The sequence below is a fragment of the Microcebus murinus genome, chromosome X (assembly GCF_040939455.1).
Source record: "Microcebus murinus isolate Inina chromosome X, M.murinus_Inina_mat1.0, whole genome shotgun sequence".
NCBI lineage: Eukaryota > Metazoa > Chordata > Mammalia > Primates > Cheirogaleidae > Microcebus > Microcebus murinus.
Window position 1 is genome coordinate 47,493,376 of NC_134136.1, and position 144,179 is coordinate 47,637,554.

At 39.5% G+C, this 144,179-nt stretch overlaps 3 protein-coding genes across 4 annotated transcripts; 1 reads left to right on the top strand and 2 right to left on the bottom strand.

Annotated features, from left to right (window-relative positions):
- Positions 1-26,156: 26,156 nt before the first annotated feature.
- Positions 26,157-39,119, top strand: MCTS1 (MCTS1 re-initiation and release factor). Of its 2 annotated transcripts, none has more exons than XM_020284907.2 (6): positions 26,157-26,522; positions 27,690-27,842; positions 28,379-28,476; positions 34,963-35,096; positions 38,082-38,149; positions 38,910-39,119. In XM_020284907.2, exons 1-6 carry the CDS (start codon positions 26,512-26,514, stop codon positions 38,989-38,991), a joined length of 546 nt encoding a protein of 181 aa, XP_020140496.1. In that variant the 5' UTR covers positions 26,157-26,511; the 3' UTR covers positions 38,992-39,119. The 2 variants fall into 2 exon arrangements, with proteins under 2 accessions (XP_020140496.1, XP_020140495.1); XM_020284906.2 differs by lacking the exon at positions 26,157-26,522 and adding an exon at positions 26,632-27,149.
- Positions 39,120-51,226: 12,107 nt separating this feature from the next.
- Positions 51,227-55,552, bottom strand: C1GALT1C1 (C1GALT1 specific chaperone 1). Its single transcript, XM_012738928.3, has 2 exons — positions 55,160-55,552; positions 51,227-52,214 (listed from the first exon to the last, which is right to left on the bottom strand). The coding sequence occupies exon 2, from the start codon at positions 52,207-52,209 to the stop codon at positions 51,253-51,255; it is 957 nt and encodes a 318-aa protein (XP_012594382.1). The 5' UTR covers positions 52,210-52,214; positions 55,160-55,552; the 3' UTR covers positions 51,227-51,252.
- Positions 55,553-58,061: 2,509 nt separating this feature from the next.
- LOC105856926 (small ribosomal subunit protein eS4, X isoform-like) lies at positions 58,062-58,926 on the bottom strand. Its single transcript, XM_012738913.3, has one exon. The coding sequence runs from the start codon at positions 58,924-58,926 to the stop codon at positions 58,135-58,137; it is 792 nt and encodes a 263-aa protein (XP_012594367.1). The 3' UTR covers positions 58,062-58,134.
- Between the last annotated feature and the right edge of the window lie 85,253 nt (positions 58,927-144,179).

Below are 144,179 nucleotides of genomic sequence, written 5' to 3' on the forward strand. Positions count from 1 at the left end.
AATTCAGGGAAGCCATGATCAGCAGAGAAAAGACAAGCATTTTTTGTAATTGGCCTATCTAAAGGGGTGCCTCTGCTATGAGGGTCATGCTTTTTTTTATTTGCCCTAAGGCATTGGTCCCTAGCCTTTTCGGCACCAGGGACCATTTTCGTGAAAGACAATTTTTCTACAGACGGCACGGTGGGGATGGTTTCGGGATGATTTGCGCACATTACATTTATTGTGTACTTTACTTCTATTATTATTGCATTCTTGTAATGAAATAATTATACAATTCACCATAGGTTGGGGACCCCTGCCCTAAAGGGCCTCATATACTAGCTGCAGCCTTGGCTCTCTCGGAAGCACTGATATGCAGATACTAGATCTCTAAGTTTTAATGAGCCTTTATCAGAAGTCCTGAGTAATCAGAAGCCTACCCTGGAAGAGGCCCTTTCCTCTTGCTTCTCTGAGTGAGCCCTGGCCAGTCTCCTTGCCCCAAGTAAATTGACAAAAGAAAATGACTTTGGTCAGATTAGATTGAGATGTCAGCCTAAACACTTGTAATGTCCCCATCCTCCTCTCTCCAAATCCCTTAAAACATCACAGTAGCAAAAGGAACAAGAGTGGTATAATTGAAAGAAAGCTTACCATCAGCAGTCCAGAAATTGTGAAGAATCCCTTGAGGATAGAAATCAGTTGGAATCATATTGATAAGAGAGGAAGAGGAGCTCTGTCCAAAACCTGCAAGAGAAAATTACTAGAGCAAATTCAGATAAAATCAAATGTCAGAATGAATAAATGCAGAAAGTGGGGAAGGGGCCCCTCTGGTTAATTAAAGAATTGCATTCAGAAAAGAAGGGCCAGTTGCTGCACCTCTGTTATCAGTCCTGCCCCTCCTTTCCCCAACTTATTCTAAGGCTAAAACCTAGAATTCCATGCTAAAGAAAGTGAACTGTTTACTTCTCAAAGTTTGCTAGTGTGAATGTGGGATCCTAGGGGAAAAAAACAAAAACAAAAACAGAACAGACTTTGCTGTGATGTGAGCTTCCAGAAAATATAGTGAAAGGCAAAAAAAGAAAAGCAGCTTTGGCCAGGAAAGAAACACACTAAAGACCTCCACTGCCAGAGTAAAGTTATTTTTTATTTTGACAGTTTGCAGGGAGGGACTGGCCTTTCGGTCTGCTCTGTACCCACCTTAAACTGAAGCCTGACAGGTCAAGACACTCAATCCACTCACATGAAGCCCTTCCCTTCAGGAGACGGGCTGCTTGTGAAACACAGGCCAATATAACTGCGGAGCAAACTCAGGCAAGGTTATTTTTGTTAACTGATTTGTCCCTTATTCACTAATATGTACAAATACCAAAGGATTACATTTGGAGAAAATCTACAGCATAAAAGAAAGAACCAAAATGATTAACTGGAGCAATTGACCCTGCATAGAGAAAGGGGCAGGGTGTATGTGTGTGAAATAATACAAGGAACAAAACTTCAGTTTTGGCCGGGTGCGGTGGCTCACACCTGTAATCCTAGCACTCTGGGAGGTCAGGAGTTTGAAACCAGCCTGAGCAAGAGCAAGACCCGTCTCTACTATAAATAGAAAGAAATTAATTGGCCAACTAATATATATAGTAAAAATTAGCCGGGCATGGGGGCGCATGCCTATAGTCCCAGCTACTTGGGAGGCTGAGGCAGAAGAATTGATTGAGCCCAGGAGATTGAGGTTGCTGTGAGCTAGGCTGACGCCATGGCACTCACTCTAGCCTGGGCAACAAAGTGAGACTCTGTCTCAAAAAAAAACAACAAAAAACCCCCACAAAAATAACCTTCAATTTTTAGATTCTAATTTTCAGACATAGTCAGAACATATTCACAACATGTTTCACATATATTCAGAACCGCTATTAATTACTTAAGTATGTATTATAGAAAAATGAAAAATGGATCTAAAAAGAGGAACATGTAGAATACAAGAAATATTAGTAGTAGTGGGTAAAGAAATGGTAAAACTTTGAGTTGTCCAAATGCTAACAAAAAGGAGCAATATTTGTACCAGACAAAAATAGAATTCAGAGCCAACAGTATTAAAAGAGACACAGGGATATTTAATACTGATAAAAGGTACACTGCACCAAGAGCATGTGACAGTCATGGAACTTTAAGTATATAACGATGTACATTATAGATATATAAAGCAGAGTCTACTAGAACTACAAGGAGAATAAAAATATACAAATAACCAATCACAGGAGGAGATTCCCCTCTCTTGCTCTTGTTTCCCTCCTTCTCCAATTCTCTTATCTATTTCCTCCTGCCTTCTCCTTTTCCTTCCTCCAACAAATATTAATATATATTTAGCACCTAGTATGTACCAGGTATTATGTTAGGTACTATGGGCACAGTAACAAGCAAAACGTTGGTGCCTGCCACATGAAGCTTACAGTCTAGTCAGGAAGACAGACATTATTCAAATATTCATTCAGATACGTGTAAAATTACAACTGTGATGAGTGCTCTGCAGGAGAGATACACAGAGATACGAGATCAGGAAAGTTTCCCTAAGCAAGCAAAATTTCCTCAGAGATCTGAAGAGTTCATTGGAGTTAACCAGGTGAAGAGGAAGAAAAAGCATTGTAAGCAAAGGAGGGAAAGCATGTGCAAACACCCTCTGTCAGGAGGAAGCACAGTGCATATGAAGGATGAAAGAAAGCTAGTGCAGCTGGAGCTCAGACAACAAGTGGAGAATTTTATGAGGCTGAAGAGGTAGATATTGGCCAGGCTATGCAAGGCTTCAGAGGCTATATTAATGACCTTAAGAGCAATAGCAATCACTGAAAAGTTTAAAAGTGAAAAAGACCACACTGTAAAATGTATTGGATAAAGGACAAAAGTCAAAGCAAGGAGATCAGTTAGCAGGCTATCACTGTACTACTGATGAGAAAAGAAGATATTTTAGAGATGGTGGGAGTGGTAGACAACAAGAAAGAACACACATGTTTTAAGTGATATTTAGTGGGTAAAATTGATAGGACTTCAGGATGGGTTGCGCATGATGATGAGAGAGAGGACATAACAAAGATGACTCCCTAGTTTCTGGCTTGTGCGAATGGATGGATGATGGTACCAGTTACTAAGTTAAGGAACACTGAAAGAGGACCAGGTTATTTTGGTTTTGGTTTTGGGGAGAGGAAGAAGAGGTACTAGAATAGTTGGGGACAGGTTGGGCATATTTCTCTCCAGACAGCGTCTTCATGTGGCTAACTGGAGTCTCCTTACAGAATGACAGATTCAGGGTAGACAGACTTGTTACGTGGTGTCTAAGGGTCCAAGGGTGAGTGTTCTAAGAGGCCCAGGTAGGAGCTGCAAGGCTTCCTATGACTTAGCCTTATAAATCCCAGAATGTCACTTCTGTATTCTTTATGTTAAGCGTATCCCTAAGACCAGCCCAGATTCAAGGAGAGAGGGGAATTAGACTCCAGAAAGAGAGAGAGAGCAGATAATTGATCAGGTAAGGTTCCTGAGAAAGTGGAAAGGTCATTTGTTTCAACTAATGAAGCAATATTGATTTTTTTTTTTTTTGAGACAGAGTCTCACTTTGTTGCCCAGTCTAGAGTGAGTGCCATGGCATCAGCCTAGCTCACAGCAACCTCAAACTCCTGGGCTCAAGTGATCCTCCTGCCTCAGCCTCCCAAGTAGCTGGGACTACAGGCATGCACCACCATGCCCGGCTAATTTTTTGTATATATATTTTTAGCTGGTCAATTAATTTCTTTCTATTTTTAGTAGAGATGGGGTCTCACTCAGGCTGGTTTTCGAACTCCCAACCTCGAGCAATCCGCCCACCTCAGCCTCCCAGAGTGCTAGGATTACAGGCGTGAGCCACCACACCCGGCCGCAATATTGATTATTATTAACCAAAGTCTATATTTTATTCAGATTTCTTTAGGTTGTTGTTGTTGTTGTTGTTTTTAACCTAATTTTCTTTTTTCTGTTCCAGAATTTCATCCAGGATACCACATTATATTTAGTCATCATGTCTCCTTAGGTTCTCTTGGCTGTGATAATTTCTCAGACCTTCCTTGTATTTGATTACTTTCACAGTTTTAAGAAGTCTTTTGAGATATTTTGTAGAATTTTGGTTTGTCTGATGCTTTTTTCATAGTTAAACAGGGGCTAGAGATTTCTGGAATGGAGGTCAAAAAGGTAAAGTGCCATTATTATCACATGATATCAAGGGTACATGCTATCAACATGACCTATCATTGACATTAACCTTGATTGTGAGTATAGGAACCTATTTCCAGGATTGTTGCTATAATGGGGAACTTTAATAGTAGCTAAAGTGGTATTCCATTTATTCATTCAACAAATATTTATTTATTTATTTATATTTATTTTTGAGACAGAGTCTCACTTTGTTGCCCAGGCTAGAGTCAGTGCCATGGCATCAGCCTAGCTCACAGAACCCTCAAACTCCTGGCCTCAAGCAATCCTTCTGCCTCAGCCTCCCGAGTAGCTGGGACTACAGGCATGCGCCACCGGCTAATTTTTTCTATATATATTAGCCACCGGCTAATTTTTTCTAAATATATTAGTTGGTCAATTAATTTCTTTCTATTTATAGTAGAGACAGGGTCTCACTCTTGCTCAGGCTGGTTTCGAACTCCTGACCTCGAGCAATCCGCCCGCCTCGGCCTCCTAGGATTACAGGCGTGAGCCACCGCACCCAGCCAACAAATATTTATTGAATGTGTACCATGTGCCATGAACTTGGATACAGCAGTGAACAAAAACAGGCAAATCCCTGACTTCATGGAGCTTACAATCTAGTTGAAAAGAGACACAATAAATAATAATAACATAGTAAACAAATAAATGTTATAGTATGTGAGAAGGTAATGCATGCTATGGAAAAATTGAACTGAATAAAAGGGATGGAAAGGCAAATGACATTTTTAAATGGGGTGGATAGGGCGGTGCCTCATTGAGAAGGTAAGTAACATTTGAGCAAAGACTTGAAGCAGGTGAGGGAAGTAGTCATTTGGAGATCTGGGGTAGAGCTTTCCTGGCAGAAGGAACAGCCAGTACAAAGACCCTAATGCATGAACATGCCTAATGTGTTGGAAAAATAGAAAGGAGGTCAGTGTGACTGGAGAAGAGTCAGAAAAGACAGGGGAGAGTAGCAAGAAATGAAGTCAAATAGGTAATAGAATCCAGACAATTAAAGACCTTGTAAGCTATTATACAGATATTGGTTTTACTCTAAATCACATGGGATGCCATTGAAAGAGGTTTGAGAAGAGACTTTAATTTGAATTTCATTTTTATTTTTTATCTAATTTTATTTTTTGAAGAGACGTGGTTTCACAGTGTTGCCCAGGCTGGAGTGCAGTGGCTATTCACAGGGTGATCATAGCACACTACAGCCTCAAACTCCTGGGCTCAAACAATCCTCCCACCTCAGCCTTCAGAGTAGCTGAGATTATAGGTGCATGCCACCGGCCTGGCTATTAACTTTCATTTTTAACGCATTGACTGCCATGTGAGTTGTATTTAACTCACGCTAGTTTTGAGCCTGGGGCCTCATGAAGCATATGTAACTCACACATCTCTTCACCTTGGGAGCCATAAGAACTATTTTTCAAGTTGCATGAAACTCATGCACAGAAAAAAATAAAAAATTTTTCATTAAATTAGAAAGGATCATTTTGTTTTCAAGGTTTTTATTCTATTTTCATAATAAAACACCTTGGCCCCAAGATAAAAGATTTTTTTTCTAGTGTGGCAGTCAGTGTGTTAATAGGAAAATCTAACTTGTCTTGAGAGTAAATTATGGTAGGAGGCAGAGGTAGAACACCTGTTAGGAGGCTATCGAAACAATCCAGGCAAGAGATAATGATGGCTTGAACCAGGATGGTAGCTATGAGGGTTGTGAGAAGTCATTGAATTTTTTATATATTTTGAAGAGTAAATAGGATTTGCTGATGTCTTGAAGATGGAGCATGAGAGAAAGAGACGAATCAAAAAAATCCCCAAGGTTTGGGGTTTGAGCACATGAAAGGATAGTGTTTTCATCAACTAAAGACTGTAATATAAGTTTTGGGGTAGGCGACAGAAAGGGGAGAGACTAAAAGTATAGTTTTGGACATGTACTTTGAGATGTTTTTTAGTTACCCAAGCAAAGAAGTCAAGTAGACAATTGGATATACAAGTCTAGAGTTTAAGAGAGAGGTCTAGGTTGGAGATATAAATAGTATTCAAAACTGAGACTAGAAGAGATCATAAAGAGAGAGAGTATAGACAAAGAAGAAAACCCTAGGATAGGGTTCTGGGAGAGAAGAAGAAATCAGTGAAATAGTCTGAGAAGAAGCAACCAGTGAAGTAGGAGGAAAACCAAAAGAAGACCATGGAAAAGAGTGTTTCCAGGAAGAAGTGATCAACTGTGTCAAGTGTTGCAGATAGGTGAAGTACGATTAGGGCTAATAATTGACCATTGGATTTAGCAATGTGGAACTCATTGATGACTTTGACAAGGGCAGTTTTAGTGGAGTGGTTGGGGTGAAAGCTTAACTGAAGTGGGTTCAAGAGAGAATAGGAGGCGAGAAATTGGGAACAGTGAGATATACAAGTTTTTATAGGTGTTTTGCTATAATGGGAGTACATAAATGGAGCAGGAGGGAAAAAGTGGATCAAGGGAGTTTTATTGTTTGTTTTGGTTTTTAATATGGAGAAGCAACAGCATTTTTGTATGCTAATGGGAGCAATCCAGTAAAGAGAGAAAAAATGATGATGCCAGAGATACAAGGCATAAGTGGTGAAGCCATGATCTAAAGTGGCTGAGAGTGGAGGGGATCCAGTCCATAAGTTGAAGGACTACCTTTAACTAGAAGCTCGGATGAGTTATCTGTAGCAACAGTTCTCACACTTTTTGGTTTTGGCATCATTTGCACCTTTAAAAATTATTGAGGTATCAAGCAGAGTGCTATGGATGAAAAAAAATTATTGAGGACCTCAAAGAGCTTTTGTTTATGTCAGTTATTTCTAGTAACATTTGCTATATTCTAAATTAAAACTTATAAACTTAAAAATATTTATTCATTACAAAATAGCAATAATAAAACTATTACATGCTAAAATAAACAACACATTTTTATGAAAAATAACATTTTCCAAAACAAAAGATCTTAGTGAGTAGAGTAGCATTGTTTCATATTTTTGGAGATCTTTTACATATACTATGGTTTGAATGTTTTTTTTTTTTTATTTCAGGACATTATGGGGGTACAAACATTTTGGTTACATGTTATGACTTTACCACACTCATACCATGATTTGAGGCGTGCCCTTCCCCCCCCTTACAATGCTGACTGCATCCATTAGTTGTGAGTTTACCCACTCCCAACCCCCCAACCCCCAAAGAATATTACTACTGTGTGAGCACCTTAGTGTTGATCAGTTAGTGCCAATTTGATGGTGAGTACATGTGGTGCCTATTCTTTCATTCCTGTGATACCTCACTTCGGAGGATGGGCTCAAGCGCTATCCAGGAAAATATAAGAGGTTCTAGATCACTGTCTTTTTTTATAATTGAGTAGTATTCCATTGTATACATATACCATATTTTATTTTAATCCACTCATGGATTGATGCACTAGAACTCAAAAAAATCAAGAAAAAATCAACCCCATCAATAAATGGGCAAAGGACATGAACAGAAACTTTTCAAAAGAAAACAGAATAATGGCCAGCAAACATATAAAAATTGCTCAACGGCCAGGCATGGTGGCTCACGCCTGTAATCCTAGCACTCCGGGAGGCCGAGATGGGCGGATCGCTTGAGGTCAGGAGTTCAAAACCAGCCTGAGCAAGAGTGAGACCCCGTCTCTACTATAAATAGAAATAAATTAATTGGCCAACTAATATATATAGAAAAAATTAGCCGGGCATGGTGGTGCATGCCTGTAGTCCCAGCTACTCGGGAGGCTGAGGCAGCAGGATTGCTTGAGCCCAAGAGTTTGAGGTTGCTGTGAGCTAGGCTGACACCACGGCACTCACTCTAGCCTGGGCAACAAAGTGAGACTCTGTCTCAAAACAACAAAAAAAAATGTTCAACATCTCTAATTATTAGGGAAATGCAAATCAAAACGACAATGAGATATCAATCATAACCCAGTGAGATTGGTTTGAATGTTTTTGTTTCCTCCAAAATTCATGTTGAAACTTAATCCCCAATACAATAGCATTCAGAGGTGTGGTCTTTAGGAGATAACTGAGTCATTAGGGCTTAGAAAAGGGCTTAATGGAGGAAGTTCTCCCCTTTTCACTCCTTCATCTCTTTTACCACATGAGGACACCTACACAGTGCTATCTATGAGGAATGAGCCCTCACCAGACACTGAACCTACCAGTGTCTTTTTTTTCCAGACAGAGTATCACTCTATTGCCCTGGGTAGAGTGCAGTGGCATCATCATAGCTCACTGCATCCTCTTTCCTCAGCCTCCTGAGTAGCTGGGACTACAGGCACACACCACAATGCCTGGCTAATTTTTCTATTTTTTGTAGAGATGAGGTCTTGCTCTTGCTCAGGCTGGTCTTCAACTCCTGGCCTCAAGCATCTTCCTGCTGTGGCCTCCCCCAGAGTGCTAGGATTACAGGTGTGAACCACCACACCTGGCCACCTGCCAGTGTCTTGATCTTGGACTGCCTGGCCTCCAGAACTGTGAGAAATAAACTATTATTATTTATAAACTACCCAATCTCAGGCATTTTGTTATAGTATCACAAATGGACCAAGACATATGGAAAAAACCCAACCTTATAGAGGTATGTAGTTGGAAACTGGAGGACCTCATAGACTCCCAGAAGTCCTCAGATCACACTTTGAGAACCACTGATCTATAGCAACAGGTGAGAAGACAGGGTACAGATACTGGTAGAAGTGGAGAGATAGAGGGTGGGAGTCTGTGGAAGGTTTTGGGGGTTGGAAGAGAGAAACAGTCATCAAGGGAAGTGGGAAAATGAATGGCCTATGCTGCACTATCCAATACTCATTCACTAGCCACATGTGACTATTGAGCACTTGAAATGTGGCTAATATGACTAAGAAACTGATTTTAAAGTTCCACTTAACTATTTAAATATAAATATAAGTAGCCGTATGTGCTAGTGGTTATCATTTTGTTCAGCACAGATGATAGAATATTTCCATCATAGCAGAAAGTTGTATGGGACAGCACTAATCTGGGAATATGAAATATGATTTCCAGGAAGTATTAAGGACTCACTTAAGGGTGTGATCCTGAATTTAAATGAAGCCAGCCAGCATGGTTGTGTGTTTTTCTCCAGCTACATTCAGCTGTCAGGATCTGTGCACAGAGTGAGCGGGATTGGATTTAACCGTGGTCAGGGTTTTGACAAGTGAGTATATAAAAGTGAGAAGAGGAAAGAGACTTAAGGATATATGGAAAGGAGCATTTATAATGATTGGCCGGGGAATGCAAGCTAGGTAAGTAGGAAACTCAGAGGGAGAAAAGGTGGAGGATAAGGAGAAGTTGGTAGGATCAATGGATTAGAGGTTTAAGTGGGGGGTCAAATGATTGTTGAAATTAGAGTACTAGAGGGAATGAACTGTAAAGAGGAGGAGGTGGTCAAAATGGAATTTATGAAGATGAGATTATGATGGTGTCTTAGTCTGTTTTCTATTGCTTGTAATAGAATATCTGAAACTGAGTAATTTATAAAGAAAAGGAATGCATTTTTACATTTATGGAGGCTGAGAAGTCCAAAGTCAAGGGGTCACATCTGATGGAGTCCTTCTTGCTGGTGGGGATCTTCTGCAGAGTCCTAAGGTGGTGTGGGGCATCACATCATGAGGGGGCTAAGCATGCTAGCTCAAGTCTCTCTTTCTCCTCTTAAAAAGCCACTAATGCCACTCCTGTGATAAACCATTAACCAATAATCCATGAATGGATTAATTCATTCATGAGGGTAGAGTGCTCATGACCCAATCACCTCTTAAAGGCCCCACCTCTCAATACTGCCATATTGGGGATTAAGTTTCACATGAGTTTTAGAGGGAACAAACATTCAAACCATGTTGATGGAGTGAGTTTTCAATTGCTGCTAAAGGCAATGTCTAGGGTATGACTATGGAAGAGAGTGACTGAGATGAGGCAGAGGGCAAGCAAGATCATTGGAAGAATGGAGTTCAAAGAACTAAGAGGAAAGGATGTTAGAAGGATCAATTAAATGCATATTGAAAGACTGAGCATAGTATTAGTGTTGTGGTGACAGTATCCAAGGAGTTAAAATTGAGAAATGAAGGGGAGTAATCCAGAGATCAGCAGATGACAATAAGAATGAGTGGGCAATGGATGGATAATCTGCTGACATGAAATTTAAAGCAGGAAAGTTTGAGGCAGGGAAATGGTCTGGAAGTGTCAGTAGGAACAAGTAGGACTTTCTTGTGGGAGAATAAACAGCCACGATTTGAGGGCTGCAGGGGAAGCAATGCAGGGAAGACCCAGGTTTCCTTTAGAATAAGAAGATAAAAAGTGAGGCATGATGGTGCACGCCTGTAGTCCCAGCTACTTGGGAGGCTGAGGTGGCAGGATGGCTTGAGCCTAGGAGTTTGAGTCTGTAGTGAGCTATGATCACACTACTGCACTCCAGCCTGGACTACAGAGTGAGACTCTGTCTCTGAAAAACAAACAAGCAAAACAGATGAAAGGAACACATAAAAAGGAGGTTGGGAATATATTAGGTTGGTGCAAAAGTAATTGCGGTTTCAGACCATAAATTTTAAACCATTATAACTAGTCTCAAAGACATCTTTATTAATCAGAATAGGAACCATTACAAGCAAAACATTTTTGCTAACGAGAAGTAAGTTTGTTTATTCCTGTAGTGTAAAAATCCATGCTTTGAGATTCAGCGAACTCTTAGAAAGCATCTTCTGCATCCTGCTGGTTGTGGAAGTATTTTCCCTGCAAAAAGTTGTTGAGATACTTGAAGAAGTGGTAGTCGGTTGGCTAGAGGTCAGGTGAATATGGCGCATGAGGCAAAACTTCATAGCCCAATTCGTTCAACTTTTGAAGCGTTGATTGTTTGACTTATGGTTGGGCATTGTCATGGAGAAGAATGGGCCCTTTCTGTTGACTAATGCCAGCTGGAGGCATTGCATTTTTTGGTGCATCTCATCGATTTGCTGAGCATACTTCTCAGATGTATTGGTTTTGCTGGGATTCAGAAAGCTGTAGTGGATGGACTGGCAACAGACCACCAAACAGTGACCATGACCTTTTTTTGGTGCAAGTTTGGCTTTGGGAAGTGCTTTGGAGCCTCTCCTCAGTCCAACCACTGAGCTAATCATCACTGGTTGTGTAAAATCCACTTTTTGTCATGTGTCACAATCCAATCAAGAAATAGTTCATTGTTGTTGTGTACAATAAGAGAAGACACTTCAAAATGGCAATTATTTTTTTTTTTTTAATTTTCGGTCAGCTCATGAGGCACCCACCCACTTATTGAGCTTTTTCACCTTTTCAATTTGCTTCAAATGCTGAATTGACTGTAGAATGGTCTACATTGAGTTCTTTGGTGTCTTCTTCAGCATCTTCTCATGTAGTTGTAAGAGGATCAGCTTCGATGATTGCTCTCAATTAGTCATTGTCAATTTCCAATGGCTGGCCATTGTGCCCCTCAACTTCAAGGTTCTCATCTCCTTCGCAAAACTTCTTGAACCACCACCGCACTGTATGTTCATTAGCAGTTCCTGGGCCAAATGCATTGTTGGTATTGTAAGTTGTCTCTGCTGCTTTATGACCCATTTTTAACTTGGATAAGAAAATCACTCAAATTTGCTTTTTGTATAACATCATTTCCATAGTCTAAAATAAATATAAAATTAATAGCAAGCAATAAGTCATTAGCAAAATAATATAAAGTGAGAAATGCATATTAAAATGATATATATAACAACACACCTTGGTGAAAGAACAAAATTAAACAAAATAAAATAAATAAAAATAAGAAAAGAAAAACAAGAAAATAAAAAAAACAAACAAAAAAAATAAAATGATGTATAACATAACCACATTTAAGAATGTATTCTGATATCAAGCAGGCTAAAACCGCAATTACTTTTGCACCAACCTAATACAAAGTTTTGCTGATGATAGATATGTGTGCCAGAAGGTAGAATGGAAATATTTCAGTAGTTGGGGAAACATGGGAGATAGAGACAGAATGGGGGATGTACAGAGCCAAATGGATATGATAATGGGCTAGATGAGGGACAACTTGGGAGTCTGGTGCTTCTTATGGTGACTAACATAAAGGGACCCAAATGTTATAATGATAACAGTCCCTGGTAAATTCATGGGGTAGATAGCAATGGTGAGATTATAGGGAGGAGTGGGTGTCTGGGGCTCTCCCTTGACTCTTGTTGATACAAGCAAGGAAGTTTTGGGAAGCTTGACATTTGTCCTACTTGGAGCACTTGCTTGGCAGGCATGAGCCCTCTCTTGACCACTGATGATGGGTGAAACCTCAAGGAGATGTGGTTTTAGTATCAGTGTATGAGTTTGTTCTTGACTTCTCTCAGGGGAAGGACTGTATATGGGGTCCCCACTCACCCCCTGTTAATGCAGTTGAGGACTTCTAAAGTAAGATAGGTATTAGAGCACAGGGTACTGACCCCTGATAATGAGAGGTCAGTAGAAAGTATGAAAACCACTGGAGTTCTGGGCACCATCCCACCCTTCAGTCATCTTATAAGTGCTTAAATGACTATCGGAAGTGGATTGGTTAAATAAATTATGGTACATAAATTCTATGGATGCCCAGTAGCCATCAAAAGCAATGAAACAGGCTGGGCGCGGTGGCTCATGCCTGTAATCCTAACACTGTGGAAGGCCGAGGCGGGCCGATCGCTCAAAGTCAGGAGTTCAAAAAGCAATGAAACCCTCATATATATATATATATATATATATATATATATATATATATATACACATACATATATATGTGTGTGTGTGTATATATACATATATATGTGTATATATACACACATATACACATACATGTTTATTTATTTATATTTAGACACACACACACATATATATATATCAATCTATCATCTGACATAGAAAACTCTCTAAGAAGAATTTCACCCATGAAATAAAAAAAGTAAAAACAAAATAGCATGCATAGTATCATCTCATTTATGTTTTTTAAAAGCATGTATGGGAGGGGCTTCAAGATGCCTAACTAAAGGCATCTGGTACCCACCTCTTCCACAAAGAACCAAAATAGTGCATAGATAATAGCAGTTTGAATAGATCACTTAAGGGAGAACACCTATAGGAAACACCTAAGGCAAGGAAGAAGAGGGAAGTGAGGGAGCATGCTCAGCTGGGATCTGCTGAGAGCCAGGAAAAGCTCTCCAGTGGGGGGAAAGGGTCAGTGAGTGACCCCCTAAGCAGTCCACATTCCCACTGCAACTTCTTCAGTCCTAGCCACCAGGAGAACCCTTTAACCCTTGAAAGCCCTGAGACTAACATAGAGAACTGCTTGAAGAACATGTGATGACATTGCTCTAGAGAGAGAGCTCATCCTGTGTCTCAGACACCCCCTGAGTCCTAAACAGCTACAGCAAGGTGCCATTTTGAGAGCCCAGTCCCAATAAGACTGCATCTTGCCCTGAGGCCTCAAATCCCCTGCATCTCCATATCCCTGGAACTCTACTGACATCCCTATGCATGCAGTCAGACACCTCTGATGGCTATTGCCACCAGGGCTGAAACAAGCCATAGGCAGTGACCCCACTACCCCCAGTAGCAGGGCCACAGTGCATTTAAAAGCACCCTGAGAATTGCTTGAGGCCAGAAGTTTGGGACCAGCCTGGGAAAATACAGTGAGACCATGTCTCTACAAAAATAATTTTTGTAAATTAGCCAGGTATGATGGCATGTGCCTATAGTCCCAGCTACTTGGGAGGCTGAAGCAGGGGGATTGCTTAAGCCCACAAGTTTGAGGATACAGCGAGCTATGATCATGCACTTTAACCTAGGCAACAGAGCAAGACCCTATCTCTGAAAAATAGAATAAAAATTTAAAAAATATGTAAAAGTGCCCTTAGGAAAGACTACCCTGCTTGTAGGCACCACCTGGGGCTGAAGCAAGAGTTCCCCAGCCATGTGCCTATAGTTGCTCCCAGTGAAAGCAATCTCATTTTCCCTAGAAGCAGGGCTGCAGTTCAACTGCTGCTACCCCCACCTAAGGATTTCCCTGGGGGTCTGGGGATCACTCTGCTCCTGTTGGTGACAACCAGCACCCTCACACACTACTGGAAGACCTGAGGACAGGCACGCCTGGCCCAGCTCCAGCCCCCTCATTGCCTGAGTACATCATCTGGGAACCTGGGGATCATCCACCACCATTGGCACCTAGCATAACTCCTATGGGCCTGAAGATGGGCCCACCTGACCTGCCTCTACCACCACAGATAGCACCTACCCTACCTGCAGACCTGGGGACTGACCCACTCTGCCCATTGTAGCTACCACCAACACCAGTGTGGACCTCTTGGGGACCAGAGGATTGCCACTGCTGCTGCCATTGCCCATGCCATGCCTGCTGCCCAGGGGTCTGAGAACCCCCACACAAACCTACCTGGCTCACTGCTGTCATAGCTGGCACCCAAGCAAGATGCCTGGAGGCCCAAGAATGGGTCTGCCTGGACCTGCTGACACCAATGCCAGCTTATGTTGCCCTGGATCCCAAGGAGATGTACATTTGGTCCATCACTGCCACCACGGGCAGTGATATTGTTTCATAAGCAACTATATAAACAATGAAACTAGCCACTAGCATAAAGATGCTGTGCCAATGAACCGCTTATGCCATGCAAGTTTGTTTACATGCATGGAAGAAAATAGTTCTAAAATTATTAATTTATAAATTATCCTTATGGGGAGCACATTCCTAAGTACAGAATGCTGAAACTTGGGTTGTCCATATCCTGGCAACTGCCTGTATATGCTACCTACAAGAAACTCATCTCACCTATAAAGATGCATATAGAATGAAAGTAATGGGATGGAAAAAGATATTCCATTCAGAAAGAAACCAAAAGCAAGCATGAATAGATACATTTATATCAGATAAAACAGACTTTAAGTCAAACACAGTGGAAAGAGACAAGATTATTATATAATGATAGAGGGGTCAATTCAGTAAGAGGACACAGCAACCCAACACTGAAGCACCCAGATATATAAAGAAAATATAATTAGATCTAAAGGGAGAGATAGACTCCAATGTCATAATGGTGACTTCAACACCCTGTCTCCACATTAGACAGATCATCTAGACATAAAGTTAACAAGGAAATATTGGATTTAACAATTAACTTCCATGTGAGTTGTATTTAACTTACACTATTTTTGAGCCCTGGGCCTCGTGAAACATATGTAACTCACACATCTCCACCTTGGGAGCTGTGTGAACTATTTTTCAAGTTGCATGTAACTCACACAAAGAAAACAGTAAAAAGTAACAATTTTTTATTAGAAAGGATTGTTTTGTTATTGAAGTTTTTATTCTATTTTTGTAATAAAACACTATTGCCCCAAGGAAAAAAAAAATTTTTTCTAGTGTGGAAGTCAATGCATTAAACTATACTTTAGGCTAAATGGACCTAACAGACATTTACAGAACATTTCATCTAACAGCTACAGAATACACATTCTTCTCATCAGTACATGCAACATTGTCTTGGACAGACCATATGCGGGAACACAAAACAAGTCTCAACAAATTTTTAAAAATCAAAATCATATCAAGTATCTTCTCAGACCACAATGTAATAAAAGTAAAAATCAATAATAAGAAGAACTTTGTAAACTGTACAAATACATGGGAATTAAACAACCTACTCCTTAGTGATCATTGGGGTCAATGAAGAAATTAAGGAGAAAGTAAAAAAAATTCTTGAAACAAAAATTGAAACACAATATACCAAAACCTATGGGATAGAGCAAAAGTAGTGTTAAGGGGAAATTATAGCAACAAATGCCTACATCAAAAAAGGAAAAATATTTCAAATGAACAACCTAATGATGCACCTCACAGAACTAGAAAAGCAAGACCAAACATCCAATGTTAGTAGAAGAAATGAAATAATAAAGATCAGAGCAGAACTAAATAAAATAGAGACTTAAAAAAATAGAAAGGATCAACAAAATTAAAAGTTGGCTGTTGCAAAAGATAAAGAAAGTTGATAAACTGCTGGCTAGACTAGCCTAGAAAAAAAGGAGAGAAGACCCAAATAAATAAAATCAAATAGAAAAAAGGAGACATAACAACTGATATCATAGAAACACAAGAGATCAACAGAGACTATTATGAACAACTAAACTGGAAAACCTAGAGGAAATGGATAAATTCCTGGTTACATACAACCTACCAAGATTGAATTGGAAGAAATAGAAAGCTGGAACGGACCAATAATGAGTAATGACATTGAATCAGTAATAAAATGTCTCCCAAAAAAGAAAAGTCCAGGACCAGATGGCTTCACTGCCAAATTCTACCAAACACACAGAAGAACTAACAGCAATTCGCAAACTATTCCAATAAATTAAAGAGGAGAGGATTTCCACTAACTCATTCTACAAGGCCAGTATTACCCTGATACCAAAACCAAACAAGAATGCATCAAATAAAAAGAAAACCACAAGCTAAAATCCCTGATGAACATAGATCCAAAAATACTCAACAAAATACTAGCAAACCAAATCCAACAGCACATCAAAAAGATAATATCTCATAATCAAATGGGATTTATCCCAGGAATGCAAGGATAATTGAACATAAACAAATCAATAAATGTGATATATCACATCAATACAATGAAGGATATAAACCATATTATGATCATCTCAACAGATGCAGAAAATGCAATTGATGAAATTCAACATCCCTACATGATAAAAACTCTCAACAAAATATGCATAGAGGGAACATACCTCAACATAGTAAAGTCCATATATGACAAACCCACAGCTAACATCATACTGAGTGGGGAAAAGCTGAAAGCCTTTCCACTAAGAACTGGAACAAGGCAAGGATGCCCACTTTCACCAGTCAGCATAGTACTGAAAGTCCTAGCTAGAGAAATCAGGCAAGATAAAGAAATAAAAGGCATCTAAATAGGAAAAGAGGAAGTCAAATTATCCTTCTTTGCAGATGATATGATCTTATATCTAGAAAAACCTGAAGCTTCCACCAAAAAACTCTTAGATCTGATAAATTCAGTAAAGTTGCAGGATACAAAATCAACATACAAAAATCAGTAGCATTTCTGTACTGCAATAATGAACTAGCTGAGAGAGAATTAAGAAGACAACCCCATTTACAATAACTACAAAAAAATAAAATATCCTAGGAATAAATTTATGCAAGGAGGTGAAAGACCTCTATAAGGAGAACTATAAAACTTTGATGAAAGAAATTGAAGAGGACACAAGCAAATGGAAAGACATCCCATGCTCATGGAGCAAAAGAATTAACATCATTAAAATGACCATACTACTCAAAGCAATCTACAGATTTCAGTGTAACCCCTATCAAAATATCAATATTATTTTTCAAAGAAATAGAAAAACAATCCTAAAATTGGTATAGAATCAAAAAAGAGCCCAGATAGCTAAAGCAATCCTGAGGAAAAACAACAAAGTGGAAGCACTACACTACCTGACTTCAAAATATATTCTGAGGCTATAGTAACCAAAACACTGTGGTATTGGTATAAAAACAGACGTATAGACTAATGGAACAGAACAGAGAACTCAGAAACGAATCCACATATTTACAGCCAACTGATTGTCAACAAAGGCACCAAGAACATACATTAGAGAAATGACACCCTCTTCAATTAATGGTGCTGGGAAAACTGGATATTCACATACAGAAGAATGAACCTGGACCCTTTTCCATCACCATATGCAAAAATCTACTCAAGATGCATTAAAAACTTAAATGTAGGCCGGGCGCTGTGGCTCACGCCTGTAATCCTAGCTCTTGGGAGGCCGAGGCGGGCGGATTGCTCAAGGTCAGGAGTTCAAAACCAGCCTGAGCGAGACCCCGTCTCTACTATAAATAGAAAGAAATTAATTGGCCAACTGATATATATATAAAAAAAATTAGCCGGGCATGGTGGTGCATGCCTGTAGTCCCAGCTACCCGGGAGGCTGAGGCAGAAGGATTGCTTGAGCCCAGGAGTTTGAGGTTGCTGTGAGCTAGGCTGATGCCACGGCACTCACTCTAGCCTGGGCAACAAAGCGAGACTCTGTCTCAAAAAAAAAACAACAAAAAAAAAACTTAAATGTAAGCACAAACTACAAATCTAGAATAAAACATAGGGGAAATGCTTCAGTATATTGGTCTAGGCAAAGATTTTATGTTTAAGACCTTAAAAGTCCAGGCAGCAAAACAAAATAGATAAATGGGGCTATATTAAACTAAAAAGCTTCTGCACAGCAAAGGAGACAGTCAGCAGAGTGAAGAGTCAACATTTTGAATGGAAGAAAATATTTGAAAACTATTCATCTGACAAAGGACTAATATCCAGAATCTATAAGAAACCCAAACAACAACAACAACAAAAGAGACCAAATAGTTCCATTAAAACATAGGCAAAGGACAAAAACAGACATTTCTGTAAGTAAGACATATAAATGGCTAACAAGTATGTGAAAAAATGCTCAACATCCCTAATCATTGAAGACATACACATCAAAACCACAATGAGATATCATCTTACCCCAGTTATAATGGTTATTATCAAGATGAGAAAAAATAACAGATGCTTGTGAGGATGTGGAAAATGGGAACCCTTATACACTATTGGTGGGAATGTAAATTAGTACAGCCATTTTGGAAAACAGTATGGAGATTTCTCAAAAAACTAAAAGTGGAGTTACCATATTATCCAGCAACTCTACTGCTGGATATTTATCCAAAGGAAAATAAATCAGCATATCAAAAAGATACCTGTATCCCCATGTTTATTGCAGCACTATTCATAATAGCAAAAATATGGAATCAACCTAAGTGTCCACCAACAGACAAATGGAAAAAAATTGCATATATACACAATTTAATACTGTTTGGCCATAAAAATGAATGAAATTATGTCATTTGCAGCTACATGGATAGAACTGGAGGTCATTATGTTAAGTGAAATAAACCAGGTCTATAAAGACACATATCACATGTTCTCATATGTGGGAGCTAAAAAGTTGATCTCATGGAGATAGAGAGTAAAATGATAGATACAAGAGGCTGGGAAGGATGTGTGGGTGGGAATGAAGAGAGTTTGGTTAATAGGTACAAGCATACAGTTAGATAAAAGGAAAAAGTCCTAATGTTCGATAGCAGAATAGAGTGACTATAATTAACAATAATATATTGTGTATTTCAAGAAGGCTAGAAGAGAGGACTTGAAATGCTCTCAACACATAGAAATGATAAATACTTGCTGTGATGGGTAACCAAAATACCCGACTTTATTATTACATATTCTATGTATGTAACATATCACATGTACTCCATAAATATGTACAAATATATCATAAAAAGCATGTATATACAATATTTGTGTAAATGCACAAAAAAACTTCTGGAAGGATACATACGCAAAACCATCGTCAGTTTTTATGTATGAGGAGAGAAGAAAAGAGCTGAGGAGGGGAGGGAGGGCATGGTTGGGTAGGGCAGGACAGGATAGGGGCAGGGGTACTTTAAGTGTTGTGATTTATAGAGCACAATGTTGTAACTACTTGGGTTCAAATCCAGATTCTGGTATGAATATTTGGGTAATCTTGAGCAAGTTACTTATCCTTCTTTTTCCTCACTTTCTTAATCCTTAAAATGGAAATAATAATAGTATCTACTTCATAAGTCACTCTGAAAATTAAATTAGTTAATACCTGAAGCTTTTTCAAAGGAGATGCGTGAATATTCCTATTGCAGCAGTGCTTGGCACAGGTAAATATAAATGCTAGCTATTGTTACTGTTGTTATACTTCTGTGTTGTTTGAATGTTATATAATGTGAGAATTTTCATGTATTTCCTTTGGAAAAGCTCAGAGGAAGGAGCCAGTAGAGAGGGAGAAGTTGGAAATATAGGAGAGAGGTAATAATAGGTTGAATGAGGTTATTGAGGAGACCCATACATGAATGGGATCTGAAACACACATGGAGGAATTAGACCTAGATTGGAAGAGGGATATCTTTTAACAGTAGGAAAGTGTGGCTGTGAATATATTTGTAGTTTGGTAACAGGAGGTTGGTTTCTCATCTGAAGACTTCCATCTTATCTTTAGGAGGTGAGTTATTTGGGGCTGCTGAGGAGTTGAAATTTTGGGGAGAATGGAGAATCTTGGGAAGTATCATTGGGGAGAGTGAGAGAGTGAGCTGAAAACATGACAGGAATCTCCCAAAATACTGAAGGTCCACTTGAGGTCAGTGACCACAAATTCATAGTGGTATTAATCTGTTCATATGTGTGATTTTCTCTTACAGAGCTTAACAGCTCTGGCAGGGGAGAGGAGAGGAAAGGCTGTGAACCAAATGCCAGGATCTTTAATGACTGAGTAGAGGACAACAAGGAGGTGGAGTCAAGGTGTAACCAATGTCATGAAACTCAGAAGAAGAAACTCAGAGGATCAAGGGTTTTTACCTGAGGGTAAAGGAGGAATGGTCGAGGCCAGGCACCTGTAATCCTAGCACTATGGGAAGCTGAGGTGAGAGGATTGCTCAAGGTCAGGAGTTTGAAACGAGCAAGAGCAAGACCCCGTCTCTACTAAAAATAGAAATAAATTAATTGGCCAACTAAAAATATAGAGAAAAAAATTAGCTGGGCATAGTGGCGCATGCCTGTAGTCCCAGCTACTCGGGAGGCTGAGGCAGGAGGATTGCTTGAGCCCAGGAATTTGAGGTTGCTGGGAGCTAGGCTGATGCCACGGCACTCTAGCCCTGGCAACAGACTCTGTCTCAAAAAAAAAGGAATGGTCTGTAAGTTACAGTGTAGCTGGAAGAGGATACACACCTCACCTCCTCTGCAGTATATGCTGTGTGTTGATATAAATCACTTTCACTGGAAAGGGGTATAAGGGAAAGCTAGGAATGTCAGTGAATATTCAGGGAGATGAGTTTGGGGATGGTAAAAGAGTTTGTTAGTCATTGGAATGGTGTTCCAGGAGGCACAGCAGAAGCACCTTGGAGTGAAAATAAAAGTGGAGGTCAAGGCCAGGCGTGGTAGCTCATGCCTGTAATTCTAGCACTCTGGGAGGCTAAGGCGGTAGGATCGCTTGAGGTCAGGAGTTCGAAGCCAGCCTGAGCAAGAGCGAGACCCCATCTCTACTAAAAAATAGAAAGAAATTAGTCGAACAACTAAAAATATATAGAAAAAATTAGCTGGACGTGGTGGCGCATGCCTGTAGTCCCAGCTACTCGGGAGGCTAATGCAGAAGGATTGCTTGAGCCCAGGAGTTTGAGGTTGCTCTGAGCTAGGCTGATGCCATGGCACTCTATCCAGGGCAACAGAGTGAGACTGTCTCAAAAAAAAAAAAAAATTGGGGGTCAAGTTCAGGGAGAAGAAGCACAGAGCAATATGGGAATATAGTTATAGGAGATGAACAATAATAACAATAGTAATAATTTAACAGTGCTTTGCATGGATTATATCATTTAATCGTCATAACAACTTGATGAAGTAGTGCCTTCATTTTACAAATGAGAAGACAGGCAAAGAGTTTAAGTGACTTGCCCACAGTCACATAATAGCAAATAAGTTGAACTGGGTGCTTACATATTGGCCAATGACAGAGGTAAACAGGATGTGAGTGAGTGAGGCATGGTAGGTTTGGCTCATCACAAGTTTGGCTAGATGGTTAGTCTTGATAGTCTTCTGATAAATAGGGGGATCTCGGGTCTCTCCAAATTTAGCTGTATTTGAGACTGGAGGCAGGAGCTGCTGTTTTGTTGGCGTTCCTTATCTTGCTTGGTGTGGAAGGATCCAACAATAGCAAGACCAATGCATTTTCTCACCTGTGCTCTGCATAATGATTAGTGGTGGAGTAGTAGTGTGATTCTTAGGTGTGTCTTGCTCTAGTGGGTTACATAAAGCCAGACTGCAGCTGCCTCTAAGGTGTAAGGCTGAGAGGCAGTTTGTGAGAAATATGACCCTACTGAAAGACTTCACAGGCTGTAGATTCTGAGAGATGTGAGGCCCAGCAGGGGTCTGGCAGTGACCCAATTCTTTCTTTCAGTGAAAGCAGCTCCTCCAGTGTTCAAAGCTGTGTGGCTTAGCTCCTAAAGAAACCTTTCTTTACCAGGCATGCTGGAGAGTTTGGGTGCCATGCTTGGTGTTCAAGGAAGTTCATGAAAAAGAAAAGGAGGCCTTACTACAAACTTCCTTGGGCAGCGTTTTAGAGCCTCATGTCAATAAGACCCTATAAGATCCTTTCAAAATTCTAAGAAGGCAAACACAATTGGTAAACGTTTAATGCTTATTAGACCTAGGTTACTTATTTTAGTAAAATGTATGATAGATTTGGGTTTTCTGTGTCTTGTGATACATGTACATTGAAGACCCTTATAAAATAAATTGCACAGAACATTTATGCACAAATTATAGGACAGAGAGCATAAATGTCTAAAACATGGTCTTTTTTTTTTTTTTAATGAGACAGAGTCTCACTTTGTCACCTGGGCTAGAGTGTAGTGGTGTCACCATAGCTCACTGCAACTTCAAACTCTGGTCTTAAGCAGTTCTCCTGCCTCAGCCTCCTGAGTAGCTGGAATGACAGGTATACACCACCATGCCCAGTTAATTTTTCTATTTTTTTTTTTTTTGTAAAGACAGGGTCTTGCTCTTACTCAGGCTAGAATTAAACTCCTGGCCTCAATTAATCCTCTTGCCTTGGCCTCCCAGAGTGCTAAGATTATAGGCGTGAGCCATTGTACACCTAGCTTAAAAGTTTTTATAACTATTTATTACATGAATAAATGAAGTTCATTGTTTTAATTTTTGAAGAGGTTTATTTTGAGGTGTTTCTTCTTTTATGACATATGGTTGGTTGTAACAATGATTATTTGAAAGTGAGTCCTTTGTCAGAAGCAAACCCCCAATTATAAACTTGGAAAGACAGAATCCATTTTATGATGATACAATTTATAACACATTATCCAGAAATTCATTACAGTGAAAAGTGGGCCCTACTTACATATCTGTGTGGGTGGGTTATAATGAAAGTACTTATGTACACATACAGGTAAATCTGAATAGCTCATTAATACTAATACCGAACTTGGTCATAATTCAGTTTCAGTTTCTGTGATTATCAGAGTATATGAAACTAGATTAAAACATACATGTTCATGTAGCTATATATCAATTCCTATGAATGTTGGATTTGTTGTAATTTAGATAGGATATGTATCATTTTTATAGAATTAGAAGTAGCTATTCCTAGGACTATAAATTTTCAAGATAATACTTTTGAATAAGTCTAAAATTAGTAGGTTTTTTAAACAAAAAGTTCAAGAAATTAGGAAGTCTATCTAGGTGTTAATTTCTGGGTCCGTCAAGTTATTACATATGATATATAATATCTCATGTATCCTAGCACTCTGGGAGGCTGAGATGGGCGGATCGCTCGAGGTCAGGAGTTCGAGATCAGCCTGCGCAAGAGCAAGATCCCGTCTCTACTATAAATAGAAAGAAATTGGCTAGACAACTAAAAATATGTAGAAAAATTTATCTGGGCATGGTGGCGCATGCCTGTAGTCCCAGCTACTCGGGAGGCTGAGGCAGCAGGATTGCTTGAGCCCAGGAGTTTGAGGTTGCTGTGAGCTAGGCTGACGCCATGGCACTCTAGCCAGGGCAACAAAGCAGAACTCTGTCTCAAAAAAGAAACAAAAAACCCCACAAATATCTCATGTAAATTATCTACTTTCACTTAGTTTGATTAATAATAGCGGATTTTAATGTATTTGTTGTTAAATGGCAGGCTTCCAGGGTGATGTGAGAGTTGCCAGGAGAGGAAGGATCTTTGGCAACAATCCTGACAGTGTAGCACTAACCACAGCTTGGGATCTGGTCTTTAGTTTTGCATGTTCATAAACTCAGTGTTCTAAATGTTGCAGAGTTGATTAATGCTGGGAATGTGGATGGATTCAAGCTAACGACATTGACAAGAGACTGATGTATAAACCAGAATGCTAATTTATTAATTTACAAAGACAAACATAATTGCTCATGCAGATTTGATTTAAAAATAGCAAATTATTTCCTATGGGCAGATCTTCACAGGAAGCCAAATTATAATCAGAGAATCGTTTGTACCATAGAATCAAGACAAGTTGAGTGGGTTAGACAATTCAAATGCATAGTACCGTTTGTTGTGATTGCTTTAATGGTCCATCTCCTCAATATGGACTAGAGTATTTGCTCCCTGGAGAGATTGGTGTATTTATTTTAGAGGTCAGTGCATACCTACCCCACTTCCTGAGTAGTGCCTGTTCAGGTTTTCTCATTTTTCTATGCTTTCTTTGCTGATCAAAACCTTTGACTGGCATACATTTTTCTATCAGCTCTCTTTTTAAAAATTACATAAGTAAAACATGTATCTCTAGCCATTATCTTTTCTTTTTATTATTTCAGCATATTATGGGGGTACAAATGTTAAGGTTACATACATTGCCCAAGGCCCCTCTCCCTCCTTGAGTCAGAGCTTCAAGCATGACCGTCCCCCAAACATTGCACATCTAACTCATTGTGTTTGTATATACCCATCCCCTCCTCCCCCCCCCCACCTGCCCGACACCCAATAAATGTTATTCCTATATGTGCACTTAGGTGTTGATCCATTAATACCAATTTGCTGGTGAGTACATGTGGTGCTTGTTTTTCCATTCTTGAGATACTTCACTTAGTAGAATGGGTTCCAGCTCTATCCAGGAAAATACAAGAGGTGCTATATCACCATTGTTTCTTTTCTTTTTCTTTTTTTTTTTTTTGAGACAGAGTCTCGCTTTGTTCCCCAGGCTAGAGTGAGTGCCTTGGCGTCAGCCTAGCTCACAGCAACCTCAAACTACTGGGCTCAAGCAATACTTCTGCCTCAGCCTCCGGAGTAGCTGGGACTACAGGCATGCGCCACCATGCCTGGCTAATTTTTTCTATATATATATATTAGTTGGCCAATTAATTTCTTTCTATTTGTAGTAGAGACAGGGGTCTCACTCTTGCTCAGGCTGGTTTCGAACTCCTGACCTCGAGCAATCCGCCCGCCTCGGCCTCCCAGAGTGCTAGGATTACAGGCGTGAGCCACCACGCCGGCCATCACCATTGTTTCTTAAAGCTGAATAGTACTCCATGGTGTACATATACCACATTTTATTAATCCACTCATGAATTGATGGGCACTTGGGTTGTTTCCACAGCTTTGCAATTGTGAATTGTGCTGCTATAAACATTCGAGTGTAGGTGTCTTTTTCATAGAGTGACTTTTGATTTTTTGAGTAGATGCCTAGTAGTGAAATTGCTGTAGACATTATCTTTTCAATCAGATTACAGTCTACTATTGCTCACCTAGAGACCATTCTAACCTCCAAGGAAATTACCCCTCGATTTATGGTTCAACTTGTAGGTATGGGGGTGAAGGCGGAGGCTACAATCTAGTGAGTTTTATTTAATAATTCTATGGGGGGACCTGCCAGTGAATAAGATTAACAGATAAAATAACAGGATGCTCAAATAACTTCAGATAAACAAAGACTATATATATTTTAGTGTAAGTATGTCCAAAATATTGACGAGGTGTACTTACATTAAAAATAGTATTCATTGTTAATCTGAAATTCAAATTTAGATATCCTGTATTTTTATTTGCTAAACCTGGCAATCCTACTGGCACATTAACATGAAGCTATGAGGCTTGCCTGGGTTCAAGCTGGCCGGGAAACACCAGTCCATTCGGTTGCCTCATACCGGGAACAAAAACCATTCCCACTAAAAAATTGTTTAGGTTGACAGTAGGTGGCAATGAAGCGCGGAACAATCTTGACCCTTTGAGGAATCCGTAACTGACGCAACTGCCATAAGTGCTGCTTTGATTGATTCCCCGCCCACCCCATTCTTCTCTTCCTGCAACTAGAAAGAATTGCTCTATCACTTCTTCCTTCTAAAGTCCCGCCCTTTCAGCTACCTCCAACGGGAGAGGAATCGGTTGCCCAAAAGGAGTTGGCAAAAGCGGCGACGTGGAGTTCAGAGGAGCGGAAGTAGTTACTTTTCACTGAGAGCCGTAAAGCGGCTGGCTTTCTCGCCTTCCGGATAACGACAACAGCTCCGACTGTCAGTGCCGGCCTTCCTCGTGTAAGGGGATCTGCCGGACCCTTACTAATTCAATTTCTTTCCCATTCCGGGCCCTTCCCTATCGTCGCCCCCTTCACCTTGGATCATGTTCAAGAAGTAAGGACATGCTGTGGCCTCTATCGGCTGCTCACAAAGGCGGTGAGGGTGGGGGTGGGGAAGAGGGCGAGAGCAAAGATCCTCTTTCTCTCTTCCCCGCCCCTGCCATCCTGACTCCTTAAGGTTTTCTGTAGTATTATGCTGTCACTCGCAACTTGTAACACTTCTTTAAGCTTTCCATCCCTAATTCTCAATCGGGTCTCTGTACCTCCACTCCCGTTTTTTTTTTCCCTCCTTATCCTTCTTTCTCTTTTGCACCCTCCCCCAATTCTTCTCCATTCCTAGGACTCTACCAATCACATCGGTGCACTGTGATTTAGGGGCATATCCTCTTCAGCCGAGAGGGGAACCCTGCACTCACTGCCATATGTTTATTAGTTATGAACTGAATAAAGGAAGGCTTGACTTCCTGGGTCATGAGAGTGAAGGAGTCTGGGTGACAGGAAGCAAGCGGCCTGTCATGCCTATTGCCTAGCTGCCAGATTAACCTTTCCTTGAAAATAACGTGATTGCCCCACAGGCTTTTCAGTGTAAGGAAGACAAAAATTCCTTGGGAACCTACCTAGTGGGTTTGCTTTCCAGATCTGGTAGACGCAAAAAGCAAAAAGGGGACATGGGCAAAGGAAGGTGGGTTTTGTGCATGAAATTTTGAGCAAAAATAAATAGGGATCTTAGAAATCATCATCATCATCATCATCTTTAAAAAATCTCAGATTGTATAGCCTAGCAGGGGCCCATTTTCTGTGTTATGCCTGGGTTGGTCTTTTGTATCTCAATGCTTGAGGGTTTTTTTTTTTTTTTAACACAGGTTTTATTATTGGTAGGAGTCTGTGTTTCCGTCTGGGTAGAAATGAGTAAGATTTTCCAGGAAAAGCGTTTGTGTGGCTCATTACAGATTTCAGTGCAAAATATGTTTCATATTCCTCCCCCCCCCAGCTAATTGCTATATACATGACAGTTTATTTTAATATTGCATTAAGATGTTGATTTTGTGCTGGACAGAATAAAAGGGAAATGGTGTTTTTTAAAAAAACTTATTGCACAATTATTTTAAGCATCTGAATACTTGCTTGGGAATAGATGACTAATTAGAACAATACCTTTAGGTATTCTGATACTTCTGCTTAGAAATGCCTTTTTTTTTTTCTTGCAAAAACTACTTGGCAGATTTGATGAAAAAGAAAATGTGTCCAATTGCATCCAGTTGAAAACTTCAGTTATTAAGGGTATTAAGAACCAATTAATAGAGCAATTTCCAGGTATTGAACCATGGCTTAATCAAATCATGCCTAAGAAAGATCCTGTCAAAATAGTCCGATGGTAAGTCTTTGTTTTTCTCTATGTAAAGCTCACAGTAGCTGAATATTTAATGATTATATTTCACTCATACTAAGTGGAATTATTTTCAAATTATTGATAGATTAATGATGGGAGTAGACACAAAATAACTCTAAAATGATCAATATTTGTATTTTCAAATATTTTCTATGTGCATGAAAAATGTAGCTTTGTATATTGATTGTTTTATTAGAGTTAAATTTTTCATTCACAGTTGGGTTTAGCTTATTTCAGTTCTTTAGAGATTTGTTTTATTGAATTATCTAACAATGGAATTGAAATAATACAATGTGAAATAAAATTGGTTGTAGCAAGTTGTATTTTTATTTTTTTCCTACTAGACTTGTATGATAGGAAAAACAATGTAAATAATGTTTTTTGGCTGTTATCTTTACTGAAATTTTTAAAAGTTTATCTCTGTATGCATATTTCACTTGTGATTTTTAAAGGATGTTTGACTTATATTCATTTTTGAAAGAAAATTTCTAACTTGGTACTTTGTGACATTTGTCTTACAGCCATGAACATATAGAAATCCTTACAGTAAATGGAGAATTACTATTTTTTAGACAAAGAGAGGGGCCTTTTTACCCAACCCTAAGGTTACTTCACAAATGTAAGTCTTGGGAGGGGGGGAAATGGGCATTTATTGAAACCTTAAAATCTGTACCCCCATAATATGCCAAAATAAAAAAAAATAATTAAAAAAAAATGTAAGTCTTGTTAGAAATATACATTTGGGGATCTGGAAAAACACAAATGGAGTTGAAGTGACTTTTAGTAGTTAATGTGTTATTTATTAGTACTAGGTAATAAGGAATGTAAGACTAAAATGAATGCCCATTTGAAAAATACAAATTCTCTCATTATGCATTCTAGAAAGCCCAAGAAAGAGCATTCCTTCCTTAATTTAACAAATATTTATTGAACTTACTATGTGCCAGGCACTGAGCAAGGTATTGAAAATACTATAAGAAGCAAAGACAGACATGGTCCCTGTCCTTATGAAGCTAATAGTCTAGTTGGCAGAATAGACAACAATTAGATAATTACATAAATATATATTTACAAACTGTGATAAGCACTGTGAGCATTTTCATCTTTTAAATTTATTTCTGGAATTGCCTAATAGAGAAAACTCCATATATGGGAAAATGTTGGCTAAATGTGGGGAGTCCCAGTTATTGTTAGTTGAGTGCCATCATCAGATGTTATGAAAACAAATGTTTATTTCATACCCACATTTGCATGTTAGATCGAGTATATTACAAAAGAAAATCCAAAGTAAGATATAATCTAAGGGCACAAAAAGTTTTCAAATGGGAAGTAAAATTTCTGCTTTTCTGTTCTGGCATTCTAGCCAAGAGGCAGAAGAGAAGGGAGCGACTGGCAGGTTTTGTGGTTGGTGATAATGACTTATTGAGTTTGGCTTTTTGGTAAGAGGAGATCAATTTGGAATTACTTGGTAGTGCAGAGGTCAGGAGCAGTAAACCTGTTAGGCAAGTCTTAAAAGAGGTGAAGCATTTAAATATTTACAAGGGAATAATTATAATTATTTGATTAACTATTTCATCAGGTTAAAAAACACTTTAATGAAAGAAATTGAATCCTGAAGCAATGGGGAAAATTATAAATGAAAATATTTTGGTGACATTGAGACATTTTGATGACATTAATTACTATTCAACAAAGAGAAAACAGAGACAAAACAATCATATGTATTGTGTAAACCTAGATTTGTTCCTGGTTTGAAAAAGAAACAAAAATTAAAGCGTTCCTTTCATTCCTGCCACCCCCCACAGAAAAAAGATATAATAGGCTTTCTTAGGACTATTGGGAGAAATTTGAATATGGTTTGGCTATAAAATGATACCTGTAGACTTCTTAAATTTTTAGGTGTGATAATAGTATTATGCTTATGTAGGAGAATGACTGTTTTTAGATGTTTGCTTATTTATGGTGAAACTTATATCTGGACTTAATTTTTTTTTTTTTGAGACAGAGTCTCGCTTTGTTGCCTAGGCTAGAGTGAGTGCCATGGTGTCAGCCTAGCTCACAGCAACCTCAAACTCCTGGGCTCAAGCGATCCTTCTGTCTCAGCCTCCCAAGTAGCTGGGACTACAGGCATGAGCCACCATGCCCGTCTAATTTTTTCTATATATATTAGTTGGTCAATTAGTTTCTTTCTATTTATAGTAGAGACGGGGTCTCGCTCTTGCTCAGGCTGGTTTCGAACTCCCGACCTCGAGCAATCCACCCTCCTCGGCCTCCCAGAGAGCTAGGATTACAGGCGTGAGCCACCGCGCCTGGCCTGGACTTAATTTTAAATGATAGAGGAAAACTGTATACATATAAATAGAGGTAAAGTAAATATAGGAAGCTATTAATGAACAATTGTTGAATCTAAGTGGATAGTGTCAAGGTCTTCATTGAACTGTTATAGTTTTTCTGTACATTGAACATTTTCATAATCAGGAAAAGGATGTTCCTGTTTAATTTTTTGCTGGGGAATCAATCTTTTAGAATATCTTCAAGTTATTCTTGTGTAAGAAGCAGGATAAGGCTGGACGTGGTGGTTCACGCCTGTAATCCTAGCACTCTGAGAGGACACAGTGGGTGGGCGGAGATCGTTGGAGCTCAGGAGTTCTAGACCAGCCTGAGCAGGAGCGAGACCCTGTCTCTATTATAAATAGAAAAAAATTAGCTGGACAACTAAAAATATATATAGAAAAAATTAGCTAGGCGTGGTGGCACATGCCTGTAGTCCCAGCTACTCGGGAGGCTGAGGCAGGAGGATTGCTTGAGCCCAGGAATCTGAGGTTGCTGTGAGCTAGGCTGATGCCAAGGCACTCTAGCCCAGGCAACAGAGTGAGACTTTGTCTCAAAAAAAAAAAAAAAAAAAAAAAAAGGAGGATAATATGGTGGTTTAAAATGTAAATTTGGAGTTAGGCAGGCCAGGGTTCATTTCCCAGTACATGCTACTTTTGGCAAGTCACTTAACCTTTTTAAGCTTTGTTTCCTTATCTTTAAAAATGGACATGATAATTTTATGTATCTCCAGAGGTTGTGAGGATTAAATGAGATAGTGCATTTTATGTACCTAATATAATGCCAAGAACACAGTAAGTGCTCAATATACAGTAGACATTATAATGATGGAGTAATTGTTCAATAAATGTGTATTACTACTGCTTATCATTAATTATCATGATTATGATTATTTTCTTTTTTTGTTTTGAGACAGAGTCTCGCTTTGTTGCCCAGGCTAGAGTGAGTGCCATGGCGTCAGCCTAGCTCATAGCAACCTCAGACTTCTGAGCTCAAGCAATCCTCCTGCCTCAGCCTCCGGAGGGAGTAGCTGGGACTACTGGCGTGCGCCACCATGCTCGGCTAATTTTTTTCTATATATATTAGTTGGCCAATTAATTTCTTTCTATTTATAGTGGAGATGGGGGTCTTGCTCTTGCTTAGGCTGGTTTCGAACTCCTGACCTCAAGCAATCCACCCGCCTTGGCCTCCCAGAGTGCTAGGATTACAGGCGTGAGCCACCGCGCCCGGCCCCAAAATCCTTTTTTTTTTTTTTTTTTTTTTTTGAGACAGAGTCTCACTTTGTTGCCCAGGCTAGAGTGAGTGCCGTGGCGTCAGCCTGGCTCACAGCAACCTCAATCTCCTGGGCTCAGCGATCCTACTGCCTCAGCCTCCCGAGTAGCTGGGACTACAGGCATGCGCCACCATGCCCGGCTAATTTTTTGTATATATATTTTTCGTTGGTCAATTAATTTCTTTCTATTTTTGGTAGAGACGGGGTCTCGCTCAGGCTGGTTTCGAACTCCTGACCTTGAGCGATCCGCCCGCCTCGGCCTCCCAAAGTGCTAGGATTACAGGCGTGAGCCACCGCGCCCGGCCCCCAAAATCCTTTTTTTATCAGTAAGATGTTTAAGTTAATTTGTGGTCTTGGTAAGAAAAAAAACTTACCTGTTCTTTGACTAGTGGGAGGACTAGTGGTAAGGCATTAAAGTGAATACATTTTACCTGTTATTGTCATTATTATTCCTAGAGAGCTCTGAGAGGCTTAAAAAGTTTTTCTCTCAGTATTTGTTTGAAGTCCTCTCAGGATCCTTTAATTATTAGGCTATGGATTATTAGTAGATACACATACACACACATAAATTTTTTTACAAAAGGAATACATGTACATTATATAAATTTGGAAAATATAGACATATATAACTAATTAATAAACACCTGTATTCCCAGAACCTAGAGTTAACCATTGTTAGTATACTGGTAAACTTCCATCCAGTTATTTTCTGTGATATATACCAATGCATATATTTTTTTCCTTTTTAAATTAATTCTTTGTTACATAGTTTTTTGATTGATATATAACAGTACATATTTTGGGGGTACACATGTATTTTCATATCTGTATACAGTGTATAATGATCATCAGATCAGGGTAACTGGGGATATTCATCACCTCAAACATTTATCTTTATCTTGGAGAGACTACAATTCTTCTTTTCTAGTTATTTTGAAATGTACAATAACTCATTGTTAGCTATAATTTCCCTACTGTACTCTTGAATACTAGAACTTACTCCTTCTATCTAGCTATAATTTTGTAACTCTTAGCCAACTTCTCTTCATCCCACTGTAGTTTTTTGAAACTAACAGATTTTACTTTTAAGAACAGTATTAGGTTTATAGAAAAAGTGAGCAGATAGAATAGTTTCCATTTATGTATTCGCTCTCCCCCACTCAGTTTCCCTTATATCTTTCATTGGTATGATACATTTGTTACAATTGATGAACGAACGCTGATACATTATTATTAATGAAAGCCCATAGTTTACATTAGGGTTCACTCTTTGTATTGTATAGTTCTATGGGTTTTGCCAAGTGCATAATACCAAGTATCTACTGTTACAGTATCATACAGAATAGTTTTACTGCCCTAAGCATATATTATATTCCACTTATTCACCCTTGCTCCTTCCTCCTCAACCCCTAGTAACCACTGTTCTTTGTGATAGTTTTTTTTTTTTTTTTTTTTTTTTTTTGTCACTCTGTTGCCCTGGCGTCAGCCTAGCTCACAGCAACCTCAAACTCCTGGGCTCCAGCAATCCTACCTCAGCCTCCCAAGTAGCTGGGATTACAGGCATGCGCCACCATGCCTGGCTAATTTTTTCTATATATTTTTAGTTGGCCAATTAATTTCGTTCTATTTTTAGTAGAGATGGGGTCTTGCTCTTGCTCAGGCTGGTTTCGAACTCCTGATCTTGAGCGATCCACCCGCCTCAGCTTCCCAGAGTGCTAGGATTTGTGATAGTTTTTTTTTTTTTTTTTTTTTTTTTTGAGACAGAGTCTCACTCTTGTTGCCCTGGCTATAGAGTGAGTGCTGTGGCGTCAGCCTAGCTCACAGCAACCTCAAACTCCTGGGCTCAAGCAATCCTGCTGCCTCAGCCTCCCAAGTAGCTGGGACTACAGGCATGCACCACTATGCCCGGCTAATTTTTTGTATATATATTTTTAGTTGGTCAATTAATTTCTTTCTATTTTTAGTAGAGACGGGGTCTCGCTCAGGATGGTTTCGAACTCCCAACCTCGAGCAATCCGCCCGCCTCGGCCTCCCAGAGTGCTAGGATTACAGGCGTGAGCCACCGCGCCCGGCCTGTGATAGTTTTTTATTCTGCTTTTTTCACTTAACATAATATTGTGAACATCTCCCAGAGCATTAAGTATTCTCCCCAAAACATGGTTTTATTATACAGATATGACAGACGTATTATCTTAAGCCTTTATCTCTTACCTTATTGTTGAACATTTAGGTTGATTCCAGTTTATTTCTATTATAAGTATTAGTACCACAATGAATAACTTTCAACCCAGATACATTGTACATCCCTCTTTTTTTTTTAGAATAAAATCCTAGAAGTAGGATTACTGAGTCGGTTTGAACATTTTCAAGGCTGTTGATGCATGTTGCCAAGTAGTCATAAAGACTATTAGTAGTAGAAGCCTTCTAGTTTTTAGTAGTATATAGGAATACCAGTGTTCCTACACTCTTTTTTTTTTTATTTTTTTGAGACAGAGTCTCACTCTGTTGCCTGGGCTAGAGTGCCATGGCATCAGCCTAGCTCATAGAAACTTCAGACTCCTGGGCTCAAGCGATCCTCCTGCCTCAGCCTCCCGAGTAGCTGGGACTACAGGCATGTGCCACCATGCCCGGCTTAATTTTATATATATATATTTTAGTTGGCCAATTAATTTCTTTTAGTACAGATGGGGTCTTGCTCTTGCTCAGGCTGGTTTTGAACTCCTGACCTTGAGCGATCCTCCCGCCTCAGCCTCCCAGAGTGCTAGGATTGCAGGCGTGAGCCACTGAGCCTGGCCTGTTTGTACACTCTTTTTTTTTTCTTGAGACAGAGTCTCTTTGTTGCCCCGGCTAGAGTGAGTGCCCTGGCATCAGCCTAGCTCACAGCAACCTCAAACTCCAGGGCTCAAGTGATCCTTCTGCCTCAGCTTCCTGAGTTGCTGGGACTATAGGCATGCGCCACCATGTCTGGCTAATTTTTTCTATATATATTAGTTGGCCAATTAATTTATTTCTATTTATAGTAGAGACTTGGTCTCACTCTTGCTCAGGCTGGTTTCGAACTCCTGACCTCGAGTGATCCGCCCGCCTCGGCCTCCCAGAGTGCTAGGATTACCTCACCTGGCCCCTACACTCTTGCTAGTACTGTGAATTATTTTCCTTAAAAATATTTACCTTCAGATCTCACAAACTTAAGTATAACTGATAAAAGAAAGAAAAAAGTAAAAATAAAAATGTTGGCCAGGCACGGTGGCTCATGCTAGGTTGACACCACAGCACTCTAGCCGGGGCAACAGAGTGAGACTCTGTCTCAAAAAAAAAAAAAAAATATATATATATATATATATATATATATATTTATTTACCAATGTGATAAGTGAAGGATAGTGTTAGTTTGCATCTGTCAGCATACTGTAATTTTAGAAATATTTGTTCGTGTCCTTTGCCTTTTTTTGTTGAGTCATTAGTCTTATTAATATATATAATGTGTTTCTTTTCTTCTAGATCCTTTTATCCTGCCACACCAGCAGGTTGATAAAGGAGCCATCAAATTTGTACTCAGTGGAGCAAATATCATGTGTCCAGGCTTAACTTCTCCTGGAGCTAAGCTTTACCCTGCTGCAGTAGATACCATTGTTGTATCCTTCCCAGGCTATAACTGCTGAAAAAAATGTGTTCATTGTGTTTTTATTACTGAAAAATCTATCCAAGGGAACTTTAGATGTACTTTTTTGGAGGTTACTGCTACTGTTGTCTCATGGCTTTCTGGTTACATTTGAAGTTGTGGGAAGTAACTGTTTTTATTTCTTGATACTAAATTATGTCCCATCTTAGGTAGTTTTTGTTTTGTTTTTGAGACAGGGTTTCACTCTGTCACCTAGGCTAGAGTGCAATGGCATCATCATAGCTCACTGTAACTTCAAACTCTAGGGCTTGAGCAATCTTCCTGTCTTAGCCTCCTCAGTAGCTAGGACTACAGGCATGCACCCAGCTAATTTTTCTATTTTTTTGTAGAGATGGAGTCTGGCTATGTTGCTCAGGGTGTTCTTGGACTCCTGGCCTCAAGCAGTCCTCCTGCCTTGGCCTCCCAAAGTGTTAGCCATACCTGGTCTAGGTAGTTTTATAACTGAAGTTATAAAAAAGTCCCAGCTGCATTTTGGCCCAGTTAGGGTCTATTGTTGTCAGACTCAGAACATAATATCAAACTCTTGATTACTATTGGAAAGGATATACCGTGTTTCCCCAAAAATAAGACAGGGTCTTATATTTATTTTTCCTCAAGAAGACACCCTAGGACTTATTTTCAGAGGATGTGATAATTTTTTTAAGTACGGTACAACAATCTACATTTATTCAAATATAGTTAAGTCATCTTCTTCTGGAACATCATCATAACTCTCCAAACCCTGAATTCCATCCTGAATTTCTTGCGACTCTTATTTCCTTTAGAACCATTGGCCCCAATCTCTCATGTTGAGCAATAGAGATCTCATGGGGCAGATGAGAAGGGCTGCTGGTTTTCTTTACAGCTCTGCGACGAAATGCATGGGTTGTGCAGATACGTTGCAGAGCCATGCCCATCACTAGGTCTTATTTTCAGGGTAAGGCTTATATTGTACAGATGCTTAGAAATCCTGCTAGGGCTTATTTTATGAGTAGGTCTTATTTTCGGGGAAACACGGTAGGTGATATGATTGGATCAGCCTTTTGGACATCAACCTGCTGCTTTAATGTTCACTTTGACTTACCTAGATAATACTGGAGTAAAAGCTCTCAAAAAGAAAAAGAATTTAGGCACTGGGTATAGTATCTCTTTTCCCAAGAAACAATTTTGTTTTAGGAATTGGTAGTGGGAAATATTGGCAGTCCCCAACTTTTATTTTAAAACTTCGTTTTTAAGTTGGTTAGTTGGGCCTCAGAGCATGTTTATTCAAAGAGAAATGTTAAAGTCCCAGATAGTCCTTAAAGATCTATACTTTATTTTTAAATTTTTTTAAAAAATGCTATAAGTATGTGCCATTGCACCCAGCTGATTTTTAAAATTTTTTGTAAAGATGGGATCTGGATATATTGCCTAGGCTGCTTAAACTCTTAGCCTCAGATGATCTTCCCCCCTTGGCCTCACAAACACCTGTGATTACAGGTGTGGGCCACCACACCTGGCCTTAAAGATCTATTCAACTCATGACTTAGCTGATCTATTCAAGACATTAATTTGGGGGAGGGGAAATTTAAGATTATTTCTATTTCTACAAAGCCATTTCAGAGATATCCTAGATTAAATAGGTTTTTGTGGCTATTCTAGACAGGAGGCCATCTTTTCCTTTGTCATGGCCAAAGTGGCCATTTGCCTCAGGTTGAGAAAAGGAATGGTGAAATAGGGAAATCACTTTGGGAGTGGGTTTGAGAGTATGTCCTGTGCTCAAAAGGATGATATCCTCTGTTGTGGCAGTTATAGCTAAGTTGTATCTTTATATTTTAGGAAAAGCTTGTATTGACATAGATAGATACTGTTCACATAATAGGTGGTCAAATATTTGGAACATTGAATGAATGAATTTAAAACCAATGGAGAAAAATATTCTGTCAGGACAGGTTATGATTTTTATGTTTATGATTTCTCTAAGTGTTGGTAAGTTTATAGTTCTGGAGTTTCCCTTAAATGGAAAATTTTCTTAGTACCCCTAGCCTTTACTTTTAAAAATAATTTTTATTTTGAAATAGGCCGGGTGCGGTGGCTCACACCTGTAATCCTAGCACTCTGGGAGGCCAAGGCGGGTGGATTGCTCGAGGTCAGGAGTTCGAAACCAGCCTAAGCAAGAGCGAGACCCTGTCTCTACTATAAATAGAAAGAAATTAATTGGCCAACTAATATATATAGAAAAAATTAGCCGGGCATGGTGGCGCATGCCTGTAATCCCAGCTACTTGGGAGGCTGAGGCAGGAGGATTGCTTGAGCCCGGGAGTTTGAGGTTTTGTGAGCTAGGCTGATGCCATGGCACTCACTCTAGCCTGGGCAACAAAGTGAGACTCTGTCTCACCAAAAAAAAATAATAATAATTTTTATTTTGAAAGAATTATAGGTTTATAGAAAGTTTCAAATAAAAAATACTACAGAGAGGACCTGTGTAACCTGAACCTTAGTGTTTACCAATCCAGAAGCTTCAAATGATAACCAAGACCATGCTGGTTCTTCTAGAAAGGTTGAAACTGTCGTATTGTGCTCTTAAAAATAGAATGGACATACAATTATTATTTTCATATATTCTTTACATAAAACCACCATTCTGATTAAAACAGAAGAACAATTGATATTTATTTCATGGTTTTTAGTATTTATGTGCAAGAAATTTTATCTCCTTTTTTGTATGACTCATTCTTGTTTTGTTGGCATGAAGTTACAGTATTAACATTTGACTTTAAACAAACATGATTATAAGATTTATTCATTTAGCATTTATTGAATATTTAGAATGTGCCCACAGACACTGTTAGGTCCCTGCTCTCAAGGAGTTAATGGTCTACGAAAGGACATAAGATGGGTTCAAAGTGGCTTAACTGGTAACATGGTCATTGTTTGACACCCTTCCCTATAAATAGTTTTCTTAGCTGTGTGTTTTCAGGCTATCATGGCAGAAGGAAAACAGCATGCTCTATGTGTTGGAGTCATGAAGATGTCTGCAGAAGATATGTAAGTCTCACTTTAGGCCTCCTTAGCTTTTGGGGTATGGGTAAGCAACCCAGGAAGTATCAGAATTAAAGGTGAAATTTGCTCTCATTCATACCACATCTTACAAATATCTAAGCACAGAAGCCTCATTTCTGATTTTTTCTAACACTTAGGAAACCATTGAAATCTATATTGTCTTCGGGATTGCATTCTTTCTTAAGCATTCTGAAAAGAACCTGTGTGCCAACACAGCTGTTTTATATGTATGTATGTGGTACTTTAGGAATTTTTTATTTAGTACAATTTAAATTGGAGGGAGGGGAAAGATGTTTGGGCTAGTTTTTTAAACAGTGACACAATTCACTACCACACAGTATTCATCTTATATTCTGACCTGGTGGTATAAGCAATAGTTAGGGAACTATTAAAGATATATTACCAAAATATAGGCAGTAATTTAAAAAACTTTGGAACCTATTTGATGAGCAAATTAGTTCTATTGATTTTGTTTCAGGGTTAATGTAACACTTTGATACTCTAGTCTGGTGACATTATTACTCTGCTTCTATAGACCCATTAGTTAGGTTGCTAAAATCACTTTAGGATATGAACTGTCACAGAGTGATGGAATTTAATATAGATAACAATGTAAGTGTAATAGCAATAAATTACCTACATGTGGCTCAATAATTACAAAATAGCAATGTATTTTGAATTATATTTATCATGAATAAGCCTATAAATATGCATAAAATATGTTTATGTTTTTTCCCTTCTACAGTGAGAAAATCAACAAAGGAATTGGCATTGAAAATATCCATTATTTAAATGATGGGCTGTGGCATATGAAGACATATAAATGAGCCTCAGAAGGAATGCACTTGGGCTAAATATGGATATTGTGTTGTATCTGTGTTTGTGTCTGTGTGTGACAGCATGAAGACAATGCCTCTGTGGTTATGCTGAATAAATTCAACAAATGCTAAAATTCTGTTAGCTTCAGAAATTATTTTAATATTTCTTAAACTCAAGTTAAAATTGGGTAGCAAACTTGGACATTAAAAGGTATCTGGTAAGTAACCAAACAGACAATTAATGTCCTTTCTTAGGCTAGTGATAAAAGATGAAGGGCAGGATTTGGTAAATGGACTTGTCAGTTTACGATGAACCCACAGAGAATCTGTCTAGTTAATGCGGCTGGAAGATAGAGTGGGAATTTTATCTCATTACCCCAGGGCACCCGGCAGTGCTCCTTCTCTTTTGTGTGTGTGTTATTTATTTTTTAACTTTTAATTATGGAAAATTCCAAACATATTCAAATATATGGGGAATCCTGTAATGGACCTTTCTATGCACTTGGGCTAAAGTGCATAGAAAACCCATCTTCCGTTTATGGTCAATCTTAGTTCACTTATACCTCACTTATTTCTCCCCACCCCCTAATTATTTTGAAGCAAATCCCAGACATCCCATCATTTCATCTATAACTACTTCAGTATGTATCTTTAATAGATAAGTGGTCTTTTTTTTTAAGAAAAAACACACAACCACAATACCATTATCACACCAAAGTTGTTTCTTAATATGATAAACTATCTAACTGTTCAGATTCCCTTGATTGTTTTTTTTTATTTTTTTTAACTGTTGGTTTGCTTTAATTAGGCACTGGATAAGATTCATACGTTGCATTTGGTTGTTGTTTATTTAAGTCTCTTTTTAAAGTGTTCCCCTTCTTCCCCTTTAATTATTTAAGAAATCTAGTTGTTTTGTAAAGTTTCCACACATTCTGGATTTTGTTGATTGTATCACTGTGAAGTCATTTAGCTTGTTTTTATGCCTCCTGCATATCCTATAAACAAATAGGCTTGATCAGATTTGGGTTAAATGTTTTTAGTGCCCTGTCTTGAGGAAAATCATACCCAAAATATGCCCAGAACTTCCAGATTTGGGTCCCATTGCATTCTTCAAAGAATATATATCTCCTATCATAAATGGAGTATGGGGGCCATGCATCTACTTTAGTAAGAACAGTAATCTGCTTTGGAAGTTAAAAGAACAGTTATGAATTTATTTGGTGATAAAGGCCTTTCTTCTTAATAACCTTGCTGTTATTCTAGTGTCTCAGCCATCTTCATTTGGTTGTTTACCAATATATGACATACGTGATTTTATTTTTCAGATGGATACAGACATTTACAAGATTGTGGTGACCTGTGTTACAGTTAGAAGTTGGTGAGAAAGGTGAGGGTGGATAGTAAAAAGAGAGAGATCATTCCGCTGGCTGTTCCAGCTGGACCTCCCAGGATATAACATAGGTGAACTTAGATCCAGGGTCTGACCCTTAGGCTGTTTCCCACTGACAAAACTTATAAGACTTGGAGATTTCCCAGTTAGAATATAAATATATTAATTTATAGTAGTAAGTCTATCTAGGGTAAACAGGAAGTTTCTTGGTGAACATGGGTAAGAGCAAAGGAAGGTTGGTCACTTGGGGTAATATATCATTTGGGCTGGGGTAATAAGGCTTGGAGAATTTTTCCTGCTTCATCATTATTTGGAATGCTTATCTCTGCCAAAATCTTGTCTCTTTCCTAGCCTGTCTAGGTGCTCTGATAGTTTACTTCCTATATCCTTTTCAAGTTCCATGTAATTTTCCTTTTGTTGTGCCAGTTTTATTCTACTACTTGCCATATTATAAAATTATTTGATCCTGGTATAAAAGTATAGTATTTGATCCTGGTAAAAGTATAGTCTCATCGGAACATACTTATAAATCATCTCCCAATGGAGGCTTCTTATTTCTCAGATAGTCTCATTTTATACTGGCTTCATATTCAGATGTCTTTCCATTTAGGGGAGGAGGCACCCTATTTGAGGGCTGTAACTCCTTATATCCTTTAAAAAAGAATATAGAAATCATTTGTGTGAAAACCAAACTTTGAACCTTTATTTTTGATACTAAAGTAATGTTAATTGACCAAGATTGCCTATGGAATGTTAGCAACAATGATAAACAAAGCACACACAAACACACATTAGAGAAAAAGCTTTTAATTGAGGCTGGTTGCCTTGGCTCACACCTGTAATCCTAGCACTCTGGGAGGCCGAGGTGGGTGGATCCTTTGAGCTCAGGAGTTCTAGACAGCCTGAGCAAGAGCGAGACCCTGTCTCTACTAAAAATAGAAAGAAATTAGCTGGACAACTAAGAATATATAGAAAAAATTAGCTGGGCATGGTGGTGCATGCCTGTAGTCCCAGCTACTCGGGAGGTTGAAACAGAAGGATTGCTTGAGCCCAGGAGTTTGAATTTGCTGTAAGCTAAGGCTGATGCCATGACACTCTAGCCTGGGCCACAGAGTGAGACTCTGTCTCAAAAAAACAAAACAAAACAAAACCTTTTAATTGCCTGGTTTCTGAAATAATATATCCTTGTATCTAACCACTGTTACAGTTAGTGTAGGGAACACTTTTTAAATATTCAACTTCAACATCTGTTTTTTACTATGCTAAGGTACACTGACTGTGTTGCCTTGGTGATGTGGACTAAATAGGTATGTTCCCTGCCTCCCCTGGGTCTGAGGCCTCAGCTCATCAATGTTAATCAGAGAAGTCACTCTATGTGTGCAAGCATTGTGATTTTCTAAACATTAGGTCATGTGTGGAAGCCAATTCAAAGAGGTTAAACTAACAGATACATCAGCCTGTTTAGGCATTATGCTTAAAGGGAACTTTTATTTTACCTATATTCCTGAGAGTATAATACAGGGAGAGCCTGTTTTCTCTTAGGCAATGTGTCTCTCGTTCACTCAAAATTAATTTTGTGTCAAACCAATTTAAAATCTAGCCATTTCTGTGTTTCTGACTCACTTTTACTTAGCCAAGGTCAGTTTGGCTCAGTAGGTATTTATTGAGTATGTACTAGGTGATGTGGCACAAAGATGATCAATACACAAGTAGTCGTTGCCCTCAAGGAGGAGTTTCCAACCTAGTGAGTAAAAAAAATTTACATTAAAAAAAAATCTGGGTAATGGTAACAGCCCAATATTAATTTATAAAGCCAGTAGGAATTTATTATACTAATACTTTTCCAATTTTGGCCATCAAAATTTGTAAATTACATATGAAACAAATAAAAATAATATTCCTTAGATTGTATCCAATGTGCGGTTAAAAGAAAATCCAAGTGTCTTGGAGTTGCAACAATTCTGTGTTCCAACTCAAATTGTCCGGTTGTCCAGTAGCATAAAGTCCTGATCAATCCTTCTAGCAGACTGTCTGTTATAGTGGTTTGGTGTTCTGTTGGCAGCTGCATTTTTTATTTTTATTTTCTTTTTTGTGTGTGTGTGTGTGTCCTGGACCCCAAACAAAAGCAGCTAGGTTTTATCCCATGGGTAGTCATGAATATTTCCAATTTCAGGGATTTGATATTCCCCAAACAGAAGGTCATAGGGCATTTGTTAAATAATGATTATATCCAGCCAAATTCCTCCTCTATACAAATCAGCAATTGAGGATACAGTATTTCTTAGTACTTCAGAAGAAAATAAAAGAATGGCAATTCATTAAATTTGTAGAGGTATTTTCATTATAATAAATATTTTACTTTTTTTGTTTATGAGAATAATGTAGCAATTATATATTAATGGAATATGAAATGAATGTATGCCCAAACAAAATGTGGTAAATATTTTAACTTTGTTTATCTAGGTTCTTTAATTTTGAGAATATCTCTTTCAAGGCTCTTCGAGAAACTCAAAATGGTTCCAATTTTTAAAGGAGTATCCACTAAAACTGATTTATAATGAAAGAAATACAATGAAAATGTATGCATCCTATGTCATTATAACCATCATTTCTGAGGTCTCAAGCAATCAGAATAACTCAAGTTATTCAGTAACCTATAAGAATCAGGTCATTAAAATATATTTTGGAAGCTCTGCAGAACACTTATGTTTAGTATGTCATTAATCATATTAAAGCAGTAAAATTTAGATGAAATATAATTGTACTCTTAATATCACAGTCTTTCAGGAGCAGTTTCTGTAGAAATACCTGTCAACATCAAGACTCAAGCATGTAAATGTATTATACTTTTTTATACTCTGTATGTATTTTATACTTTGTATGTATACTTTTATTATACTTTCTTATGGCAGGTAAAAGAATGAGTAGATATTACCAACTATAATATCAATGTGTTGAATATTGTATTAAAACCAGTTAAGTACTAGTAAAGGACCACAACTCCATCAACTCAGGAATGAATGAACAAATTTTTTTTTTTTTTTATTTTGAGACAGAGTCTCGCTTTGATGCCCAGGCTAGAGTGACTGCTGTGGCGTCAGCCTAGCTCACAGCAACCTCAAACTCCTGGGCTCAAGTGATCCTGCTGCCTCAGCCTCCCGAGTAGCTGGGACTACAGGCATGTGCCATGATGGCCGGCTAATTTTTTCTATATATATGTTAGTTGGCCAATTAATTTCTTTCTATTTATAGTAGAGACGGGGTCTCGCTCTTGCTCAGGCTGGTTTCGAACTGCAGACCTTGAGCAATCCGCCCTCCTTGGCCTCCCAAAGTGCTAGGATTACAGGCGTGAGCCACCGCACTCGGCCAAATGAACAAAATTGAGAGCCAGTTTTTAAATTAATGTTGAGACTATTAGGCAGCTTTGCCTGTCTCTAAAAGGCTGGCCTTTTAGAGAATATAATGTATGTATGTAAAGAGATATAGGAGATGATTCACTGGAATTTCTCCCAATAATACTGTGTTCATTAAGGTCATAGGGAGAAAAAGTAAATAAAAACATCCAAACTCATTAGACTCATTAGTATAATTAATATTTGCCTCTTAGAGTGAAAATTAAAGAACTCCAAATTTTATCCTTAAACACTTTGAGAAATAAAAGATGAATTAGTGAAATAATTTCCACTTAAAATCTTAGTTGTTACAGAGAATTACAGGTCTCACTATTAATGTCTAATTCTAATTAAATGGATTGTTTTGGAAATGTGTTTGTGAAATACAGCAAATATAGTAATACTAACAAGTGCAAACTGATGTTTCAAATGACTAAAAAAACTTGGATTTGAGGGAGGCAGGAAAGGTGTGTAACTCTCCGAAGTAGTTAACCAAAAATTGAGGTATAGGCATCAGTCTTATAAGGAATATTGTAAAACAACAGGCTATGATGTCCAAAATATAGCAGATATCTTAATATCAACATACACTAAATTGGTTTATCTTTCAGGCAAAAATAGCGAAAAATCAAATTTATCAAACCACTCATACGTTTTTAAAAAATCCCTTTTTAAAAGTAAAACAAACCAGATTTATATATCATAAATGTTATTCTTGTTTCATTCCCAATTTTAAAATACTTTAACTTCAACCAATATGTGACTATAGAGAACTTGCAGGGCATAATCAATTGCTTTACTCCCTTCAAGTTCATTGTAAGTGTTCACAGAACTCTACCATCTAGATTTGAAAGATAAAAAGATTTACTTTTTCTAATTTTAATTTTTACCACAGACTTGATTGTCAATGATAACTGTTATCGTTAATCTGTGGTGAAATAAGTAGTTCCTTCTGACTTTCACAAGCATATGAGCAGAAGACTGGGTTTTAAGGAATAAATCATTGGTCCTAACTAATAAGCACTTGCTTGGAGAAAGTGCCTTTTCTCTAAACATGCCTTGAAAACAAATCAAGTTCAGTTCCCTTTTTGCCTTACGGGAATCAATATTGGGGAGACTGCCAAGATTGGGTGACTCATTATCATTCTCACTAACTTCTATTTCAAAAGGGGATGCTTTTTGTCTTTATCCCTGAATTCTGGATTGTCCATCTATGCTGATGCATAATGAAGCCCTGAGGCTTGAAACTTGCAAACCAGTAAGATGATTTCATGATGAAACTGCATGTTAGTTTGACACTGTCTATTAATAGTCCTTAAGTAAGCTTAAAGTTGAGACAGCTTTTACAAAGCAGTATGTACTTCTAGTTTTGCTTCCTTATCAGTGGAGCTTGAAATGTCTATTTCTGCATACTTTTTAAAACATTTGTAGTTTTCAGTGATCTGAAAGGTTTTGTGTATATCTCTTAGTCTGGATACTTTTTAAATCAGTTCTAATGTGGCTGCATTCAAGATTCATTTTTTGAAGCCAAAATTCACTCTTCACATCTGGACTAGATTGGACAGAGTGAGGAGGCCGGGCAGAGAGTCCTTTTTGCCCTGTGGACAGCTCTGGACAGCTTTCTTAGAGAGTTGACTTGTCCAGGATTAGGAAAAGTATGCTTTTGCATGACTAAGTTCTTTCTAAAGTTTTCTTGTGTAAGCATTTTATGTTTTTTTTTTTTTTTTTGAGACAGAGTCTCGCTTTGTTGCCCAGGCTAGAGTGAGTGCCGTGGCGTCAGCCTAGCTCACAGCAACCTCAAACTCCTGGCTCAAGCAATCCTCCTGCCTCAGCCTCCCAAGTAGCTGGGACTACAGGCATTCGCCACCATGCCCGGCTAATTTTTTGTATATATTAGTTGGCCAATTAATTTCTTTCTATTTATAGTAGAGACGGGGTCTCGCTCTTGCTCAGGCTGGTTTCGAACTCCTGACCTTGAGCAATCCGCCCGCCTCGGCCTCCCAGAGAGCTAGGATTACAGGCGTGAGCCACCGCGCCCGGCCTTGTGTAAGCATTTTAGATTTAAGAAAGTTCAGCTTGAATTACATTTGAATATAGAGTAAAACAACTTCATTTAGTTGGATAATAGCATTCTGTAACACACCAATTATTTATCTCCTAAATAGCTTTCAGAAAGCCCTTGACTGGAAAATATTTTTCACTGGTATGGCTTTATTCTGTTCTAAAAATACTAGGGGCTAAAATGTTATTAAAAACTTGGATGCTTGTACTTATTTTATGTTGTTTCACAAGGTGAAAATGTTTTATTTTGTAAAATGTCTGGAATCCATGAAGTAATTCTGCTTTTTGCTTCCTAACACAAAGGTCTGAGAGAAGGCATGTGGCCTCATTGGCGTCTGGGTATTAAACTCAATTCTCTCTCAAGTACCGAATGCCCAGCTACATTTACAGGGATGCAGGAGTCTCACTTAAATGTTGATTTTTACTAATATAAAGAGAAACCTCTTGATTAAAGTGTGGGGAGGTGTAAGTCATACTAATTTGGTCAGTTTTAGCCCTAATAATGGCTGATTTGCTGTGAAAGGGGAGCATGTTCTAAGCTAATGTTCTTAAAAGCAAGTTATGAATTTCTCCTTAAAAAATATTTATAAAAAAGCTGTTTCAGGAAAAGCTGTTTTATTGCATGGCTCAGATTAAATGTACAGGTGTTATCTTAAAACTATTAAGGAATTCCCTTGCAAATTTGAATATTCAATACTAGCTGTTATTCACATCAATATTTTAATATTTTACTATCAATAGATATAATACAAAGGATTAATACATATTTAACTGTTTAGAGTGCTAGTTAAACTTGTTCAAATGAGTAAGAGGAAAAGGGAAACAACATTCCCTGAGTGCCTACTACGTGCACAAACTCTACGTATCTTGCCTAATCCTTACAATGATGTCTTGAGGTAGATTTTAATTCTCATTTTACAAATGAAACTAAGGCTCAGAGACATTATATAACTTCCTTGAAGATACATAGCTAATAAGTGGCAGAATTGGAATTTGAATCTAGGTTTGCCTTACTACAATGCCTATGTTTTGCAGAAAACTCTCCTCTTGTATTTCGTAAATTGTTAATCTCAGCCCACATTTGAATTATCATTTTTATGGGTTATTGGGGAGACATATAAGTTGGCAAGCCTCTGTTCCACAGTGGGAAAATATGAGTAGGTTTTGAATGAGATAAGAGTGTCTTAGCTTTCAGTGTCTTATTTGTGCTGCTGAGGGAATGTTTTTCTGTTTCCCTCTTCAACAGCAGAGTATAGTGGGAGAATATTTTGAAATTGAACTCAGTCGTGAGGTTTGAACTTTTCCTATTATCAGTTACCTTCAAGCCAGGTGATTTGTGACCATTTAAAGGTTATGTTATTTAAAAGCCTTTGCTGGATCTTTAGAAAAGGACAAAGGGAGGGTTATTTAAGGAGTACCACAATGAGAATGTAGAGTGTAATGTGCTAAGGCGGGACTAGCAGTTGCTTTGAGATAGTTGGGGAAAATGATTAGTGAATATTAAAATCAGTGACAGGAGCAGTTTTGGTTCAGTTATAATTTAAGAGTAAAAGTTCAGGGGCCTTATGTGGATTTGTATCCAGATCCAATGATTTAATCTTGAGAAGGACGATCCAGTGATTGAACTCATGCCAGGAGATGGCCTGCAGCCTGCTAAATGTCAGGTTGCAGTTTCCATTGTATTCAAGAAAATTAGAAAGATAAATACAACTTTTTGAAGAAACTTTAAGCTTTCTCCCATTGACATTTAACCTTGGGGATCTCATACTTCTAGAATTACTTAGACCTGTGCTGTCAAATATGGTAGCCACTAGCCATCCATATGTGGCTACTGAGCACTTGAAATGTGACTAGTCTGAATTGAGATGTGCTGTAACTATAAAATACACCCTGGATTTCAGTCTTAATAAATAATGTAAATAATTTTTTTCTGTTGATTACATGTTGATATGACAATATTTTGGATATATTTGGGTTAAATAAAATGTATTACTAAAAGTAATTTCACCTGTCTTTAACATGGCTACTGGAAATTTTATTTATTTATTTATTCTTTCATCTGTCTAGGTATCTATGACTTTCTGATGGAAATTTTTTAATTATACATGTGGCTCAGATTATATTTCTGTTGGATGGCGCTGGGTTGGAGAATAGGCAATATTCACTGAAGTTTTCTTCTAGAGGCAGTGCTTTAGAGTGGCAAATATGGAAAAGATTCTCAGTGCCAGCATTCAGTAGTCCATCAAGTCAGGTATAGTTTTTCCCTCTTCCCCTCAGATGGTTCTAGGGTGGTATTTTGACTATTAGAACATTCCCATTTATTCAACACTTTGGGTACATATGTGGATGTCTTTTATGTCAATCACTTGATCAAAGCATGTTTTCCCTAATGCAAGTCTGTAAACAGTACAGTGAGGGCACTTATTCTTCTTATCTCTGTAAAATCTGAGTCGTTTTTAAGTCCCACTCTTTATGCCAGGGCTTTTGCCAAATTGCCAAATAATGGCATAGCCAATGTGGCTATTCTTGCTTGGAATCAGTGAAAACTACCCCAGAAATAGGAATTATGTGGTTAAAAGGAAGCATTTATCAAATCCAGGAGTTTTAAGACAAAAGGCCATTATATTCTAATAATAAATTATGGTTCATCTTATTGCTTATGTAAACCTTATGTGAAATGATTACTTGACTCCCTGTAATGAAGGAGTTTGGGGTCCTTTTGCTTTGCACAAAGCACCATGCCTAGTGTTAACCTCATAGATACCCCATATATACAAGGAAAATTATATAGATTCCACACTAAGTGGATTTTTTTTTATTATGGTAGAAACCCTAGCTACACTGACATTTCATCATTTCATACTTTTCAAACAATTCATTTTCCTCATTATCCTTTAAGTGCTCTGTAGTATTTTATCTTTGATATTAAAGTTGAGTATGATTAAATTTGGGGGGAATATTTTTTGAGGGGAGGAGTTGGTAACATTTCTGAATTTCTGTGAATGCCAAAAGAAAGCTAAACTTACATAAACATGCTGTTCACATAACTATACAAGCATGCACTGGATGCATTTGAGTCAGCCTGTATCAAAAGGAACACAATGTTCTTAACAAATGAAGGGGAAACTGGTCATACATCACTAGACTCTGCTTTCCACAACTTTTCTAATATAGGTGTGCCCTGCTTTAAGGAAACCCAATAGATGGGTTTGTTTAAATGCATCATAGAAAAATCTGGGTATTGTAAATCACATTTGATACACAAGCTTTTAGCTACACCCAAAATGCCAGGGTCTAAATCTATTATTACATATTTTGCTCAAGGTTCAATGTTTTACAGAAGGAAGATCCAGTGAACTATTCATGCAAGGAGATGGCCTGGGGCCTGCTAGAAGTCTGTTTGCAGTTTCCACTGCATTTGAGATAACCAGAAAAATAAATACAACTTTTAGAAGAAACTTCTTTTCTCTCATTCACATCTGTCATGAGTGGGGTCTTATACTTCTGGAATTGCTTAGACTTGTGCTATCCAATATAGTAGCCACTAGCCATATGTAAAGTATATTCGCAATCATGATCAATTTCCATTAGACCTACCTTCATTCTTTCTAACTCTCCCCAGTAACAGTGAGGTTAGGGTTATAGTTTTTGTTACTTTTCTATGTAAAGCGAATTGACATATATAGTGATCAAATCTATAACTATTGCTTCTGTAGTATTATTTTCCCTGTTACCAATTCAGATTTTATCTATAAGACTGAGTATAAATGAGTTCCAAAAGACAGCTTATTTAAGACAACTAGCATTTTATATAAAAAAAATCGCATGAATAAAAATATGATCAAGAGCATCAGTTTGGTTTTAAAAAAGCAATGTTAACACCCATTAACAAAACAAACAATGGAATGCATTCTCCAACATTTATCGTGATACTTTGACACACTAATGTAACTGAAGATAAATGCAATAGGAAATTTTTATATTGGTGTAGGGGGCAAAGTGGCATGTTACAAACTGTGTTATACTGAGAGACTGTTTATCACTGTACTAACACTGAACACTATCTGTAGTAATTGCATCTGAAACCACATATTAGGGTGCTTGATAAAGGGGTTTTATTATTCTTCAAAATTAATAGCCCATCTTAACCAAAAGCCCCAAAATCAGAGAAATTAAAACAAAGGGTTTTTACACACTAATCTGAGGATCAATAATTTCAAGCCCAAGACCTCTTGAGGGAATTCTCTTTTGGGTTTGCTAAAGCTGTAGGAGACCATTACCATTAGGCCAGTTACAGGAAATATTGATTTCTAAAATGTCACAGTCTCACACTATGGTGGCTTATAGATCTGATAATACAGCATGTGCTGGCCAGATTATATGACAAGTCAGCTCCAAGTATCTCACACATTTATAGCACAGGCGTCTTGCATCCACCACTGGGTTAAGTTTCTGAGTAGTCACTAACATTAGGCAAATGAATGGTAATCCAAGGTAGATAGTGAGCTTAGGGCCTGTGCACAAAAAACAGATATGGTACAACCATGAACATGGGGAAAAAAAAATCTCTGAATTTGACCAAGGAAACATAAACCAGGACAGACTCAACTCTAGCAAGTGAAACCATCAGATGGCCCAAACAAGTTCTTCAAAGGAGATTTATATAGAATTAATTTGCTGAACAGGAATACATAAATATCAATTGATACATTTTTATCCAAGTTGCAGCTGGGAGCTCGATTAACTGGGAAACAACACAGTTAAATGATATTACATTGTTCATAGTCACCACTCCAATTTCATTATCTGCACACTGAGGTAGAGAGTTACACTGAAAATTGTATGCTAAGAAATGCCACCAAATTAGCTCCCAGGAAAATCACTCAAGCTTGGCAAGTAATTTTCACTTTTTCTCTCAGGGACAGATTTCAAGTTTCACCTTAACATTTCCTTAGTTGCTTGGGTTGTGTACTTTGAGAAGGCAAATCCACTGGCACTTGGGGAAGCTTAGAACATAAATCAACATTATAGAAGGAAATACACAGCTAAAAGTTTTACTTTAATTAGAAACTCAATAACTTAGAAAGCTAAAAAGACATGCTAAATTTTTAACCAATCAGCAAAGATATGTGCCACAGATTTTAATGTGGCACATAATTTAGAATTTACTGCATAAATACAATATTTATAAATATATCCTTTATATGCAAAATTATTATTAAGACATTTCTCCCCAGTGCACAATTTTCATGTGTTTTAAGGAAAAAAATACCACCCCCTTTAAAAATATACCACTAAACTTTAATGTGTGATTACACCAGTGCCACTGAATAAGAGAAATGTACTGTTGTATTGGATATGTAGTCATTACTACAAATGACAATACATGTCCAATAGGTGATCACATACATCTTCCTGTTCCACTTTTCAGTCATTGTCAGAACCGTTTGGAGGTAAGAAAACCAGTGCATCATTGAAAATATGCCCAAATGCTCTAAGACGGTATACCCCATACATCATCACGTGCATCTGATTAGGAGTCAGACCATTAAAAGTAACAGCCATATCTGAACAACATCCTTCCACTACCTGGTTGGGGTGATTAGTCATTGCCTCTTTAATAAAAAGGCCAACAGATTTGGTATTAAATACATCTTTTCCATCAGCATCTTCTGCATTTTCTGCAAACACTCCAGCATATTTCAGGCAAACTGCTAGCTGCTTATCTTCAGGTATCTTCCAAATCATCCCTCCCTGTTCGGGACACTTTTCAGGGATATTGAGAAGGCTGTTAAGTCTTTTCATCGATTCTATACTTAAGACAATTCCTCCTTCCACACCCACATATTCAAGGTCTCCAGATTTTATAGTGTGGCCTAGATAGAAGGGCTGTGATGGATCCTTTTTTAACAAAAAATACTTTAGGTTTTCAATAATGGCAAATGTAGTGGGTCGTGCAAGGAAGAACCAGTTGTACTGGTCTCTATACTTATCAAAAGCATACTTGTAAGCTTTTCTCATCATTAACCACATGTCGTTTGTTTCCATATTAATTGACTCAAATACTTTAACATTTTCAGAACTGAAGAACTCTGCTTTGTCACAGTGTTTGGTCCAAGTCTCCTTCACTGCAGCCCAAAGACTCACATCCTTGGGTTTTACAAGGATAATACAATATACTCGAAAGCTCTTACTGAGCTCCATGTGTTCATCCTCTGAAATTTTCAAGATATCTTCTTTGTTAGGAGCTTGTAGGTGATGATGCTCATGGTGGTGCATTCTATTTCCATGACCAATCCTAATATGTCCTAGCATAGTGATCAAAGCACAGAAAATGCTTCCAAGCATCACACCCTTCAAAAATGAGCTGCTTTCAGAAAGCATTTTTCCTACAAAGAAAAAAAAAAGACCCTTAAAATATGTAATAGAAAAGGATTAGTCTAGTAATTTGATTTGGTATTTCTTATATACTTACATTTTACTCATGATGCTAAAAAAAAAGGCTCCCAAAGCTTGAAATCAAGTAAGTTGCATATGATACCAAGGACTCTCAGAATCTTTAGCTTCCAATGGTATCATTACTGTTTGGTATAAATTGTAACTTTGCAACAACTCCTCTATGGAGAATTTGCTGTGGGAAGGCTATTTTTGCACTTCATCTATAGGGATTTAATTAACCAAGTACTAAAAGCATTAACCCTAGAAACCAATGTTACAGAGGCTGTCTGCCCATCATTCTCCTTAAAGAATTTTTCATCACAAAATTCATATTATTTTATATGACCATATTAGTCTATATTTATAATATACATATAAAATACCTCTGCAGATATAGACTTTTACACCAAAACATTAAATTGAACAGCTAAAACCATTTATAATTGAGAAATCACCAACAGTATCTGTGCTGATATTTCTGTTCTCAACAGTGTTTTGTTTAATTGATGGACGTTGTACTTAGATGTTTTGAGTATATGTTAATACTTACCCTTTAATTCCTAAGACCAAATGGTTTCAAATACAGTATACCAACTACTGATATAATAAAAGCTTGTAAAAAAAATAGTGAATTTTTGGATAAAAAAAATCAATCAATATAGGCATATCTGGGGATCATTAATGAACATTTTTATTTCCACAAAAGGCATTTTCTTCTTCTTTGAAGAAGTAAAAAGGGAAAGTCTATACTTTTATTTCAATTAGAAATTAAAAGAAAAACAACACTAAGTGCAACTGTTGAAAATAATTATATTCTAATCATTTATGCTAGTAAAGGCTAAAATTTTTAGCCAATCTCTCCTCCACCACCACAAAGAATTTTTTACTGAGCTACCTGGATTTTTCCATTTGTATCTTAAAGTTGAAAGAGGCCTTAGAAGCTACCTAATGTCATTTATCTCATTTTACAGATAGGGAAATGGAGGTCCACAGAGGTTAAATAACTTGCATAGCTAGTCAGTGGTAGAAGTGGACTAGAAACATCAGTTTAATGCTTTTTCTATCACAGAATAATCATCTCCATAGTGCTTCTACTATATTATTCAGAGTTTAATGAATTACTGAATAACCTTGTTTTCTTACAAATGGAGAAAAAAATGTGGGATCTGTTGACCATGACTGACATTTTGCACCCAATATCACCATATTGCTACAAGGAAACCATTCCCATGGTTTTCTTCTAGAGGAAATGGATTTTGACTTCTACCAGAAGGAAAAGGTGTGGAATAGCTTGGCAGATGTAATTCCTGAGTGGGGAAAGAAGCAGGATGGCTTTCCTGTGTCACTCACAGAACTTGATCAATACACACAGCTCCAAGAAAGAAAAATGACAATGGGACTGCAAACTAGTTCAACCTCTGTGGAAAGCAATATGGAGATACCTTAAATCGATACAAGTGAATCTACCATTTGATCCAGCAATCCCATTGCTGGGCATCTACCCAAATGATCCAGTGACACTCTACAAAAAAGACACCTGCACTCGAATGTTTATAGCAGCACAATTCATAATTGCAAGGCTGTGGAAACAGCCCAAGTGCCCATCAATCCAAGAATGGATTAATAAAATGTGGTATATGTATACCATGGAGTACTATTCAGCTCTAAGAAACAATGGTGATATAGCACATCTCATATTTTCCTGGTTAGAGCTGGAACCCATACTACTAAGTGAAGTATCCCAAGAATGGAAAAACAAGCACCAGATATATTCTCCAGCAAACTGGTATTAACTGAGTAGCACCTAAGTGGACACATAAGTGCTACAGTAATAGGGTATTGGGCAGGTGGGAGAGGGGCGGGTATATACATACATAATGAGTGAGATGTGCACCATCTGGGGGATGGTCATGATGGAGACTCAGACTTTTGGGGGGAGGGGGGGAAATGAGCATTTATTGAAACCTTAAAATCTGTACCCCCATAATATGCCAAAATAAAAAAAAAAAGAAAAATGACAGAAAACAAGCTGTGATTAATATTAAAATTGTCAACACAGAGAGAAAAGCACATGAAGACACAAGAGAAGATGGTCATCTACAAGAAGCCTCAGAAGAAACCAAATTTGACACATTTACCTTTGACTTCTAGCCTTCAGAACTGTAAGGAAATAAATTTCTGTTGTTTAAGCCAAAAAAAAATTAAATTAAAAAATAGAATTATCAGATGAACTCTTAGTTTAAACAGAATTCTGCATTTCATATTACACAATTTTTTTTTATTTCTGGCCAGTATATAATTCACACATGGCTCTTCGCCCAATTATAGCATATGCATATGTCAGAATTCTTTCTGACGGGGATCTGCTCCTGGCTGCAAAAATATTTATCAAAATTCAAAAGTCTAAACATTTCAAATAATATCACATGAACAAATGATTCTAAAGAGATTTTTTTTCACATTAGGGAGGCAAATAAAAAGTAACACTAGGAATGCACATGATAGGAAATCATTGTGTGCAAAGGAAAGGGAAACTAATTGCACACGAGCACAAATAAGGCAGAAACTACCCAGCTGGTTTTTTAGATTAACCTTTCAGGAAGGTAAAGGTGGTTGGGCGGAGTACGGAAAAGGGAGGAGGACGAAATGAAGAAGAGAAATGAGAGGGAGGGCACGGTGACCTCCAGACCACACTGAGAGGCCAAGCGAGGGTCCCCAGGAGGGCAGCTCTTCGTCTCCCGCGCTCACCATCCTCCCAGTGCACCTGCCCGGGCATCCCGCGTGGAGCATGCCAGGAGTGGGCTAGCACCCAGGCCTTCCCCAAGGGAAAGGAGTATCGGGGGGTCTGGCTGATCCGGGGTGCGTTTGGGGTGGAGGTCAAGGCCCCAGCACTCACCCGCGTCTAGAACGGCTCGGGGGTAGGAAAGCGCAGCTGCGCGCGGCTTTACTCTCCGTTCGCGCGCAGCACTCGGTTACGCTCCTGGCCGGGCTGTTCTAGATGCAGGCGGTGTCCTCTCGTTGGTCTCGCTAAAAGTTGGGGAGGGCCAGGAAGCGGACGCCGCCGAGGGTAGCGGGGCGAGGCAAACGAGCCCTCAGCTGGGCGGAATGGTCTGTTCGCCCGCCCCCCCTGGCGCCGGAAGGGTCCATGGGCACGCAGCGCGCACGCAACGTGCCCTTTCTTCCCGCCCCGCGCCGAGTTCAGGGTAATACGTCCGGTTGGCGTGACCCGCACGCTCTCGTGTACCCAGTGGGACGCTCAGAGAGGCTGGCGTGCTTGTGACTCTCTGACACCTCCCACTTCTCCACGGCGTGGAAACTGCGAGAGCGAGAAAGAACCTTGTTCCCTGCAGCGCTTGTGTCAGTTCTCTCAATGGTTTCTCTGAGGTTCCCCGTCCTCTCCGCACCCTCATGTTGACGAGAGGGCGCTCTACCCAGTACTCCTGGGCTGGGACCAAAATGTAAGCCATTGAAGTAGTCACGGAATAATGACGTTAAAGACTTGCTATGGTTACTAGAATGGGATCTGAAGCCCCACTGCCTGGAATCCAATGCTGTCTTCACCACATCCTTTTATATCCTGGGAAAGTTACTGCACCTTGCTGTGCCTCAGTTTCCTCCTTTGTAAAGTATAGAAAATATCACAGTCGTGCCTATTTCATAGAAAAATGAATGAAAGAGTGCACATGACTCCCTTGGCAAAAGATCATGCATAGAATAAGCATTTTCTAAATATTGACTGTTTTTATTTACCTTTGTATATAGTTCTTAGTTCCAGTACTCAGTAGAAAGTAAATATTTGTGGGATTAATGAATATTAGAGCTACAGATGAGGAACCAGGTCCAGAAAGGAAAGGGGACTTTTGAAAGGCGACACAGCAAATTAATGGCAGAGGTGGAACTAGAATCTAGGTCTTTTAATTACGAGAGCAAAGCTCTTTCCACTAAACATGTGCTTTGTCTTTTAAAATTCGTTTTTGTGGCAGAAAGGTTTTTGCCAAAAAGCACATTTTTTTTTTTTACAAATATTTAAAATGTACCATTACTGGGTTCCATTCAAGTAACATCAAGTGGTGACTTACTGGCTCCTAAGTTCTTAGACCAGTATATATGAGTTTTGGCAGTGACCCAGTTTAAGTAGAGGGAAGGTTTCAGGGAGCACAGAAACAATGAACAAATAGATTTTAGGCAATTACTATCCTGGCAGCACTACCCTAAATTCTAAAGATACAGTGGCAAACAAAATAAGTCCCGTGTCTTTATGGAGCTCTCAGTCTAGCAGGGAAGAAAGACATTAAACAATTCATTACAATTAATTATAATGGTGGTATGTTTTCTAAAGGAATATAAAAATGAATTTTGGAACTGGAAAAGAACTGAAGACTGCAGAATATGTCCATTTTATTTTCTTAAGTAATATATATTTTTTATTGTCACTTATATAAATATATGTATGTACACACTTAAGTGAAACAAATTGCAGGGTAATGTATATAATATGATTATATTTTGGTGGAAACAAACGTGCATATAGATGTGATTTGTCTGAGGAAGGAGAATTGTGGAACGTTACTTAGCAGGCTATTAATTTTGATTACATCAGAAAGTTGAGGTGGGAGTGATTAACTTTGTCTTTATCGATCCTTGTAGTACGTTGTTTCACTGGTTATAAATAGGCATTTATTACTTTTGAATCTGAAGAACAGTAAATAAAGGGATCTTTAAAATTGGACAAAAAGAAAAAAAGGAAGATACCCGTAAAAATACCTTTTCTTTTTTTCTTTTTTTTTTGTCAGAGAGGGCCTTCCTCTGTTGCTCACACTGGTGCTGTGGCATGATCCTAGCTGACTGCAACCTCAAACTCCTGGGTTGAAGTGATCCTCCTGCCTCAGCCTCCCAAGCAGCTGGGCCTACAGGTATGGGCCACCACACCCAGCTAATTTTTCTATTTTTTATAGAGATGGGGTCTCTTGTGTTCCTCAGGCTAGTAGTCTTGAACTTCTGTCCTTAAGGCTGTCCTCCTGCCTTGGCCTTCCAGAGTGCTAGGATTACAGGTGTTAGCCAAGACACCCAGCCAAAAATACCTTTTAAAGAATGCAGAGAACCAGTTTCTCCTTTCAAAGAGGGACCAAGGAAGGACAGATAGAAATGACATTCTGAATTCAGATGGTAACAAGGAGAAAATGTAAAATGTTTCTTCCTAAAAAAGCATAGCTACATTCTGAGAAATGTCTCTAGGTGAAAAAATTAAAAAATTCAAAAAGAGTAACTATGAGGTGATGGATATATTAATTAGCTTGGTTGTGGTAATCATTTCACAATGTATATATCAAATCATCACATTGTACACCTTAAATATATATAATTTTTATTGTCAAACGTACCTCAATAAAGCTGGGGAAAAAAATAAAATGATTCATTTAGTACAGGAAGGTACTGTATACCAAACTGCAAGTAATAATGATACAAGATACTATGAAACAGAATAAATCACAAGATTTTTTTTTCCAGAGTCTTACTCTGTTGCCTAGGCTAGAGTGCCATGGCATCAGCCTATCTCACAGCAACCTCCAGCTCCTGGGCTCAAGTGATTCTCCTGCCTCAGCCTCCCAAGCAGCTGGGACTACAGGCGAGCACCATTATGCTCAGCTAATTTCTATTTTTTAGTATAGATGGGTCTCACTCTTGCTCAGGCTTGAACTCCTAACCTCAAGCAATTCTCTTGTATCCACCTCCCAGAGTGCTAGGATTAAAGGCGTGAGCCACCGCGCCCGGCCTATAGTTAGGTGATTGCATTTTTTTTTTCACACTGTAATATCTTTAATTAAGTACAAATAACTTTTTAACATGTTATTATGTTACATGGAGACCATTTCACCCACTGCTCTGTTTGGCTGCCAGTCTCTTATCCCTCTCTTCAGCAATGGTGAGGCGGATACCTTTTCCTCGAGGAAGAGAAATCCATGGTTTGTTGCCTTTGCCAATAACGAAAATGTTGGAGAGGCGAGTGGCAAAGCTGTTGCCATTGGCATCTTTCACGTGAACCACATCAAAAGACCTGGGATGTCTTTCTCTGTTGGTGATCACACCAATTCTTCCCAAGTTAGCACCTCCAGTCACCATACACAGGTTACCAGTGTCAAACTTGATGAAATCAGTAATCTTGCCAGTCTCCAAATCAATCTGAATGGTGTCATTCACTTTGATGAGTGGATCAGGATAGCGGATGGTACGAGCATCATGAGTCACCAGATGAGGGATTCCTTTTGTGCCCACAAAGATTTTTCTCACTTTGCACAACTTGTACTTGGCCTCCTCAGGTGTGATACGATGAACAGCAAAGCGACCCTTGGTGTCATAAATCAGACGGAAATTCTCTCCAGTCTTGTCAATGCTGATGACATCCATAAATCCAGCAGGGTAGGTTATATCAGTTCGGACCATGCCATCGATTTTAATGAAGCGCTGCATGCAGATCTTCTTCACTTCATCTCCTGTCAGGGCATACTTAAGCCTGTTTCTTAGGAAAATGATGAGTGGGAGACACTCTCTCAGCTTGTGGGGACCAGTGGATGGACGAGGAGCAAACACACCGGTCAGCTTATCCAGCATCCAATGCTTTGGAGCTGCTACACACTTCAGATGCTTCTTGGGACCGCGGGCCATGGCTGCGCTAAGCACGGAAAGAGGTTGATTGCATTTTTTAAGCAACATTTCATATTGTACCCCTAATTTAAAAAATATATGCAATCAGGCCAGGTGAGGTGGCTCATGTCTGTAATCCTAGCACTCTGGGAGGCCGAGACGGGTGGATCACTCAAGATCAGGAGTTTGAAACCAGCCTGAGCAAGAGCAAGACCATCTCTACTAAAAATAGAAAGAAATTAATTGGCCAATTAAAAATATATAGAAAAAATTAGCCAGGCTTGGTGGCGCATACCTGTAGTCCCAGCCACTCGGGAGACTGAGGCAGGAGGATCGCTTCAGCCCAGGAGTTTGAGGTTGCTGTGAGCTAGGCTGACGCCATGGCACTCTAGCCTGGGCAACGGAGTGAGACTCTGTCTCAAAAAATATATATATATGCAATTAGTGTCTATTAAAATTAAGAGATCATACTCTTTGGCCCAGCAAACTCACTTCTAGTAATCTTTCCCACAGAAATTAAAGCATCAGTATGTAAGGCTAAATGTACTTATATAAAGGCAAAAGCATTATTTAAAATAGCAAAAGTGGTAAATATCTATTAATAATAGAATGGTTGAATTCATTATGGTAAATCATATAATTGAATATTAAGCATAAAAGTGACAAAGAGCTTATTTCACTAACCTGCACTAAACACACTAAACTGTACCTTGTGTGGGAGGGTTGCTTTTGGATTTGGTTTCCTTCATATATGCAGCAGGTAAGGCAAGATTGCATTCAAAACTGACAACACTGCATTTTTAGTAAGCTACTTCTGTCAAGTGCATGCATTATTCAGCATGAGAAGTCATTAATTTCCAGTAATTGGCTATTCACTTGTACAAGAACACTCAAATCTGTCCAAAGGCCTTTGGGAAATTAACACAGCTTTCTACAACAATTCACTGGATTAGTAAATATCAAAGAAAATCTAAGGTGGATTGTTTTCTGCATAACAACTTTTTGGAGGGTTAAAAATGTGTTCTTTGATTATCTAAATAAAGTACCTATATGTACCTCTTCTGCCCAGTTTCTCAACTATTCATCTTCAATAAACTCTCTTGATCTGAACAAATCTATTATTGTTTCCATTTGAGTGTACTGTGATCTCTAAATGAATCTCATTTGTGTGTGCAGGCATATTCATGCTTGAAATCTCATTTCAAAAATATTTTTCTGGCCGGGCGCAGTGGCTCACGCCTGTAATCCTAGCTCTCTGGGAGGCCGAGGCGGACGGATCCTTTGAGCTCAGGAGTTCGAAACCAACCTGAGCAAGAGCAAGACCCTGTCTCTACTATAAATAGAAAGAAATTAATTGGCCAACTAATATATATAGAAAAAATTAGCTGGGCGTGGTGGCGCATGCCTGTACTCCCAGCTACTTGAGAGGCTGAGGCAGGAGGATCGCTTGAGCCCAGGAGTTTGAGGTTGCTGTGAGCTAGGCTGACGCCACAGCACTCACTCTAGTCTGGGCAACAAAGCAAGACTCTGTCTCAAAAAATATATATATTTTTCTGCTAAATACAGTGACTCATACCTGTAATCCCAACACTTTGGGAGGCTAGGGCAGAAGGATTAGTTGAGGCCAAGAATTCAAGACCAGCCTGGACAATATAGTGGGACCCTGTCTCTACAAAGAAATTTTTAAAAAGTCAGCTGGGTATGGTGGCACATGCCTGTAGTCCTAGCTACTCAGGAGGCTGAGGCAGGGAGGATCGCTTGAGTCCAGGAGTTGACAGTGAGCTATGATCATGTTACTGCACTCTAGCCTGGGTGACAGAGTGAGACCCTGTCTCAAAAAAGAAAAAAAAAAAGAGTCTGAGATGCAGGGGAGGGGTAACGGCCTATCCACCTACCCTTCCTTCTGGTCTCCAGGCTGCTTCGGCGGTCCCAGCTTCCAGTTCTCCTCCACGACCTCCTCCTATGGAGTCTCCCGTGGTCTCAGATGGGGGAACTGAGACTTGGAGAAGTTAAACAACCAGCCTGAGGTCACAAAGTTACAGAGATTCATTTGACCCTGTCCTCCTATGACTGGCCAGACATGAGGGTAGACAAGTGACATAAGCCTCTAGATCAGGAGGTCATAAGGACTTTTAAGGCTCATTACAGGAAGTATTCTATGGAAAGGATTGTCAACACTAATGAAAGAGAACCCTGATAGAGGGCACCCTGTGGAAGTCTGGAAGGATCACACCATTGAAGCCATCATCATTGTTATGATAAAAGCTGTGAAAGCCATCATACCCAAATTTATAAATTACTGTTGAAGAAAACTGTGTGCAGATGTTGGACATGACTTCATAGGATTTAGAATAGAGCCAGTCAAGGAAGTCATAAAAGAGATTGGGGATATAGTAAAAAAGATAGGGGGTGAAGGGTTTCAAGATATGGATCCTAGAGAAATTGAAGAGCTAATAGACACCACACCAGAAGAATTAACAGAGAATGACCTGGAGGAGAGGAATGCTTCCAAAACAGTGCCAGATGATGAGGAAGAAGATATAGAAGACATGTGATGCAGTGTCAGAAAACAAATTGAGGGAGGGTGAGAGAGGGGTGAGGGATAAAAACTTACCTGTTGGGTACAATGTACACTACTTTGGTGAGGGGCACACTAAAAGCCCAGACTTCAGAATTATATAATTCATCCATGTAACAAAAACACTTATACTCCCTTAATATTTTTCAAATAAAAATATTTTAAAAGTTTAAAAAAGATACTCACAAAGATAATGACTGAAATAAAAATAAAAAAAAAAGTTTAAAAAAGAAAACAAATTGACATTAGACAATCTGGCAGAAGGGTTCTGATTACTCAAGATTGCTTTTGACTTCTTTTACAACATAAACCCTTCTATGATACAGGCACTGAAACTAAAGCAAACGGTGGAAGAAATATTGGCAGTATATAGAAACATTTTTGGAGAAATGGAAAAGCGAAAATGTCAGGTGGAAATTTCAATGTATTTCCCTAAAGTTACACTAGGTGTGTCTGCCTCTTCTTCCTCCCCCTGGTACTCCTCTGCCACCCCTGAGACAGCAAGACCAACCCCTCCTCTTCCTCCTCTTTCTCAGCCTACTCAACATTGAGACAATGAGGATGAAGACCTTTATGATGATCCACTTCCACTTAATAAATAGTAAATGTATTTTCTCTTCCTTATGATTTTCTTAATAACATTTTCTTTTCTTTTTTTTCCACTGTGTTTTTTTTTATTTTGGCATATTATGGGGGTACAGATTTTAAGGTTTCAATAAATGCCCTTTCCCCCCCTCCCCCCACAAGTCTGAGTTCCCAGCATGACCATTTTTTTTCTATAGCTTACTTTATTGTAAGAATACAGTATATAGTAAATATACAGAGATACATGTTAATTGACTATGTTATCAGTAAGACTTTGGGTCAACAGTAGGCTATTTGCCTACTGTTTTGGGGAATCAAAGGTATATACATATTTATGACTGTGGGGTTCGGTACCTCTAACCCCTGCATTGTTCAAGGGTATTACTGAACTGTATTACTGAATTATTGAACTCTATTACTGAACTGTATTACTGAATTTCAAACTGTGTTACTTTGTGTGATTTTTCCACAGTGTATTTACTCATTCTTCTATTCGTGTACCATTGGATTGACTCTGGTTAAGGGATATTATGAGTATAAATAGCATTGCTATGAAAAAAAAATTTTTTTTCTATTTGATGGCCATCTGACAGCTTTCTCTTTTTAAGTTAACAAATCCATTTGCCCTTCAACAAGCACGTGTTAAGTGTTTATAGTATGTCAGGCACTGTGCTAAGCATTATTTAACCCTTTGCACTCGCTTGCTTTTTTCTTGATTCCTTTATTCTACTCGGGATTTAATTTTTTAAATACCCCAGATTTTACAAAGTGCGGCAGTAGAATAAAAAAGTGGAGTTTCTTTTCATACAAACTTATTTATTTGGATTTTTTTATATTTCAAATTACTGATACATTCAAAGAGTAATTTTATTTTATTTATTTATTTTTTTTTTTTGAGACAGAGTCTCGCTTTGTTGTCCAGGCTAGAGTGAGTGCTGTGGCGTCAGCCTAGCTCACAGCAACCTCAAACTCCTGGGCTCGAGTGATCCTTCTGCCTCAGCCTCCCGAGTAGCTGGGACTACAGGCATGCGCCACCATGCCCGGCTAATTTTTTATATATATATCAGTTGGCCAATTAATTTCTTTCTATTTATAGTAGAGACGGGGTCTCGCTCTTGCTCAGGCTGGTTTTGAACTCCTGACCTTGAGCAATCCGCCCGCCTCGGCCTCCCAAGAGCTAGGATTACAGGCGTGAGCCACAGCGCCCGGCCCAAAGAGTAATTTTAATCTCTATAATTTTTCATGGTGTGATATTTTTTGAAGCATTCACCCACATGAAGACCTAGTTTACATTCACATGTTTCGCAAATATAAATCGTCTCTCTTCTTCCTCCTTTGATTTTTCTGTTAGAACAAACAACACAATCTTTGTGTTTTTTGTTAGAGTGAGGTGTGATTATATGGAGCTTTCCATCTTAACTGTTGCTTTAAGTTAGTGGATAATAATCTACCCCTGGAAGTTAGTGTATCATCTCTGCATTTACACTTTACTTGTCCTTTCATGCTAATGAAAACAAGAAAAGATACTGGAAAAATAGACAAAAATCCCCCTTCCCCTGCCGTGAAACTATGTGTCCAGTGTGGCTCGACATATGAGCTGCTACCGATGCTAACTGTGTCGAGTCACACTCGACATCTGAGTGCAAAGGGTTAAAATTTATTTATTATGGAAAGTTTCAAACATATATAAAAGCAGAAAGAAAACTATAATGAAATCCCATATATTTTTACAAAGCTTTAACATAATCATCTCGAAGCCAATCTTATTATATTCATACCCTTTCTACTTCCCTCCCAGATTATCTAGAAGCACTTCCTGATCATCATATAATTTCATTCATAAACATTTCTATATGTATCTGTAAGAGATAAAGATTTATTAAGAAAAACCTGCAATACCAGTAGCACAACTAAAAAGTTCCTTAATATAATCAAACATCCAGTCAGTGTTCAAATTATCAGAATCATAAATGTCGTGATTTTTTAATAGTCTGAATCAGAATCCAAATAGTCTTCAAATTGTGATTGGTGTTTGTGTTAATTCTCTTTGTAGTCTATAGGATTCTCCTCTCTTTATCCCCTCAACATTTCTTTTTTCGAACTCCTGACCTCAAGCCATCCTCCCACCTCGGCCTCTCCTAGAGTACTGGGTTTATAGGCGTGAGCCACCGTGCCTTCCCAGCTGGCTCAACATTTTTTTACTGAAGAAATCTGGTTGTTTATCTTGTACATTTACCCATAATCTCATGCTGATTTTGTCGTCCTGGTTCCTTTGATAGGTTTCTCTGTCTTTTGTATTCCTCATAAACAGGTAGTTGGATTTAGCAAATAAAAATGCAGGGCTCCCAGTTAAATTTGAATTTCAGATAAACAATGAATGCTTCTTTTAGTATAAGTATGTCCCAAATACATTGCATGGGATGTACTAAATATTGTATAGGTCATGCTTACACTAAAAAAAAAAATAGTTGCTATTTATCTGAAATTCAACTTAAACTGGGCATCCTGAATTTTATCTGGCAACCCTAATTTTTTTTTTTCTTTCTTTTTTTTTTTGAGACAGAGTCTCGCTTTGTTGCCCAGGCTAGAGTGAGTGCCATGGCGTCAGCCTAGCTCACAGCAACCTCAAACTCCTGGGCTCAAGCGATCCTCCTGCCTCAGCCTCCCGAGTAGCTGGGACTACAGGCATGCACCACCATGCCCGGCTAATTTTATATATATATATTAGCTGGCCAATTAATTTCTTTCTATTTTTATGGTAGAGACGGGGTCTCGCTCAGGCTGGTTTTGAACTCCTGACCTTGAGCAATCCGCCCGCCTCGGCCTCCCAGAGTGCTAGGATTACAGGCGTGAGCCACCGCGCCCGGCCTGGCAACCCTAATTTTAATCTAAAGGCTATGTTGGATTTAGGTTTAATTTCTTTTTTGTTTTTAGGCAACACTGCTTCATAGTGGTATATGCTCCCCTCAGGAGCCACATAACGTTTGGTTGTCTCTCTTTGTGGTGATAGCTGCCTTTGATGCTCAGTGTCTAAATTGGTAATTCATAAGGCATTAAGGTTGCAATATGGTGCTCTTCTAATTTTCTAAGGCATATTTTTAAGAGGAAGTTTAATGTAGTGATTAAGAGGTCAGGCTCTGGGGTGGGAAAGACTTTGTTTTGAGATCTGGTTCTGCCACTTCCTAGCTGTGTGACCTGGGACAATTTAGTTTACTTCTCTTAGTCTTAACAGGAAATTGTCTATTTTTATGCTTAGGTTCAACAAAGTATGGACAACCATGTAGAACTATGATTGGACAAAAAAGATATGATCTAATGCTAATAAGCTGAGTAGCGGAACTCAGCTAGGCATGTCATTTTAGATTTTTCTTGGCCTCTCTGGGCATGCATTCCTTTATTTTGGGTGTCGAGCAGGGCCCTTTCCGGAATGAAGGTCTTGTGACTTACAGTCTAACAAGGTAGGTCAGATAATTTTTTTATGGCCAGTTTTTACATAGAATAACTTTAGGTTTTATGGTTGGCTTCCAGGGAAAAGGGTTTCTGTCTTTCAGGACCTGCCTTGGGGAAGAGGGATTCTAGTTTCTACAGCTAGCCTTAGGGAGGAATGGGACTGAGAGGTAAGAAGAGAAGGAAAGGTCAGAGAAGAACTTTTACCTTCATTTGGGGGTACTGTTTTCTGAGCCCCATCAGGTTTATTGAATAAACAGCCTCTCATATTTTTCCCATTCTTTAGAGTCAACAAAGACCTTCTTCACATGTACTCTCATTTTAGTCTCTGCTGCCTGTTAACCAGGACTGGTTTTATTCATTTTTTACATCTGAATAATCTTGGGCTTAGGGAGGCAACTTGTTCAACATAACATAGTTAGAAAGTCACACAATAGAGCAGGGACTATGTCTTAGCCCAAGGCTCTTTTGATGGAAAATACTTTTTCTCTCCTGCAAAGCTTTCATTTCTTGGTTTCGGTTACAACACTGTCTTATTTTCTTTTTCAACTTCTTGTTTCTTTCTCAAACTATTCCCTTCCCATCTCTATCCTTGGTGTTTCTTTCTCCTCTTCCCAAATGTAATCATTCCTGAGGTTTTGTCCTTAGGCCATTTTTATTGATATATTTTCCCTCTGTGATATCTGCTCAATAGCTTTCGCCTATTCAAATAGCTTAAACTCCCTCTGGGAGAATAATTTCCAAATCTGTATTTCTGGCCTTTATCTCTTTCTTGAGTTTTGGACCATACAGTTCAACTGCCTGTTTGTATCTCCATATGGCTGTTTCAGACAGAATCTAACATTCAATGGGTCTGCTTAGTTGAATCCTGATTTCAACCAATCACCTATAAACAAATGAGGAAATGGTTGAGGAGATTTGAATACTTACTGGATATTTGATGACACTAAAGTCTTAATGTTAATTTTTTAGATGAGATAATTGTATGTGGTGAAGAGTGTTTTAGAAATACATAGTGAAGTGTTTGTGGATGATATGATGTCTGGCATTTACTTCAAAATAATCCAATTCAGAAAACAGTATGGAGATTCCACAAAAAAATTAAAAATAGAAGTACCATATGATTCAGCAGTCCTACTACTAGGTATATATTCAAAGGAAATGAAAGCAGTATGTTGAAAATATCTTCACTCCCATGTTAATTGCAGCATTATTCACAGCAGCCAAGATACGGAATCAACCTAAGTGTCCATCAATGGATGAATGGATAAAGTGTGGTATATATACCCAATGAAACACTATTCAACTATAAAGAAGAAGCAAATCCTGTTATTTGTGACAACATGGATGAATTTAAAGAACATTATGTTAAGTGAAATAAGCCAGGCACAGAAAGACAAATTGATCCCATAGAAGTAGAGAGTAGAAGCTGGGTGAAGTAATACACATACTCCTGTAGTCCCAGCTACTCAGGAGGCTGAGGTGGGAGGATCACATGTTTGAGCTTAGCCTAGATAAAATAGCAAGACTTCATCTCAAAAGAAAAAAAAAGAATGACAAGAAATAGATAGTATATATATATTTAAAAAAAGGAATAGAGAGTAGAATGGTGTGTACCAGGTCCTGGGGTAGTTAGGGTGGAGGAGGGTTGGGGAGAGGTTGGTCAAAGAATACATATTTACAGTTAAGAGAAATAAGTTCAAGAACTCTATTGTACAGCAAGGTGACTATAATTAATGAGCATATATTGTATCCTTGAAAAATGTAAAGAAAGTGGATGTTATATGTTCTCACCACAAAAGTCAGGAGTTCGAAACCAGCCTGAGCAAGAGCGAGACCCCATCTATACTAAAAAATAGAAAGTAATTAATTGGCCAACTGAAAATATATAGAAAAAGTTAGCTGGGCATGGTGGTGCATGCCTGTAGTCCCAGCTACTCGGGAGGCTGAGGCAGAAGGATAGCTTGAGCCCAGGAGTTCGAAGTTGCTGTGAGCTAGGCTGATGCCACGGCACTCTAGCCCGGGCAACAAAGTGAGACTCTGTCTCTAAATAAATAAACAAAATAAAATAAAATAACTTCCCAGAGTTTGGCTTTTTTTTTTTTTCCATTGACAAAAGCCTAGTATGTGCTCATGGTGCGGATGGAAACAGATTTGTCACACAGATTAAGATATAAAATATATATCTTATACAGACTGCCCTTTACTTCCTTTCAGCATTGCTTTCCTCCCTGTCCCACTTGGATCCTGCAACCTCACTGCTGACTCCACTGCACTGCAACTGCCATGCATTTGTGTTTGAATAAAGACTTATTTCTCAGTCCAGGTGCGGTGCCTTATGCTGTAATCCTAACATTTTGTGAGGCCAAAGCAGGAAGATCATTTGAGGCCAAGAGTTCAAGAACAGCCTGGGCAATACAAGACCCTGTCTCTACAAAAAATAGAAAAATTAGTCAGGCATGATAGCACATATCTATAGTCTCATCTGAGGCTGAGGCAGTAGGATCACTTGAGCCCAGGAGTTTGGGGTTGCAGTGAGCTAGGCTGACATCACTTTATTCTACCATAGGCAACAGAATTGAGACCTTGTCTCAAAAAACTAAATTAAAAAAGACTGATTTCTCAGTTCCAATGTTAGATGTAAGAGTAGGATTTTTCCTAGCTGTAGATGAATGGGCCTTTATGCACAGACAAAACAGACATACAAAGTGTGAGTTAAAGAGAAACAAATTTTAAAGCTGCCTCTTTTCCCCCAACTCAGTGGGGAAGAAAAGGGAGGATCTCTAGTCCAGAGCGATCAGCTTCTAGATCCAGGCAGGGTAGGGTAAATGCTGATGTTGAAGAAGTAGGTGGGTGGACATTATTCCAGTAAGCTGGGGGCTTCCTGAGGAAATACTTCTTACCTAGTCTGGCCAAGGGAGGAACTGCTAGAACTGCTACCAGTGGGTCTCATAGAAACAACATCAGCAGTGTGGATTGTGTGAAGGTTCTGTAGCCCAGAGCTATCCCAGAGAAATGGCTATGGAACCTTTGTTTTTTTGTGGCCTGGTTGGGTGTAGTTCTATCTGTTATGGACAGCAGCCAAGCTTTCAGGGGCTGGGCTGACCAAGCACAAAGAACCATCCTATCCTTTAAAAAGAAAATGCTGTAAGTCGATAACATTCTACCATTTTAAGCATAACACTTGCAACTAAATCCAAACTGCTGTATTATAATCAAGATGCATCCGCCTGTTTTATATTTAAGGCCCACAGGCTTCAACTAATTTAGAGGACCATCTGGTAAGAAAAAGAGAGACAGTCTCATTACAAAGTGGCATTTGTTTGCAGGCTTAGACCTCAAAAGGGATTGTCCTGCATATCCTAACCAATTTTTTGTACCAGTGTCCAGTGCTCTTGATTCTACTCGAGGTAGAAAGAGCATGGCTTTGGAGTCAGACATATAAGAATCAATTTTCTTCTTCACTTCTCAAGAGCTAGATGCCCTGAGCCATAGGACTTCTGAGGTTTGAGTTTCCTCAGTTTCCTAACACATAATATGACAGTTCGATTACACCTGAAGTTTTTGGGAAGATTAAAGGAAACATAGTCTCCCAGAGGGAGCCTAGAACTATAGTTTCCCTCCCCAATATACATAACTTAATCCTCCTTCATTGTATTCCCTCTGAGCCTTGCTTTTGTTTCTTCTTTGCCTAAAATCTACTTTCACATGCATAGATACTAGGTGTACTTTTAAACAGATCTTTAAACTAAAGTTCTAAAAAAAAAATAAGTTTTGTTTTAATGCTGTTATTTGTTCACTTCTCCAGGAAGTAAAGAATTAAAATGGGATTGCCTTGGGATAAACCAGTCAGAAGGCAATTTTGCCTCTTCTGCAGTATGCTAAGCAAATCTGTTCTCAAAGTCCTCCTGTCTTATATTTACATAGTTGAAAGCATTTGGTCTATTAGCAAATCCTTGTTGTAGCTCAGGGGTAAGGGAGGAGAGGGAGTGGAGAGCAGGTTGGTTAGAGATGTAAAATTTGGGAATGGGGATTATTTATTTATTTATTTATTTATTTTTGTTTTTGAGACAAAGTCTCACTCTGTTGCCCAGGCTAGAGTGCCGTGGCGTCAGCCTAGCTCACAGCAACCTCAAACTCCTGGGCTCAAGCAATCCTTCTGCCTCAGCCTCCCAAGTAGCTGGGACTACAGGCATGCGCCACCATGCCCGGTTAATTTTTTGCATATATTTTTAGTTGGCCAATTAATTTCTTTCTATTTTTAGTAGAGACGGAGTCTCGCTCTTGCTCAGGCTGGTTTCAAACTCCTGACCTTGAACGTGAGCCACTGCGCCCGGCAGGGGATGTTTTTATAGCTCTAGATAATCGCTATATAGGTCATAGCTTTATTTAAAGTGAGAATGTGAATTTGACTATATTCCTAGTTAGACCCTACTGCTCAAAATTTCCTCAAAATCAAGACACAAAATTAAAAAGTGATGGTTAAAATTGGCGCAATGGACTTGCTGAAGCGGAATAATGGATACCTGGAACTTCATGGCACTGTTCTCCAGAATTTTGTGTGTGTTTGAAATATCCATAATTAAAAAGGTTTTCTGTTTATGTGACAGTGGAGGTCAATCAAGAACTGGGGAGTTTGACAGTCATGCCAGGAAAACTAGTAAGAAGATATTTGAACCATAAAAATTTATTAGAGGAATGTAGTGATTTCTATAGTACTTATCTAGTTAACTGGATTTTTTTTTAAGGCAAGCATGAAAATGAGGTTTTTTGAGGAGAGAAAGATAGGATGATAGGGCAAGAGCTAGATATGGGTTTAAAGAGTTGATACACCACAGATGACTACCAGACCCATTGTCGCAGCAAAGGGAGAGCCAAAGGCAGGGCACAAAAAGCTGGATTTATTTAAAAAATTAAATAGCATGCAGATAAAACATTCAGTGGATATAATATAAATAGATGTCATAAAGCATTGGACAAGATATCACAACCACTGTTTTTAATTAATTAATTTCTAGACAGGGTCTCACTCTGTCACCCAGGCTAAAGTGCAGTGGTGCAATCATAGCTTACTATAACCTCAAACTCCTGGGCTCAAGTTATCCTCCTGCCTCAGCCTCCTGAGTAGCTAGGACTACAGTATGTGCCACCACATCATGCTAATTTTTAAATTTTTTTTGTAGAGACAGGGTCTCACTACTTGCCTAGGCTGGTCTTGAACTCCTGGCCTCAAGGCTATTCTCTAGTCTCAGCCTCCCAAAGTGCTAGGATTACAGGCATGAGCTACCATTCATGGCCAAAAAACTTAGTCGATGGGAATAAACTATAAGGAAATATCATGGGCACAGGCATGGGTATATTCACTGGTAGCTATGAAGATTGGCTCTAGTTGTTGCTCTGAATTGTTGCTAAATTATGTAGGGATATAATGAAGATGGGCCTTAGGCATGAAGGCTCATTACTAAATGACCAAAAGACAATTTACATATGTAAATTTACCTACATGTAATGATGCTAGGCTAGTGGTTGGGATTAATTGTGGAAGCCCAGGAGAGCTATATTTCTTTTGATAGGATTGGCAATTTGGAAGTTATGGGCAGGTACCCTATTATGGACACCCACAATCAGGGGCAGGGAGAGGGTGTGCAGTTAAACTCAAGTGGGGAAGAAAAACAGTCTACCCTCAGAGACTTTCCCTCCCTTCTAGGGGGTTAAAAAAAAAGTTTAAAACTTCCTTGTTGAGAGGTTTTTCAATTATACTTGAAGGAAGGAAAATGAGGGTATCAGGTTCTCACAGTGGTGATGGCTGCAGAGCAACACAGTTTAGGCTGAGAGCTGAAGAGGCAAGATATACTCTTGACAGGACCAGATACATGATTTTCAATACTCAGTGAAAAATGGATGTGGGGCCCCTTGTTCATCAATTAGTAAGAATTTCAAATCAGTGACAGTTAAGCATTAAACCAAATACAGGCTCTTCTAAGCACAAGGCTCTGTACAACTGCATAGGCTTTATATCCATGATGGCCAGCCCTACTCCTGGGCAGCAGTAGTAGTGGTAGTAAAAATTCAGAGGTACAATAGAAAAGTATATAGTAGAAGATTATCACGATTATCTACAATCCCACCACCTAGAAACAGCTGCTGTTATTTTGGTATATGTACCAGAAATTTTTCTATATACATATATACATGTAGACATGTATTCATAGAATTTTTATGTTATGGAAATGGCATAGTGTACATTCTGTTCTGTAGACTTTTTGAAAAAACTGTATTAAATTTTAGAGAGTTTTCATGTTAGCAAATATAGATCGCTTTAATCCTATTTTATAGACGTCCCGTGTTCCATTTAACCAAAATCCTATTTTTGGGTGCCTGAGGGATCTTGAGTTTTTCATTATTATAAATGATGCACATTGAATATCAATAAAGTTGAGTGAGGATTGAATGAATCAATCAGTGTAAAGCACTTCACAGAGTACTTGGCAAATACCAAGCTCCTTATAAATGTTAGTGTTGTTTTTATATTGTCAAGTTGCCTTGTGTAAAGGTTGAACTAATTTACATTCCCAACAGCAGGGTGAGAGGGCTTGGTTTCCTAAAATCCTTGCCAATTCTCTTCATTTTTGTCTTTTGTATTTCTTTCTCTATGAATGGCCTGTTCATGTTCTTTGACAGTTCTTTTGGATTCCTCATGCTTTTAAACTTTTAAATGGTTTCTCTATTGGGGATATTAACCCTTTGTAATATGAATAACAAATACTTTTTTCTCTATTTTTTTGTTTGACATTTAATGTTTACTTTAATCACACAGACATTTTAAGTTTTATACAGTTAAATCGGTCCATCTTTTCCTTTAGAATTTGTCTTTCTGTCCTCCTTTAGGAAGTCTTTTGCCACAGAACAGGTCTAGAGTTCAATGGTGGTGAAGCCTTTCCTGCCTTAGGTTAGCTTCACCAGGTTTGCTCTGAGGTGTCATTTTTTGGGGGGTTTGATTTTTTTAAATTTGATCAATGGAGTAGCCAACACTAGAATACTTGAAATGTATATGTGAAGGAACTACATTTATGAACTTTGAATCTACATGTGAAGGCACAAGATGTATTAAAATTGAATGTTGTCTAACTTCTCCCAACCCAGAAAACACTTTTGTCTCTTCATATTTTCTGCTTTTCTTTGCTTTCTAAGGAGAGTTCTGTCTTTAACAGAATGCCAAATTAGAGACTTGGGAGAGTTGAACTTAACCAGAGCTTTTAAATTACTCTTTGTTGTTGGACTGTTTTCTTATATGCACTTCTATATGGAGAACTGGCCACGTGGGATTCTGGTTTTTATTTGGGTCACATAGATTAATATAGACATTATTTTCACCAGGGGGAGGGAGGAAGAAGGTAATATTTACTAAGAACTAAGTCCTGTACTTGGCACTTTCATTTAAACTGTCTCATTTAATCCTATAAACAAACCTGTGATCAAAGGTAGATTTCCAAGTTCTGGGGCCTATCCCCCTTGGATGGACCTTTTAAAGCCCCTGGGAAGGGGATTTGTGAGTTCACATAGCTATAGATTTTTGTAAAATTTGTGAAAATAAGTTATAAATGTAATTAGTTAAGCCCACTATCTCTTTCCATTCTTTACTCCTCTCCATCTTGCTTTCTTTAAAGTTGAATCATGGTAGAAACAGAATAGGCATTTTGGGGATCCAACTGAAGAGAAATTGAGTTGCAGATACATTTATTTGTGGTTAGTAGGATATACTGATGTGGTTTGCTGTCACCTCTGTGTATAGTTAGGTTATTTATAGCTGTGTTAGTATAGGAATAACTAATGGGAATTCAAAGCTTATTTAAGATTAGTCACTACATAAAAGACTGGAGGGGAAGGGCAATATACATAACCTTAACATTTGTACCTCCATAATATGCTGAGAAAAAAAAAGACTTGATATATCCTACAATTTTACAGCTCGTATGTAAAATAAATGATAGAGTCTTAATAGAGTTTTCCCCAATTTGACTACAATCCAGGACATTTACATGACATTAACCAATGATGATTTGTAATACTGAAAGAGACTTTTCTAAACTCTCTGGAAAAACTAACTTGTTTTTCTATACTCTCTACAGAGATTACACAACAAAAGTGGTATTGAAGAGTAATCAAAGGATATGCAGCCAAAAATAAAAAATATTATTTTATTTTTTTTATTATTATTTTTTTAGAGTCAGGGTCTCACTCTGTCACCCAGGCTGGAGTGCAGTGGTGCTATTATGGTTCATTGTAATCTCCAACTCCTGGGCTCAAGAGATTCTTCTACCTCAGCTTTCCAAGTAGCTGGGACTACAGGCATGTGCCACCATGCATGGCTGATGTTTTTTATTTTTTTGTAGAGATAGGGTCTTGCTATGTTGTCCAGGTTGGTCTTGAACTCCTGGCATCAAACGATCCTCCTGCCCTCAAGCGACCTTACCACCTTAGCTTCCCAAAGTGCTAGGATTATAGGCATAAGCCACCATGCCCCGCCAATGATACATATTATTTCATTTAAATTGCACAATAAGTCTATATGTAAATATTATTATCCTTATTTTACAGATGAGAATTCTAAGATTCAGAGAAATGAATTAAATTGTTTAGGCTTACACAGCTAACAAGTGGTAAAAGGCAATATTTGAATTCATGTCTAAATAAATCTAAAGCCTCAACTATATTGTAAACTGCCTGAGGGAAAACTCTGAAGTCCTTACAAAGGAAGACTCACTTATTGTTTCCTTCCATAAACCTACAGATGAGTACAGAAGAGGATAGTGCCTTCTCTGATCTAGATATGAGCAGAGGATCAAATCCTTCCCCAACATATTTTGGCACAACACCAAGATGAACCAAATGCCCTAGTTGCCTCTTGCTGCAAATCCTAGACAGCGTTCTGTCATTGCTTTTGCCCATTCCTATATAAATAGAACCTGGAGCAAAGCAGCTTTACACTCTCCAAAAGGTTGAAGTGGGAGAAAGGGCATATGAGAGAAGTTTGCCCAAATGAAAAGTCATTTGTTAGTCTGTTTGCTTTTTGGGGGTCTCCCAGCAAGAACAGCTTTGTTTTCATATGACACATAGTTGAGCCCTAGGCACTCTTCCTGACTTCCAGGCCCTAGGATTTTGTACCTGCCTTAACCTCACTCTTCAACTCTTCAGCCCTTTGCACAGCCCTTTCTAATGTATGCTCCAATTCTGGTCTGACCACCTGAGTCAACTCATTGATGGGTTTTGCCATCTTTGAACAGTCCTTAAAACAGTTCCTGTAGTATCTGCTTAATCCCACAAATGTCTCTAAATGTTGGGCCTTTGCCACTCAGTGATCTTTCTAGGGTCCATGCCCAGCCCCTGCTATGATTTTATATGTCCAGCATATTTTAGTGAGGTCTGGCAGAACTGGCATTTATCAAAGGAAAGTTTTAGACTGTGCTTCCCAGGTGATCCAGAAATATGAGGAGCCATTTTTCCTTTCCTTCAAAGCTCTGACAAATATAATTATGCCATTTAAACAAGCCCCTCCAGGTAATTCATATCACCAATTGCTTTTTCCGCCAAACTCTGGAAGATGTTTGAAGCTTGAAAGATATATAGGGTAGTCTTTCAAATAGGTAAAACTCCACAGAGTAGATAAAAGCTGTCTTTTCTTTGCTCCAATCAGCCATAGAGATTTAATAATAGTACTTCTCAAACACACCATTAGTAATCCAGATTCCCTACCATGAAGTCTAGAGGTTAACTTGAACAGAGAACTCTTTCTCTGAGGTGAAGAAAGATAATAGAACATCGATATTCTTATCCTGAGTCTGCCTTCACCTACCATGAGTTTTCCTTCTTTATCTTTACATATTTGTTTATTCAGATAAATAGTAGTTCTTAACCCTGACTGCCCATTATAATTTGTGGAGCTTATTATAAAACATCTATCACTGGGCCCTACCCATCCCTAGAGATTCTAACATTTTCTTTTTTTTTTTTTTGAGACATAGTCTCACTTTGTTGCCCAGGCTAGAGTGAGTGCCGTGGCATCAGCCTAGCTCACAGCAACCTCAGACTCCTGGGCTCAAGTGATCCTACTGCCTCAGCCTCTCGAGTAGCTGGGACTACAGGCATGTGCCACCATGCCCGGCTAATTTTTTCTATATATATTAGTTAGCCAATTAATTTCTTTCTATTTATAGTAGAGACGGGGGTCTCGCTCTTGCTCAGGCTGGTTTTGAACTCCTGACCTTGAGCAATTCGCCCGCCTCGGCCTCCCAGAGTACTAGGATTACAGGCGTGAGCCACCGCACCTGGCCTCTAACATTTTCTGAATACGTACTCTATGCTAGGCCCTGTGCCTCATCCTAGGTGTAGAAGCAATTTAGTCATGGTCTCTGCCTCCATGTAGTTCATAGTCAAGGGGCAGAGATAGATAAATAAAAAACTATAAATCAGAAAATATGGTATAACTCCATGTTCTTTGCTTAATCTAGCTTTTTTCTCATAAAACTGTGCCAGTATGGGTAAGGTAAACATGGATTTATTCAACAAGTCCTGGTATATAGGAAGAGGTGGCTTTCTTGGGATCTTGGATGACATAAATTGAGGGTTTTTTTTAAAATAGTAAGATATACATGAATGTCTATAGAAATTTTATTTGTAATACCCCAAAATGAAACAGCCCAGATGTCATTCAAAGGATGAATGGTTAAACAAACTGTGGTACATCTATAACTTGGAACACTACTCAGTAATAAAAAAAGAATAAATTATTGATACATATGACAATTTGTATGAATCTCCAGACTATGCTGCTTATGATGAATGACAAAAGCCAATCTCAAAAGGTAACATACTGTATGATTCCATTTATATAACATTCTTGAAATGACAAAATTATAGGGATGGAAGAATGATTAGTGGTTGTTAGGGGTTAAGGAAACTGAGAGGGAAATAGGGAGGTGTGGGCAACATGAGGGATCCTTGTGGTGATGGAAATGTTCTGTATCTTGTTTGTGGTGGCAGTTATGTAAGGCTGTACATGTGATAAAATTATATAGAACTAAACACCCACCCACAAACCACATATAGATGATTACATGTGTAACTGGTGAAATCTGAATAAGCACTGTGGGTTGTACCAATGTCAATTTCTTGATTTTATTTTTTATTCTTATTTTATTTTATTTTTTTAGAGACAGGATCTTGCTCTATTGCCCTAACTGGAGTGCATCGGCCCAATCATAGCTCACTATAACCTCAAACTCCTGGGCTCAAGCAATCCTCTTGCCTCAGCTTCCTCAATAGCTGGGACTACCAGTGCTCACTATCACTCCTGCCTAAATATTTTAATTTCTTTCTAGAGATGGGATCTATGTAGCCCAGTCTGGTCTTGAACTCCTGGCTTCAAGTGATCCTCCTGTTTCTACCTCAATTTCTTTGTTTTGATATTGCACTATAGTTGTATAAGATGCCAAGAACATTGGAGGATACTAAGGGAAAGGTACATGAGACTTCCCTGTACTTCTTGCGACCTTCTGTGAATCTATAATTAGTTCAAAAAAGTAATAGTTTGAGAAGTTACTAGCCAAAAATCAAAAGGATTAAAAATGTTAGACACACATATAAATGTGAAACCATAAATAGTGACATTAGGAGAAGCTGGGAATATAGTTAGTCTCTGATGTTATAAGGAAGACAAAGTGTCTCTTAGAGAATAGTAAATTTTCAAAATAGATAAATTTTATTTATTTTTTGTAGAGACAGGGGGTCTTGCTATATTGCTCAGGCTGGTCTCAAACTCCTGGCCTCAAGCCATTCTCCCACCTTGGCCTCCCAAAGTGCTGGGATTATGGATGTGAGCCACCATGCCCAGCTGTTGTTTTCCTAATTTAAAAGAAATGTTTCTTGTGGAAAATTTAGAACATGTAGCCCAAAATAGTTTATTAATAATCCTATAATTTTGAGATAACCATTATTTTTCAACATTCAGGTTGTATCTTTCCATTTTATTTCTATACATAAAATTAAAACAAAAAAAATTCACACTCAGTAAAAAATATATTTTTCCTGTCTGTAAGGAATCATTTATTGGCTGGGCACAGTGGCTCATGCCTATAATCCTAGCACTCTGGAAGGCCAAGGCAGGAGGATCGCTCAAGGTCAGGAATACAAAACCAGCCTGAGCAAGAGTGAGAACCTGTCTCTACTAAAAATAGAAAGAAATTAGCTGGACAACTAAAAATATATAGAAAAAATTATACAGGCATGGTGGCGCATGCCTGTAGTCCCAGCTACTCGGGAGGCTGAGGCAGGAGGATTGCTTGAGCCCAGGAATTTGAGGTTGTTGTGAGCTAGGCTGACACCATGGCACTCTAGCCCGGGCAACAGATTGAGACTCTGTCTAAAAAAAAGAAAAAGAACCATTTATTAATACAACTTTAATGTATATATTCTATTATATGGATTCAGAATGAATAATGTACCCAATCCTCTATTTTGAATGTATCTGTAATTACTTCCTTAGTATAAACTATTTGGAGCAAAATTATTGGGTCATAGATTTTATAAATTTTTGAAGCTTTTGCTACCTATGGCTAAATTTCTTACCAGAAAGTTAATATCAATGTTTCACTTATTTTTTTTTCCAGAATACATTTTCTGTTGCTGTTGTTAGCAACAAGGCTGGATAGACCCACCATGCCAATTTTTCTGTATAGTGTTATAGGATCTAGCACAATACTGGGTACACACTAGGCCCTTAAAAATATTTATTGATTTTATATCCCTCATAATGTATTCTTTGAAACTCCTATCTGGAACTGATGGGAAACAAAATAACCAAAACATTGATGTGCTTTAACCCCAAATTATATCACTGACATCTAGTAAAGACTAAAGTCTTGAGGGAATGGGGCAGGTACATTTTGATAGAGAGGAAGGAACTAGGAGAAGTCTGGAGGCTCTAAAGTAGGAAGATGTATTTACAATGATGTGTATTGCAGCAGTATTTTATAATACCAAAAACTTGAAAACAAACTTCTCCAAGCAGAAGTCTGGGCAGGATTAGGCTGAGCTGTGATTTAATTTTTTTTTTTTTTCATTTAAAAAGTTTGAGGATGTGATTTAATTTTTAAATTTTTATTATTTTTTTAAATAATATTTTTAAATTTAATTTTTTTTTTTTTGAGACAGAGTCTCAGTCTGTTGCCCGGGTTAGAGTGCCATGGCATCAGCCTAGCTCACAGCAACCTCAAATACCTGGGCTTAAGCAATCCTCCTACCTCAGCCTCCCAAGTAGCTGGGACTACAGGAATGCACCACCATGCCCAGCTAATATTTTTCTACATATTTTTTTATTTGTCCAGCTAATTTCTTTCTATTTTTAGTAGAGATGGGATCTTGCTTTTGCTCAGGCTGGTCTTGAACTCCTGAGCTCAAACAATCCTCCCACCTCAGCCTCCCAGAGTGCTAGGATTACAGGCGTGAGACACTGCACCTGGCCTTAATTTTTATTTTTTTGCTAATCTTCTCTGTCTCATTCCAATTTTAGGATATGTGCTGCTGAAACAAGCATTGTGCTTTTATTTTTTTTCTTATTTATTTATATATATTTTATACACACACACACACACACACACACACATGGTCTCACTCTGTCACCTAGGCTACAGTACAGTGGCATCATCTTAGCTCACTGCAACCTCAAACTCCTGAGCTCAAGCAATCCTAGGGTCTTGGTCTCCCAGGATGCTGAGATTATAGGTGTGAATCACTGAGACCAGCCTTATGTTTTATTTAGGGGGAGGTGCGAGAGGGGAGTTAAAGGTTTCATCTGTCTTTCCAAGTTTTTCCCTTTGTGTCCTGCATGTGGTTTTAACCAGTTAAATGGGACCAGTGACCAGAAGTCTGGGCTCCTGGTCTTCATAACTTCTTCCACTCTCTACCTGAAATATAAACAGGATGGGGACCACACATGCTCTGGGAGGAGCCCACCATGGTTTCAGAAAAGAAGAGGTGACAGCCAGCTCTATGTAATCACTAAATGTGTGAGCACTCAAAAAATTACACCAGGCTCTTCTTGAATATCTTTTTTTTTTTTTTTTGAGACAGAGTCTCGCTTTGTTGTCCAGGCTAGAGTGAGTGCCGTGGCGTCAGCCTAGCTCACAGCAACCTCAAACTCCTGGGCTCAAGTGATCCTCCTGCCTCAGCCTCCCAAGTAGCTGGGACTACAGGCATGCGCCACCATGCCCGGCTAGTTTTTTTTCTATATATATTAGTTGGCCAATGAATTTCTTTCTATTTATAGTAGAGACGGGGGTCTCGCTCTTGCTCAGGCTGGTTTCAAACTCCTGACCTTGAGCGATCCGCCCGTCTTAGCCTCCCAGAGAGTTAGGATTACAGGCGTGAGCCACCGCGCCTGGCTGCTTCTTGAATATCTTTATGTCGTCTCATTTAATCTTCATTACAACCTTGTAAGACAGGTCCTTATTAGCTTCATTTTACAGTTGAGGAAACGGAATTAATTTACCTTGATCACCCTGCCTGTATGTTGCAGAGCTAGTATTTGCCATTCGTTTTGAAATCCCATCTGTCTGATACAAAACACCTGCTCCTAACCACTGCCTGTATAGATGCACACAGGGCAATGTGCCCTTCCTTAACCTATTTCTTGCATTACGTATCTTAATTTCTTGAATTCCACCATTTGAGATTCAATCCCTTGGATCATGAAGGCTTTTCCTGCCCAAAGATCCCATTTTAAAATGAATCTATCTTATTCCACATGTGTGCATGTAAAAAAAAAAAAAGAATCTATCCAAAGGAGCAGTAATGGCTTATCATCAGATAACATTGGAGTGGAGGAAAATGGATGGTTAGCTAAATCAAAAACAAAGGCCATGGGTAATTAATTCTGTTTTCTCAAGGTAATCAGTTTTGGAGAATTGGGGACACAAAAGTCCAACAAAGGATAGATTAAATCAAGAGTAACTTTTTAGAAATCTTTTTTTTCTGTTCACTGGCAACATGCAGAGCAAAGAATAAATTTTATATTGTATCCTCAGAGGTTTGCTACTATTTAGAAAGTCAATCATTTGGGGCCTACTCCATTGTTTTTGCATACCAATGACCTTGCTAGCACATAAAGTAAATAATATATTTTAATGCTCAGAAGCCCCTGGCTGCAACCTTCTTCTGTACCCTTTCTTGCCTCCCTGAAAGTTCTGTTTATTTCTCAGGATTACTGGAAGACTACATTATGATCATGTATCATGAGGGAGTTTCTTTTTTTTCCTCAGCAGGCTGAGATAGCATGCTGTAACAGTCCCTTTGATATTCTGGTTTTGCTGTACATTTTAATAGATACTTGTTCAGATTAATAAAAAATCTGTAAAATATAGTAATATTATTGAGTGCATGTTATATTCCAGGTACTACATTAAGCCCTTTCCATATATGACCTCATTAATTCTTTTTTTATAATTTAATTAAATTTTTATTTATTTTTTTCAGCATCCTCATTCAATTCTTTTTTTTTGTTTTTTTTTTGAGACAGTCTCACTTTGTTGCCTAGGCTAGAGTGAGTGCCATGGCGTCAGCCTAGCTCACAGCAACCTCAAACTCCTGGGCTCAAGCAATCCTACTTCCTCAGCCTCCCGAGTAGCTGGGACTACAGGCATGTGCCACCATGTCCAGCTAATTTTTTCTATATAAGAAAAAGTTGGCCAATTAATTTCTATTTATAGTAGAGATGGGGTCTCACCCTTGCTCAGGCTGGTTTCGAACTCCTGACCTCAAGCAATCCACCTGCCTTGGCCTCCCAAAGTGCTAAGATTACATAAGGCGTGAGCCGCTGCGCCTGGCCCTCATTCAATTCTTGAGTCTGAGAATAAACTCTGTCTCAGAGAGGCTAACTTATTCAAAGTCACAAAGATCGTTGGCGAACCAGGATTTAAGTCTAGTCTGACTTTAGAATCTGTTTTCATAACCATGCCTGGTGGTAACTATAATTAGATGATAATAATTGGTCTCAATATAGATATAGGGACTCTGAAAAAAAGGTGGTAAGATATTTACTGACCAACAACTTGATCTGTGACACCATTTGCTTAGAGCTGGTTCCCGGAGGGATATATATCAGTAAAACAGCACATTTATTGTTACTATTACTATTAGTGTTATTTTCATTTGTAGTAGTAGTTAATATCTCCATCATTCAATCAAATATTCACTGAGCATGTGTCAAGCATTGGGTAAGGTTCTGAGAATACAAAGGTAAGCAAAAACATGTGTCCCTTTCTTTCTTGGTGCTTATAGTTTAATGGAGGAAATAGACATTAAATAATCACACCCATAACTATGTAATTATAGAGATAAGTGATCAAAAGGGAAAGGACATGGTTCTCTGGGGGCAAATGACAAAAGAACCCCAAATGGTTGGTGGGATGGAATCAGGCAAGACCTGACCTCCCTAAAGAAGGGAGGTCAGGATGAGTTGTAATGAATTAGATTAGTAAGGGGTAGGAGTTGGGAGATGAAATACACATTTCAGGAGGGGAACAGAATTAGCATATGTCCAAAGGATTTGGTCTCTATCCTGAAAGCAATGAGAAATCTTTTTTCTTTTTTAACTAAAAGATTTTAAGCAAGGATATGCCATGATGAGATTTATATCTTAATAAGATCACTTGAGTTGCTGTAGGAATAATGTGAGGGAAACAAAAATGGAAGTCAAATGATCAGTTTAGCAATAGTCCAGGCTAGAAATGGTGACTGGGACCAGGGTGGTAGCAGTGGAGATGGAGACAAATTTTGGATGTGACAGATGTTTTTGGAAGTGGTACTGATAGAACTTGGTGATGGATTCATTAAAGAGGCATGGGATGGGAGAGGGCAATGATGTCCTTTAATTTTCATGGCCACCCTATGAAGGAGGTGTGAATATTTTCCCTCTTTTACAAATAAGGAAACAGACTTTTCATTGCTTTAGGATAAAATGTACAGGCTTCACAGGACCCTCAAAACACTATATAATCTGGGACTTGTTGACTGACATATCCTTGTCTCCCCTCTGCCATTATCCCCCTAGTCCTCTGTACTCTAGATACAGTGGCCTTTTAGTTCCTTCATATGCCAAGCTCCTGCTAGTCTTAAAGCCCTTTCACAAACTGTTCCCTTTCTCTGAAATACTTTTCTCCTTTTCTTTGCCTGACTCATCCTTTCTTGTGGAAACCTCTGATCTACCAGACTGGGTTAGGCTTTCAGGGTATCTGCTCTCATGGCATTCTGCACTTTTGCACATGTTACAATTGTATCTAGTTTTTTTGTGTGATTAGTTTTAGGCTGTCTCCTCCACAAAATTGTAAATTCCAGGGAAAGGATTTTGTCTGTCGTGTTTACCTTTCTGTTCCCAATGACTAGCATAGGGCTTAGCATATAGTAAGTATGACGGTTAATTTTATGTATCAACTTGACTGGGCTAAAGGATGTGCAGCGAGCTGTTAAAACATTATTTCTGGGTGTGTCTATGAGGGTGTTTCTGTTAGATTTGTTCCAGGTGGGAACCCCCAAATTATGTATAGGACAGAATGCAGTTAATAGAAAACTAAGGTTTGTAAAACAATAGCTGCAGGAGTCTGGAGAGTCTCCGACATTATAAATCTAATAGCCAGCTACAGCCAGCATTCCTATGCCCACTGATAAGGAAAAAGCTACCCTCCTCCCTTATCTCTACAGGATGAGGCTGACGCAGGGGTCCCAGAAATTGGTTGTTAAAAAAAAAATGTATTGCAGTGGCTGTTTTGGCCCAGGGACTCACTCCCCCTTGAGAAACCCTATAGAAAACCCAAGGCTTTCCCCTTCCCTCAGGGTGGACACCTTTTTCGGTCTCCACCCATCTGCACCCAGATAATCAAAATAAGCAGCATTTTGCTACACATGAGGCTTTGTGTGTCTGTCACAGCTCCTCAGGCTGTAACAGTTTCCAGAAGAGATTAGCATTTGAATTGGTAGATGCTATAAAGAAGATCATCTTCACCAATGTGGGTGGCCATCATACAATTTGTTGAGGGCCCAAATTTGGAGGAAGGGTGAATTCACTCTCTCTCCTTGAGCCGCGGCATATTCTCCTGCCTTCAGACATCAGGACTCCTGATTCTTGGGACTTTGGACTCATATGGACTTACTCTATTGGTTCTTGTTCGCAGGACTTCAGATTACACCACTGGCTTTCCTGGTTCTCCTGCTTGCAGATAGTGAGTAGATCATAGAACTTCTTGGCCTCCATAATCATGTGAGCCAATCCGTATAATTAATCTCTCTCTCTTTTTCACACACACACACACACACACACACACACACACACACACACACACACACACACACCCTGTTGTTTCTGTTTCTCTGGAGAATCCTGACTAATACAGTAAAGTGTTACATACATATTTGTTAAATATTAATAAATGAGCGAAGCTTATAGAGGCTAAGTTAACTTGCTTACTGTTAAATGGCTATTAAGTAACTGATCCAAGACTTGAACTATGGATAGCTAACAGTGGAGCCCTAGCTCTAACCACCACACTAGATGGTCCTGTTCTTGTTTGGAACTGAACCATGTCAAAGGCCACATAGCAATTGCTAGGGAAATTAGAATCAGTTTGCTTTTCCTCCCCTCCCTTCTCCATTTCTATTCTTGTTTTCTTGTTTCTTTCTCTTTTTTTCTCTCTCTCTTTCTTCCTTTCTTTTTCTCTTTTCCTTCTCTTCCTTCCTTCCTTTTGTAGGGGTGAGGGGAAACTTGCCCTTTCGCCTGAAAGTTTGCTTTACCGTGCACATAGGAAGAATCACAGACTGAGTACCCAATATCCCAGTGAAGTTCAGATATTTTTATACATGTCTTTTAGAGGGGAGGAGAGAAAATGAGCAGTATAGGTGATTCTGTTTAGGGGCTAGACGGTTGCTAGGGAGAATGAATGGATGGGGAAGCAGATTGACTTGTAAATTAGCCTGAGAGACAGATACTATGTTTTAAATGACTTGGGCTAGATAACAGTGAGAGGAAGGGAAGTCAACCTTTGATCTTTTGCTAGCTTCAGTCCGATTTATGCAGAGAGAGGGAAATCCCCTTGTAGTGCTTTTTGATCTCATTGGCTTTTTTTTTTTTTTTTTTTTTTTGACACAGGGTCTCACTTTGTTGCCCAGGCTAAAGTGAGTGCCATGGCGTCAGCCTAGCTCACAGCAACCTCAAACTCCTGGGCTCAAGCAATCCTGCTGCCTCAGCCTCCCGAGTAGCTGGGACTACAGGCATGCACCATCATGCCTGGCTAATTTTTTCTCTATATATTAGTTGACCAATTAATTTCTTTCTATTTATAGTAGAGATGGGGTCTCACTCTTGCTCAGGCTGGTTTCAAACTCCTAACCTCGAGAGATCCTCCCACCTCGGCCTCCCAGAGTGCTAGGATTACAGGTGTGAGCTACTGTGACTGGCCCTCATTGGCTTTTAATTCAAATTATTCTTTATACCAAGGAGTCATATTTTGGGGCGAAGTTTCCTGAGCTCCTTTATTTCCTTCTTCCCTTCCCTCCTTCCAAGAAGGTCTATTAGGGTCATCTTGTCCAACCTGCATATTTTACAAGGGAGAAAACTGATGCTAAAGCAGTCAAATTGTCTGCCCAAAGGGTATAGTTAGGGGCAGACTTAATAGATAAATTTAGCTTTTGTGTTGGGCATTATTCTAGCAAAATCAATGGAGATCTATTTTATTTCAGTCTTATTTACCCAATATCTGTTTGTTATGACCAGATTAGTCCCATCAGTGACCTGGGCTTATGTTTTGCTCATTTCTACCTCAGTGGCATGGCCCACACTGGTTCTTTTGTCTGGGATTTATTTTTTTTCTTCAACCTATCTACTTTATTCATTCCTTAAGCCTCAGCTCGGTTCTCACCTCCTCTCTGCAGACTTCTCTGGCTTACACTCACTGTAAACACATAAGGCAGTCTGCATCACTCTTTTGGCCTTTAATCACACATTACCATGTATTGTCATTTAAATGTTATCAGAAGTATCTTTTCTTTCACATAGACTCCTCTCTTCACAAGCTCATCAAGGGCAGGAAACCATACCACATATATACCTCTTTTGTAATCGTTTTGACTCCTAGGAAAGCACTTGATACAGAGTAGACACTCAAGGAATAATTCTTTTTTTTATTTGTTTGTTTTTTGAGACAGAGTCTTGCTTTGTTGCCTGGGCTACAGTGAGTTGCCCTGGTATCAGCCTAGCTTACAGCAACCTTAAACTCCTGGGTTCAAGGGATCCTCCTGCCTCAGCTTCTTGAGTAGCTGGGACTACAGGCGTGAGCCACCATGCCCAGCTAATTTTTTGTTTCATTTTTAGTTGACAGGCTAATTTTTTCTATTTTTAGTAGAGACGGGGGTCTCTCTCTTGCTCAGGCTGGTCTTGAACTCCTGAGCTCAAGCAGCCTTCCCGCCTCAGCCTTCCAGAGTGCTAGGATTACAGGCGTGAGCCACTTGCCTGGCCAAAGAATAATTCTTGAATGAATGAATGAATAAATGCTATAAGCAAGAAAAGAAAAGAAATGGTAAATTCTGCCATCTTGTGGTTATTAGTCTTCAGTGTTGCCATTCTCACTGAATTTTTTTAGTGTTGAAATTAGAAAAGTGGCACATGTAAGAAACTAAGGTGATTACGGCAAAGTGGGGAGGCTTGGTTTTTTTTTTTTTTTGTTGTTGTTGTTCAATGTACTAACGGCATGGTTACTGAAATATTTTATATGAGAAAACAGAGGTGGAGGAAAACCAAAAACTAAAACAAATCATTTATCTAAGTACTGAATATAGACCTGAGGAATATTGATTGGATCTCCTCAGGTACAATCCCTGCCTTGAAAGCATCAATTAAAAGAAACTGTCCCAACATGTTCAACTGTCCAGAACTCTGATCAGATGACAAACCTACTTATTTAAGGGGATCCATTAATAGACCTTTTTTTTTGGTTTTGAGACAGAGTCTCAGTCTGTTGCCCGGGCTAGAGTGCTATGGCATCAGCCTGGCTCACAGCAACCTCAAACTCCTGGGCTCAAGCAATCCTCCTGCCTCAGCCTCCTGAGTAGCTGGGACTACAGGCATGCGCCACCATGCCCAGCTAATTTTTTTTCTGTATATTTTTAGTTGTCCAGCCAATTTCTTTCCATTTTTAGTAGAGATGGGGGGGCGGTCTCACTCTTGCTCAGGCTGGTCTCGAACTCCTTAGCTCAAACGATCCTCCCGCCTTAGCCTCCCAGAGTGCTAGGATTACAGGTGTGAGCCACCATGCCTGGCCGAATAGACCTGTTGTAACAGTCATTTCGTGAAGAGAATCACTGCTTTTGAGTTAATGTTGCTAGGTTCCAGTCATAGCTTTGCTGAGCCGATCACACAACCTCTCTTCTCTCCGTTTTTTATCAGTTAATTTACTGTCCAGTTTATTTCCAGGGCTGTCATGACACTCTGGGACCATAGGCATGGAGTTTCTTAGAAAAATTTTTAAGAAGTGCCATACATGTTTAACATTTCCATAATAGAAAAATAATGTTTATGCTTTTCATTTGTATAGTACCCGAGCTTTTATAAAGTGTCTTCATGTCCATTATCTACTTTCAATCTCCCAGCAACCCCAGGAAGTAGGCAGGAAGGCATTATTACCCTCAATTTATAAATGAAGGTCAGAGATTCATATTCAGTCAATAAACATATATTGAGGACCTGTTATATGCCAGGCATACTGATACATGCTTTCACATGTTAGAGAAGTTAAGTGAGTTGTCTAAGATCACCTGGCTGGTTAGTGGCAGAGTCTGTGCTCCAATCCAGATCATCTGATTTAGAAGTCCAGTGATCAAACACTGTCTTTAGGTCAGTATAATTCGTCTCCTGGGGCTATTTGCATATGACTGTTCTCTTTCTTTTGTGGAATGAAATATTTTTTCCCTATTAAAGATATTTAAGGTCCCAAGAGCAGGTGTGCCAAAAAGCACTTGTTGTGAGCTACAAGGCTGTACTGTATTCAATGCAGTGGTTCTCAGCTCTGGTTGTACATTAACATCACCTGAGGAGTTAGAAAAAATTACCCATGTTCTGGCCCCACAACAGAGTACTTAAATCAGAGTCTCTGGGGGTGGAGGCTCACAAAAAGTTTTGTTTTTTTTTAAGTTAGTTCTAATGTGCAGTCAGAGTTGAGAAACATACTGCTCTAGCAGAAAGTTCAGTGACCCACCATTCTAACATAGTCAATTCAACTTTCTCAGGGACTGATCCTGGCAAATGTTAAGAGCATTCAGTGAGGAAGAGGAAAACGGAGTAAAGAAATACCTTAGAAATGGCATTTGTTGAATCTGATTTTAGTAGTCCAAGTAAGCTGAATAGTAGTTGACAGAAGTAAATCATTAGAGCTAGAGAAGAACCAGGAAAGAGAAGGACATGGATGCCACGTTGAGGTAGAGAGAGGGATGGCAGACACCTCCTTCTCACCTCATAAGATCAGACATTATAAACCTTCATTCATTCATTCATTCATTCATTCACAAATCAAGTATTTACTGACCATCTACTATGTGTCAGACATTAAGTACTGGGATTACAGCAGTGAACAAGCCAGATACCGACTTTAGACTCATGGAACTTTCATTCTAGTTGTGGGTATAAGGGAATGGCTCTGCCATGGTGCCCTGGTGACCTTGAACATGTCCACATAGGCCACACAGCCAAGGTTCAACCATGGTCTGACTCAAGTCTTGAAGGCACCCTCTGATCCTTTCTGGAACATGGCAAGATAAGCAATATTGTGAGGTGCTGTCATAAGACTATTTCTCCTCTATCTCTTTATCTTGTGGGAGGCTACCATAAGGTAGTTTCTCATCTGCTTCCCTGATACCAGTGAGGCATAGAGCTTTGCACCATCACACACAGCCCCCTTCAGTATAGCTGCATAGTCTCAAAGCATTTCTCCCAAGATATTTGTTAATTACAAAGTGGAAAATGGTAACTTTTCAGTGGAGAAACCCAGCCCCCTCTGTTCAAGTGAGAACATATGGTAGACAGGTAATGAATGGCATCCTGGCTCAGGAATAGACCACTGTGGGTCTGCTGAGTCTATGGACCTATCTGATGGCCATTTCCCTGGTTCCAGAATACATAATTGGATTGGAAAAACCAAGAAGTTGGCAGAACTCTCATATTGGTACCTTAACCAGTAGAGTAAGAGCTATTATAGTAGGGAAGGTCACACAGAAGCCTCAGAAATTCCTCATCTTCATTTGCCAAGATAGTAATTAAGTAAATAAATAAAATTAAAAAAAACAAATTATATTTCAGGGAGAGTTCTAGAGTGTAATGCCTTCAAAGACTTATACAATGCAATCCCCATCAGATACCTGTTTAATTCACCAATGTGGCCCCTGAAAACAGATGAATCATGGAAGGTGACAATGAAGTACCACAAATTTAACTAATTAATAGGATCAATTGTAACTGCAGTGTCAAATGTGAGATCTTTACTAAAGTAGATTAACACATATGTGTGTATGTGGCTGTTGATCAAGTGAATGTGTTATTTTCCATACCCATTAGAAGAGGGATCAGAAACAGTTTGCATTCTCATGATATGGACATTAGTACACGTGGTAAATGTTGTAATATGCCACCCAGATCTCCCTTTAGCAAAAGACATTATTTCTCTAGCTGCTGGGAGCACATCTAGAAGATGGCCCTTGGGTGTCAGTTCTCTTTAGTGACTGCCTCTGCTAAAGAAAACTGCTTCACCCAATATCATGCCTCCTTCCAAGGAAAGTCTATACCCAATGACTAATAAATGCAGAGATATAAAGGCAAAGCCCTCTTAACCTAATTTGGGACAACCAGTCATTCTAGTTCCAGAGCTTTCTATGGGGTTAGCTGAGGTCTTCACTGGAACTGCACCATAGCTTCACTTCTACCTCTGCCCTGTTCTCTTTCCTTTACCTCCTTTCCATGGGTGTTGATCCCAAGGGCACTCCCTAATAAGTACCCTGCATAATAGTCTCCATCTCAGAGTCTGTTTCCTGGGGAACCCAGACTCTCTGACAGTTGGTGCCAGGAATGACCTGAAGAAGCAGGTACTGTGATGGGATTTTGGATCTGGATCATCCACTGCCTAGCTGACACTGAGAACCTCATTACTGGTGGTAGGTGGAGCATTGATATTCCCTGACACAGGTAGCAGTGCAGTCAAAACTTTTATTGGTGGAAAGGAATACATCAGCTATTGGAATATATTAGGCATTTGAGAAATATGAGAATGGTAATCTTAAAAAGGTGGAATTTGGTGACTATTCTATTTTTTGTTGTTTTATTTTTATTTATTTTTTTAAGGCTTTTCAGACTGGAAATTGATCCAGGGTTTTTTTTTTTATTGTTTTAGAGAAGGGGCTCACTATGTTGCCCAGGCTAGACTTGAATTCCTGGGGTCAAGGGATCCTCCTGCCTCAGCCTTCCAAGTGGTCAGGACTATAGGCATGTGTACCATGCCTGGCTTTGTAGCTATTCTTAAGTTTGATTGACACACCGAAAAAAAGAAAACAAAAAGCTGAAAGTGATTAATTGGCAATTTAAAGTTAAGAGTGAAAGCCACAGAACCTCCTTGGTAGTATATAAAAAGGCTCTCACTTCCTGCAACAGGATGACAGAGGAAGCTAAGGACCAGGTCTAGGACTTAATCATAAGAGTAGTCAATCTCCAAAGGTGGTTAAAATGTCGGCTAAGGCAGATCTGCTATGCCGAGGTCAAGGCTCTGGTTGGGAAAGGATGGGACCTTGACACATGGGATAGGGACTTCTGGGTCTGAAAATCTTGAATTCCCAGATTTCCATGAACACTCTGAGCCTATAGAAGTGGCCCACTCCTCCCTATTAAAAGCTAGCATCCTCTTTATTGAAGATGACATAGAAGCCTCTCCCTTGCAAGATAACATGTGCCCACACCTCCTTCTCCTGAACAGTAGGCCAATAACTGGTGTTAAATCACAGTGTAACCCCACTAGGTATGTACTATGTCTGCTAAGACAGGAAAGGGACAATACCCTGAAACTGCAGCATATAGTTGACATGTACCACCAGGAGCTGGGAAGTTGGCATGGGCAAAGATTTTGAGAGTGATGATTTTTTTTGACTTTATGATGACGTGAAAGCAATATGCATTCAGTAGAAACTATACTTCAGGTACCCATACAACCATTGTGTTTTTCACTTTCAGTACAGTAATAAATAAATTACATGAAATGCTCAACACTTTATTATAAAACAGGCTTTGTGTTAGATGATTTTGCCCAACTGTAGGCTAATGTAAGTGTTCTGAGCATGTTTGAGGTTAGACTAGCTAGGCTATGACGTTCAGTAGGTTAGGTATATTAAATGCATTTTTGACTTATGATATTTTTAACTTACAATGGGTTTATCAGGACGTAACCCCATTGTAAGTCAAGGAGCATTGGTATATGATTTAGCAATTTCAATTTTGAGTATATGCCCCAAAGAATTGAAAACAGGGACTCAAAGAGATATTTCTACATCCATGGTCATAGCAGCATTGTCCGTAATAGCCAATAGGTGGAAACAATCCAAATGTCCATTGGTGAATGAATGCATAAACAAAATGTGTTATATACATACAATGGAATAATTATTGAGCCTTAAAAAGGAAGGAAATTCTGACACATGCTGCAACATGAAGAACCTCGAGGACATTCTACTAAGTGAAGTAAGCCAGTCACAAAACGACAAATACTGCATGATTCCATTTATATGAGGTACCTAGAGTAGTCAAATTCATAGAGACAGGAAGTAGAGTAGTAGTTGCCTGGGGCTAAGGGAGGGGAGAATGACTAGTTATTGTTTAGTGGGCACAGAGTTTCAGTTATGCAACATGAATAGAGTTCTGGACATGGATGGTGGTGATGGTTATACAACAGTGTGAATGTACTTAGTGCCACTGAATTGTACACTTAAAATGGCTAAAATGGTAAATTTTATGTCATATGTATTTTACAACAACTTTTTAAAATGTTAAAAAAAACTCAGCCTTGGCCGGGCGCGGTGGCTCATGCCTAATCCCTGCATTCTGGGAGGCTGAGTTGGGCAGATCGCTCAAGGTCAGGAGTTTAAAACCAGCCTGAGCAAGAGTGAGAACCCGTCTCTACTAAAAATAGAAAGAAATTAATTGGCCAACTAAAAATATATAAAAAATATTTATATAAAAAATTAGCCGGGCATGGTGGTGCATGCCTGTAGTCCCAGCTACTTGGGAGGCTGAGGCAGGAGGATTGCTTGAGCCCAGGAGTTTGAGGTTGCTGTGAGCTAGGCTGACGCCACGGCACTCTAGCCCAGGCAACAAAATGAGACTCTGTCTCAAAAAACAAAAACACAAAACAAAACAAAATTCAGCCTTGTTCTCAAATACCCTCGATTCTAATAGAATAGGTATATGATACTAAAATAACAAAATAATGTCATAAAATTATGAATACCCCCCAACTTTAAAGTTTCCATTTATTCCCCCCTATTTTCCTAAAATTATTTCCCCTTCCCAAAGGTAATGGCTATTATGACTTTGGAATTATCTCCTATGCTTTTTTTTTTTTTTTTTTTTTTTTTTTTTTTTGACAGAGGGTCTTGCTCTGTCATCCAGGCTAGAGTGCAGTGGCTTCATCATAACTCACTACAACCTCAAATTCCTGGCCTCAAATAATCCTTCTGCCTTAGCCTCCCCAAAGTGTTAGGATTACAGGGGTGAGCCACTGCGGCTGCCCCCCCCTTTTAAAAATGCATGTGTGTGTTTGTGTTTATGTGTGTGTGTAAATGGTTGTATCCTGGTCCATTTAGCCATTCTTCAAATAATGGACATTTGGGATTTATGTAGTCTTTTTATATTTCAAACAGTGCTTCAGCAAACATCCTTGCATCTGCCTCTTTATGTCACATATGTCCTCAAACTTCTTTGTATACCTTCTCATCAGTAATGCTAATCTAGGATTTCAGGTAGTCCTAAGAGTGCTATGAATATTAGTTTTGTGGATTATGGCTATATTCCAGGAAACTAATTACCTAAGGTAAATCATGAAAAAGTCCATGAATTATGTAGCTACACAAAGATATTCACAAAAGAGTTACAGATTAGGGAAATCAAAAGGATGAAGGATGGGTAGAGAAATAAATTGAGTCAGTGGGAATAGTCCAGATAAACTTTGAGGAAGTGGTTAGATTTCAATAGCAATCAGGGGTGTTTTCACTAGAGGAAAAGCAAAATATTAAAGTTAGGAAGGATTAAGTGGCAAACACAGCTTTGAATGTTCTGGTAAACTAGAAGACTGAAGAGAAGAGGCAAGGCACTTAAGTGGGGGTCTTAAAGTACAGTATTGGAAATTATAATCAAAATGGCTAAACCCAACAGGTGCGCCTAGGAATGAATGGTGTGCCTAGGAATGAATGATTAATGAATACAGAGGCCTAAGAATCATTTTTCTTGAACTCATTTCCTGTAGTGCTTTTCTGAAAGAACATTGTGCTCCTTTCTAAGCTTATGTTTCTTTGTTTTGATCATCGTTCCGCCCTTACTTCCTGTCCTTATTGCCAAGATCCAGGAGGCAAAAAATAGGCAAGAGAGCATGTCACAGTCTGTGACTGGACAAGCTGTGTGACTTAGGAGGCCAAGGAAGGATTGGGGCACAGGAAACCTGCCTTGGCTATGCTCTTATGCAAATGGGTCACTTGGCTTATATTTTTTAAAATGTGTCCATTAATATGACAATGTGCATTTTGTGATTGTTCCTTTCTATGTATTCCTATAGCATGCTGCTTTTACTTCCGTTGTACCACTGATTTCATTCTGAATTGTATTATAAGTTATTTACAATTCTGAGGATGCAAAATGATGGCTTATGGAGATTTCTCTAGCCCATAGATATGCATCATTTGGCCAACACATGTTCATATTAAAAAATAGTTGCCAATATTTCAAAAATAGGAAGGTTCACATAAAAATATGAATTCCTCACTATTCCTGAAAAAATGAAAACTAGTCCACACCACCCCCATTTCTTCATAGCAACAATTCACTGAAACTGAACAGTAGCTGCCCTTATTATCAACTTGACATTAAATCTGAAAGTCGCTTATCATTTTTCATGGAACTGGCATTGTTGCTCTTCTTATAGTAACTTTAAGAAGAAAGTGAAATATTTTTCTATACCCAGTTTTTATAAAAATTAGGAAAACAAAAGCTGGAGTAAGAGGGGAAGGAACTGCTTTGTTTCAAGAACTGAAGGATAGAGGTGGGTTGAAGAATAGGTAAGGTCAGGAATAGAGAGCTTGGGTGAAACTGCTGAGATGGTAGAGTGAAAAAGAAGAGGAAGTAGTTAGGTCACTTCTCTTATGAGGCTTCTCATGAGGCGAATCACATCTAGGGCATATCGTACTGCCTCTCTGCCTTTAACTGAAATTTTCATTGAGTGCCTACACTATACCAGGCACTGGGAATACCATGGCAAACAAAGGAGACATTGCTGCTGCTCTCATGGAGCCCCCACCACAGTTGAGTCGGGGAGCCAGACATTAATATTAATAAATGCTATGAGGGAAAATAAGAAGGTACTAGAAAACAAACACTGAAGGAAAATTTCCTTATTTAGGGGATCAGGGAAGTCTTCCCTGAGGAAGTGACACTTAAATTGGGGCCTGAAGAGTAAGTAGGAGTTAGTCAGGCAAAGAGAAGAGGATAGAGTTTTATGGGGCAGAGGGAATAGCATGAGCAAATATCACAAAACTGGCAGGAGTTTGGCACCACTGTAGATCTGACAGAGGTCAAGTGGCTGTTGTTAGAGAGTAAGGAGGAGAGTAGCAGGAAGAGTTAACAAGGTCATAGCATACAAGGCCTTGGAGGCTGTGGAAAGGAGTTTGGATCTTCAAAGCAGTCAGAGTCACCAAAAAGTTTTAAGCAAAATGCACCATGATTTGAATTTTGCTTTAAACTTTTCTTCAGCCACCCAATAGTGAATTCTAGTCCATAGAGAATTATCATTCTCATTACTTTCTATGCTTAGAGCAGCTAAAGTTTTTTCCATAGAGGATTTAAAATTTTTTTCCATTCAAAAGTAATAATTGCAGCACAAACCTCTGACCACTGTGGACAATGTGCCTTTCAGGAGCTACAAAATAAGTTTTAGGGAAAAAAATGCCCATTCTTCCCTGGCTTGCTGGCCATATTGAAACCAATGCAAAAGGTGAGAGATATATTTTTCAATCATGCCAATTAATTTTAAAATTAGAGTATTGCATACAAAATCATTTTATCAATTAATTCCTGCTCATTTGACCTTTGAATATATTTTTCTTATATGTCCTTACCATTATAGCCTCACAGCTACTGCCCTAGTTCAGGCTCTTATTACCCACCTCTGATCTGTGGTTTCCTCACAATGCTCCCTACCAATCTTCTTCTTCTTCTTTTTTTTTTTTTTTGAGACAGAGTCTCGCTTTGTTGCCCAGGCTAGAGTGCCATGGCGTCAGCCTAGCTCACAGCAACCTCAAACTCCTGGGCTCAAGCAATCCTGCTGCCTCAGCCTCCTCAGTAGCTGGGACTACAGGCATGCGCCACCATGCCTGGCTAATTTTTTGTATATATATTAATTGGCCAATTAATTTCTTTCTATTTATAGTAGAGATGGGGTTTTGCTCAGGCTGGTTTCGAAATCCTGACCTCAAGCAATCTGCCCACCTTGGCCTCCCAGAGTGCTAGGATTACAGGCGTGAGCCACCGCGCCTGGCCCTTACCAATCTTCTAACCATTACATGCTTGAGCTGGAAACCATCATTATCATCTTTTAAAAAAATTATTATTTCAAAATATTAAGGGGATACAAATGTTTTTATTACATAGATAGCCTTATAATGTTTTAGTCAGGACTGTAAGGGTTCCTATCACCTGAATATTGTTCATTGTACCTGTTAGGTAAGATTTTACCCCTCCTGTCCTCCCCCACCCTCCTTCTTGATTTCCAACAATTTTACTTCTCTTTCTGTGCCCATGTGTACCCATCAATTTCTTCCAAATTTTTAGGGAGTACCTATGGTCTTTGTTTTTCCATTCTTTTTTTTTTATTTCGGCATATTATGGGGGTACAGATTTTAAGGTTTCAATAAATGCCCTTCCCCCCCTCCCCCCACAAGTCTGAGTCTCCAGCATGACCATCCCTCAGATGGTGCGCATATCACTCGCTATGTATGTATATACCCGCCCCCCCTCCCCCCCTCCCCAATACCCTATTACTGTAGTACCTATGTGTCCACTTGGGTGCTACTCAGTTAATACCAGTTTTGTTTTTCCATTCTTGAGATACCTCATCTTTTACCCTGCCATCAGGCCTGCTTATCCCATCACCAGGCCACTCTGCTGCTCAAAAAACACTAACCCTTCTCTCATTGCTTTAATCAGGATTTCTAAAGTGTAGCACATGACTCTGCTCAAATATACCTATTGCTTTCACATGCATAGAGCATCTCTGGAGGAATACACATGGAACTGATAGCGTGGATTGCCTTCAGGGAGGGGAACAAGTGGCTGAGGACAGTTGTAGGAAGATTTTTATTTATATAATATTTTGTTCCTTTTGATTTTTGAAACCTATGATTTTACTGTTTTCTTTGTAATTAAGAAGTGTGGTTCATAAGTGCATTACTTTGCTAGGGTTCCGTAGTGAAACACCACAGTCTGGGTGGCTTAAACAACAGAAATGTATTTCCTAATAATTCTGGAGGCTAAAAGTCCAAGATCAAGGCGTCAGCAGAGTTGTGTATTCTGAGGCCTCTCTCCTTGGCTTGCAGATGGCTGTCTTCCCCCTGTGTCTTCATATGGTCTTCCCTCTGTATCTTAATCTTCTCTTCTTATAAGGACACCAGTCAGAAGGATTAGGGCCAACTCTAATGGCCTCATTTTAACTTAATCACCTCTTTAAAAGCTCTTTCTCAAAATATAGTTGCATTCTGAGGTACTGGGGGTTAGGGCTTCAACATATAAATTTGAGGGGGACACAAATCAGCCGAAAACATTGAGCCATGTATACTAGAAACATCTGTGGTGCTTATTAAGAATGTTATCACTCTTGTGCTCCATTCCAGAACCACTGATCAGAATCTACTTGTCATGAGTTTGGGGAAACATGGGTTGTTTGGCTCCAGAAGCCCTCAAATTGGTGGGACTTCATTGAGAAGAATGAGTCTGAGGGCAAGTCATGCTTCCCATTTTGTTCCTATAAATCCTCCTGAGAAGGGAGGAATTCTACTCCTTCATTCTGCTTCTATTAACCTCCTGGCACAGGTTACACTACCTAGGGATGGGTTATCCCAGGGATACACACTACTTCTGCCTTGTATCCCCTGGACACACACTCCCATCCAGCTTCTACAAGATCAGTAGATATATAGAATGTCCATTCTGGTTTCAGTAGTTTTAAATATACCTCACATTTTCATATATGTGGAAACATCAGTAATAATAGCAATAGTAATAGAAATGCTATTCAACATTTATTGAATGCTATTATATTTCAGGTATTACATTAAACATTTTCTATTATCTCATGTAATCTTTACAACAAAGCTTTGGGGGTAGATGTAATCATCTCCATTTTACAGATGAGAATCAGGATCTGAGATGTTAAGTAATTTTGTGAAAGTGGTCTAGCTAGTAAATGACAGACTCCGGACTCTAACGCAGGTCTGTATATCTCCAAAGTCCATGTTTTCCTGCCATGATGGGGATCTTTGCCAATAGGTTATGAGAAATATTGATCTATAGTTTTCTTTTCTTGTACTGTTTTACTCTGGTTTTGGTATCAGGTAATGCTTGCCTCATAAAATGCATTGGGAAGTGTTGGCTTCTCTATTATTTTCTGGTAGAGATTTTGTAGAATTGGTGTTATTTATTCTCTATTTTATTTTATTTTTTGGTTTTATTGTATTTTATTTTTTTTGAGGCAGGGCCTTGATCTGTTGCCCAGGCTGGAGTGCAGTGGTGTGATCATAGCTCAGTGCAGCCTTAAACTCCTGGGCTCAAGCAATCCTCCTGCTTCAGCCTCCAGAGCAGCTGGGACTACAAGTGTATACTACCTCGCCTGGCTAATTTTTCTATTTTTTGTAGAGAAGGGGTCTCACTTTTGCTTAGGCTGGCCTCAAACTCCTGAGCTCAAGCAATCCTCCTGCCTTGGCTTCCCAGAGTGGTAGGTCTTTGTTTTTAAGTCTGTTTATGTGGTAAATCACATTTATTGATTTGCATACATTGACCATACTTGCATCCCTAGGATGAAACCCACTTGATCATGGTGAATTGTCTTTTTGATGTGCTGTTAATTTTGGTTTGTTAGTATTTTGTTGAGGATTTTTCCATATATGTTCATAGAGGATATTGGTCTGTAGTTTTCTTTTTTTGTTGTATGTTTTCCTGGCTTTGGTATCCAGGTGACACTGGCTTCATGCATTGAGTTAAGGAGAATTCCCTCCTTCTTGATGTTATGAAACAGTTTCAGTAGGATGGATGCCAATTCTTCTTTGTAGGTCTGGTAGAATTTGGCTGTGAATCCATCTGGTTGCCCAGGGCTCTTTTTGTTGGGAGATTTTTTATTACTGTTTCAGTTTTGCTACTCATTATTAGTCTGTTTAGGATTTCTGTTTCTTCCTGATTCAAACTAGGGAGGTGGTGTGTTTCCAAAAATATATCCATTTCCTCTAGATTTTCTAGTATGTGTGCATAGAGGTTTTCATAGTAGTCACAGATGATATTTTATATTTCTGTGGTATCAGTTGTACTGTCTCCTTTTTCATTTCTGATTGAGTTTATTTGACTCATTTTTCTCTTTTTTTTCTGGTTAATCTAGCTAGTGGTCTATAGATTTTATTTATCTTTTCAAAGAACCAACTTTTTGTTCCATTGATCCTTTGTATTTTTTTAATTTTGCATTTAATGTATTTTTCCCCCTCTTTTTAAAAAAGTAAAACAAAATGCACAGACATAAGGGACAATGGTCAATCGTACGTCAACATAAACACATTGGTATAAAGCCCTTTGCACGTTCTTCTCCTTCCTCCCTTAACCAGCACAAACATAATAATCCATATTGTTCAGATAAGTGGTTTGATCACTCAATTTTCAAAAGACAGTATTTCATATGAATTTTAACAAAAGGATAGCTACAAAATGTGTTATTTAGTACCTCTACTTTGAACATATTTTGTGCATTTCTAAACATCTAGAAAAAGTGGATGGTTCAAATAAGGACTTAAGTTTGTCCACAATATACACAGTGGTGTTGAGTAAACTACACACAGGTGACAATGATTATATCTGAAAGTATCTTCTAAATAGGAATATTCTGGCCTAGAATCCTTCAATTTTTCCGACTCCTCTCCACTACCGTTCTGGCACATGCTTCACTTAGATGTGATGTTATCATTTCACTTCCAAACGTCCTTTTCAGAGAACAGCCTTTCTATTCATTTTAACACAATGTGTACAAAATGTTAGCTTACTAACTCTACTTTTGTCATACACTGGCATCCTCTTTAATATCTAGATACTAGATATTACAAAATTAGGACTCATTTGTCCGGTATATACACAATGTATACAATACAGCAAAGTTTAATGAAATGCATGTAACATACAGGGCAATGGATAAGCTGAAATTTTCTAGTATGCACTAGTAAAGCACCTTTTGCAATTTTTCCCCTCTGACCTCCTTCAACCCAATGAACAAGTACAGAGACTGTGCTGTTCACAGAGGTGGTTTAACAATTCTACTTGTAAACACAATATTTCCCATCTGTTTTTTTTGTTTGTTTGTTTTTGAGGCAGAGTCTCACTCTCTTGCCCCTGCTAGAGTGCTGTGGCGTCAGCCTAGCTCATGGCAACCTCAAACAGCAATCCTTCTGCTTCAGCCTCCCGAGTAGCTGGGACTATGGGCATGGGCCACCATGCCCGGCTAGTTTTTTTCTATGTATTTTTAGTTGGCCAATTAATTTCTTTCTATTTTTAGTAGAGATGGGGTCTCGCTCTTGCTCAGACTGGTTTCGAACTCCTGACCTTGAGCGATCCGCCCACCTCGGCCTCTCAGAGTGCTAGCTAGGATTACAGGCATAAGCCACCACGCCCGGCCTCCCATCAGTTTTTAAAAGCTATTTATAAAGTGTTCTTCTACTACTACTTTTAAGTACATCAAGCACTTCTAAATATCTAGAAAGACTAGATATTTCATATAAGAACTTGTCCATTATGTACACAACACTGTTAAATAAAATTTCCCACACATAGCAATGGTTATAATCTGAGGTAACTTCTAACTAAGACCATTTTAGCCTTGAACCATTCCCTCCTCATTTCCTTCTCTCTGCCTTCAATCCAGTGGACAAGTACAGGTGTGTTTAATGCTTAGAGATGGTTGAACAAATTTGTATCCAAAAGTCATTTACAGAGGACAAACTTTTTCCTATGAATTTCAGAAAGTGTACAGAATGTGCTAATTTTACTAAGTACTTTATCATACACTGGCAATCTCTTTAACATCTAGAGACTAGTTGTTGCAAAATTAGTACTCGTTTTTCCATTGTATACACTGTATGCATATAGCAAAACAAAGTGCACAAAATATAAGAAAAATAGTATCTGAAAATGTCCAAATATGAACACACTAGCATATTACCTTTTGCAATTCCTTCCCTCCCACCTCCTTCAAATCATTGAACAAGTATAGATGGTATTATATTGCTCACAGAGGTGGTTTAACAATTCTATTTCCAAAAGACAGTATTTCCTATGAATTTTAGCAAAAAGATATTTACAAAGTGATATTTTACTACCTCTACATTTAACATACATTGGGCACTTCTAAACATCTAGGTAGACTAGGTGTTTTGAGTAAACTGCACACATGTAACAACAGTTGTAATTTGAAAGTGTCTTCAAAATATAAACATTCTAGCCTAGAACCCTGACCTCCTCCATGAACCCAGTGGACTATTCTCAAATTTTTTGAAGACAGTCTTTCCTAGGAATTTTAAAACAAAATATACAAAATACATTGGTTTACTAACTCTACTTTTGTCATACACTGGCAACTTCTTTAACATGTAGAAAGACTAGATGTAAATTAGGACTTGTTTGTCCTTTATGTGTACTATATAAACAGGTGAGTAAAACAAAATGCACAGACGTAGGACTGTGGTTAATCTTGCCTCACTATAAATGCATACTGGCATAGAACTCTTCCTTCTATTCCCTCCTTCCCTGAACCAGTACACAAATACAATATGCACTACTCAAGAGATGGTTTGGCCATTCTCCCAAAAAAACATTTCATATGAAAGAAGGTTGTTAATTTGTGATCTTTCTATCTTTTTGATGTAAGCATTTAAAGCTATGAACTTCCCCCTTAACACTGGCTTTGTTGTATCCCATAGATTTTGGGTGCTTGTGTCATGTTTGTCAGACAGTTCGAAAAATCTTTTGATTTCCATCTTAGTTTTGTCACTGACCCAAGGATTGTTTAGCAGCAGGTTTAATTTCCATGACTTTGTGTAGATTTGAGAGTTCCTCTTGGAAGTTATTTCTAGTTTTATTACACTGTGGTCTGAGAAGATATATGGAATGATTTCAATTTTTCTGAATTTGCTGAGACTTGTTTTGTGGGCTAACATATGATCTATCTTGGAAAATGTCCCATGTACTAGTGAGAAGAATATATATTGTGCAGTTTTTGGGTAGAATGTTCTGCAAATATCTGTTAGTTCCATTTGTTCTTGAGTCTTGTTTATATCCAGTGTTTCTTTGTTGATCTTCTGCCTCAGTGATCTGTCCAGTTCAGTCAGTGAAATGTTGAAGGCCCCAGCAATTATGCTGCTGCTGCTTTATTTTTTTGCTTACATCTAATAGCATTTGTTTTATAAATCTGGTAGCTCCTGTGTTAGATGCATATATATTTAGAATTGTTGTATCTTCTTGCTAAATTGCTCCCTTTATCATTATATAATGACTATCTTTGTCATTTTTTTTTTTACCATTGTTGATTTGAAGTCTATTTTATCTGATATGAGAATAGCTACTCCTGCTCACTTTTTTTTTTTGAGACAGAGTCTTGCTCTGTTGCCCAGGCTAGAGTGCCATGGCTTTAGCTTAGCTCATAGCAATCTCAGACTCCTGGGCTCAAGCAATCCTTCTGCCTCAGCCTCCTGAGTAGCTGGGACTACAGGTATGCACCACCATGCTTGGCTAATTTTTTCTGTTTAAGAAGAATAAAAATGGGACCCCAATCCCTTCTGGCTTGTAAGGTCTCTGCTAAGAGGTCTGCTGTTAGTCTGATGGGTTTTCCTTTGTAAGTAACTCATTGCTTTCATCTCATACCTTGTAGGATTTTCTCCTTCACTTTCACTTTGGTCAGGTTGATGACTACATGTCTTGGTGATGTCCTATTTACTATGAATCTTCAAGATGTTTGATGACCATCTTGTATTTGGTTATCTAAATCTGTAATGATACCAGGGAAGTTTTCCTCAATTATTCCCTCAAATAGGTTTTCCATGCTTTTTACTTGTTATTCTTTTCCCTCAGGGACACCTATAATTCTTATATTAGCTTGCTTTGCATAATCTCATATTTCTCACGGTGATTGTCCATTCTTCTGTATTCCTTTTCTCCATTTTTTACTGACTGGATTAATTCAAAATTCTTGCCTTCAAGCTCTGAAATTCTTTCTTCTGCTTGGTCTATTCTATTGTTAAAGCTTTCTGCTGTATTTTGATATTCCATAAATGACTCTTTCATTTCTTTACAGTCTGTTATCTCTTTTTTGATATTATCTGTCTTTTTAGTGAACTTTTCATTCATGTCCTGAATTAATTTTTTGTTCTTTGTGATGATTTTCTACCATCTCCTCAATCCTATTCGTCATACTTGGCACCCATAATCTCAATTCCATATATGTCATTTCAACAATTTACTGTGGTTGAAGTTCATTACTGGAGAGCTATTGTGGTCCTTTGGGGGTGTTGAGACAGTTATTTTTTTTATGTTGAAGGAGTTTTTATGCTGGTCCCTTTTTATCTGGATCCTCTTCTCTCAGATCAAAACAGATAGCAGATACAGTACATGTGTTTTCCTCTGCTGGGACCTTTGTTGCTCAGCGAAGATATGGATGGGGGGATGGGTACCTGGATGGCATGCTTGAGTCCTCCTCTGGAAGCTTGATCAGGCAGGAGGGGGCAGATGCACTGTGAGCCTTTAACACTGCTGCTTTGCTGCATCTTGCCTGTTACCTGTGGTTCTTACAGGGTTGCTGTGGCAGGGCAGGCCTTTGATACAAGGCATGCATGTGAGGTGGGGCTGGCCCACATGATGGGGCTTGTCCACCGGATGAAGGAGGCCTGCTAGGCATGATGCACATCGGCCTGGCTAGTTGTACTGCTGAACACATGGGCAGGGCAGGTCATGCACCAGGCATGGCTCACATGTGGGGTAGAATGGGCCCGTGGTGTTTGGTACATGCGTAGGGTGGAGTGGTCCTGTGGGGCAGAACTCCTGTGTTGGACAGAGCAGGCTCACAGGCTGCAGTGTGCATGTGTCCAGGCCAGGGCAGTTGTGGTGCCAGGCATGCAGATGGGGCAGGGTGCACACAGGGCACAGCACATAGGGTGCCTTTGTGGGATATCGTGGGCCTACAGCAGGTGGTCCCCCCAGGTGCAAAGGTGGTGGTTGTACTGTCTTTTGCCCCACTTGGGGCCTCCCAGGTAGCAGTAGTGGTGGTCTTGTTCCCCCACAGTGGGTGGTAGATACTGAGGGCTGTAAGTGCATGCTCCTCCTGGGTTCCATGGGAGGTGTGGTAGGGCAGGATCACCCAGGCTGCAGCAGTGGGTGCTGGGTCCATGGTCTCCTGCTCTGCCCAGGACCCCTGGCAGCGATGGTGGGGCATGTGCTCATGGGGCATGCGTGAGTGCCAGTACTCCCCACTCTCTCCCAACCTGGCATGGGCAAGAGGGAAGCAACAGTCACAGATTTGATCCCTGGGCAGAAGTAGCATTCCAGGGTTGGGATATCATACTGGTGCCAGCTGTAACGTCCAGGTCTTGTGAGCCAGCCGTGTCCCCTCTCTGGAGCAGTGCAGCTGCACAGCTTACAGACAAGTCTCTGTATCAGTCCAGAGGCCTGCTTCAGTGGATGGGGTCCTCGTGCCACTCCAGTTGCAGTATCCTCAGGGGAAGCATGGAGCCTGCGGTTCTCTCCTTCTCCAGGTGTGAGTGCCTTCCCTAAGTACCTCTGGTCCTGCTGAGGAGGTTGTCCCACTTCTTTCTTCTTCACTTCACTCCTGCCTCCTCTCTCTGCTCAAAAAAAAAATTATGATTCCCAGTGCTTTCTCTTAGACAGTCTATTCAAAAGTGAGTATCTATCCTCCACTTTCAATCCTCTCTGCAAGTGCAGTGTTTTGCAGGCTGCTTCTGGTCCACCATCTTGGCCCCCTGTTGCCCCTATTTTCTAATGCAGTCTGAGTATCCCTTATCTGAAATTCTTGGGACAGAAGTGTTTCAGATTTTGGATGTTTTCAGATTTTGGAATATTTGCATATACATAATGAGATATCTTGAGGATCAGATGAAGTCTAAACACAAAATTCATTTATGTTTTATATATACCTTATACACATAGTCTGAAGATAATTTTATACAATATCTTAAATAATTTTGTGCACAAAACAAAGCTTTGACTGCAACCAATCACATGAGGTCAGGTGTGGAATTTTCCATTTGTGATGTCATATCAGCACTCAAAAAGTTTCAGAGTTTGGATTTTTGGATTAGGAATTCTCAACCTGTATAAACATTCAATGCTAAAAATTTTCTTCTAAAGATTACTTTAGTTGCATCCTACAATTTTGATTTTTTACTTTCATTTTCATTCAACTTGTTCTTAAGCTTTTTTTTTTTTTGAGACAGAGTCTCACTTTGTTGCCCAGGCTAGAGTGAGTGCCATGGCGTCAGCCTAGCTCACAGCAACCTCAAACTCCTGGGCTCAAGCCTCCAAGTAGCTGGGACTATAGGCACGCGCCACCATGCCTGGCTAATTTTTTCTATATATGTTAGTTGGCCAATTAATTTCTTTCTATTTATAGTAGAGACGGGGTCTCGCTCTTGCTCAGGCTGGTTTTGAACTCCTGACCTCCAGTGATCCGCCCGCCTCAGCCTCCCAGAGAGCTAGGATTACAGGCGTGAGCCACCGCGCCCGGCCAGTTCTTAAACTTTTTAAGGAGAGGTTTAGAACACTGTATAGACTAGAATTAATTTTGCCTTCCTGCTAAGGTACCAATCTTCTGAGGATTCTACTGTATGATCTGTGTATTAGATTTTTCTACCCTGGCTGGTGAGGGCATGAACTATTACCAGCTTTATGTGAGATTTAGGAATTATTCTAGTTACTCTTTTTTTTTTTTTTTTTGTTCTTTCCTTGGCCCTTAGTGTTTTCATCTCACTTCTGTGGAGACCAGTACTCAGCCAAAGACTTAAGGGGATATCTCTATAAATCTCTGGAACTCTTTCTTTGTGCAGCTGCCTACTCTCTGGTCATCTGTTCCATAAATTATAGCTGCCTTGCCCTCCCTGAACACCAGTCTCTGTCTCCTCAACTCAGTGAGATTGCTGGGCTCTGTTTGGTTTCCTTCTCATTGTGCTGCATACTAGAAACTGCCTCAAGATGCTAACCTCATGCAATTATAGGCCTCATTTTGTTTGTTTCCAGACTCTTAGAAATTGCAGTCCTTCACTGCTTATTGGATAATGTCTAAAAACCATTCTCTCAGATATTTTGTACAATTTTATAATTTTTAATATGGTAGGATAAGTCCAGTCCCTGCTACTCTCTCTTGGCCAGAAGTCAAAGTTAAATTAACTGAATTTGAACTCTAGCTTTGCTTTGTTTTTCTTATCTTGCTATGCTTAGATTTTAGGAGAATGAGGTAAACAACAGAAAAAGAGGGCTATATTAGTAATTCATTAAAAAAAAAATAAGCCCATGCTGTCCCAACTCAATCTCCACTCAGCTAATCTGACAAATAAATGTGCTAGATGTCTAACTGTTTATAATTGATAATGATAACCCTCAGGACCTTGGTCAGCAGAACAATAATCTGTCTTACCCAGAGCTTGCTCCCTAAGAAAGGATGATGAACTCAAATTTTATAAAAAGGTTTTCTAAGGGAAGTGGTGGCAGTTGGTTGTGGGGAGTAATCCAAAGAGGTTTCTGCTTAACATTTAGCTTGCTAGAACATTTTATTGCCCAAAAGAATTGCTTCAGACTTTCCAATTAGTAAAGGTTTTCCTTGTACCTGACATTTATTACCTACTTTATCATCTCTATGTACTGTTACTTCTTGCCCTCTTTTATTCTTCCTTACCATCAGTGTCCCTTCCCCATAGACACCATCTTCTTTTTGGCCTCAGCATGTCGTAAGCCTGGCTATATATCCTAAACTATTAGCAATGAATCTGGATATAACCCAAATCTCTCTAGCTGCACTTTTCACTGCCCTCTGCCGCACAACCTCTACACGCTGATTTTCTCACTGTATTTTGAATATGTTGCACTTATTTGGAATCTTAAGTCCATGCTCATGCTGTTGCCACTGCTTACAATGTGCCTTTCCACCACAAATCTTGGCCATTCTTCAGGGATCAACACAAGTTGCATGTGGCCATCTTTGATCTCCACTCTACCAAATGCCTCCTTTGAATCTGTATTATTCACTTAGGCACTTAATGCCTTGCCAGGATTTCTGGCAGTATCCCTCATGTGTACATCTTGTCTCCATGATTGCATTGTAGACTCCTGGAGAATAGAGACTATTTAGAGGTGGTCTTATCTTTCTTTGTACTCTAAACGTCTTCCCCCAGTATCTAATATTTTGTTATGGTCATAATAAAGTAAGCACTGCAAAAATACATTTTTGAGTAAGTAAATGAATGGAGGAATACAGAAAAAGCACTCTGCAATATTTAAAATGAATAATAACAAAAGCTAACATTTATTGAACACTAACTCTGTGCTAGATTTTGGTAAGGACCATATGTAGACTACCTCATTTAATTCTCTTTTTCTTCAGAGGGATCAGCATTTATTTCCTTTCCAAATGTTACAATGAAGCCAGATTGGAATGAATTAATAATCAGAATGTATATATCTCCAGGGTTTAGCCATTATATGTTATTTACAATTAGGGGGAAGAGATAAATAAGTTGTTTTTCATTAGGCACTTTCCTCTCTCTCCCTCGCCCCCACCCCAAAGCCTAACAATTTTCCTACCATGTCTTAAAGGGACACACTATTGATTCAGTATGGAGGCATAAACCTAGGGAGGGTCAGTGGCCCAACTCAGAGACCCTTGGAATAGCACAGGAGATTAAAAACTCAACATTGGGTGGCAGAAGTGGATGCTCAGAGTTTGGGAGTGCAAACACTCCATTTCTGGCTCTGGGACTTAGTGGGCAGGGTAAACAAAATTTATCTGGAATAGAAGTAGGGGGGAGAATAAAAATTGACCTCTGGAGCTATAAAGCTAGGGAAGGAGGTAGGGACATTAACAGGAATATTTTATATCACTAAACTCACTTGGGAAACTGCAAACATCACTAAACTCACTTGGGAAACTGAAAAAGATCATTTTCAAGTGTCCTCAAGGAAGGAAGGCCAGAAGGATTGTGGAATAGTCCACAAGAAAGACAAGGGGGAAAACATGGCTGGGAGGGGGCAGCAGCCAGTTTCTTTATCATGGGAAGAAAGCGAGAGCATGAGGAATGGCTAGTTACCTTATAACAACAAAACAATTTTTACAGCTTAGCAATCACCTGTGTGCCCCCAACCCAGCTCCTCTTTCATTCCCTGGCCCTTGGTGTAAATTGTGGTCTCTGGCCTGAGCGGGTAGATAATTCTGTAACCTGCAGCCCTGTCTCTTCTTTTGTGTCTGTGGCATTAATGGCAGAGTTAGCCTATGCCTGGGACTCCTAGCTCTTGGGAGGGGGTGGCAGTGGTGGCTTTTCCTTCCTGGAAGACTGTTCAATACCACCAGCTCAACCTCCTCCTCCCGTTGGTGGGTGAGGTGGGAGACACAACATCTTCAACCTCTTTCTGCTTTCTCTTGTAAAGATAGGCTTGTATTTAAAGGGCACTGTCTTAGTCCCCTCGGGCTGCTATAACAGAATACCATAGACTGAGTGGTCTATAAACAAGAGAAGTTTATGCTCACGGTTCTGAGAGGCTGGGAAATCCAAGATGAATGCACTAGCAGATTCAGTGTCTGGTGGAAACCCACTTACTGGTTCATAGATGGCTGTCTTCTTGATATAACCTCACATGGTGGAAGAAGAGAGGGAAATCTCTGGGGCCTCCTTTTTAAGGGCACGAATTCCATTCATAAGGGCTCCACCCTTATGATCTAATCACCCCCCAAAGGCCCCACCTCCTAATACTATTACATTGGGGATCAAGTTTTAACATATAAATTGGGGGGGGGGACACAAAATTCAGTCTATACAGGCTTCTATAAGGAGAATATCTTCTTCCGCTTTCTCCTTCTCCTCCTTTTCCCTGTCCCCCTTTTACTCCTTTTTGTTCTCCTCCTTCCCCTCCTTCTCCTTTCTTATTCTGAGTCTCTTGGGGGCTCTCTTTTGAACTCAACACTGTAGGATCCTGGCTTGATGGTACCTCAGGTAGCCTGGCCTGCCTCATCTGTTCTATTTAGGATGAGGAGACACCCCTTTGCCTACATTACTGAGGGAATAGGGTGTCAGGGGAGGAGCTGCACAAGATCTGTCCTTTTATTCTTACAACAACTATGTATGGTAGATAGCTATAGTTATTCCCTATTTACTGATCATGGAACTAATTCTCAGAGGAGTTAAGTAACTTGTCCAAGGTCATATAGCTAGTAAATGGGAGGGGGGTCTCTTAAATTAAGACCCATGTTTATCTCCAGAGCCTGTGTTCTTAAACAGGATAATTTAGGCTAATTTGATTGCAAATCAGTAAACTATTTGAATGCTGGTACTAGCAAATATGACTTTTCTTGCTGATAGCCATGGGTATAAGAAAGTTTCTAAGAGACTAACATTTTTAGAGATATTGTCCCCTCTGAATTGTGTACCTTTGTGGACAGGGACTGGACCACCCACTGTTCAGATGTTATTTTGTGGCACATATAACTAGGGCCCCTGAAGGGAATGAAATAGTTGCCAATTGGAAGACAAGTTCAAATCATTGTGTTCTGGTCAACAGAGTCACAGGAAATGCTGAAGGAAGCACAATCGGTAGCTAACAGAGGAGAAACACACTTTGAAGCACAATTCCTCTCATTTGCCAACTTTCTTACCAAAGGTTTTCTTGATGAAAGTTGTCTGGATTTTGTTTCTTTTCTTCAATGAGTCAGGAGTTTAGAATATGGGCATCTGGCTGCCAGCAGGGTCCTGCAGCCCACTATTGAAGGGTGCCAGCTGGAACTCTCCTATGAGTGCAATAATTACCAAGCTGTTATTGAAATGACCTTTAGAAGAAAACTTGTTTAAAGGGTTACATCCTGGGAATTTTTGCTTCTCCAATGTTATTAAAACCTAGTTGCTGTTTTCTCGGCTAGGCAAATGTTAGAGGAAATGAAATATAAACAGAGATTAATTTCTTCTCTCTGACGTTTGATTTGCATTAGTTCCAAGTTATACTGTGTTCCTTTGAAAGCTCTGTTCTACAGAGTTTATACATGTATTTTTTGAGATTGATAATGAAGTTTATAATTCATGTTTTAAGGACAGAGTTATGATGTCAACTGCTTTTTTAAATTTGTTTGTTTTTGTTTATACAAATGGTGTTTTCTTTTTTTTCTGAGACAGTCTCACTCTGTTGCCTGGGCTACAGTGCCATGGCGTCATTGTAGCTCACAGCAACCTCAGACTCCTGGGCTCAAGCAATCCTCCTGCCTCAGCCTCCCGAGTAGCTGGGACAACAGGCATGTGCCACCATGCCCGGCTAATCTTTTCTGTATATTTTTAGTTGGCCAATTAATTTCTTTCTATTTTTAGTAGAGACGGGGTCTCGCTCTTGCTCAGGCTGGTTTCAAATTTCTGACCTTGAGCGATCCTCCCGCCTCGGCCTCCCAGAGAGCTAGGATTACAGGTGTGAGCCACTGCACCTGGCCATAAATGGTGTATTCTTGAATACAACTTTTTGGGTGGAAAACAGCCACCAAGTAGATCTCTCCATGCAGAGGTAGACAGAGTTGTGAAGGAGGCTTCACAACTGCCATTGTTCCTCAGAGAACTAAAAGTAGACCTACCATTTTATTCAGCAATCCTACTACTGGGTATTTACCCAAAGTAAAAGAAGTCATTTTATCAAAAAGACACCTGCACTTGAATGTTTAGTGTGGCAAAATTCACAATTGCAAAAGTGGAATCAACCTAAGTGCCCATCAATTCATGAGTGGTTTAAAAAAATGTGGTATATGTATACTATGGAATACTACTCAGTCATGAAGAAGGAGGAATTAAGACCTTTTGCAACAATTTGGGTGGAATTTTAGACCATTATCCTAAGTGAAGTATCTAAATAATGGAAAAACAAACACCAGATGTACTTGCTATTAAATTGGAACTAACTAATGAGCACATGTATGCATAGAGGGAAGTAAAACTCAAGTGTAAATCAAGCAGGGGGAAGGGAGGAGAAGGGATGGGTGAAAACCTACCTAACAGGTACAGTGAACATTATTTGGGTGATGGACACACTTATAACCCTGACTCAAGCAAAACAAATGCAATCCATGTAACCATAAACATTTGTACCCCTGTAATATTTTGAAATAATAAAAAAAGGGGGGGGGGAAAGCTGCCATTGGCAGTTCCCCATGTCTTCAGCAATTTTCTTGGCTCCCCTATTTTTGTTTCCAGCCAGCTTGTCCTTTTATAATGCCTACTCTGTCCTCCCATTCTCGCCGATTCTCCTGTTTTTTGAGAACTTTACCCTCATCAAAATGACCTCCCTCAGGGCCTGCCTCTTTCCCTCTTGGCTTCCTCCTACCATTCTCTTTCTTTCATTCTGGGCTGCAACTGATTCCTCCTTAATATTTCTCCTGGTCTGACACCTACATGACTCTGGTTTCAGTCTTGTTATAACCTACATTGTACTAGAGGCCACAATAAATATTTGTTGAATAAATGCATGGATGGGTGAATGAATGAATTTGAAGAATTATGATGATCAACAGCATGTCAGGTCTTTTATTTTGTTTGTTTCTTCTAAATCATTTTATTATTAAAAATTTGAAATATATAGAAAAGTAGATGGAGTGGTATAAAGAACCCCAATGTATGTATCACACAGCTTCAATGGTTATCAAAATGCAGCCACTCTTTTTTTTTATTATTTTTTTTTATTTCAGCATATTATGGGGGTACAGATTTTAAGGTTTCAATAAATACCCATTTCCCCCACCACCACCCAAAAGTCTGAGCCTCCAGCATGACCATCTCCCAGATGGTGCACGTCTCACTCATTACGGATATATATACCCACCTCCCTCCCCCCTCCCACCTGCCCAATACCCTATTACTGTAGTACCTATGTGACCACTTAGGTGCTACTCAGTTAATACCAGTTTGCTGGTGAGTATATGTAGTGCTTGTTTTTCCATTCTTGGGAAACTTCACTTAATAGTATGGGTTCCAGCTCTAACCAGAAAAATATAAGATGTGCTATATCACCATTGTTTCTTAGAGCTGAATAGTAATCCATGGTATACATATACCACATTTTATTAATCCATTCTTGGATTGATGGGCACTTGGGCTGTTTCCACAGCCTTGCGATTATGAATTGTGCTGCTATAAATATTCGAGTGCAGGTGTCTTTTTTGTAGAGTGTCATTGGATCAATTGGGTAGATGCCCAGCAATGGGATTGCTAGATCAAATGGTAGATTCACTTGTATCGCTTTAAGGTATCTCCATATTGCTTTCCACAGAGGTTGAACTAGTTTGCAGTCCCACCAGCAGTGTAGGAGTGTTCCTCTCTCTTCGCATCCACGCCAGCATTTATTGTTCGGAGACTTTTTGATAAAGGCCATTCTCACTGGAGTTAAGTGATATCTCATTGTAGTTTTGATTTGCATTTCCCTGATAATTAGAGATGTTGAGCATTTTTTCATATGTTTGTTGGCCATTCTTCTGTCTTCTTTAGAAAAGTTTCTGTTAAAGTCCTTTGCCCACTTTTTAATAGGGTTATTTGATTTTTTCTTGCTGATTTTTGTGAGTTCTAAGTATATTCTAGTTATCAGTCGCTTATCGGATGCATAGGATGCAAAAATTTTCTCCCATTCTGTAGGTTGTCTGTTTACTTTCATGACTATTTCTTTGGCTGTGCAGAAGCTTTGTAGTTTGATCATGTCCCATTTATTTATTTTTGTTGCTGCTGTGATTGCCTTTGGGGACTTCTTCATAAACTCTGCCTAGGCCGATGTCTAGGAGAGTGTTTCCAACTTATTCCTCTAGAATTCTAATAGTTTCATACCTTAGGTTTAAGTCTGTTATCCAGCGTGAGTTGATTTTTGTGAGAGGTGAAAAGTATGGGTCCTGTTTTAGCCTTCTACAGGTGGCTATCCAGTTTACCCTGCACCATTTATTGAAAAGGGATTCTTTTCCCAAGCATATGTTTTTGTCTGCTTTGTCAAAGATTAGATGGCTATATGAGGATGGTTTTATATCAGGATTCTCACATCTGTTCCACTGGTCAATATTCCTATTTTTGTGCCAATACCATATTCTTTTAATTACTACAGCTTTGTAGTATAGTTTGATATCTGGCATATTAATGCCTCCCATTTTGTTTTTGTTGCCTAGAATTGCTCTTGATATTCAGGGTCTTCTTTGGTCCCATACGAAGTGTAAAATTATTTTTTCTACATCTGTGAAGAATGCTGATGGGATTTTAATAGGTATTGCATTGAATCTGTAGATCAGTTTGTGTAGTATAGACATTTTGATGATGTTGAGTCTGCCGATCCACGAGCATGGTATGGATTTCCATCTGTTTATATCCTCTGCTATTTCCTTCCTCAGTGTTTCATAGTTCTCCCTGTAGAGGTCTTTTACCTCCTTGGTTAAGTATATTCCTAGGTACTTTAATTTCTTTGTTGCTATTGTGAAGGGAATTGAATCTTTGATTTGGTTCTCAATTTGATTGTTGTTGGCGTATATGAATGCCTCTGATTTCTGTGTATTGATTTTGTATCCTGAGACTTTACTAAATTCATTGATCAGTTTCAGGAGTTTCTTGGTTGAATCTTTGGTGTTTTCTAGATACAATATCATATCATCAGCAAACAGTGAAAGTTTGATCTCTTCTGCCCCTATTTGGATCCCTTTGATTCCATTTTCCTGTCTGATTGCTGTAGCCAAGACTTCCAGCACTATGTTGAACAGAAGTGGAGATAGTGGGCAGCCTTGTCTGGTTCCAGTTCTAAGTGGGAATGCTTTCAATTTTTCCCCATTCAGTATGATGTTGGCTATGGGTCTGTCATATATGGCTTGTATCATTTTTAGGTATGTCCCTTCTATGCCTATTTTCTTAAGTGTTCGTATCATGAAAGGGTGTTGGATTTTATCAAAAGCTTTTTCTGCATCTATTGAAAGAATCATGTGGTCTTTGTTTTTGCTTCTGTTTATGTGGTGAATTGCATTTATAGATTTACGTATGTTGAACCATCCCTGCATCCCTGGGATGAAGCCCACTTGGTCGTGATGGATTATTTTTTTGATAAGCGTCTGGAATCGGTTAGCTAAGAATTTGTTGAAAATGTTTGCATCTATATTCATTAGGGATATTGGTCTATAGTTTTCTTTTTTTGTTGCATCCTTTCCTGGTTTTGGTATCAGAGTAATATTCGCTTCATAAAAGGTGTCGGGGAGGTTTCCGTTCTTCTCGATGTTGTGGAATAGTTTCTGCAAGATAGGTACTAGTTCTTCTTTGTAAGTGTGGTAAAATTCGGGTGTGAAACCATCTGGACCAGGACTTTTTTTTTTTCTTTTTTTGAGACAGTGTCTCGCTTTGTTGCCTAGGCTAGAGTGAGTGCCGTGGCGTCAGCCTAGCTCCCAGCAACCTCAAACTCCTGGGCTCAAACAATCCTTCTGCCTCAGCCTCCCAAGTAGCTGGGACTACAGGCATGTGCCACCATGCCCGGCTAATTTTTTCTATATATATTAGTTGGCCAATTAATTTCTTTCTATTTATAGTACAGACAGGGTCTCACTCTTGCTCAGGCTGGTTTAGAACTCCTGACCTCGAGCAATCCGCCCGCCTCGGCCTCCCAGAGGGCTAGGATTACAGGCGTGAGCCACCGCGCCCGGCCTTGGACCAGGACTTTTTTAGGGAGATTTTTAATTGCTGTTTCTATTTCAGCTGTTGAGATTGGTCTGTTCAGGGAATCTATTTCTTCCTGGTTGAGCCTAGGGAGGCTGTGTGTTTCTAGAAAGTTGTCCATTTCCTCCACATTTTCCAGTTTGTGCGCATAACGATTTTTGTAGTATTCATAAATTGTATCTTGTATCTCTTTGGGATCAGTTGTGATATCTCCTTTTTTGTTCCTGATGGAGCTTATTAGAGATTTCTCTTTTCTGCTTTTCGTTAGCTTAGCCAATGGCGTGTCAATTTTGTTTATTTCTTTTCAAAGAACCAACTTTTTGTTTTATTAATCTCCTGAATAGCTTCCCTGTTTTCAATTTCGTTTAGTTCTGATTTGATCTTGTTGATTTCACTTCTTCTGCTGGGTTTGGGGTTGGTCTGTTCTTCTTTTTCCAGCTCTTTGAGTGATTTCGTTAGATTGTCTATTTGTGATCTTTTTGTCTTTTGGTTATAGGCATTTATGGAGATAAACTTTCCTCTCAGAACTGCTTTAGCTCTGTCCCGGAGGAGTTGATAACTTGTCTCTCCATTGTCGTTTTCTTAATAGAATTTTTTTATTTCCATCTTGATTTCTTCATTTATGAAGTAATCATTTAGTAGGAGGTTGTTTAATTTCCACGTTTTTGTGTAGAAATGTGAGTTTCTGATAGGGTTGATTTCTAGTTTTATTCCACTGTGATCTGAAAAGGTACATGGTATGATTTCTATTTTTTTAAATTTCTTGAGATTTACTTTGTGTCCTAGGATATGGTCAATGTTAGAGAATGTCCCGTGAGCTGATGAGAAGAACGTATATTCAGTGGATTTTGGGTAGAATGTCCTGTAGATGTCAGTCAGATCCAGTTGTTGCAAGGTTTTGTTTAAGTCCATTATTTCTTTATTAATTTTCTGTTTGGAGGATCTGTCTTGAGCCGTCAGTGGGGTGTTGAAATCTCCGGTGATTATGGAGTTGCTGTTAATCCATTTGCTTAGATCCAGTAAGGTTTGCTTTATGTAACTGGGTGCACCTAAGTTGGGTGCATATATATTTAAAATTGTTATCTCTTCTTATTGAAGTGTGCCCTTCACCATTATATAATGACCCTCTTTGTCTTTCACTACTTTTGTTGGTTTAAAAACCAAATCGTCTGAAATTAGAACTGCCATGCCAGCCTTCTTTTGGCTTCCACTTGCCTGGAATACTGATCTCCACCCTTTTACTTTTAGTCTATATGCATCCTTGCAGGTTAGATTTGTTTCCTGAAGACAGCATATACTTGGCCTGTATTTTCTTATCCATTCTGCCAGCCTATGTCTCTTGAGTGGAGAGTTTAAGCCATTCACATTTATTGAGAGAACTGATAGGTAAGGTAGATTACTGTTCATTCTGTTGGGTTGGATGTTGTTGCTTTGATTTCTCTTTTGAGCCATTGTATTATCTGGCCTTTAATCTTTGGGTTTTGGTTATTTTTATATTCGTGAGTTTTTATTATGGTGTTCCATGCATAACACTGTTTTGAGTACTTCTTGTAGGGCTGGTCTTGTCTTGGTGAATTCTCTGAGCCTTTGCTTGTCTGAGAATGTCTTTATTTCTCCTTCATATATGAAACTTAGTTTTGCAGGGAATAAGATTCTAGGCTGGGCATCGTTTTGTTTCAGAAGAGTGAGAATGGCTTGTAAAGTCTCATTAGAGAAGTCTGGTGTTATTCTAATTGGCTTTCCCGTGTATGTCACCTGCTTCTTTCATCTTACAGCTCTTAGAAGGGCCTCTTTAGTTGATACTTTGGTCAGTCTGATGACTGCATGTCGTGACGTCTTCCTGTTTGCGTTGAATCTCCCAGGGGTCCTCTGAGCTTCTTGAACTTGTATATCAAGATTTTGAGCAAGGCCTGGGAAATTTTCCTCTATTATATCTTCAAACAGCTTGTCCAACCCTTGGGTGTTGTCTTCTTCCCCTTATGGTAAGCCTATGACCCTCACATTAGGTTTCTTCACATAATCCCACATCTCTTGTAGGCTTTGCTCTTTTCTCTTGTTTCTCTGCTCTATCTCTGTGACGGTTTTATTTAATTGGAGGGTGTTGTCTTCAAGCTCTGAAATGCTTTCTTCTGTTTGATCTACCCTGTTCTTGAGACTTTTCACTGTATTTTGTAGTTCCCTGAATTGATTCTTCATTTCCAGGAGTTCGGTTAAACTTTTCTTCATTGTGTCTATTTATTTAGTGAACTTTTGTTCTAGGTCCTGGAGGCTTTTTGTGGTTTCTTTGTGTTGGTTATTGAGTTGTTGTTGCAGGTCGGTGAGTGTTCTTATGATCCACATACGAAATTCCTGTTCTGTCATTTTGGTTGCATGATTTTGGTTGGTGTCCGTTTCTAGGGGGCTGGTGCTCCTCTTTTGGGATGTGTTTTCTGTTTGGTTCTTTATATTTCCTGAGTTCCTTCACTGATTTCTTCCCATGTCGATCAGTTGTTGTTTCTTTCCTTTAGGTTTTTGTTTGGGTATTCACATGCCTTGTTTAGTTTCTGAGCCGTTAGGTGGTGTCTGTGGGTGAGATTTGAGCACTCCCTGTGTAATGAGTCAGTGGGTGCCGTGAGAAGGCTGTGCAGGATGCCGTCCCTGTCAGTAGGTGGCGCTTGCTTGGAGGAACAGGCTATGCTGTTGATTTTGTGTCCTGTTATCACCTCTTGTTCTGGGCGGAGCTGGGTTGGGTAAGCCTGCCCTCAGGCACCACCAATGTCGTTAGCAGGAGTCAAAGTTCTGGTCTCTGCTTCCGGGAAAAGCTGTCAGGGCGGGGCTGGAATGGCCCCACTCAGGCAGAAAGTCTGCATGTGGGGGTGGAGCTGTCTGAGATCCGCAGTCTGGAGCGGGCCTCACTTCTTTCCACCCTCCCCAACTCTGCAGCTACTCCTGGGCCTCTGCCAGCAGGCCAGACCACAAGCCACCAGGCCTCCCTGGATTGTGATGATGGCGGGGAGGTTCCCTGAGCAAAAACGCCATGGGCTGGGCGTACGGCCTCCTTTTGGGAGGAGGGTTGCCCTCTAGGACGCTGATCTGCCCCTGAAGGCACACACACCTCAGTAGGCTGTTCACATATATCCTTTCTGTGCCCAGGGCAATGCTAGTCCTCAGTGCATGGGATCTGGTCTGCAGGTCCGACCTCTGGGTCCCAGAGTTCAAACTGTATCCCCACCAGGGAGAGGAGTTCAGGTCGCAATTCACCCACAGGGAGCCCAGGCTGGGTCTATGTCTCTCAGCCTCTGAGTCTGCACCGTTCTCCTGGGAACACTGTGCCAGCAGCACCTGGGAGGTCTGGCGGGTAGGGAGCTCACAGTCTGAGTTCCCCTGAGTCAGCTGTAGGGTCCCAAAAGGGAAGGTCTCTTTCTCTGGAGGTGCCTGTGGCTGGTGGCTGTATTGTCTCTCTGGGCAGCCGCGGGTAGGGTCGGCGGAGGGGAGGAGGAGGCAATATGGCGCCTGCCGCGCGGCTTGGGTCTGTGCACACGGAGGTGCCCCGAGGGAGTTGGGAGCCTGGTGCTAGCTGGCGGCAGCCTTCTCTGGGCTGGCTTCTGCAGGTCTCTCCACCCACTGGGGAGCCCACCAGCAGTCCCAAATGCAGGGGAGGGGAAAGGTGAATTATCCACCTACCCTTGCCGCTGGTCTCTGGGCTGCTCCGGCGGTCTCAGCTTCCAGTTCTCCTCCACAGCCTCCTCCCGTGGAGTCTCCTGGGGTCTCAGGTACGCCTCCTTCCGGCCCTCGTCCGCTGTATGCTATTCTTCTTGCTTCTTTTTTCTAATTTCTGCTATAATCTGTTTTTTCTGCGGAGACACTCTGTCTGGCGGTGTTTCTCGTCCGCCATCTTGATCCTCCTCCCCCTCTTCTTTCATTTATATCCCATCCACTTTTTGTCAGGCCCTGTAATTGAATGCAGTTCAGCCAAGCAAGTACATGTCAATGGAAAAGAAGCCAAACTCTGTAAAATAATCTTAAAGAGATTTATTCTGAACCAAATTTGAGGACCATTACCCGGAGCCACGCCCAAGAAGTCTTGAGCAAGTAGACTCACTGTGATTGGGTTACAGTTTGGTTTTATACGTTTTAGGGAGACAGGAATTACAGGTAAAGTCATAATCAGTACATGGAAAACATACATTGGTTTGGCCCAAAAAGGTGGGCCATCTCGAAGGTGGGGATGCTTACAGCTTATAGGTGGGTTTAAAGATTCTTTGACTTGTAATTGGTTTATGACATGAAGCTTTGTCTAAAGGTTTGGAATGTTATAAGGAGGTCTTTTAATCAGAGACAAGCCACCTGACATATATTTGTTGTGTAAATTGAGGACCTGCAGGTTTGCCTTGCATACCCTTAGGCCTGTTTATGGGTTACAAAGGATGTCTCCAAGAAGGGAGGGAGGCATGATGAGGCATGTCTGACCTCCATCCTCATGGCAGGCAATTTAGTTTTAGGATATTCCTTTGGCCAAGAGAGTGTCCATTTAGTCAGCCAGTAGTTGGGGGGAGCCTTAAAATTTTATTTTAGTTCACGTGCATTATGTGTGCTATAATCTGAATATTTATGTTCCCTAAATTCATATGTTGAAAAATGTGGTGGTATTAGGAGGTGAGGCCTTTGGGAAGTGATTATGCCATGAGGGAAGAGCCCTCATGAGTGGGCTTTATGCCTTTATAAAAGAGGCCCCAGTGGGCTAGCTTGCTCCTTCTACCATGTGAAGACACAGTAAGAAGGTGCCATCTGTGCAGTAGGAAGCAGACTTTCACGAGAATCTGCCAGTGCCTCCTTGATCTTGGACTTCCCAGCCTCCAGAACTATGAGAAGTAAAATTCTGTCATTTTTAAGCCACCCAGTTTATGGTATTTGGTTATAATAGCCCAAACAAATTAAGACAATAGGAACACTCATCTAGATCTATGTTCACTCCCTTTATTACTCTTTGTTCTTAACATTCCTGGTTCCTTGTTTGTCTCTCGTTTTTCACTTCTACCAGAGATTCTTCATCTGGGTGCCCGAGTCCTCAAGGAGTTAATGAATAAAAATCAAAGGATCCATAAACTTGTATGAGAAAAAAAAATTGCTTCATTTTCACTAACCTGTAACTGAAATTTAACATTTTTTTCTATCATGACTATAACTAATGAACCACAGTAGTATTTGTAGTACCTACAACTTTGAAACCAGTAGAAATCCTTTTGTATCAAATTACAGATGTTATAGAGGTTTTAAAATACCTTTTATGCTCAGCACTGCATGGAATTATGGTAGTTATCAGACCTACCACTAGATCTTATTATTTAATATGTTAATAAGGAAACACATATATTACCATATCACATATAAAATATCTGTACAATTGTATAGAAATATATTTGGTTTCCTTTGTAGTACATTGTGTTTTATGCATTTAAAAATATTATTCTAGCTGGGTGTGGTGGCTCATGTCTGTAATCCTAGCACTCTCAGAGGCTGAGGCAGAAGGATAGCTTGAGGTCAGGAGTTGGAGACCAGCCTGAACAAGAATGAGACCCTATCTCTACTAAAAATAGTAGAAAAAAAAAAAGCTGGGCAACTAAAATTAGAAAAGATTAGCCAGGCATGGTGGTGCATGCCTGTAGTCCCAGCTACTGGGGAGGAGGCAGGAGGATCGCTTGAGCCCAGGAATTTGAGGTTGCTGTGAGCTAGGCTGATGCCACGGCACTCTAGCCTGGGCAACAGAGCGAGACTCTGTCACAAAAAGAAAAAAAAATTCTTAAAAGAAATCCATAGGTTTCACTAAACTGTCAAAGGGTTCTATGGCTCAAAAAAGGTTAAGAACCCTAGGTCTAGACACTTTAGTTGGTAACACATTAAAATTCCTTATTCTAATTTTGACTTGCTGTCCCCTACCCCACCTACTGTTATTTATTGCTTGTTTTCCGTGTAATACACAAGGAAGAAGCACCTTTCTTCCAAATCTTGTCTACAGGGCTAACTGCCCTTGGCCTGCTCCTTTTACTCTCTGCCAGAAAGGCCTTGACAAACCTTTGCTAGTAACCCCAGAAAATGGATTTAGTCAATTATGATTTAATAGCAACAAGAGGGCCTGATGGATGACTTTAATATATTTTCGTTTTCTACTGCTCAAGCAATTCTCATAATTCAGTTGGCTTCATATCATAATCTATTTTAGCCCCTGGCTGTTGGGTAAATATTTAATTCCTGACTCTTGTGGGGTTTTGGCAAACCCAGCCTTGCCCTTGGCATTGTAATAGGAGCAAGTTGAATTCTCTTCCTCTTTACACTTTCTTTTATCAATGTCCCTTCCCCCCCTTCTTTTTTATATTTTCTCTGCCTTCTCCCCATTCATAATCAGAGACGGATTCATTCCTTTTGGGCCCAGATATCTTCTAGGTGGCAATAGATAAATCTATTGGCTCTTATAACTCGATGGCCTTGCACTGAATTTATAAGCATTAACTGTGGGAACACTTCCCAAGTTGTAAGGGGTGGCCATCTCAGTTGTGTAGTAAGTCTCCTGTACCAGAGGTTTTGTCTCACGTTTTGTCTTAGCTTCACCAAGCTGTCCCTATTTTCTGTACGTGCTACCACTCTTAGCCTTAGGACACTGACTTGACCTGGATGCCTAGCACGTAGGCTCGATTACTCTGGAGGTGAGATTTCCATAGCAGGTACCAACACTCCAGGAGCCTCGCTGTTTCATGTGATAGCCAATTTACAATATCTGATACCCAATTGTCATGTAATAGACAGCTGCTCTCTTTTCCATTCTAAAATCTTTGTGCCTATGATAGTGTCCTCTAAGTTCTTTTATTATGTCTGAGGAATGCTGTTATTTCTATATATCATTTGCAGAGGAGAAAAGATTGACATGCTCCAATTCTTCCCTTCTCAGGCTAACAGCTCCTAACAGTTTCCCAGGTAATTTCTCTCCTTAAAAGGGAATGTTCTTAAAATAATCTAATAATGGTGGCTTATAATGTCAAAATACCTTAAACTTTCTGTTCTTTTCAAGTCCTTAAATGTAAAGTCAGGCATGAAAATCCTATAAAAATCTGAGGCAGACAACTCAGGATCAATTCAGGCCCACCCTAACTCACTTCATGTGTTAGCTTCCCTATCTCCCTAGTTTTTCTTTTCATATCTTGGTTCTACATTTCTGCTAATCCTTCATCCTTGGTGATCTATGTTTTGGGCTCTATACCAACTTACACTTTGGGATCCTCAGGAATCTACATTTAGAATCTGCTCTTTGGCTCCATGTATTGTAACCCTGGGCAACACACAGACTTGCTCAAACCACAGTCCTTGGAACATCCTCTCCCCCCAGCCTAACACAAATGCTGAGCTCATTCACTTTCCAGGCCCTCCAGAGATCTCCTGAGTAGAGTCATGGATCATGCATCTCACCCTGAAGTGCAGCAAAGCAGCATCTGATTAGAATGTGACAAAGGTTGAACGAGCACCGTACTACCACTGTCCCTGTGCAAAAGCAAGATCGGAGTTGCTGACACTGTTCTCTCAGGTCCCCTGCCAAGATGCCTTGGAGCTGCTTCTGCTTCTGTTATGGCTTTTTACTTCAAATAGAACCGTTAACACAGATACAGAAACTTATTTTTTATTGTGGTAAAATATATATGACATAAACAGCCATTTTAGTTTTTTAAAATGTACAACCCAGTGGCATTAATTACATTCGTAATCTTGTACAGCCATCACTACTATTTGTAAATTTTTTACTACCCCAAACAGAAACTCTGAACCCACTGAGCAATAACTCCCCATTCTTCTCTTTCTCCCACCCCTATTCCCAACCTCTCATTCACTTTCTGTCTCTATGAATTTGCCTATTCAAGATCTTTCATGTAAGTGGAGTTATATATTATTACTTGTTTGGTGTTTGGCTTATTTCGCCTAGCATAATGTTTTCAGGGTTCATCCATGCTGTAGCATGTATCAATACTTAATTCATTTTTTAATTATTTATTTATTTATTTTAGTGTATTATGGGGGTACAAGTGTTAAGGTTACATATATTGCCCATGCCCCTCCTCCCCCCCTCGAGTAAGAGCTTAAAGCGTGACCATCCCCCAAACGTTGCACCACTTACTCATTGTGGTTGTATATACCCATACCTTCCTCCACCCCCCTCCCACTCTCCCAACACCCGATAAATGTTACTCCTATATGTCCACTTAGGTGTTGATCCGTTAATACCAATTTGCTGGTGAGTACATGTGGTGCTTGTTTTTCCATTCTTGAGATACTTCACTTAATAGAATGGGCTCCAGCTCTATCCAGGAATATACAAGAGGTGCTATATCACCATTGTTTCTTAAAGCTGAGTAGTACTCCATGGTATACATATACCACATTTTATTAATCCACTCATGAATTGATGGGCACTTGGGTTGTTTCCACAACTTTGCAATTGTGAATCGTGCTGCTATAAACATTCGAGTGCAGGTGTCTTTTTCATAAAGTGACTTTTGATCTTTTGGATAGATGCCCAGTAGTGGAATTGCTGGATCAAATGGTAGATCTACTTGTATCGCGTTGAGGTATCTCCATATTGCTTTCCACAGAGGTTGAAGTAGTTTGCAGTCCCACCAGCAGTGTAGGAGTGTTCCTCTCTCTCCACATCCACGCCAGCATTTATTGTTTGGGGACTTTTTGATAAAGGCTGTTCTCACTGAAGTTAAGTGACTTAATCTCATTGACTTAATTCATTTAAATTTTTTTTTTTTTTTGGCTGGGCGCGGTGGCTCACGCCTGTAATCCTAGCACTCCGGGAGGCCGAGACAGGATGATTGCTAGAGGTCAGGAGTTCGAAACCAGCCTGAGCAAGAGTGAGACCCCATCTCTAATATAAATAGAAAGAAATTAATTGGCCAACTAATATATATAGAAAAAATTAGCTGGGCATGGTGGCCAATGCCTGTAGTCCCAGCTACTCGGGAGGCTGAGGCAGCAGGATTGCTTGAGCAAAGGAGTTTGAGGTTGCTGTGAGCTAGGCTGACGCCACAGCACTCACTCTAGCCTGAGCAACAGAGTGAGACTCTGGCTCAAAAAATAAAATAATTTTTTTTTTTTCCAAGGGCTGGTTCAAGGGCTGGTCTTGAACTCCTGGTCTCTAGCAATCCTGCCTCAGCCTCCCAAAGTGCTAGGATTACAGGCATGCGCCACTGCTCCCAGCCCTTAATTAATTTTTATGGCCGAATAATATTTCACTTTATGGATATACCACATTTTGTTTATCCATTCATCTGTTGATGCACACTTGGGTTGCTTCTACCTTTTGGCTATTGTGAATAACGTTGCTATGAATATGGATGTACAAGTATCTATTTGAGTATCTGCTTTCAATCCTTTTGGGTATATACACAAAAGTGGAATTGCTGGATCATATAGTAATTCTACGTTTAGCTTTTTGAGGAACTGCCAAACTGATTTCCATAGTGGCTGTACCATTTTACAGTCCCACCAGCAATGCGGAGTGTTCCAATTTCTCCACGTCCTCACCAACACTTGTTACTTTCTGTTTTTATTTTAATTATAGCCATCCTAGTAGGAGTGAAATGGTATCTTTTTGTGGTTTTTGCTTTACATTTCCCTGATAAATAATGATGTGGACCAATTTTTCATGTGCTTATTTGCCATTTGTATATCTTATTTTGCAAAATGGCTATTCAAATCATTTGCCTATTTTTAAATTGGGTTATCTTTTTGTTGTTGAGTTTTAGAAGTTCTTTATATATTTTGGATATTAAAACTTAGCTGGACACAGTGGCACGTGCCTGTAGTCCCAGCTACTCGGGAGGCTGAGACGGGAGGATCACTTGAGCTCAGGAGTTCTGGGCTGTAGTGCGCTATGCCGCTCGGGTGTCTGCACTAAGTTCGGCATCAATATGGTGACCTCTTGGGAGCGGGGGACCACCAGGTTGTCTAAGGAGGGGTGAACTGGCCCAGGTGGGAAACAGAGCAGGTCAAAACTCCCGTGCTGATCAGTAGTGAGATCGCGCCTGTGAACAGCCACTGCACTCCAGCCTGGGCAACATAGCAAGACCCCGTCTCTAAAAAAAAAAGCTTTATCAGGTATGTGATTTGCAAATATTTTCTCCCATTGTATGGGCTGTCTTTTTGCTCTATTGATAATGTTTTTGGTACACAAAAGTGTTTAGTTTTAATTAAGTGCAATTAGAAAAAAATTTTTTCTTTTGTTGCCTGTGCTTTTGGTGTCAGATTTATTATTATAAAATACCATTCCCAAATCTAAAGTATAATGCTCCTATGGTTTCTTTTTATTTCATTTTTATTTTTATTTTTTGTTTTTGAGACAGAGTCTCACTCTGTTGCCTGGGCTAGAGTGCCATGGCATCAGCCTAGCTCACAGCAACCTCAAACTCCTGGGCTCAAGCGACCTTCCTGCCTCAGCCTCCCGAGTAGCTGGGACTACAGGCATGTGCCACCATGCCTGGCTATTTGCTATTTTGTGTATATATATATATATATTTTTTTTTTTAAGTTGTCCAGCTAATTACTTTCTATTTTTTTTTATTTCGGTATATTATGGGGGTACAGATTTTAAGGTTTCAATAAATGCCCATTTCCCCCCCTCCCCCCAAAAGTCTAAGTCTCCATCATGACCATCCCCCAGATGGTGCACATCTCACTCATTATGTATGTATATACCCGCACCCCTCCCCCCTCCCACCTGCCCAGTACCCTATTACTGTAGTACCTATGTGTCCACTTAGGTGCTACTCAGTTAATACCAGTTTGCTGGAGAATATATCTGGTGCTTGTTTTTCCATTCTTGGGATACTTCACTTAATAGTATGGGTTCCAGCTCTAACCAGGAAAATATAAGATGTGCTATATCACCATTGTTTCTTAGAGCTGAATAGTACTCCATGGTATACATATACCACATTTTATTAATCCATTCTTGGATTGATGGGCACTTGGGCTGTTTCCATAGCCTTGCAATTATGAATTGTGCTGCTATAAACATTCGAGTGCAGGTGTCTTTTTTGTAGAGTGTCATTGGATCATTTGGGTAGATGCCCAGCAATGGGATTGCTGGATCAAATGGTAGATTCACTTGTATCGCTTTAAGGTATCTCCATATTGCTTTCCACAGAGGTTGAACTAGTTTGCAGTCCCACCAGCAGTGTAGGACTGTTCCTCTCTCTCCGCAACCACGCCAGCATTTATTGTTTGGAGATTTTTTGATAAAGGCCATTCTCTCTGGGGTTAAGTGATATCTCATTGTGGTTTTGATTTGCATTTCCCTGATGATTAGGGATGCTGAGCATTTTTTCATATGTTTGTTGGCTATTCTTCTGTCTTCTTTAGAAAAGTTTCTGTTCAAGTCCTTTGCCCACTTTTTAATGCGGTTATTTGATTTTTTCTTCCTGATTTTTGTGAGTTCTAAGTATATTCTAGTTATCAGTCCCTTATCGGATGCATAGGATGCAAAAATTTTCTCCCATTCTGTAGGTTGTCTGTTTACTTTCATGACTATTTCTTTGGCTGTGCAGAAGCTTTGTAGTTTGATCATGTCCCATTTATTTATTTTTGTTGCTGCTGCGATTGCCTTTGGGGGCTTCTTCATAAACTCTTTGCCCAGGCCGATGTCTAGGAGAGTGTTTCCAACTTTTTCCTCTAGAGTTCTAATAGTTTCATACCTTAGCTTTAAGTCTGTTATCCAGCATGAGTTGATTTTTGTGAGAGGTGAAAGGTGTGGGTCCTGTTTTAGCCTTCTACAGGTGGCTATCCAGTTTTCCCAGCACCATTTATTGAAAAGGGATTCTTTTCCCCAGCGTATGTTTTTGTCTGCTTTGTCAAAGATTAGATGGCTATATGAGGATGGTTTTATATCAGGATTCTCACATCTGTTCCACTGGTCAATATTCCTATTTTTGTGCCAATACCATATTGATTTAATTACTACAGCTTTGTAGTATAGTTTGATATCTGGCATATTAATGCCTCCCATTTTGTTTTTGTTGCCTAGAATTGCTCTTGATATTCGGGGTCTTCTTTGGTTCCATACGAAGTGTAAAATTATTTTTTCTGTATCTGTGAAGAATGCTGATGGGATTTTAATAGGTATTGCATTGAATCTGTAGATCAGTTTGGGTAGTATAGACATTTTGATGATGTTGAGTCTGCCGATCCACGAGCATGGTATGGATTTCCATCTGTTTATATCCTCTGCTATTTCCTTCCTCAGTGTTTCATAGTTCTCCCTGTAGAGGTCTTTTACGTCCTTGGTTAAGTATATTCCTAGGTACTTTATTTCTTTGTTGCTATTGTCAAGGGAATTGAGTCTTTGATTTGGTTCTCAATTTGATTGTTGTTGGCGTATATGAATGCCTCTGATTTCTGTGTATTGATTTTGTATCCTGAGACTTTACTAAATTCATTGATCAGTTCCAGGAGTTTCTTGGTTGAATCCTTGGGGTTTTCTAGATACAATATCATATCATCAGCAAAGAGTGAAAGTTTGATCTCTTCTGCCCCTATTTGGATACCTTTGATTCCATTTTCCTGTCTGATTGCTGTAGCCAAGACTTCCAGCACTATGTTGAACAGAAGTGGAGATAGTGGGCAGCCTTGTCTGGTTCCAGTTCTAAGTGGGAATGCTTTCAATTTTTCCCCATTCAGTATGATGTTGGCTATGGGTCTGTCGTATATGGCTTGTATCATTTTTAGGTATGTCCCTTCTATGCCTATTTTCTTCAGTGTTCGTATCATGAAAAGGTGTTGAATTTTGTCAAAAGCTTTTTCTGTATCTATTGAAAGAATCATGTGGTCTTTGTTTTTGCTTCTGTTTATGTGGTGAATTGCATTTATAGATTTACGTATGTTGAACCATCCCTGCATCTCTGGGATGAAGCCCACTTGGTCGTGGTGGATTATTTTTTTGATAAGCGTCTGGATTCGGTTAGCTAAGATTTTGTTGAAAATTTTTGCATCTATATTCATTAGGGATATTGGTCTGTAGTTTTCTTTTTTTGTTGCATCCTTTCCTGGTTTTGGTATCAGAGTAATATTCGCTTCATAAAAGGTGTCGGGGAGGTTTCCGTTCTTCTCGATGTTGTGGAATAGTTTCTGCAAGATAGGTACTAGTTCTTCTTTGTAAGTATGGTAAAATTCAGGTGTGAAGCCATCTGGACCGGGACTTTTATTTTTAGGGAGATTTTTAATTGCTGTTTCTATTTCAGCTGTTGAGATTGGTCTGTTCAGGGAATCTATTTCTTCCTGGTTGAGCCTAGGGAGGCTGTGTGTTTCTAGAAATTTGTCCATTTCCTCCACATTTTCCAGTTTGTGTGCATAAAGATTTTTGTAGTATTCATAAATTGTATCTTGTATCTCTTTGGGATCAGTTGTGATATCTCCTTTTTTGTTCCTGATGGAGCTTATTAGAGATTTCTCTTTTCTGCTTTTCGTTAGCTTAGCCAATGGTGTGTCAATTTTGTTTATTTTTCAAAGAACCAACTTTTTGTTTTATTAATCTCCTGAATAGCTTCCCTGTTTTCAATTTCGTTTAGTTCTGATTTGATCTTGTTGATTTCACTTCTTCTGCTGGGTTTGGGGTTGGTCTGCTCTTCTTTTTCCAGCTCTTGGAGTCGTTTCATTAGATTGTCTATTTGTGATCTTCTTGTCTTTTGGTTACAGGCATTTATGGAGATAAACTTTCCTCTCAGAACTGCTTTAGCTGTGTCCCAGAGGAGTTGATAACTTGTCTCTCCATTGTCGTTTTCTTCATAGAATTTTTTTATTTCCGTCTTGTTTTCTTCATTTATGAAGTAATCATTTAGTAGGAGGTTGTTTAATTTCCACGTTTTTGTGTAGAAATGTGAGTTTCTTTAGGGTCGATTTCTAGTTTTATTCCACTGTGATCTGAGAAGGTACATGGTATGATTTCTATGTTTTTAAATTTCTTGAGATTTTCTTTCTGTCCTAGGATATGGTCAATGTTAGAGAATGTCCCGTGAGCTGATGAGAAGAACGTATATTTAGTGGATTTTGGGTAGAATGTTCTGTAAATGTCAGTCAGACTCAATTGTTCTAGAGTTTTGTTGAAGTCCATTATTTCTTTATTAATTTTCTGTTTGGAGGATCTGTCTCGTGCCGTCAGTGGGGTGTTGAAATCTCCGGCGATTATGGAGTTGCTATTAATCCATTTGCTTAGCTCCAGTAAGGTTTGCTTTATGAATCTGGGTGCACCTAAGTTGGGTGCATATATGTTTAAAATTGTTATCTCTTCTTGTTGAAGTGTGCCCTTCACCATTGTATAATGATCCTCTTTGTCTTTCACTACTTTTGTTGGTTTAAAAACTAAATCGTCTGAAATTAGAACTGCCACACCAGCCTTCTTTTGGTTTCTATTTGCTTGGAATATTGATCTCCAGCCTTTTATTTTTAGTCTATATGCATCCTTGCAGGTTACATGTATTTCCTGAAGACAGCATATACTTGGCCTGTATTTTCTTATCCATTCAGCCAGCCTATGTCTCTTGAGTGGAGAGTTTAAGCCATTCACATTTATTGAGAGAACTGTTAGGTAAGGTTGATTACTGATCATTCTGTTGGGTTGGATGTTGTTGCTATGCTTTCTGTCTTGAGCCATTGTAATATGTGGCCTTTAATATCTTTGGGTTTTGGTTGTTTTTATATTCGTGAGTTTTTATTATGATGTTCCATGCGTAACGCTGTTTTAAGTACTTCTTGTAGTGCTGGTCTTGTCTTGGTGAATTCTCTGAGCCTTTGCTTGTCTGAGAATGTTTTTATTTCTCCTTCATATATGAAGCTTAGTTTTGCAGGGAATAAGATTCTAGGCTGGGCATTGTTTTGTTTCAATAGAGTGAGAATGGGGCCCCAGTCTCTCCTTGCTTGTAAAGTCTCATTAGAGAAGTCTGATGTTATTCGAATTGGCTTTCCCTTGTAAGTTACTTGCTTCTTTTGTCTTACAGCTCTTAGAAGGGCCTCTTTAGTTGATACTTTGGTCAGTCTGATGACTGCCTGTCGTGACGTCTTCCTGTTTGCGTTGAATCTCCCAGGGGTCCTCTGAGCTTCTTGAACTTGTATATCAAGATTTTGTGCAAGGCCTGGGAAATTTTCCTCTATTATATCTTCAAACAGCTTGTCCAACCCTTGAGTGTTGTCTTCTTCCCCTTCTGGTAAGCCTATGACCCTCACATTAGGTTTCTTCACATAATCCCACATCTCTTGTAGGCTTTGCTCTTTTCTCTTGTTTCTCTGCTCTATTTCTGTGACTGATTTATTTAATTGGAGGGTGTTATCTTCAAGCTCTGAGATTCTTTCTTCTGTTTGATCTACCCTGTTCTTGAGACTTTCCACTGTATTTTGTAGTTCCTTGAATTGATTCTTCATTTCCAGGAGTTCGGTTACTCTTTTCTTCATTGTGTCTATTTCTTTTCCCATATCCTGGAGGCTTTTTGTGGTTTCTTTTTGTTGGTTATTGAGTTGTTGTTGCAGCTGGGTGAGTGTTCTTATGATCCACATGCGAACTTCCTCTTCTGTCATATTGATTGCCTGATTTTGGTTGGTGTCGGTTTCTACGGGGCTGGTGCTCCTCTTTGGTGGTGTGTTTTCCGTTTGGTTCTTCATATTTCCTGAGTTCTTTTGTTGATTTCTTCCCATGTCAATTAGTTGTTGTTTCTTTCCTTAAGTTATTGTTTGGGTATTCACACACCTTGTTTAGTTTCTGAGGCGTTAGGTGGTGTCTGTGGGTGAAATTGGACCACTCCCTGTATGTTGAATCAGTGGGTGCCGTGGAAAGGCTGTGCAAGATGCCGTCCCTGTCAGTAGGTGGCGTTTGCTTGGACGAACAGGCCATGCTGTTGATTTTGTGTCCTGTTATCAGCTCTTGTTCTGGGCGGAGCTGGGTTGGGTAAGCCTGCCCTCAGGCTGTTAGCAGCGGTCAAAGTTCTGTTCTCTGCTTCCAGGGAAAGCTGTCAGGGTGGAGCTGGAATGGTCCCGCTCAGCCAGAAAGTCTGGGTGTGGGGGTGGGGCTGTCTGAGACCCGCAGTCTGGAGCGAGCCTCGCTTCTTTCCACCCTCCCCAACTCCGCAGCTACTCCTGGGCCTCTGCCAGCAGGCCAGACCACAAGCCACCAGGCCTGCCCGGACTGTGATGCCGGCGGGGAGGTTCCCTGCACAGGAACACCACCTGGGTTGGGTGCACGGCCTCCTCCTGGGAGGAGGGTTGCCCTCTAGGACGCCGATCTGCCCCTGGAGGCACACACATCTCAGTAGGCTGTTCACGTATAACCCTTCTGTGCCCTGGGCAATGCTAGCCCTCGGTGCAGGGGATCTGGTCTGCAGGTCCGACCTCTGGGTCCCAGAGTTCAAACTGTATCCCCACCAGGGAGAGGATTTCCGGTCCCAATTCACCCACAGGGAGCCCAGGCTGGGTCTATGTCTCTCAGCCTCTGAGTCTGCACCGTTCTCCTGGGAACACTGTGCCAGCAGCACCTGGGAGGTCTGGTGGGTAGGGAGCTCACAGTCTGAGTTCCCATGAGTCAGTTGTAGGGTCCCAAATGGGAAGGTCCCATTCCCTGGAGGTGCTTGTGGCTGGTGGCTGTATTGTCTCTCTGGGCAGCTGCGGGTAGGGTCGGCGGAGGGGAGGAGGAGGCAATATGGCGCCTGCCGCGCGGCTCGGGTCTGTGCACACGGAGGTGCCTAGAGGAAGTTGGGAACCTGGTGCCACGTCTGCTACAGGCTCACTGCTGGCTGGCGGCGGCGGTCTCTGGGCTGGTGTCCGCAGGTCTCTCCACCCACTGGGGAGCCCACCAGCAGTCCCAAATGCAGGGGAGGGGAAACAGCAAATCCACCTACCCTTCCCGCTGGTCTCTGGGCTGCTCCGGTGGTCTCAGCCTCCAGTTCTCCTCTGCAGCCTCCTCCCGTGGAGTCTCCCGGGGTCTCAGGTACCCCTCCTTCTGGCCCTCGTCCGCTGTATGCTTGTGTTCTTGCTTCTTTACTCTAATTTCTGCTAGAATCTGTCTTTTCTGCAGAGACACTCTGTCTGGCGGTGTTATTCATCCGCCATCTTGCTCCACCCCTAATTTCTTTCTATTTTTTTAGTAGGGACGGGATCTCACTCTTGTTCAGGCTGGTCTCAAACTCCTGAGCTCAAACGATCCACCCACCTCAGCCTCCCAGAGTGCTAGGATTACAGGTGTGAGCCACCGCGCCTGGCCACTATGTTTTCTTCTATACGTTTTATAGTTTTAGCTATTAAATTTAGGTGTTGATTCATTTTGAGTTAATTTTTGTATATGGTGTAAATTAAAGTCTACTACTTTTGACATTCTCAATTTGTAAGTTCTGGCTCTTTTTCCAAATTTGGTTTTATATAATTGTTCCTACCAGGTTTAAAAAAATCTACACCCTTGGATTGAATATGCAGCTTGGACTTTGGTCTCATCAAGTTTCTGAAACCATGAGTAAGAGTCACTTAACTTATGCACTCTCTGCCAGTGTGTCAGAGAAAGACATCAGACATAAACATAAAGTACCAGATGATTGGGTATCTGGATGATACCAATTCTAAGAGAAAGATGTTTTCTTACGTTATTATACAGGAGAACCATGTGTCTACCACAAACCTAACTGAATCCAATATAAAGGTATATTGTAATATAGAAGCCTTGAATGTTCATAAAAGACCTATAAGATCTCACAAAAGACCTATAAGAGCTAAAATTTGGGTCTCCACTTAGTCACATGTCCTCATCTCTGCTACATGTTAACCCTTGGTGGTAGAAAAAACATACCAACCCTTTAAAGAGTAAAGCGTATACTAAGAAGGTAAGGCATCATGACAGGCCACTGTGGGGATCACTTTGGGCAGGAAATCCTTTTGGTGCTGCTAGGTCCTCACTACACCATGCTTTTGGTGGTTGGCTATGACAATACAGAATGTCAAAACTGTCTAAAAGGAGTAATGACTTTGCATTTTTTTTTTTTTTTGAGACAGAGTCTCACTCTGTTGCCCTGGCTAGAGTGCCATGGTGTCAGCCTAGTTCATAGCAACCTCAAACTCCTGGGCTCAAGCGATCCTCCTGCCTCAGCCTCCCGAGTAGCTGGGACTACAGGCATGCACCACCATGCCCGGCTAATTTTTTCTATTTTTGGTAGAAATGGGGTCTCACTCTTGCTCAGGCTGGTCTCGAACTCCTGAGCTCAAAGGATCCTCCTGCCTCGGCCTCTCAGAGTGCTAGGATTACAGGCGCGAGCCACCGCGCCCAGCCTGACTTTACATCTAATTTGAGAGAAAGTGACTCAAGTGAAAGCCTTGCTATGTCCCCACTCATGCTGTAGATAATAGCATCTCTCTCTCTTTCTCAGTTCCTCTGCTGGCTGAGGCTATGGCATTGGCTAAGGAAGGTTGAGAATTGCTTCTTTCTTGTCTTTATTATAATTGATGAACCTACACTGACACATCATTATCACCCATAGTTTACATTAGGGTTTGCTCTTGGCATAGTACATAGGACATTCTATGAGTTTGGATAAATGTATAACGGTATGCATCCACCATTATGGTATCATGCAGAATAGTTACACTGGCCTAAAAATCCTCTGTGCTCTGCCTACTCATCCCTTCATTAACCCCTGGCAACCACTGATCTTATACTGTTTCCATAGTTTTTTCTTTTCTAGAGTATCATGTAGTTGGGATCATATAGTATATAGCCTTTTCAGATTGACTTCGTTCACAGTAATATGAATTTAAGTTTCCTCCATGTTTTTTGTTGGCTTTCATAGTTCATTTCTTTTGGTCACTGAATAATATTCCATTGTCTGGATGTACTATAGTTTATTCAACTACTCACCTATTAAAGGACATCTTGGTTTTTTCCAAGTTTTGGCAATTGTGAATAAAGTTGCCATCTGTATATAGGGTTTTGTTTTGTTTTGTTTTTTTTGAGACAGAGTCTCACTTTGTTGCCCGGGCTAGAGGTGATATATGGGAACTCTTTGTATTTTCCACTCAGTTTTCCTGTAAACCCAAAATTGCCCTAAAAAAATAAAGTCTATTTTTTAAAAATTACTTCTGCCCATAGCATTTCCCATTAAAAGGATCCCCGGCTCTCTGAAGAAATAGCTGATTCCAGGTATGGCACAGGAAATGTTCAAGATGAGCCAGGGATTTTGTCATACAAAAAAAGCAATCAAAGACTCCTGAGGATGTATTCACTATATTAATAAATCATAACATCACTTTGTATCCCATAAATATGTACAATTTATAAATTATAAAACATACTCTTAGCATATGATCTAGCAAATGTGCTCCTTGGTATTTACCCAAAAAAGTTGAAAGTTTATGTCCGCACAAAAACCTACATACAGGCCAGGTGTGGTGGCTCACGCCTGTAATCCTAGCACTCTGGAGGCCAAGGCGGGAGGATTGCTTGAGCTCAAGAGTTCGAAACCAGCCTGAGCAAGAGCGAGACCCTGTCTCTACTAAAAATTGAAAGAAATTAATTGGCCAACTAAAAATATATGGAAAAAATTAGCCGGGCATGGTGGCACATGCCCGTAGTCCCAGCTACTTGGGAGGCTGAGGCAGAAGGATTGTTTGGGCCCAGGAGTTTGAGGTTGCTGTGACCTAGGCTGACGCCACAGCACTCTAGCCCGGGCAACAAAGTGAGACTCTGTCTCAAAAAAAAAAAAAAAAAAACAAATAAAAAAAACCCTATATACAGATGTTTATGGCAACTTTATTCACAATTGCCAAAACTTGGAAACAACCAAGATGTCCTTTAATAGGTGAGTAGTTGAATAAACTATAGTACATTCAGACAATGGAATATTTTGAAAATGTTCACAGCAGCTCTGTCATTCATAATCCTAGTTATCATAGGAGCTGAGGGAGGAAGCTACCACTTTATTAGCATACTCTTTCAGTGCCTTCCTCTCACCTCCCCAGGACCTTTAGAATACCAAATGTTTTATCCATGGCTGCAGTGAAGGTGAACCTTCTCTTTTACAAGGAAGTAGATGAATGAGGCAGCCATGTTGGCCAAGTCAGCTATAGCAATCTCACAATTAGCTGACTTATATTTGAAAGGCTGTCCTTTGGTGTATGTGTGGACAAAGTTGTAAGTATTCTACCCACTGGGATTTCTTCACTTCAAATATGTACATCATTTCCTTAGGATTACCCAGCAGGTTGGAGATGAGGTAATGTGGATTGTTGTCCCTTCACCATTACTACTCAGACCTTAAACAGTGGGATAAAGCAGGGGCAAAACTGGAGCTTGCTGGTTTTTTTCTGGCTCTGAAAGAGTATGCTCACTTTGAGGAGACTCAGACCAGTGGTGCAATTTTATGCCTTTGGAGAAATTATGTCTGAACTTTCAGTTTTGAGAGTTTACCCAGTAGAGAAATCATGTAACTATCAGGCATAATAAATCCAAATAGGGTGGGCTTTGCTGCTGCTATTGCTACAGGCCACAGGTGGTGCGGAAATAAATAGGCCAAGGTGAAATACACTGCTCATCAGAGCCCCAAGTTTGGACCTAGAACCAAACTTTTAGTAGGTGCCAACACAGAAAATAAAGAATAGCACTTCTGCCTGTTTCCTCATGTGGGTACCTTAGATTTTTAGAGGCAGCGTCTAGGTCATGCTAAATCCCTATAGACAGTCATGATATGCTCCCACAGAACCATGTGCAGATAATACTTCTGGGGCTGTTCCTAGAGAGGTGGAGATTTATGTCTATAGGATCAATCCTTGCCAATTACTTAGTAGACTGATGCCATCAGTCAGAAAGTGGTAGCTTCCTCCCTCAGCTCCTATGATAACTAGGATTATGAATGACAGAGCTGCGGTGAACATTTTCAAAAGGTGACCCTATGGAAAGTGGTTCGTGGACTGATGTTTACATCTGGCTAGTGAAAATGGAGCAGTCTGGGTAGGAGAGACATTTTGGAGGGAGGTATCTGAGTTGAAGTATTTTGAGGTCCAGGTTAGGCTGGGATAGGGAGGTGCCCAATTAGTGGGATGTAGAGGCAAATTTAATTCTTGGATACCAGTCTGGCTTAGGACTCCATTTCTAGCCTCAGAGTGATGGGTTTCTAGTCTTAGGTCTTTATAAATCTCTAGACTAGAGACTCTATGTTCTCCCAAAATAGAGAGGGGCTGGAGCTGGAGGCCAAAGGATCAGGCTCCTAGGACAGTGGTAAGCCTGAACCTAATCTTTTTGAGTGTACTTCTAAGAAGCATTTAAGTGGACCAACTGGCATCCTGAAATCTAGATTCTCTTCTGCCATCACCCTCCCCCAACACACACACACACATCTTTTCTGGACAGCTAGTTATTTTGCAATTAGCAATGGGTTAATTGCTTGGAAATGTTTCCTTGACTGGGCCAAGATTTAAACTTGCTTCTAGGAAAGCATCTTGGGAGGGTCAGAAACCTGCAATGGGTAGTTGGTTGCAAAATGGGAATTAGATGGAGAAAGAATCCATCTCTATTAATCTCCAGTTAGGCAGTGATTAGACTTGTGAATTGAGATAAGAACTTAATTGCTCAGTGTCATCAGGAAGTCAATTATTTTAATCTTTCTTCAACAATTAGTTATTAATTAAGTGGGAATAAAGAGGAGAATAATTGGAGATGGATTTGCTTAGCTATCCTGTGTCATGTAGAGTCAATATTCTTGGCTATTACCGAGATCATGGATGAAAGAAAGTAGGCACAAAGGGAACAGAGGCAACTAAATTGGAGGTGATGCCTAGTCAAGAGCAATATGATGAACTAAATAGACTTGAGGTACCCTTCATCCTCTCCCAACTTTTCCGGCAATCCTTTTCCCAGGGCTCTCCACAACAGTCCCAACCCTGAGGCTACCCTGCTATAGACATTATCCTGAGGTTTCACATGTAATTAAGATTAGGAGTTTAAAGTCAGATCTGAGCTAGAACCCCAGCATGGTTATTTACCACTTGTGTGACCTTGTATAAATTAGTTAATCTAAGTCTCAGTTTCCTCAGCTGTAAAATGGCAGTAATGACAATAATTACTACACAATTATTCAGAGAATTATATGACATTAGTGCACATGAAGCACTTAGCATAATGCCTGACAAAAATGTTAGACAATGAATATTTTTTTTTCATGATTTCTGAGACCCTGAACCTTCTGTGATGGAAAATCCCAACTGCTCTGATATTTTACACATACTTCTTCCTATAACGCTGCTGCCAATGAAGTCTTATTGAACACTGGGCTCTTCTCAGGACTGTGGCCTGGTACCCATCCATCTCTGGTATACCCATCTCTACCCTTTCCAATATGGCATAATGGTTTTGAGTGTGGGCTCTGGAGTTAGACAGATGTAGGCTGGAATCTAAGCTCAACTACTTCTTGGCTGTATAACTTTGGACAAATCATTTAACTCTTCTATGCCTCAATTTCCTCATCTGTAAAATAATGATAATAATATTAAATTATCTTGTGGGATCATTGGGAAAATTCAATAAGCTGATACATGTAAAGTACTCAGAATAGTGTCTGGCACATGGTATTCACTCCAAAGCTGGTAGATTTATTATCTATATTATTATCTGTATGCTGGCTTGCATTCTTCCAAGGACCTAGTGAATATCAGGTGCTCATCTGACAAAAATAATATAAACAGATGAATTAATGGTTTAAGTGTCCCCCACCCCCATGAAACCAAAGGCACCATTAGCTAGAACCAGGGTTCTAAGCTGTGCCATTTAAAAGCATGATACCCAAATTTTTTGACACTCCTCCCATTAAGAGGTGATATCTAGTTCTCTCCCCTTGAATCTGGGTTCTGTGAATGCTTGACCAGTAGAATATGGTAGAAGTGACACTGTGCCAGTTTTTAGGCTTATACCTCAAGAAAGTGGCAGCTTCTACTTCCTGTTCTGGGGATGTTTGCTCTTGAAACCCAGCCACATGCCGTGAGGAAGGCCAAGCAGCCCATGGAGAGGTCCCTGTGGGGAAGAACTGAGGCTCCTGGCTTTCTACCCTAGCTGAGATCCCAACTGACAGCCAACACCAACTTCCCAGTCAATGTGAGTGAGCCATCTTGGGCATAGATCCTCTAACTTCCAGTTGAACTGCCCCAGCTGACACCAGTTGAAGCAATGATCAGCCCGCAGTGTCAAACTTTTGTATGTTGCTGATCAGTGACCAACACAAATGTTGTTTTAAGCTACAAAGTTTGGGGTGGTTTGTCACACAGCAATAGATAACACAGATTATGGATATCTGGCCAATAGGTGGGGGGAGTTTGTTTGGTGCAGGCTGTTCCATGTATTGCCAACTATACCATGTAAGTGGTAGCTGGCCCTATCCATGTATAGGACTGGCCTTTGGCTGAATTACAGAATGGAATTGTCATGGGATGTGGTTATTAAGTTTAATGCTTCAGTCTTAAAAAATAAACCACAAACACAAAATATTTTTGACCAAATGTTTGGATATTATTAAACTAACAATTGAATCTCTTTCTGCCAAATCTATTCCCCCATATCCCCTATCTCAGAAACGATATAAGTTACTTGAGTAACTTACCCAGTTACTCGAGTAAAAATGTTCGGTCATCCAGGAATCCTCCCTCTTCTTGACCCCTCACACCCAGTTTACTAGAAAGTTTGATTGGCTCTGTCTTCATAATGTATCCTAAACCTGTCCTTTTCTCCATCCCCACTGTCACCACCTTAGTCTTTTTGTCTTACTTGGACAATCCTTGTTATTGTGCACAAATTTGTGTGCCTTCTTAAACTCTTTCCCAAGATGTTGTTCACTTTATAAATTGTGCTATTGCTATTCCATTTTTTTTTGGCATCCCTTCTGAGCTCCCAAAGCTATGTGGTAGTCTAAGTTGAAGCCCTGTACCTGAATGGCCTTTGTGTTCTACACACTTGAACCTATAAGTGCCAAGTTATCACTCTACTTCCACACTTGGGTGAAATGCCACACCATGGGTATAGGATCTGGCTTTGTGAGAAGTTGTCAAGGGACCAAATGATGCAACCTGGAAATAAAGGGTAGTCAGCTCTCTGGGCTATGAACCTTAACTAATGGAAATCTAGAGGCATGAGGGAGCCAGGCAGATAAATTTCTTCTACTTTCACCTTTCAGATACTACTCTGAAATATGTGTATTTGTGCATGTGTATGTGTGTGTTTTCCTTTCAGCCATTCTGGAAAAAGTCACATGTCCTGAGCAAACATACCTGGCAAGTGACTTACAGTTTTGTGAAGTAATGGCCAGTGGAGTAATGCACTGCATCACATTGGTTTATATCTTTCTTTGCCTCACTTACCTTTTTTCCCCACCCTTGTCACCTTGGGTTTACACAACACTCAAAATGGTAAGTACTTGAATTCTTGATCAGGTTCTGTTTTTTAGAGCACCCTGGCTAAGATATTTGATGTTAGAAGTAGTTCTAGAAAATAGACTATTAGGATAGGGTTTGGGGGTTGTATTACACACCTGTCTAAAAGCAATAGGGACCCTATTGCTGGTGGTAAGTGGTATGTTAATAACCCCTGGCATGAAGTGGCATTGTAATTACTTGAGCTTTCACCTGTGGTATGTGCTGTTTTATTGGTGTATCTGTAGGTGGAGGGCAAGATATGTGAAGGTCAAGTGGCTGTGGCACCTAATAGATATATAAACGATGTTATTCATAAGGATTTTGGAGTAGAATGGCTGCTTTTGATAGCAGTAGAAATTATTCCTGTATGGCAGCGATATCTTTATCTTTTACAGCTACAGGACAGAATGTACTAAAGATCAGGCTTGGGATCTGATAATAATGGTGGCAGAGCTGTGAAGAGGACTAAATCTCCAACCTTGGCAGGTTAATTATGTCAAAATCAGATAGGGAAAGAATGGAACATGGAGATCTAGGATGTTATTTGGTTGGATGAATCCAAGTATTATGAACTCCCCAACTCTCTGAACTTTTTTTCTGACAAAAGTACTCCTTTCCCTTGCCAGAGAAGAATAACTTCTCTTTTCATAGAGGCCAGGTAATTATTTCACCTGAAACAGGTGCCTTGAGAGATGATATATATATTTTTTTCCTTAAGATCCATTCCACTATCCTCATTGCCTCCAGGTAAATAATCAGAATCAGATCTTAGCACAGCTTGGATGGAAAAGAACAAACCCTGCTCCAGCATTTTTTGGTTTTGTGCTCATTAATATGGAGAAAGACAGTTCATAATCTCAAAAACATTTGAATTATTTGATGCAAGAAGCCAGACACACAAAAATGCACACTGCATGATTCCATTTATGTGACTTCTAAGAATAGGCAATATAAATTTATGGTGAAAGAAATCAGAAGTGGTTACTTCTGGGTGGACATAAGGGAATTAACTAGGAAGGGCACAAGGGAACTTTCTGGGGGTGATGGAAATGTTACATATCTGTAACATTTAAAACATTAAAACAAAAAAACATACATGTTTTGAGTGGTGGTTACATGAGTGCATACAATTGTCAAAACAAAAGTCTCTGTATTCCTTTGTATGTCAATTATACATCAATAAAATATTAAAAAACAGTTTATGTTTATATGGTAAGGACATGCTCACTGTCTTACCTCAGGACTATTTTAACTCTCCTGATTTCTATAACATTGTATGTAGGAAGCTTGAACATAATGACCACAGACTATCACACTAGCCACCTATTTTGATGAATATATTCACATTGTGATTTTCTACAGGTTTGGGGATCTGTTGAAGAACATCCTCTCTAAGGTAAAGGACAAAATACTCTACTTTGCATATCCTAACACTAAGAAATAGGCACAGCAATGGCAGATCTTTTGGAATTTAGGATACAACATATCTTTCCCACCTTGCTGGGATAACAGTAGTGATAGCCGTGGAGACATTGGGTATGCTGATGGCAGTCATAGCTGCTGCTGGAGATGACCAAGGGCTCAAAGAATAGCATTGTCAGAAGCATCTGGAAAAGCTTAACAGATGATGAGAGTGGAAGATCAGGGAAATGGAAAGAATTTGGGGGCTTTGGGTACACAGAAAAGAGATAGAGGCTGGGTGTAATAGTTCATGTCTGTAATCCTAGCAATTTGGGAGGCTGAGGTGGGAGGATGGCTTGAGGCTAGGAGTTCAAGACCAGCCTGCGCAACACAATGAGAACCTGTCTCCACACAAAATAAAAAAAAAAGTTAGCCAGGCATGGCAGCTACTCAGAAGACTGAGGCAGGAGGGTCACTTGAGCCCAGGAGTTTGAGGCTGCAATGATGACGCCACTGTATTTCAGCCTGGGGGACAGAGTAAGACCCTGTCTCAAAACAAAACAAAACAAAAAAATAAAAACAAAAACAAAAAACTAGAACTCTAGAATCACAGAGGTTTAACTCTAAATCCTGGTGTTACAACTTACTGGTATGACTTTGGGCAAATAGCTTTACCTTCTGATCCTCACTTCGCATATCTGTAATACAGAGATAATAATAGTACCTACCCACAGGGTTATTGTGAGAATTAATAAATGTTTGTAATAATGTATACAAGATGCCTAGAACAGTGCCTGGCAAAGACCGTGTTCAATAAAATTATGTATGCAATGTACATACTTCTCATTTTAAGACAGACATGGTATGACTATAAACACAATGAGATGGAATTGTCTCAGAAAACTACTTGAAGGATCTTCTTTGATGATACCCTCAGAGACCTGCCAATTCCTGTGACAGAGATAGAGAGATAGATTTACCTTGACGCTAATGAAGCTTGAGTTCTAGGGTCTTGTATTTGCACCAGCCTACTGCAAAGCTCTGAGAGTCACCCTAGTAATGTGTTCATATAATTATGTTGCTTCAACTATATTTTAAAGTTTATTTTAATGCAATTTCTTTAGAAATTCCCGTAAAATAACCAACTGTGTTTTTTTTTCTTTTTAATTTCTATATTTTATTTCTGGTAGTCAATAAGAAAGGATCTTTCAGTCTGCTATTTGTAATACTTTTCTGCAAATGATATATTGCCTTCATTTCCACACTTTGAGTAGCACTTCTCTAGGCCTCATGCACAATTGTCATCCTGGGAATTCTCTTTGCATCTCTTCTATGTTCCATTCACCTGTTTCCTGGATTTCATATTTTCCTTTCAAGAATTCCCGTTAGAAAAGATGCATTTGAGGTAAATTCTTTGAGAAGTTTTACATCTGAAAATGTTTTTATTCTTCTCTAGAACTTCTTATTATTTGTCTGGGTATATATTTGTAGGTTGGAAAAAAATTCTCAGTATTTAACTTCCAGTGTTGCTACTGAGAAATCAAATGTGATTCTGATTGCCAAGTAGTGTTCCTGGTCTCTGTGTGTGTCCTGTTATGGTTTCTCCCTTCTGGAAGCTTATAATAACTTATCTTTATCTCTGATTTTTCCAAAATTTGATGATGATAAGCCTTACTGGGAATATTTTCTCATTCATTGTGTTAGGCACTCAGTGGGCCTTTCTATATGGACACTCATGTCCTTCAGTTCTGGGTAATAATCTTGTATTATTTCTTTAATATTTTTCTTATACCCTCATTTTTCTGTTGTTTCTTTCTAGCACATCTATTAGATATTGGACATCTTAAACTGGTACACTAATTTTATTTTATTTTTCTCTCCTTTTCTCTATATTTGATGAAACCAGGCCATATCAGTAACTCCTAACTTCAATCTATGGGGAAGAAAAGCAGGTATTAAATGGAAAATAACTTATCAGAATAGAGGAAGGTTCCATCCTAAATGCTCACAAAAGGAAATACCAATGGAAAAAAAAGCTGATTCTTCCTTTACAACCTCAGATAGTCTCAGGAATTGGAGGAAGCATGAAACTTTGACAGTGGGTACAGGGTTGCAACTTGGAAACAATTTAAAAGCCTTTTAATGGAACAGTTAGGCTTCCAAATCCTTGTTCCCATCCAGTACAGTCAAGTCTCTGAATCATAAAAGAGATAGGAAAAATAATATTCAGAGGAACTAGGGCTAAGCAGATCTTAGCTCTGGCATACCAGGCACAAAATAGAGCAGTGAAACATGAAAACAAATACAGGTAAAATAATTGAAAATCTGCTTCTAGATTGAGATAAAATACTTTCATCCCACTCCTCCTGCTTAACATTGGAATGCAAGCAATCTGGCTTACCCTGTTCCCCTACAAGCAGTTGATTGAAAAAAATTTCTCTGGAGAAACTGAACAGTCCAGTGATGTTAACATTTAGGGGACCCTACGAAAAAAATCCAGAAGCCTATATGTTTGCTCTAACATGAAGCCCACCAGTTGACAAGCCCTGTCCACACACAGAAATACCATTCAGCATTTGTAAGTTTAGTTTAAAAATAAATGAACAACCAAGGATCACTCATTTGCAAAAGGCATCCACAATGAAAGAACAGAAGGGAAGCAAATCAAAAGAACAAAAGACAGCTCAAAAACTTAAGCTTTAAAGAAAATATAACATTCTTAGAGTGGTAAGACATTATATCCACTAAACTAGAACAGGATGTGATATAAAACAGAGAACAAGAGACTTTGGCACTCATTCTAGGACACAATTTTGGTTTTTGTCTTCTAGTTTTACACCCCATGATGGAAAGTAAGAGTGCATAGTTGTGGACCTGAATACCATACTGAGAATAGGGTATACTGAAAAAAGTGGCCAAAAGGTATACATTCAGTATATATGAAGATATGTTTCTATTTTTCCTCATGTCATAAATAATCAATGTCATCTAATTTTCTTTATATTAGTAAGAAAAAGTATAAATTGTCAATAATTGCCAGCCAGACATAAGAGCTTTCTCCTCGGGTCTTCTCTGAGCATGTACCCAGTCTTGATAATATGTGTAGACTTCTGGATTCCCAGGAATATGTGGAGGCTTTTCAAAACCCTTATTTCCTAGAGCATTTCATTACCCCACCTTTCCTCCCAAGATTTTTGGTTAGTCTATTGTTTGCCCCAACTGTTACCTCATGCCTGAGGTGGCAGAAGCTAATATATTTGCTTTTATATGGTTTTGACAGTCACCCTCTGGGTAGTTGCTTCAGCCCCAGAAGAGTTCTGAGTTAAGCTAAATAAAGGGAAATTGGCTTTCATGGAATCACAAGGCAAGTCAAAACAAACAGAAACAGTTCCTTGAGAATAAGGTCTTTCTGTTCTCTCTGGTACTGGCTACTTATACCAGGAATGTGGGTTGTTGTCTTCAAAGCTGCTGCTGAGCTAGGGAGCAGGGGATGAGTCTAGGGTAAGTTAAAATGCCATAAATCTCTCTTATAAAGATATAGCTGCTCTTTCTTGATTAAGCATACCCGTTTTTTCAAGCTTTTGATTAGTATCCAGAGTTCTGTGAAAGTTGATTCTGACAGATTTTGTCAGTTGATTCATTGCTTTTGTGGAGGGATGGACTTTTGAAGTGTCTAAATAATAAACAGAGAGAGGCTCTCTAAAAGAAAATGATATTTATTTAGGAACTCAGGCATTGCAATGGGAATACATGTACCATAGTAAACTAGGTACATATTCAGGGAAGTAGAGGAAGACAAAAGTTTTTAAAGGAAAAATGAGGAGGGTTACATAATTTTTTATTTCTTGAGATAGGATCTCACTCTGTCACCCAGGCTGGAGTGCAGTGGTGTCATCATATCTCATTTCAGCCTCAAAATCCCAGGCTCAAGAGATCTTCCTGCCTCAGCCTCTAGAGCAGCTGAGACTACAGGCATGGGCCACCATGCCTGGCTAATTTTTTTTTCTATTTTTAGTAGAGACAGGCTCTCATTCTTGCTCAGGCTGGTCTCAAACTCCTGACCTCAAGGGATCCTCCTGCCTAGGCCTCCCAGAGTGCTAGGATTACAGGTATGAGCCACCATGCCTAGCCACATAATTGTTTTTAGGGAAGTATCCTTGGTTATAAAGATCAATAACAATGGTAACATCAGGCCAAAGTTAGATAGGCAGTTGCTGGGGAGATGTCCCTGTAGAAGTATTTTTTGCTTAAGATTGCAATGGTCTTTTTGCAAAGTTGTGGTTTTTGCAGAGTCTTTTGTGATAGT

Excerpts from the sequence above, each read along its gene's own strand:
- C1GALT1C1 (XM_012738928.3), bottom strand. The coding sequence starts at position 52,209 with ATGCTTTCTGAAAGCAGCTCATTTTTGAAGGGTGTGATGCTTGGAAGC.
- LOC105856926 (XM_012738913.3), bottom strand. The coding sequence starts at position 58,926 with ATGGCCCGCGGTCCCAAGAAGCATCTGAAGTGTGTAGCAGCTCCAAAG.
- MCTS1 (XM_020284906.2), top strand. Across the intron at positions 35,097-38,081 it reads CTGCAGTAGATACCATTGTT|GCTATCATGGCAGAAGGAAA; the intron begins GTATCCTTCCCA and ends GTGTGTTTTCAG. Across the intron at positions 38,150-38,909 it reads AAGATGTCTGCAGAAGATAT|TGAGAAAATCAACAAAGGAA; the intron begins GTAAGTCTCACT and ends TCCCTTCTACAG.